Source organism: Pterocles gutturalis, unplaced genomic scaffold (assembly GCF_000699245.1).
Source record: "Pterocles gutturalis isolate BGI_N339 unplaced genomic scaffold, ASM69924v1 scaffold9316, whole genome shotgun sequence".
In the NCBI taxonomy this organism is placed as follows: Eukaryota; Metazoa; Chordata; class Aves; order Pterocliformes; family Pteroclidae; genus Pterocles; species Pterocles gutturalis.
In genome coordinates, this window is record NW_010103183.1 from 6,861 (window position 1) to 110,483 (window position 103,623).

The following is a 103,623-nucleotide window of genomic DNA, read 5'->3' on the forward strand; positions in this document are numbered from 1 at the left end:
GGGGGGGGTTAACCTGAAGTACAGTGGTCTGATTGCCATGTATGTTGAAGGCACTTTATACTGAAAAGAAGCTATAAAGTTTGCTGGGTCCTTAACTCCACAAGGGACAAGCAAAGAAGCACCGGGACAAGTGAAAGTGAGGTTCTCCCATTCAATCTGTGAACGAACAGATTATACACAGATTAAAAAATAAAATAATACCAAGTACAAGTAACATGGCACTGCATAGTTTATGCTTTCAATATATAAATTTCCTCTATATTTCTAAAAAAACTAAAACTCTGCAAGACAAAAGAAAAAGGAAAATGAGGGAGCACGTGGAAAAATACTTTAGAAGCAAATCCCTAAATGAGAACACCCTCCAAATTGCTCAAAAATAAAGATTTTTTTAATCATTACCAATGTGTTGGTGAAAAATGACCGTAAAATGACCCTAAATTTTTATACTCAAAGACTATCAGCTTCAAAAATCAAAAGAAGAAATTGTTTAGTTCAGGAACTTTGTGAGAAAGCCATCTCTACACCACCTTTCCTCCTTTCCCAGCTGGTAGCAATGACTAGGTAGGACAACAGAGCTGAAGAGGAGACATTGTGGCTACTGCAAGCCACACTGAGGCAATCTGCAAAGGCAGGTGTGGAAGAGAGGAACCCACACACCCTGCAAGGCTGCACAGCTTTGAGGACTATGAAATCCTAGCAAATTTTAAAAACTTTGTTTCCCTTCTGCTATTAAAGCAAGCATACCTCTTTGGAGAATTTTTCCTCAGAAATTAAGAAATATGGGAAAAAACATTGAGCAATAATGGAAAAGAATTTACTGTCTTAAGGCTTGACTCACAAAAATTCAGATGCTATGAAGCAAAAGTAGTCATGAGGTCTTTGGCAGCAAACCAGCAAGGCACAGAATTTCTCGTTCTCTCCCTAACCTTTCATAAAACATTTTAGAAACAATGTACACAGGGAAAACTGGAACCACTCAGACTTTACAATGACAAGTTAATATTTATAGTTTTATTCTCCCATTAGTGCACAAAGTAAACCAGCCACTACAAAAAACACAAAAGCAAAAGAAAACTACCTTTTTTTGCCTAGTTGGTTTTGTTACTCAAATCACAATTATTTTATCATCCTCTTCCATGCATCTCATGGGAGGAGAGGCTGTGATCTTAAAGGATTTTGACACTAGTATTCCCTCCCATCTCACTAGATGCTTTTCCTCTCAAGACTATCTTTCCACACAATTCTGTATTCACTGTCACTGTAAAACTATTGTTTTACTACACTGCTGAGCCTTAACTCTCTTTGCTCAAGTTTGACTGTTCATAGTGAATGAAAGAAAAAAATTAGAAACAAAGAGGAGAGTCTTGTGACTCTGGCAGACAAATATTTCCCTACCTTATATAGCTGCACCTATGTCCTTGTCTGGTGTAAGGGAGTGATACACCTTTAGGGTTTCCGATATGAGATTTGGTGCCTGATTTGCAGAGTATTTGGTATTTCCATGTCATAGTTTTGATCCTGGCTGGCAGCCAAGCCCACAACAACCATTCCCTGCAGTTGGGATGCCAGGGATGAGGGAGAGAATTAAAGGGGTAAAGGGAAAAGAGACTCGTGTATTGAGATAAGAACAATTTAATAACCAGACTACAATAATATTGAAAATAATAATTATAATAAAGATAATAATATATACAAATATACAAATGAGTGATACACAGTGCGACTGCTCGCCATCGACGACCAAGGCTCAGCCTGTTCCCAGCCAATTATCCCAGAGCAGGGAAAGTCCTGAAACCACAATCCCAGAACAGAGGTAAGAGCCCGAGTGACCGAGAGACTAGATGACCCTGAGAGAGGCAACGTGGAGCAAGAGAGAGAACCTCTGGACAGATCCTCATCTATATACTGGGCATAGTATGGAATAGACCATTGGCCAATTTGGGTTTCAATCCTAAACCTGAGGTCAAATCCTGGGCTAGTAACTGGGGCTGTGCTCCCTCCCAGCTTCTCCTGCACCTGCAGACACTCGACTGTCCTAGCACCCACTATAAATATTAGGATGTTATCAGCTGCCTTCTCAGCACAAATCCAAAGCATAGCCTCTCACTAGCTACTATGAACAAAGTTAACTCTGTCCCAGCTGAAACCAGGACATTCCATTATTCATTTGTCTTTTGAAGGCTTTTGGTGTCATCAAGGCTGCCAGGTAAAGTCCAGGCAAAATATTTGGCTGCAATTTTAACATGGATGTTTTCTATGCTGGGAAATCAAAACTGTCCTAGACTAGAGCTATAATAATGCCAAAGTTTGACTCCTAAAAGAACTGATGGAAAGGGAAAATTTATCCACTGTCTCTTTGTCAGGGAGGAAGTATGACCTGGGTCTTCCTCCTGAAGCAAAATGTTGGATGTATTATTAGCATATTACCAAGAGACTGTGGGTTATGAGTCTCAGAGGATGATGATATTGTGAAGTGCTGATCTTATAAAGGACTGCTTGTGGTTCCTTAAATAGCTCTTCTGCAGTAATCAGTTGCAGAAAGGCAGGCAGAGGACTTTTACCTCTTGACAATGTGAGCTGGCTCTTCATCTTTGGCTCTGACATGCACATCACAGCAGTGGTATCTCCTAATGCTCAAATGGGGAAGGAGAAAAAAAGTCCAGCATACACTCTCTGCTGACAATGAATTCAAGGGGAACATAATCTCCGAATCGCGAGATTGCCAGGTGAGCTCCTCAACCAAATACAAAGGAAGACATAATTGCATCTAGATCTCTCATTAAAACTCTTTACATCTTATGCCAACAACACGATATCTGCAACTGAATCTACTGGACAGTATACACAAGGCTACAAATAAAAGAAGTTATTCAAGAGTGCTACTATGTATCAGACTAGAAACTGTAAATTATCTAACATGGGCATGCAGCAAGTGTCTCCTGCTTCAGAAACACCATTTTTCCATAACCTCAAAAGACTGGAGGAGCTCTTAGTCTTTAATACATTTCAATATGTCCTCATAACTCTAAGGATGCAGTGAAACCTACAGATAAAGCAAGGAAAATCAATAATGATCATTCTCTTGAATAGTTTCCAATTTTAAGATGTTTGTGGTAAAATGAGATAAATCAACTCTCATTATTTTTCTCATAAAATTTCTACAAGAAAAATTAGGGAGAAAATCAAGGTGGGACTTGTCCAATATTTGATGGCTTAATTTCTGACTTTCCAAGACATATCTGGTAACTGTTTATCCAACTTCACAGTAGCATAAACCACCACCTATTTCTGATTAACACTATTCTTTCAGAACCCACTTCATGTAGATCTAGGATAAGCATTTAGAAAAGCAGAGTGAAAGTGGGAAGAAGTGCCAGGGAAAAAAATACCAAATTTCTCTCACCAATGACACAAGCTCTTTCTTACCTTATATTTTTCCAGAGTAGTTTTCCAGTTCTTCAATTGTAGAATGCACAGGCATTCTTCACCACTTTCACCACCACCTCCTCAAACTTCCTCTATCATATGACCATGATTCCAATGATCAATCTCTCTCTCTCAAGACTTCAGACAAAATATTTCATACCTTTCAGTTAAAGACTCATTTCTTTTTAGACTGAATCTTTCATTTTTCTCCAAGAATCTAAAATTTGACAATAACAGATCCTCACTCTTCTTTTCTTGCTCAGCCTAGCACCTTCCCCTAGTACTTTTGACTTCTGCTTTGGTTCTGCATCTTCAGTATTGAGCCTGTTCTAAACCAAATTACAGTTGCACTGTAGTATGAAGCAGGTCATAAATCATACAGTTCCCAAAAAAATCAGAGAAGTACCACAGAGCTGATAAGCTACAACTAAGAATGAAAAGTATTATTTAGAGACGAAGTCAACGACCAGACCAGAAATGTGAAAGGAGAGGGCTCTAACTATGTATGTACGGTTTATATAAATGCAAAAACTAGAGTGATGTTACTGGCTCTGTCCTTAATTTTAAGTCAGATTGTCAAAGTTAGTTAGATAGACTGGAAGAGGTGCATATAACAAAAGTAGACAGAAATACAAAAGAAATTAACTGTTTTCTGGTTATCTGGCACCAGGTCTCCATAAGTACTAGTCTAGTCCATTAGATAAGTAACATAAAATAAACAAAAATATAGTTGATCTTTCTGCTAGACTAGATAGCCTCTTGGGATCTCTTCCAGCGCCAGCATCACGTGACTGTACTAGCTGTGGAAAACATCCAGCTTTCAACCTATGATGAACTGCATGAGAGCAAAGCATCTGAGAATTAGAAAGAAAAAAAAAGTCTATCACACTTTTTTTCCATTCTGAAAAAACAGGTCGGCCATTTTCAGACCTGCTGGTCCATCACACATCCCACTGAAGACACTGAATTGGAGCATATTTTATATACAAGACAAACTTTGACTTAGAAGCTCAAATGTGACAACCTCCTGTAAGTCTGTTGCCAGTTTTCCATGCACTGAAACCTTTGACAATACAAACCTTCTAAGGCAACTCTGAGCAGAAAGCAGCTTGCTTCCATTTCTGCAAAAGGCTGCAAGGGGCAAAATTCAGATCAGAACACATGTTTATGTCCGAACATAACTGAGTTAGGTTTGGCATATACATCTAAACATTTATTCAACACTGACCCTGTGATTTGTGACGCACAAGAGTCATTTCTACAATGGATCAGCAGGGCTGGGAAGTCAGCAGATTCTTTCCCAGACGAACCTCACTGTGTATATTATTTCTTCATGCTTAATCCAGGAACTTGCAGTTTGGTTATAATAGTTCAAGGGGCTGAAAGCACAAGATTAACTGCACAGACCAGACCCTCAGCTGGTATGAATTAGTATTGCAGCACTTAAACTCAGAAGACTTGTACTTGCTAGGATCTGGCCCACAGCAGGTACACGTTCCTTGAGCCTAAAAGATTAACGTTTCAAACATGAACAGAAAGAAACTTAGGCTTAACCTGCACTGAAGAACTCAGCTGCTGACTTCCCTCTTGTCTTTAATACAACTTCTTTGGAGTCTTATGTCAAAAAAAAACCCATAATTATGCAGTGGTGAAAAATTTTCATGGGTTCATATGCAGTGGGGAAGAATATGAAAAGGCTTTTTAAAGTGTATTACATTTCTTATGAGTTGGAAATCCAGGGTCACTAAATGTAGTCTCAAAATGGAATCGTGGACTGATTGTATATTTTCATAGTTAACTATGATGAACAAGCCATTCTTTTTTACTTTCAGATCACAATAAATATCAGTTCAAATAATCATCATGAAGAATTAAGCTCATACTGAAATTCAGAGTCTATCAATGAAGCAGCTTCCTGACCTGATCCTGCAAGAAGCTGACTTCTTAATTCCATCAAGAGGAGAGCTGAGGTCATATCCTGGGCAAGCTTAGACAACAGAAGTAGTATAGATTATATACACTTAATGATTAAAGCTTATAGAGTAATGCATCATACAGCTGGCAAAAAAAAAATGCAAAGTGTATTTTTGTAAAACACTGAACAGATAAAAAGGGAGAAGAGGCAGGACAAAGTCAAGTGGGGCAAGAGAAACTAACAAAAGCCCTAAATGTCTGCTGCTGCCATGGCCGTGAAAGGGTGCGTGCTATCATTCATTCATTCTGGTCCTTACCAAGATATCAGCAGCAAATATCTGCACACCTAAGAAGGTAAGACGAATGGCTCAGGAGAACTCACAGCCAGATTAGTCCATATGAGGCTCCTCTAGCATAGGAAAAATATGGCTAAAACCAGCTTGAAACGGTAAGATTATCCAAATCTAGTCTAGGGCATCAGGCAAATCATCCAAATCAGGCAGTCTAGGGGGAAGGGAGTCAGTACCCATGTTGATAAATCCCCACCACCACCCCAAACTAAATAAAATAAAATAAAAAAAAAAAAAAGGAGGTGAATAAAAGGAACATAATAATTGAAAAGAAAGGCTTCTCCAGAGGAGTCTGTTCACCCTGCCAGTTAGCTGACTTGGCACCCTTCTCCACAGGGTGCCATGGGAAACCCATCATGTGGAATGTCTTCAGTCTTACTGGAAAAACCATAGCGCTGCAGACACACAGCACCAAGGGGAAGCACTGACTGAAGTGCAACCACAGCAAAGGAAAGAGAGTATTGCTCTGTTTTAGTAAATTCACTTGGCCACATACAGCACCACATACACACACATGCTTTCATCCAGATACAGCACAGCTGTGTTTATGTGGCACTATTCAAGTTGCTAAGCCTGGTTGAGAAGACCTGTAAACAAGGCCATGCTACTTCTGGACCGGACTTAGGATGCCCACATGGCGTTAAATCTATTTTTCTCAGAATAACCCATGGGAAACCAGCTCGTATTGCTTAGTAAGACCAGCCAGCCCATGCCATCTGTTGATACTTTAGTCAGCAAGAAATCATAATTTATTCTGTCGTAAAACACATTCCAGTTCTTTGATTCTTCAAATAAGGGTTTTTCCCCCCTCCAATTGTTTTTCTAGATCTTTTACATACCGTTTGTCTCAATTTCTTACACACCTTTCTCATTGCTTTGCCTCCCTTCTACATCTCTTCCTATTTGGTTAGCTCTTTTTTCTTCCTTTTTTTTTTTCTTCTTTCTTCACAAATTACACTCTCTCCAAATTACCACTTGTCCCATTCTAACTGTGATAAGTTTGCTTTATAAAAATATGCAATTAGATCCAAGAGATGTTCTCCCCTTACCAGAAGGCCTTTTATTTTACTTTCCTTTGAAGATTTCTTTACAGTTCTTACTTTAATTGGGAATAGTGCCTGGAGAAGAGAAGGCTCCGAGGAGATTATTAGCAGCTTTCCAGTACCTGAAGGGGGCTACAGGAGAGATGGGGAGGCACTCTTGATCAGGGAGTGTAGTGAGAGGACAAGGGGTAACGGGTATAAGCTGAAAGAAGGTAGATTTAGACTAGACATTGGGAAGAAATTTTTCACTGTGAGGGTGGTGAGGCAGTGGCCCAGGTTGCCCAGAGAAGCTGTGGATGCCCCATCCCTGGAGGGGTTCAAGGCCAGGCTGGATGAGGCTTTGAGCAACCTGGGCTAGTGGGAGGTGTCCCTGCCCATGGCAGGGGGGTTGGAACTCAATGGTCTTTAAGGTCCCTTCCAACACAAACCATTCCGTGATTCTATGATTTTTCTCCTTTACCTCAAATCACTATTTCCATTCTTCGCACTCCTTTTCCCCTCCTGTCAATGTCCATCAGTTCAGAAATATAAACGATGAATTCCTGTCACAAAGCAGGGCTTTTGCTCAGACACAATTCACTATTTTTGAAAGTTTACCTTGTTTAACTGCTCACTTGAATCTTCCATTCCCTAAAAGAGTTGTTCCTCGACTCTAAGCTATTCCTCTCCCTCTGTTCGTGTCCGGATGGGACACCCGTGCCCAGGCGCTGGCAGCGGGGCTGTGGGGCTCTGTGAGGAGGGGCGGGGGGCGCGCCGGCGGAAAAAAAAACCAGCCGCTTCTGGCTGGTTCCAGCCGCCTCAGGGCAGGGCGCAGCCGGGACAATCAGAGGAGTCGGTGGCACCCCTGGGGGGACAGAGGAGCGGGGACTGAGGCAGGGAAGATGGCCCAGGGCAGGAAGGTGGGAGGGCTTCAGTTTTTGTCAGTTTTTCACCATCCAACTCTCTTTTGATTGGCAATTGCTTAGTTTTCCCCAATTTGAGTCAGTTTTGCCCATGACAGTAATTGACACCGGATCTCCCTGTTTATCCCGACCCATGAGCTTTTCCACCTGCTTTTCTCCCCCGTCGCGTTGAGGAGGGGATGGAGCGCGCCTCGGTGGGCAGCGGGCCCCGTTCAGCCCACCACAAACATCCTTCTCTGTTCTGCTTCACTGTCACTTGTTTGGAAATATTTTTTCTCTCTTTCTGCTGTTAGCAAATGAGTTCCAACTTTTGCTATAGAAAAATGAGAAAAGAAAAATCCATCAGGCTCTTCAAGTTCCTGGTCTAGTGCCACATAGAAGCGTGACAGCGAGGGTTCATACAGGAGTCCAAAAGGTTATTTCCTTTTGCCTCCACAGACAGCAGCAGTGTCACTTTTGCTTACTAGAAAAAAGGAAAAAGACATGTAATTCAAGTGATACAGCAAGCATACTTAGAATAAAGTGAGCACCAAGGGTAAACTCCAAATATTCAAGTAACAGCGGTAATTCAAAACAAACCATCTTAAGTTTTGAACTAAATCAGAAAGGAAACCAAGGACAGAAAGCACTGATGTCTCCCTAAAATTGCCAATGGACCTTCCAAATAAATACGCGCACATCTTTGAATACTTCTGCTATGGCATCATGTCAGCAAACAAGTATCCTTCAGTAAGGGCACAAGGATGGACAGAAATACCCCAATCTCCTCTTCACTTTCCAGAAAGCCTTCTGCTCCTCAAATCACCTTCCTGTACATCATATTTCCCTGTTGCCTCCTGCCAGTCCAAGAGAAAAGGGTCCTGTGCTCATCTTTCAAATTGCAGTCCTGACGCCACTCTGAGTATACAGAACAAAGCAGAGACTTGAATACTTGATAAATACCTTTTAAGAATTATTATTATATTTTCTTCTCTTTCCCCTATCCTCCACTGAGTATTAGCATTTCCAGTAGTAAATGCCCTCCAAGGAACTCAGCAGCAGCTAGGCCCACCTCTGCGAAAATGAGGTTTCACATGCAGTGATGGCTCACAGGTACATAAGCTGTAAGTCTGCAATAAAAGCAACAGAAAATTTGATTGGAGAGGATTAAAACTGTTTGATCTCCCAGAAAATGACTGCAGGGAATGGAGTAGAACTGAGCAGGTTTGCAAAGAAACAGATTAGCGCCACCACTATACGCTTCAGCTACAGAGAACAGAGGCTCTTACCATTGTGAAAAATAAGCTTTGGAAGTTGTCCCAGTGACTGCTAGTGGCTCAGATGAAACACACAACTGTCAGAATGCTCAGGCCCCATCCCTACTTTAAAAATCAGCTATTTTATGGTATCACCAGCCAACACTTGAGGTAGCTAAGCCATTGCTTGAAGTCACAGAAAATAAAATTTGTGCATCTTTCTTTCCATGCAAATGCCAAGTTTTCCTCTGAGCAGGGTCCCCTGAAGAGGAAAGAGATTACTCAGAGGAAGATGTGTACTTGCTCTGCTTGGTCCTATGGCTGCAGGAAGCATTTGGCTGCTGCATATGAGGGGTGCAGCCTTATAAAGCCACATCTTTTCTCCCTAGGACTGAAGTATCTAAATGAAAAGGCAGATCTTCTCTAAATGCAGGTACAACAAGATCAATAACTAGCATTTATCATTCCATTTCTCCTTACACGGGCTATGTTGTCTGGTTCATAACGACATAGGAAGACTAGAGAAAAAGTTTGTGAAGTAAAGTTTGTGTAGCTAGACTAGAAGAATCAAAAAATAAGCAAAGCTTCATTCCAATTAACAAAGGTCTAGAGAACCACAACAAAATCACCAGGGACTTTCACCTCCTCTACTATAGAAGAAGGGAACATGTACCATGAGTCACCAGGATCCCGTTTCCAAGCTGTGCCCTAGGTTTCTTCACACAAGCTGGCTATTTTTGCCCTATTCAAGTCCAGCTCCATGTGCTGATGCTGTTGGCTGCCTGATGCCTTCCCAGCACAGCTGGCATTTTTACTCTAAGACCAAATGCTGGTAATCCCAATTATACCAGTTAATGTTAACCTAACTAAATAAATCTTTGGAAAAAGATGCAAATGGGAGAGGAAAGGAAAAGTTTGTACTCAGTGGGATGAAATAAGTAATTTTTCCCAGTGTACAAGACAGTTCTTCACAAGAAGCAGCCTCTTTTGTGGCAGAAAGAATTCTCCATCTCCCTCATTCTCCATCTTCCCCTTGTACTCCGAAAGACAGAATTTTTCAGGGTTCCTCCAAAGCCACTGCCAGTGTGCCTTCCAGACTATTTAAACACTTTGGGTTAATGGCTTTTTCTTAATGACAGAACTATGGCACATTATGAGGCAACCAGCTCTTACATTATGAAATACCTGATAGGTGAGGACACATTTTTATGTTCTTTCACACACTGAATATACAGTCTAAGCTATTAAGGAGGAAAAAAAACCAAACCTCAAAGTAAGAAAAGATGGAAGAATTAACACACATCTTTAGCTGGAGATCAAGACGACAAGTCCTCAAGGTGCTTGTAAAATAACTCTGCAGCACTAAGCTTGTGTGGCATTTCAACAGCCAAAAGATGAGCACGGACATGAAGCAAAATACCAACAAGTTAATAGACTAGCACCCAAATGCCTTGCTGATAAAAATAGGATTAGAAGTTATTATTTATAAAAAAATCACTTTTCAAAAACCAATACTGTAAGTTTCTTTATAGTTCAGTTTTTATATTCAGAGAAAGGTACCATTGTTAAATATACACTTTGGGTGGGATTTTTTTTCCTTAAAATCTAAACCATGCTAAATGCAAAATCAGTGAAAAGCTTTTGTAACTAATCTTAAAAAAATAAAACCAATCTGGGAACATTTACTGTTTGAATTTGCAAATCCTCTACTGGCAACCAAACAGTTAAAGAAGAAAAAGAAGAAAAAAGCCTTAAAAGACTGAAGAGAATTAGCTGTTGCTAAAACAATTTTATGGTCCTTTCCACTTCACTGGAGGTAGTTTGTATGGCTGACTGGAATCTATTCAATGCTGTCAAACATCTAACACTCCCATAGCTAGACGCCTTACAATGAATAACAAGCAGTCTAGCTGCCAATATGCTAGAGCTGCATTTTTTACCAGGGACTGGACCCCAACCCAGCAACACTTTAACTTCATTGTTTGATGTCTTGTTAATTTATAAGACCAAAAATTACCCACAACAAACAGAAGTGCCAAAATTCCAAAGCACCACAGCTACAAAATTCATCATATTTAATAAACCACAATACACAAAGTCAGGTTCCTAAGAAAAACTGCACATCTAATTTCTCTTTTGTAGTTTAAATTGATTTTGTAACAGAAAATAACACTCAATTTCACTAGATGACTTACACAATCTAGGGAGGTTTACAATAGGTGCACAGAATAGAATAAAGAAGTAGAAACAATGAATAAAGTTTACACAACTCTTGTTGAAACACTAAGCACATCATCTGTCATCTTGAGTATCATCATTTCCATAAATATTATCCCAGCCATTGATTGTCTTGCTCAGTATTATGCTTCAAGCAAAATCCTGGACTCTTACCATATTTACATCCTTCATCTTTCAACTGTAATAATGGTGAAGCGCTGACACCAGAATCATATTCCAACTAAGACTGTGAAATTACAACCGTGCTATCTTGGTAGGTTTATGATTATGGCTTTGATAGGACTTCTACTCTGCATCTCATATCCTGCCATCAGACCCACATAGGCACACCCTCCTCTTCATATACAGCATCGAGTTAAAGTCAAACAGGACACAGACATTATGACTTAGGGTATACTCTTTAGCAGCTGCAACTTTGGTATGAAAATGAGCATCGTTCTGGCCAGATATTTTAAACAGGTTACGACTTTGGGTTTTGCTTTTTGTTATTATTTTAATAAAATTACTCTTGGCTGTAGAGTTCCCAGGAACTAACTCTCTAGGAACCAAAAGGTGCTGAAAAAAATTCACATCCTCAGTTGGGCAAACAAAACAAAGCAAAGCAGCTGGTTTGAGAAAAAATTGGTATATCACGCAGATACCTAGCCCTCTGAGAAAAACGAAATTCAAATCAATAGCAGAACTAATAACATTATTCTTACTAAATAAAAATAGATGTTACATGAACTAGCCTTTTAGACCTGATATAATCATCCACACCTTAAAAAAGATGCAGCTTCACTTGAAGGAGTGAAGAACAAGAATGGGCTGTGTGTGTTAATGTGTGCACACGTGCTTGCGTACGCTTCTGTTAGTTGTTATAGAACTTAACATCACAGAGGGGGAGGCTTAACGCTCCTGCAGTGGCCAAGAACACTTGCTTCATCAACCATCCACTTTTAAGCACATATTTAGAATTAATATGAAAGGTGTACGATTATTTTTGTCAAACAACAATGAAGTAATGTTCTTTTCAGAAATCTATCACCTCTTTTTATTATTTTCCCTAAATGAAGATGGCAGCCATAATGCAAAGTGAATAAAAAATAATGGGGTTTTTTACTGCACTGTTTAAGGCCTCTCACTCTGAAAGCAGGTTACTATTCCTTGGTTTAATATTTAACCTGCTATTCTTACTTTCTACAGTTGGATGACTTACTGGCTGTACATCATGCATTTGCATATGCCTTTGCAACTTAGAAGAAACACCAGAATCATGCAGAATTACATCTGTTTTGAACCAACATGCATTCAAAATCTCCTGAAAACGCTCACCTATATACTAGCGTAACAGCATTTCTGGGACCACAAACACACACAAATACCTGAGACATTTTCCAAAACACTTTGCAATAAGACTAGGCCAAACGAGTGTATCCTGATTGTAAACAGAAAAAAAAGAATGGTGCCATGATCCCTCTCAAAGACAGAAGCTTTTGTCAGAAGGCAGCAGCCCCAAATCACTATCATTCCAAAACCTTAACCACAGTAATTAACCACAAATGCTTAATCACAATCAGAGCTGGTCTCAGTTCAAAAGCTGGTGAAGCGCTACATCCATGAATTCTATTGATATGAATGTTTAACACAGAACTTTCAGGTTACATGTTTACTCAAAATGATTTAGGGAATGGAAGGAACTTGAACACTGCCCCACCAGGAAGAAAAGAGCTTTTATCTTACTGCAAATTAATGACTTGTTAATAGCGTGGTTAAGCACTATCAGCAAGTCAGCAGTCAGCTGGGAGGTAAGATGCGACTTGTGAGGGAATGCCTTTGGGTATGGAGAGACACGTACATCCAGATGAATGACTTCTGCAAAAGCAAACGTAAGGCTACACAATTTATGTAAACCAAATTCTTAGCTATGCGTTTAATCAAATAACATGACAGCTGGATAATATCCAGTAAGTATCTCTCAGAAGCAACTCAATTGTAATTATATGGTGTTTTTTATTCCTACTCTGACAGATAATAATTTAGAGTTTTGCAAATATATGTAGTTCATTTTAACCTACTTGATATTGACATAAATACCAAATTTCAAGCGATTCCATCACTACAGATGAGATGATCCTTAACACCAGGAAATTATACTAGTCTCCTGTATCAAACATCTGCATGGATGAGAACTGTCATTAACCAACACAGGCCAGAAAGCTCCTTGCATCCCCTTAAAGGGCTGTTCAAGACAACATGATCTCTGATTCTCCAGAGGACTCAAGTGGGAATGAGGCAAGCACATTAAACAAACTATTATTTCCAGAAATACTTCTACAGTACTTAAGTGTCAAAATGCTTTTAAATCAAGCAAATCACATGTGGCTGACTACAAGAATTAGATGCTTATACTCCATGGACTTCAGTTGATTCCAGATATATAGTTCCACTGCTCATTTTGAAAAATTCATTCATGACCGCCCATAAGATGAGAGAAGTATCTTAATAAGTATAAAGTCCAAGAGAAATAAAACAAAATTTTAATGTAGATGCATTTTTATGTCTTATACCACTGTAAAACACATTTTTTTCCTTTTCGCACAGAAATGGGTCATTACATTACAAGGTGTGCCTTCAGCAGAAGTCACTGGTTTTCTAAAGGTCTCCTCCTGTCCCTGATTCGAAAGGATTTGAACCTGATGTACATTCATGTAACTTTGGTTCACGAGAATAAAATACACAAGGTCAGGCCTTCAGTATAAATTATTGTGTCATTCAAGATCACTGCTACTAAATCAAACAGCAACCGTTCTGGCTCCTTCCAGATCATTTACACATACCTCATCATAGTCAGGCATTTCCTCCATGTTCTGTTTTCAGCGGAGGTTTCCTGCTAAGTGCTTAGAACAAGCAAAATGTCATTTTAAGTAACATTTTTAGTGCAAATATTGCACAAATATAGATTTCCCTGTACGTTTTTACAGTTATTTTCAGCAATCTAACCACAAGGAATTGAATATACTGCTTTAGCCTCTGCTAAGTATGGTTCTTGTGTTTATTGACAGCTGGTGTTGATCATTTGAACTGGAAAACTTGCAGGAAGGAAGCACCTGAGTTCAGCTCCAAGTGTTCTCCAAAGTCTCCAGGAGTGTTTTATGATACTGTTCAAAGTCGTTAATCAAGTAGTTCATTACTGGCTGGCAGAAACTCTTTGTTGCTGTGAACTCAGTGCAAAGTTATTTTGTTCATAGTACTGCTGTTTCCTTTTCAAATTTGTAAGGTTACCACACATCAATCTCCTGCTGCTGTAAGTTTGGCAGTCTTTTCTCTAAGTTTTTATTTTCCTACAGGTGACCATTTTAATGGGTCTCAAGTCCCATTTTTTTTCTTCTCCACTCCTAATAATTTCAGACCATCTAAATTATTTTCTGTAAGCCTTCCATACACTAGTGAATTTTTACCATAGAATTTACAGTGAAATTTTAATTTTTTCCAAAGGCCTCTCCCCGATAAGTTCTGGCTCAAGCCCACCACTGTAATGCAGGCATTTCAGGATACACAAAGTATGTTCTTTCCCAGGCAGATACCGCCTTCCATCCTTAAATTGAACCTAGCAAATATCTACATAGTTTGCTTGTTCAGCACCACAGGCATTATAGGCTGCTTCTTAGCAGGGATTATTTGTTTCAGTTAAATGCAATCTTAAACAAATCTTTGCAACTTCCAGTTGGTTAAGGATAGGTGCAGAGGTGCATCATACGTGCCTATAAAGGACACTAAAAGTCTACCCTCAGATATCTCTAAAAATGAGGTGCTGTTGGAGTACTGTTCTAAGAACTGCAAAAAAAAAAAAAAAAGGAAAAAAAAGAGTCCTAATTTCTTGTGCTACCTCTATCACTACTTTTTGTTGAATATTACTGAACAAATCACACGAGCTCCCTCCATTTGTTTTTCAGGATACAACACCAGAATATAGCTATATCATAAGAATATTGCAAGAATCAAATACTAGACATTATTTCTGTGCTTCTGTCTTCTTCTTAGACTCCTTGTTACCTCCCAGCTCTCTCCAACTCTACCAGCATTCCCCATCTCACCCACCCACAGATTAAATACTTCAGGTAACTATATGCCTGTAGACCCTCCCTGAATTCACCTGCAAAACAGCCACTTGCTTTAGTGCTAGGTACCATGTAGTGGTCAGCAAGAGCAACTTCAGAATAAAAACATTAATGATGTTGTAGTATAAACAATGAGAGAAATGCATTTAAAAATGGCTTCAGGGAAGCAAGTTTAGAAGACAGTGGAGAGTGATGAGCCTGCATTTTATGACTACCTGCTACCTGTTTTGCAACAGGAAGAAAATTTTTCAGACCACTGATAGGAGGAGACTGATGGACCAGCCACCAAGAACAACCATCTACCCGTAAGGATTTTCTGTTGATTTTTTTAAATGGCTTTAAATTCTAATTTGCTGATAATTCTACATAATTTGCCTCCCCAACTCCCAATGACATCCCTAATTGCAAATGACCACATCAGAAGTGGTTGGACAGGCATGGAAACCCTAACTCCTTTGTCTCTTTTCTTCATCATCAAGGACACCAGTCCCTGCTACAAGTTTTCCCCTTCTCATGCCTTCCTTGCATTTCTTCTGAGCAACGCGAACATTTTTAAGAACCAGGACTCAAATGATCTGTCAAAAATAGGCATCAGATAGTTTATTTCATTCCAACCTTAAACCAATACCCTTTAAAACACAACTGGTATTTAGTTACCCCTCTTTCTCCTTGATGTCTTCACAACTTGTGGAAAGACTGTCATTGATTTCTCTGGGATTTTGATCAGATTTTTTTCTCTCACAATCACTAATTCTGTTCTTCCTCACACTCCTGAAATTACTAGCATCGTGCAGCTTAAACATCCCTCCCTTCCTGCATTTCTCCTGCCTCTATCTGCTACTCTACCCCAAGTTTATACTTCTATCATCTTTTTATATCACTTTCATCACATTAATTGGCAAGCTTGTCTCCAAGAAGTTAATGGACTCAAGGAACAAGTCTCTGCTTTCTCCTAATGCTTGATCTTCGATCATATCTAAGTTTTATAAACCCCTTCTATCAAGCCTTTTGCTTTTGTTATATAATAATTAAGAAACACAATATGTTGGAATTTTGTCTTGTATAACAGTTGGCCATTCTAAAAATATTAGGTCAGCAACTTTTTATATTCTCTTCATTTAATACTTTTTCAGTGACTATAACATTAGTAACAGGGTAAGTACTTTATGCTTATGAACTTCATGCAGCAAGAACACAGAGGAATACATGCCTTTCCACATCCCAAATATTTCTGCTAACACCCATCACTTTGCATTTTCCACCACGTGGGTGGGCAGGTAGGTTTCACAAGAAGCCACACGCAGAGTAGAAGTTGCAGCAATAGCTGGGAAAAGTGCTTAAAAGAATGATGAGTAATTATGTGTTCAAAGTCTATTAAGCTGAAGTGGAATACAGACCATAAAATATTTCTTCTTTGAGTATCTTGTCTCTCCCTGGCCCTTGACAAATGGAGCCCTAACACACAGCTATGTAAGCAGTACAGAATTTTTCTATTCTAAAGAGACATTTCCCTGTGGCCTCACTGCCCTTTGAATTAAGGCACAGAGAAAAGCACCACCTATGAGGGCTGGCAGTCTCGCATAGCTTGCAGCTGAAGCGTGACCCAACGGCTGCCACTGACACACACAACCCCTGACAGCCACCCATACAGCAGCACGCATGTTTGCGTGAATACATCGCCATTTCCAGAAGCCCAGAAGGGACCCAGGATCACCAAGCTTAGCAATGTGGGCAAATGCATCTTATATGCTTAGATAATGCAGTAAAAGAAAGAATCATCCTTCTGCTACTAGATCTCAAAACACTCCTCAGACACAGGGCAGCGGCACATTCTATCCCACAGACAGAGGAAAGCTGAATCTCCATGTAACCATGAATTGCCAAAGCCAACAGGACATCTGTACCTGAGCAGGGCAGTGGCTCTTGAGCTCCCACCTGTTCTGCAGGGAACTCATCCCAGAGATCATCCATGTCTTTCAGATCCAGACCAGGAAAAAGCAGTGCTATGCTGCAAGAAGGTGACGAAGCTCCAATGAAGGGCAAAACTGCAGCACCGGGATGTGCTCCCTACCCGTGGAGGCGCAGATTTGCAGTTACTCAGACCACACAGCCCTTAACCACCTCTGATCCAACACAAATCTTCCTTACCTCCTGTTATTCTGTTTCCAGTACCTGTCCCCATTCATGACCCTTAGTCTGCTGGAGGCAGGCTGCAAGCAAGCCCTCCTGATCCCACACAGGCAACTAGAACAGCAACTCAGAGGGACTTGACTCCAGGGAGTACAGGCAGCTGAACGCATTTGTTACACTACTTGGTGAGATGCTTTCCCGAAGAGCCAGCGGCCAGCCTGCATTTCAAAACTCTCTCTCCCCCTCCCTGCATCTTAGTTGAGGGTATTTTTTTTTTACTTTCACAGATATGGAGTCTGGAATACGGTAAACTGAATACATGAAAAATTAGATCAGCTTTAAAGCACAAAGACACAAAAAGAAAAAAAAGGTTTCAAAAATTATACGGCAAAGTAAATAAACTTGGTCTCTGTGGCTGGCACAAAGCAGCAGTCAGGGCTCCTACCAATACGAAAGACAATTAGATTCCAGTTGACAAACCAGAAAGTAATGATTATGATTGCTGATGCTGCAGACCACGGCTGGCTCGCATTAGGTTAAGTAAGCTGGAGGCAATCAGTATTATTGAACAGATGGCACGGCACATTGTGGAGGAATCTGAGAGATTACCAGTATCTTAAATGTGACCTTTCACACATGCTATCCCAGCAAATCAGGCAATTCTCTTGGCTATAATGGACGAGATCAGCAGAGGCCAGTCTCCTGAAGTGATACACTTGCCATACAAATGGGATTTTTTTTTTTATTTATAATAATTGACTGCACCTCATTTGAGCAAGGCACCCTAAGTGCTTTATTGGTTTATTTCACCCCTTCACCCTGTTTTAAATAAAACATAATCTCAACTTTCCATTATTCATTATCATCCAGGCAGGCAGCACACAAAAAAAGAACTCTAATTTTTAGCCATATTGTCCATTAAAAAATGTACAACATTTCCTAAAAGGTACATTAAATAAGGCTGCCTAAGGATAAATGAAAATTACTAGGAGTGCTCTGCTTTCCTGAATCAGTTTTCCATAGATTATTTATAATTGAATGAAGCCAATTACAGCATTTGTAATGGAAACTGTACACAAGTTAAACATCTCCACTTTTGCAGAAGCTGAAGAGCATACTGCATGAACAGAAAAAGGTCTCTGCATTTTTATGAAGGGAAAAGAGAAGGTATCTTCTTTCCTGAAAAAAGTTTCCCCTAAGTAAATCAAACAGTAAATGCACTGGCTACAAACCCCATCAGCATGGCCCAAAAGGCCCCCATGTAATTGAGAATCAGGCCCTGGATTCTGAGAAGCCATCTCACAGCTGGAAATCCTGAAGCTGTAGATTGAACTCCTTTCTGTTTCTTTAGGGAACAAAATACAGCTTAATTAGGCTCAATTTTCTAAATAACGGTTAGCCTCTGTAACCAATCAGTAAAGTTTTAAATCAGTATCAGACTAAATAAATGCTTACTCAAATAGTGCAACATGCTCCATCTTCAAAATCTAATCTTACTCTGTTGACAACTGACAAAGCTAGAAGATTGAGGATAACACACACTGGCATAGAGTTTTTATTTTCAAACAGAAAACATCTTTTGCTATCCTACAGAGCAGTCCCTAAAACAACACACAATCTTATTCTGTGCACAGATATTTTGTGAGTGAGAGAAAACAATGATAACTTTGGAGGAAAAAATAAAATAATGTACTTTCACACAGAACAGCACTTTCAGAATTCATTCAGAATGGAAGAAGGAAAATGTTTAACATTTCTGCTAGGGAATTGAGAAACACCTGAACAAAATCATTTGAATAACCATTGAAGAAAATCCTCAGCCTGAAAGACACCTGAGAGAATTCTACTTCCACATCAGGTAAAAGCAATACCCTCACTGACTTCACCTGTCCAATATTCACCTGGATTACGAATTTTACCCTGTCAGTAGGCTAAGCAAGTGCACATTAATTACAAGGCTGACAAATGTTTTAGCATTTTGTAACATGCTGCATATATTGCAGGGAATACATGTCAGACAATTGTTGCTGCTAGTAGTGAGAAAGCTTAACTTTGTTCCTAATTACTTTGGTGTAATCAGTAATGAAGCCAAGCGATGATTTAAGAGGTATCTATCTATAGTGAGATAAAACTAATATATGTAATAGTGTACTTGGATTTTAATTACCCTTTTAGACTCACATAATAATAATATCCAAGTTAAAATTAGAGCAGATCCAAGAAGACTGTTCTAGGTGTAATAGAACTTTAAGGGACACATTACGATGCTAACAACTAGACATTAGCACGATGAAGACCTGCTGTTCTGCAATGCACAGAGGCTCCAATGCCTGCTGTGCATTATCCAAGAACCTGGACAAATCTTTTCCTGATTTTTCACGTTTATCCTTGGATGTCAGACAAGCTCGCAGACACAAGTGTCACTGATGAAAAATAAAGGAGAACCTGAGGCAATGTGAACTAAGATAACTACAGATATCAAGTGAAAATTGTACCAAATTACTAGAGGGGTTTGGGTTTTTTGTTTTGTTTTGTTTTTTAAATAATCTACATATTATACTGACTGCAAGTCTCTGGCTCTGTCAGATGTTCTAAATTGAAGAGAGCTGTGGTATCAGCTATCTGGAAAGGTTACAAAGTTACAGGCATTTTTCTCCTAGTAAAATAGTTCCTTAGTTTAGAACACCCTCTGCTATAGCTTCTTTCTCTAGAGTCTTTAAAGTGGTTTTTTCCCTCTTACATAATACGGTGACCAGCGTTCAGCACAGGAATTACATATTTAGATTGGTGCACTTCCTTCTCATTTGTTCTCTGCAAGAATTCCTTTACTTTCAAGACAAGCAGATGTATATGCATTTTTTAAGTTAGTCTTTACCCTGCTTAAGGCCACACTGATACATTTTTTTCCATTTACAGTCATGTTGAACTTCATACAGATGTAGTCAGCTGCATCATAAGTCATTTCAATAATTTCTGGTCTAATCTTCAATGCCTTGAGAGAACACCTGCCAGGCATATGCTGCTACTATTTATAAGGGAGTTCTACCATCCTCTTTCCTCCTTAACCTACCACTTACAAAAACGGATCCACTTGAAGTGTATTTTTATCCTTTGCTTATATAAAAACTGTCAAATAAGTTTACTTTTTTCATGTTCTTTTTCCAACTTTTGTATGACAGATGTACTCGTTACAGACCCATACTACCTTCCTGATGTCTTAGTCAACACAAAGGGGACTGTTATGAAACAGTTAATGTCTTTGCCTTTATTTAGAAACCCACTCTTCTAAACCCTTATACCAGTTCCTGTGGAATGACCCCACACACTACAAATACTCACATGTCAGGGGAACACTGCTCCTAGAGTGACAGAATCAGATGGTTTAGAGTATGAAAACACCTTGTTGACATCAACTATAATGTACCCCCATTTTTTGTGTAGAATATTCTGCAGACAAGCTAGAGCTACTCACTTTACAGGGCTGCTTCTCAAGGAGGAAACTTCTACACCCACCCCTCCCTTTCATTTCAAAGCAGACTCTACTGAACCCCATCATAATTATCTGTAATGCTTTCACAGACTATTAAACAAAGATCTAGCTGAAGACTAAAAACTGATGTAAAGACAACACCAACTTGTTTAAATGTTTATTCATCACATAATGAAAGTGATAAATGGGAGCAAAGAATAATTAGAGAGCACTTACTGTAGCGGAGAGCTGTGGTCCATTCAGCTGTGCGTGCAGGATGGCTTCATTGATGGAGTTCCGGATTCCCGTCAGTGCGATTTCCAGATCGTGTGAGGCGGCCATTTCATTAGTCAGATATTCCAGCGTGGAGATGTACTCCCTCCATTGTGCATCCAGTTCTGACACACTGGCCAGGCAGCCCCTCATTACATTTAGACAATATCCGACACAGGGTCTGATCAGCGTCAGGCCCTGGCAGTGGGGGCAGTACTGCATCTTCACCAGAGCTCTGCTACATTCCTTCGTCAGAGCCGCGTGTTCAGTAGTATTTATCACTTCGATGCCCAGACTGAGGGCCTGGCTGAGCATCCTACTTGCCCAAAGAGATTTTGACAGCTCTGTAACCATATTTTTAGAATAGCGTCCAAAAGGATTTATGTCTTGCCTTGTAAGCCGTAGACACTCCATATAGTCCTCTGATAAATCTGTAATTCCTGGGTTTATTAGCCGACTATACACCAGAGGAAAGAGACTGTCAAAGAACCGTAATACTGCACTTTCTACTGTAGTCTCTGCACCCAGAATGTAGAGAGAGATGTCTGTAAAAAGTTCTTTAACAGGCTCTGCAGCTTCTTTTGCCATAGGTCTGTAAGCTGTCTCAAACAGGGAACTTGTGCGGTTTTCAGCAAAGCGAAGCAAAGACTCAAAGGCCTCTAAAAAAGGGGCGGGAGAGAGAAAGAACTAGAGGTTAATAGCAAGCACCTGACATCCTAGTCACAGGACTGATATTGTCCTGAACAGGAACATCAATAGTTACATGAAATCTACTATATGAATACACAAACAGTTAATACAGCCTTCATCAGTAACATTATTAAAAAGACACCTAAATATTACATGTGCCTAATAAAGGCAACACATAATACACAAATATTTTCTTAAAAAAAAGGTGACCCAGACTCTCGAGGTCAATGAAGGACTCCACAGACTCCAGTGAGCACAGGCAGGGTCTGTCTGAGATGGCTTTTGTCACTGGCACTGCCTTTGGGTGGTTCAACTACATACATTTCCAAAACACCCTTCTACATACAAGTGACATCAGGTTTCAGTACACAGGGAGACTATTACAGCTTCAATGTTTGTATAGCACTCCAGAGAAGAATACCTGAATAGGCAAAATTATTTGCGTGGTGCAAGTCTGGAACTTTGAGACAGAGGAGTAGCTGGTAACAGGAGGGGTCTGTAACACACCAATGACACTATCACTGCCGCACTGGACTGAATAAATAATGACAAAATACCCACATTTAATAAAAAGGTGAAAATTCATATTCAAATTTCTTGTAAAGCTATAATATCAAGATGCAGTGAAGTCTTAAAATCAGAGATAACATCTCATAAGCACTCAAATGCTGACCACTAGCTGTACTTTTCAACAAAAGTTTAAAATGTTTTAATAATCTAATGGTTCATGAAGGCAGTATCTCGATAACACGACAACAGCTTGAAGTTGTATTAGCTTTTCATCCCAGGTGATCTATTGCTATGAAATCCTTCATCAAGAATGGGAAAAAGCACAAGGCATTTGTGTCCTCCTGTGATCAGTCTAGGTTTCTCAAACACACACTTGTACAGGTTTGGAGAGCTGACATGCAGAGCAAACACACACCAGAAGGAAGGACTAGACAAAGCTGACACACAAATAGTAACTTCAGGCAAGCTGCTGGACAGCAGCTCACCGAAAGCTTGCGAGATAACTGAATGCAAAAGCTTCTGCTTTACAGTGCTGTGAGTGGGTCGCTGAGAGGCACTTCTTGCAAAGTCAAGGATGAAGGAAAGTTTCTGTGTGAATAAATTCTCTCCCTGTTAACACTGGCTAGGTCTGGCCACCAGCCAGTGGAAGGGCAGTATCCCCTTTAACTACACCATTTCTGAGTGTCTTAAAAAGATATTTAAGGAGTGTCACGGTTAACACATTTCGAATTGCAGAAGGAAATTATACACCCAAAACACCGACTGGGGTGCTAGAATTCATAGACAGTGGCAAGGAAGGGATCAGTTCCCAAGATTATCTTTAATGATACAGAAGACAGAAATCCACACCGCTCCCACTGCTTTCTTTGGAAGCTCTACAAAAAAAAAAAAGCCTCGGACATAAACTGTTCTCGCACTCCTCTGGATGGCAACTAGTTCCAGTCAAGGCAGGAGACCTATCACTTTGTACCTCCTGAGGACTGGGCAGATAATGGGTTTTCAGTCTAATCCTACTCCACATTCATTGGAACATCACTGTGCAATTCACTGCCATGTAACACAAACCAAAGTCGCTCAAAGATCCACTCAGCAAAGGAGCAGATACAATACTGTAAGGCAAGATTAGCATACACTGGTGAAGTTTTGTAGAAAAGCCTGCTCGGTGCCTTCCTCTATTACATCTCCCTGGGCAACTAACTCACTTGTTATGATAAGCATTACAATCCCTTTCCCACAAAGGGTGATTTAACCAGACAGATAATACAACATATCTCATTGTACATTAAATCATCAGTATTTTACACACATGCACACACTGTATGCTCCTGACAGAGAATCACTTCAGCATTCCCACTAGTATTACAGCAACTAAAACTCTGGAAATGCTTATAAAATCCTAGAAATTAAGACTTAAGATACATTTCAGCTGGAAAAGAAGAAGGTTCATTCTCGGGCAGAGAAACACCTTGCAAGTTTCAGACTGAAGCAGAATTTTACAGCTGAAAATCTGAAAATTGGATTTGCGATGGACATACTGACACAATCTAAACTGCAGTGCAGTCAGCTCTGTGCTACTGCACTATTAAGTTTTTTTGTTTGCCAAATCACCCCCATGCTTATTTTTATTTCTAGAGGAAACCTAAACACCATTCTTGTTTATCATACTAAAAAGGCAATGGAAATATTCAAAATATGAAAACAGTGTTTTAAGCTTCCTCCTTCAACTACACATGCTCTCTTGTGGATATTCAGCGTGTCACTAGATTACAGGAGCAGGGACTGTCTCCAATGCCAAAGAGTCTTACGCTCTTGCTCTACCTTCGACACTCGTAAAGGCAGAACGGCAATCACCATCCTCCTCATCCGAAAACTAAATGAAATGCATTTATGAATGTGCAAGCATCCTTATTGTCCTGAGATATAACAGCCCCAGTGAAAAGACAAGACCAAAACAGTCAATGACAACTTACATCCCAAGAAAACACATCTCAGCAGCTTGCTGGGGTACTAGATTGTAGACTAGAAACCACGTAGCATTTCTTTCTCAAGCCTCTTTATCGTGAAAATTCTGCATTAAATTAAATAGAATTCTGCATTATTCTGAGACAAGTATGAAATAAAAATATTTAACAGCATCTTTTATTTTCATTGTATAAGAGAAAAAAAATATGTGGTGGCATATAGCTTCATTCCTCCTACAGAAAGAGCCAGAACATCAAGAATATGATACAAAAAACTATTTCTGCTGATTATAGATGTGCTGCAAACACCTGCAAGGTATCATTTGCTTCCTTGTCACCACTGGTCAGACGAAAAAATGACTCATGCTTACAGGCACTCTAGCAATGATGTCTGAGAAGGAAATATGTAGGTCTTTTTTCATTGTTATAAGGCATTAAGAGATCTTTGAGACAATCAAATTACTGGATCAGCTGGATGTTCTTAGACCTTTAACTAGAAATAACAGGGCTTCATGCACTCGAACGACTTAGTAACAATGGACAGCTTGCATTCTGGTTGTACAGAGCAGGGAACTTCAGCATCTTGTTTGAAAAGTAATTATATGATTTTAATATACCTTGTATGGTGCTTTGTACCAAGTTTCTAAATCCCAAGGAATCCACCGAAACACTGGGTGCTCATCTGTGCAGCCAAATACAGCAAACTTTAGACATCTACAAACTCACAAGAAGCTGAATTCTAAGCCTAGACACACACCAGAAGAAAGACTTTATCTTTCACAGCCTTTGGCTTCCACCCCGCACCAGCAGCATACAATGTACTATAAATTACAAATACACTGATTCTGAACAGAAATAAGACATAACCAAAATCATCCAGAATTTGATGGAAACATTACGTATTTTCTGTCTTCCTTTAATACTGAAATAAATAGGAAGGTGGAGAACAAGGTTTGTTCTCATGATCCTCAAAAGCCCATTTTTGATTTAAGACTCCAAGTGAAGTGAAACAGCAGCCAACTGTGGATTTTGAACTAATATATCAGTAACTACATAATGTAAGTCAGGCAACACCACCTTCCATGGGGAGAATTTTGTTCAAACTGTTTATCACGCACTCACAAAACACTTGGCACCACCACTGATGTGTCTGTGACAGTCAAACCCGGCTGATCAAATACAGCTCACCTCTGGAAACTTCACATCTGAACTGCTGCTGGTTGAAAATTACCTTCTGGAGACAAACCCAGTTATGAGAAGATGCCATGCTGGTTTTGCTGCTCCACCAGCAGCACAGCGCCTGCCAGGCCAAGCAGCTCCCAGTCTGCAGGCACTTCTATAGCCTGGCTCCTAGCATTCACACACACTGAGAATTACATTATGCTCAGTCTAACACATACAGATGGAAAAACATCACTTTGCTCATATAGCACCCATGTTTATTCATTATGAGCATCGCACAGCTTGGTTTTGAGTGACAGCTTCCTTCTGACAGAAACACATCCATCCTGACACAGAGCATGTTTTACTTCTCTTCAGCCAGCCAGCGACGACATTTCAAATACCTAATGAAATAAAAATCACAAAGGATTCCTGATTTATCTCACACCAGCTTTTGCACCAGTGCAACACTGCTGACTTCCTTAGTGGGATTTAATCACGATTTAAGCCCATTGTACACCAAAGAAGATGCAGAATTGAAGTATTTCTGCTAAAGAAATCTGCTGAAGGATAGCGCTACAGGGAGAAGAAGGTTTAGGAGGCATGTATCAGCCTGCCCAACATTGATGTGCCAGCATTTTCCAAAGATTTCCTCTAGTTTTCCACCACCTGGAGGTCTATTTGGGGAAAGAACAAGCAGATTTTAAACAATAGTACAGGCAAAGGAAAAGTATCTAATATTGTAATTACAGCTTTGACTTGTTCCTCATGTCACGTAAACACTGCATTCACTTCATCAGGAATAGGTTCTTGTGTTTTTAAATTGCTGCCACCTCTAGTTTAGCACAGTCAGGTGGAACAGCTCTACAAGTCTGGGTCGAGGCCACCACTCCCTCTCCTGCAGCCCTACCCTTAGGACAAGAAGCAAAGATGCCACACTGCCACACATCAATTTGCCACTCTCTCTGCCACAAAAATCTTTCAGGCTGTGTTCTGAGGAATTGTTTATTTTTTCAGATTCCCAGACACTTGAGGCCAGCATGGCCTTAAGGAAAGGCCTCAACAGAACGATTCACGGAAGTGTACAGTGAGTCTGCGCACATGGGAGTACGAGAGCTTGCATTCGGGATTGCCTTCATCTCATAAACCCTGGATTCCTTACAGTGCATGATGGTCAGCAGATGTGGTCTCGGGGAACACAGAGAGATGGGAGTTTTACAATAAAATCTGGATTGACATATGATAGCCATACAAAGAGAAAGTTCATTTGCTTCCCCCTCTCTTATACCAGACCTTCACCAGCTACACGGATCCTTATTCCATAAGCAGCTGTAGGGTTCAGATGGGGAGCACTAGGAGAGGCTGAGCAACTTCCAGCTTGCTGGACTATGAATCAATGCAAATCCCCATTCTTTTCTTTCCACAGGTCCAACACAGGAATGTTAGAATGGGAGCTGTTTTCCCAAAATGAAGGGAATCTAAGCAGCAGACACCTCTGTGCAGAGTACCATTTCTGTCATGCAGCAGCCGAGGCAGAGATAGTATGTGCCTACTGTTTGAACCCCCATGTCTCCAAAAACCAAAGTCAGAAAGCTGAGCGCAAACCATGACATGCATATGTGAAAGGAAAGCCACTGTCATTGCCATTATGCCTGTAACTCAAAGCTGGCACCTTGCCCACAGAACTGACAAGGTGAGACCACCCTGCTAACGCAACAGCTCTCCCCTACTTCTCTCTGCTCCACAAGAATCGAACGCATGCTGAACTTAAATTTAAAATTCACAAACTTCTAAAAAAAGAAAAAAGGAAACCATGATATTACAAACATTACTGAAAAGATTTAACAATGCTTAATAAACCAAAAGTACAAGCAAACACTGAAAGTATCTATACAGAAATAACGTGTACATTTTAGATTTGAGTGCAATCATGAAAGAAGAATGACAAATTTAAGTAGCTCCATTATTTGTTTGGTCTCTTAGGACCACACTAATATTTGGCTCCTTTCCCTTCAACATCTTGCATTTATTACAGTTACAGGATGAATGAAAGCTACAGTTTGTTGAAGAATAGCTTCCTTTTAATGCTTTCAAGTCCATTAAATCTTTAGCATCTTTATGGTTTGCCAAAATAAAGGACAACATATTAATATTTTGCAGCAGTAGAATTTAAGTACACATTATTTGCAATTTGATGCACAGAGAACAATGTACACAGCAGAAAATCACAGCCAGATACACATCCACATGAGACGAGAATGGCAAAATTCAGAGTTCTACTTTTTTGGATATGCGATGATCTCTAAACATATTTAAAAGAATAAGAACAAAGTGAGCTCAAAAAGCATTATTAAGCAAGATGAACAGGTGGGGTGTTTTCTTACATCTTAAGATTACTTTTAAAAAGGGTGTAAGTGCAAACCAAATTGTGTCACGTTTATGTTTGCAAAGACAGAACTTGAACTCCATTCACTCATTAAGGTGCTTTTGAAGACAACTTCTCACCACTTTCAGCTTCATTTCTATTTTGTGACATCTTGCTAGTAGCAAAGAATGTCAAGCGCTAGAAGTTCCCTTCTGATTTATCCTGAACATTCTGCTCAATGTAGTGCCAAAGCTCTTAATTCATACCCTACTTTCCATGTGTTTTCCTGTTTTTAGAATGGCAGCCTTCCTATACATAAACACTGTCACTCTTGAAGCTGACCAGAAATAACTTGTTAATAAACATACCAGCAGTCTCATGGAGCTATGATGTCCACCACACTGTAGTTGACACTACAGCAGCACTTGCAGGAAACATTGCAAGCTTTCTCCAAAACATTTTGTGTCAGAGAAAAAACTGAAAGCACTCAGAACCTGGGTCAAGTGGAAGCATCTCTTGCTTTCTACTCACCTCCTCTAACCGCTTTTAACAAGGCAGAGTGCAAAACAGGTCCAAAAGCAACAAAGCAAAGTCCATTTTGGAAAGAGGGGAAAGGAAAGTTTGAGTTTGCTCACCTTGACAGCAAGGAGAGTGTATGATATCTTTACAGCTAAAGAGTCCTTCAGAATACGGATCAGACAGAAAAATCCCAGCTTTCCCTTACTGTGTGTAAGGGTAAGGTCTTTACTTAACAGTTTCTCCGTGGGTTTGTCTACATTGAGAACATCAGATAAATATATTGTCATGGACCTGTTGATAGAAACTTCTGCCCAAGGTGAAAAGTAACAGCTATGGACAACCCCAATTAACCAGAAATCAACAGGTAAGATTATTCATAACCTACTACTATCATCCTTTAACCCTCTGTTCCGTTCCAAGTGTAATTTAAGACTGTTCTTAACTTAAGGAAACTTATGAAAGTTGCAAGGGCTTTAAAAATTTCTAGCAGTGAGACTTCCAGAGCATAAGAATACCTGGTAAGATCTTCTGTTCTGGAAGCTGGGACAGTGGTTTGCCACATGTAAGGTGACAAGAGAAAGCCTGGTGCAATTTGAGTTTCAGAGCAGCGGACCCACGATGGTGGTTTGGTGCTGTGGGCAAATCTAAAGCACTCAGGTAAACCAATTTCCAAATGGTCCGTTGGCAGTCTGACTTCCAATAACAGCATCAGGAACCAACACCATTAAATACCACCTAAACATGTCTGTCTTGGCATGAAAACTGTCTTGTTTGTTGTTTTCATATGCACAAACCTGCTCTTTCAGCCTTGGCACTGCTGTGCAATCATATAGGAAGCAACCACCCCTCCGACTGCTGCCCCAGCCAGCAAACCCACTGAATCACCCCCTCCCACAGTACACTTTCTTCTTCTTTCTCTTCTACTTTTTTTTTTTTTTTTGTAAACTTACACAGCTTCTTTACTATACTGTCTTTTACAGGCAGAAGGGGAGGAAATAAGCAGCTCATTTTTGTGAGATTGACAAACACTGAAACCATTAACTTTGAGTTATTTTGGTAATTTTTTGGTCCTGGAAGCACCAGCAATAGAAGTAACATCAGCAAGTTTAAAATAGGCTCACCACTTCATAGGCTGGGGATGCAAAGGGGAAAAAGGCAGTAGAGACATGAGCCCAGGAGATACCCTAAAAACAACAGACTGGTCTGGTGATAAATAGCCATCTTTTGCTCTGCTCTGGTCATTTTGCCATTATTTTTGTAGACTGTGTGCTGGGGAATGTATCCAAATTGCCACAAGTAGTAACCACAGTGCACCCATTTTACACACTTAGTAGCCTTAGCTTTTAACAAAACAACAACCTATAACAAAGTTGCAACTAGTTGCAAAAGTATTTCTCAAGCACAGACTAGAGAAAGCCCCACAGTCTGCAGTACCAATAAGTACCTGCCCTTCTAAAGAAAACACTACATGGCAGAGTTTATAGAAAATATCCAAGTTGTTATGCTTCAACAAAATCAGTTACAGTTCGCTAACTTGATTTTGAGCAGCTCACTATTTCACCTTCAAACTTTTTGTGAATACAGTCAATGAGCAAGTAATTAAATTTAGCTGTTTATTATTTCTGCACACTCCATTTCAGTATGGTTGTACATTAGTTTATACACTGTAATTATAGGGTGCAATTACTTACTCCTTTTTAAAGTGAGCAATCTCAAGTGGAACTAGATCAGTTGACCAGGAGAAAGCTGGAGACCAGATGTGGTATTAACCTTTTATGACACCACTGGGCTTCCACTGACAGATAAATAAAGCAAGTAGTTCTTTGGGAATATTTGTGCAGTAGAAGGGTGATGGACATCTAACTTCACCATGGTAAAATGATCTAGAAGCGCAGTAAAAGCCCTGAGGACTCTGGCTGGACTTTTTATAAAGCCACGGCTATCAGTATTATTCTCCTTCTGTCAAAACTGAATTCCAAAAGATGATTCATATAATTCATATCTGCCAAGTACAAACCTGTCAGCTATTACTTAATAATATCAATTCACAGTTTTAACAGGAGCTGGGCCAAAATAACTGAAGAACGGACTACGGCTGTGCTTCAACAACATTAGTTATGCCTTTAATTTGCTTTCCAAGAACAATTAATTTACGAAAACAGTACTCACAGTTTAGAAGCGAAAAAACCACAGGGAGTTACATATCTGTTGGTAGCTACGTTCTTCACATCACTATAACTATCTTTAAAGTTCTTAGGAGGTCTAGCAGCCATCAGACTGAGAGCAGAAATGATGTTATCCAATTTATTTGATCAATCACTAACACAGTGATGACTGGAAGATACAGCAAGCAGCACTCAACTCCCACGATGGATTACAGCACAAAGCACTTGCAAAATACCTTTGAATGACAACTCTGTAACCACCAACATTTATTTGAAGATAGATCCACAGAAACAGTCTACATTGCTTAAATTAGTTCTGAGGCACTCTGGATGCTCTGTGTCTATATGGAGTAAAAAAAAAAAAAAAAAAAAAAAAAAAAAAAAAAAAAAAACCACACAAAACAAAAACAAAACAAAACACCAAAAAAACCCCTGGAATCTGTGCCCAGGTTAGGGGGAGGACAACACTTAAATGACATATGTAGGACACATACATACAAATATTCAGGAGCAAGCAAGTCATAGTAACCATGGACTACTGCCATATGAAAACCAGAAAGTCCAAAATGCAATTAGGTGGGGACACAGCTCACGTACAAGTAAAATGGGGTTATGTAGAGATATTGCTATTTTATATTGCTTGAGGAGAGGGACTTTTCAAAAAATACTAGGGAAAAAATGGCCAAAAAAATGTTTCTGCAGCCTTCCTGCAAATGAAAACCATAGAGAAAGTAAAAGCTGTGCCAAATATGCACCGTGCCAGGTACTAACACTGGAGAGGAACAAATGCCATCGCTAGAGAAAGAGAGGGCATTTATGTTGGTGGTCTGTTGGAGCCCAAATGCAGTGCACATTTAACACAATTGGACTTGGAGAGCAAGCAAGTGGGGCTTGCCAAAAACAATACAGACTTCTCTCTGTTGCTTGACTTACATAGTGGCACTGATGATGATCCACGAGGCACTGAGCACTGGGATGTTACCTACGGAGAAGTATAAAATATAAAACACATCTTTAGAATCCAGATGTGTCCAGAGTAACAATACTGCACTGCAGGTTCATGCTTCCTGGCAGGGACACGCTTCAAAGTTGCCAGTAACTTTGGGACATAGAAGAAATTGAGGTATTTTATTTGTGTATCTCTGGTGTATTAAGTACTATTGAGAAAGCAAAGTACAAAATAGTTTTAAAGACTTGCATTAGTTAAGAACCACCAAAAATCTTTCTTCTGAGTCAATCGAGAGAAAGCAGGAAAACGTCAAAGTCTTTTCACTCTTCTGAGAAACTTTTCATTAACATAAAATTAACCAGACAGGAGTCTCTAGAGATAATTTTCTTGACCCTCTGATTAAGAAGTTCAACTGGCAGTAGGAAAACCAATACATTTGTTTCAGAAGGTCATGAACTGTTCCATGATTTCCAGCTGAATTAGTTAGGTGGCCCATTATGACCTGCTTCTAAAAATCTAAGAGAAAAATAGCTACAAGAGATAGGATTATCTTAACAATGATGAAATTGGAGGGGCTGGAGGTGTTAGTTTTCCATGGGTTTTTTCTTCTTGTTTAGGTACTAATGTAGAAATACAACAAATTATATCCAAGTTTCATTAAAGAGCTAAAGTCACAAATAAGACTTAAAAAATCCTCCTTTTTAAAAATCTAGATTAAATCTGTATTCCTCAGTGATTTTAAAACAAAGAAAACAGTCTTTATGTAGAAAGAGCAATAACGCAACCCTGTAAGTGCAACAATGAAGACTCTCTAACCCAGAACTGCCAGCTGGCTCGAGAGCTGCGCTCCGTGTGCCCACACACTGAGCCTCCAGCCCTCAGCTGCAGGAGGGAAAAGGAACATCACTCACAAGGGCAGTCGGAGACTGAATGGAGTCTTCATGATCACTCTGTACTTCTAATTTGTTCAAAAGCATGGGCCACAAAAACTTCCAGCTGTTTCATCTGATTCTGGATTAGGTAACATCAACTCCATTTCCCAGTATTGTGAACCTACTAACTTGACCCACCCTTCTTTCTCATCTAGTCTACACAGGGAAGACTTTGCAAAATAAACTAAGGAAAATGTCAGAGTCCAATAGCTAATTCTTGGTGCAGAGAGTGTCTTTCATACAACCAATCTTCTGCAGTTTAATTCAGTGGCTTTTGTGTTTTCTCAGATCCTTGGACAACTCCTAGCCACCAAAACTAGTGACATACAAGCATGCAGTATCCTCACACAAACTTCAGCTGAAAACACTCTTTGATATTTGCAGAGCAGCTGCAGGCCACTAAATGGTTCATGTGCAGTCCACAGGGCAAGAGCCATTGGGCTCTTCCACAGCACAGCGAAATGCACATACTCATCTAGATTAAAGGCCATGGTATTGGCCTTGGATAAAAGATATCTTTGAAGGCAAGTAATGCTTAAAAACCAAAAACCTTTCCTGCAACATCTATTTTTGGCTGTCTCCTCCTGTAGATTACTTTGCAAACATATTTGATATCATAAAACCATAAGGTAATTGAAAGAATATGTTTGCCTGAAGAAACTGACCTTGTTCATGGACTTTTTTTACAGTCAGAACACAGAAGTTCACTACACTACTTCAGAAAAATCATAGAAAATACTTCCATGACGGATTTCAACAGACACTGAATCCACATCACTATAAATTTAGGAAAATATTCTGGGTGTTGCTTTTTAAAATTTCACATGTTTACAAAGCCTCTCTCAATAGGAAAATTAAAGGTGGATTAAGTCTTAAAATAATCGTATAAAAACAGAACAGATTTTTCTTTATGGTGAAGAGCTTCTCCTTGTTTTATCCTCCAAATTCCTTCAAGCAAAGTGACTGGCATGTGTTCAACATATGGGTCAGCATCGGCAGAAGTACAGATGTTGGTGATTTGAGAGTTAACCAGATGTTTGTGGTGAACTAGTTCCACTTATTCCTAAGGGAAATCATGTAAAGTCCGTTAGCACTAATAAATCAACACACCTATTTTTCTCCTGAAATTTCTTTCTCAAAAAAGAGAATACACGAAGGTTAAGTTTTCCCAATCACATTGACTACAGAGATTTTACAGGACAAGTCCCAGCCACACCAACGAAGACCAAAGGCCAAAGCAATGAGACTTCTTATGTGCAGAAAATTATGCAGTCCTTGATCAAAATAAAGTCATCACAACACCATACTTCAATGTTGCCACACATACGAGCAGGGGTTTCACAAGATCACAGAATTTGTTTAAATTCAAGAAGTCGCATAGTTGCAGCCCTGTGCTTGCTTGTTCATCCCCTAAGTCAGATCACCAGTCAGTACATCATTTTTCACACACGAGTAGCAACAGCAGAGGAATTTTGTAACAGAGAACAAGGATACAAAAAGTCTATTTGTGATTTTGATTGGTGGGTTATCTTAAAAGAGTTAATGTTCATTCTGTTAACAGGGGCTTCTTGAGATAGTTCACCAAAAAGAACAAGATGTCGCATTAACTCCTCACTTCAGTAAGTTGCTCACGTGCCTTCACCTAAAAAACGTGACCAACATGCATGTCAGAACTCCTGGAAAATGCTTTGTAAAACCCTTGCTGATCTTTTTTGCTTCCTTTCAGTGTCTTCCCACAAGAAGGAGCAGTCCTCTCAATTTTTGTGCCTGAAACTCACATTTTCAACTTGGGCCCTGATTCACAAAGGTTATTTAAGCATAAGCGTTACCTGCTGAGGACCACTGATGTTCTCAATTATCTCACTGAGTGCAGGCCCAGAGATAAAGGGCAGATTTTTGTGGGAAGGCATTACAGTTTTCTTCTCCTACTTTCTCATCTTGAATTACTGAAGTCATAGCTATTGCCTCCTCTATTGCTTACAGGTGTTTGGTATATTACAATGCATACTTAGTTTTCTTTGGTTAAACATGGGTTACTAGTGATGGAAACTCTACCATAAAAATGTTATCTTTCGAATTGAGAGTCAAAGTATCTATTACATACATCTGTCATACTGAAGTTTTAATACACAATTGTTAAAACCCCTCATATATACACAGCTTTTATAGTTCTGTTTAAAGTTTTGTGATCTTTTACTCAACAACAATGAAAAATAAGAGTTGCAGATAAATTAATCTGATAATGAAAGCAAATAAGCCATTATGCTACAGCAGACTTCCAACAAGAATTAGTGAACTGAGATCGACTGTAGCAATATGACGCTGTCTTTAATTACAATTCAGAGCTTCCCTTTCCAGGTAGCTTTAGAGGGAGTTCAGCAAACAAGAATGCAGAACTAAAGCACCAAACCTCTGATCTATGTAAATGGTATCCTAGGCCTTAACAAGCCCCGATAAAGCTGGTAGCGTCTTCTAGGAAAGAGGGAGTCTCATGGAGGCCAGCTGCATTGCAGAACAATGGTACAATGAATCAGAAAATGGAAAATATTCATAAACGAAGAGGCTGACAGGTTAAAAGAGGTTGATACGTAAAGCGCAATATACACTATAGGAGACAGTGGACACATCTAAGAAAAATATTTGCTTTCTATCACATGCCCCTCAAGAACAACCTATCCAATATTACTGAGTTCTCTGACTTGCAAAGAAGTTTGGGGACCTCTCTAAATGGGAAATTAACTGGAACGCATTTGAGACACAAGCATCCCTGCTGCAGAAGGACCAGTCCATGACAGATGACTTCAGCATCTGAAAGCTGCAGCTATAAATTACATTTTACATTACCATCTAGAACCCCCATGCAACTGTCCCCATACTTCCAAATACAATCACAGAGTATATCTTATTGCCAACTTCCTTTCTTCAGTCAGAAAATTACTCACACATGAAGTCCGAAATTTCGCTTCAAAGCTCAGACAGGGACCCTAACTCATACACATCTTAGATATAAAAAAAGAGCATAGTGAAACTATTTCAAACATGCAGCACAGACCTGGATTTTCAACAGTGCATTGTTTTAACACTCTGAAGTCCATCAGTTACTCTTATTCTCTCATAAGACAAAAAAGATCAATTCTCAACAGTAAGTACAGAGAGCTCCACAGCATGGTCATATTCTCGTCTGTCCTACAAACTCAGACAACTTTAATCACTTAGTTCTGTCCTAACTTTGTGCAATTCATATTATATTAAAAAAATACAATGTACAGGAAGCAAGCAGATACTTAACTAAAGACAAAGTCTATGAAGAATTTGTCGTCTTAAAATTCTTATCTTTATTTCAAGGTCATATGGAATCAATAAAAATGTATCAGATTTTATGCCCTACTCATTTAGGTATCACATTTTTAGCCGAGTCAAATCCAAAAAAGTAAACATGAAATTTTTAAAAAGGGGGGGGAATATTACTGCAGAATATTCTGACAGCAATTCTGTTGGTTTTGTTTCAGGTGAAATTACAAGATTCAACCATTTTCATGGTCAAGTAAATTCTCCACTTCTTTTTCTGGATCCTTAAATTAATTTTAATAGACACTTCCCACTGTTTCAGTTCTACTCTCTGAAGTCCCAGAACTGATTGCTTATTTTAAAAAAGACCCTTTGGCATGAAACTTTATCTGCATAACCCTGTAATGGGATCAATCCTTTCAGAAGCACTGGAAAAAAAAACAAGAAATGAACAACCACCCAACTAAATAAGGAAATTACTGGTTGACTGAAAGTGAGAGGGTAGCAGATAAAGCATAAAAAATTCTAAGCCTTGAGGAAAAGCACACTCGCTGCATTTTAGACTCTGTTCAATAAAGCATTTTGGCATACACAAAGTTTATCTTCTTTCTGCAATACACTTCTTAATCCACAAAATCCCCACAGAACTTCAGTGCACACTTAAGTTTTCTGCCAAGAAAGTGAATTTGTAAAACAGGGCCTTAAACTTTGTTAAATCATTTGAATTCTATGAAGTCATTTCAGTTCCTCTGACAAGTCTCTTACCTTCTTGTTCCACGAATGACAAATTGTTGGAAGAGTCTTCTGTCTTTTAGGACAATCTTGTACAACGACAGTCTTCATAAGATCATGGAAAAACAATGTTGACTTGATTAATCTATTCTAGGAAAGGTTACAAGCCAGCTCCCTGCACATAGGATAATGTCAGTTGGAAGGGACCTACAATGATCAACTAGTCCAACTGCCTGACCACTTCATGGCTGACCAAAAGTTAAAGCATGTTATTAAGGGCATTGTCCAAACGCCTCAAACACTGACAGGCTTGGGGCACTGACCACCTCTCTAGGAAGTCTGTTCCAGTGTCTGATGACCCTCTCAGCAAAGAAACACTTCCTAATGTCCAGTCTGAACCTTCCCCGGCACAGCTTTGAACCAATATTCTGCCTTGACCAAAAATTTTCCAATCTTGTGAAAATATCATGCCCTATTTTTTTTGTTTGTTTGTTTTTTTGCTTACTCACTGCATTTCATCATCTGCAACAGCATTCCCTGGTCTGCACGTGCCACTTCACTCAATGCTTGAATGTCATCGAAGTTTCAGGACATCATGATCACTGCATTCACATTTGCCACATTTCACCACTTAGTGCAAAGACATTTGCAACTACTTGCAAATTCCCTTATAAATTTCTGTTCAGTAGCATTTTACTGGAAGACCTACTACACATGTCGCCTAACACCACCACCTGTTGCTGGTTCTGGGCAGTGTTGTGGTTGGAAGCAGGGTCCATAGTCCAATCCTGCCAACCAACTAAAAGAGATGTTACAGCTTGGATGTCTCTGGGATAGCACCATTCCTACAGGCACGCCTCACCGGGAACTAAGATTAAAAGAGGGTAGATGTTACTGAAGCAAGTAAGGAATAGGAAGAACTCTAAAGAAATTTATTCAAGCCAGAAAAGTTAATTACTTTAAAAACCCTACTCAGGCTCCATTCCTACCCTTCCTTTCTGTAATGCTGCCCTGGCCACACGACTGCTGCGGGAGGCCAGAGAAGGAAGCTGTGCCCTGAGCAGGAGGCATCCGTCTTCAGCACCTTCCTTTGTGATTTCTTAACCCTCACACAACAGAAACACAGGTTTCATTACCAGACAGGTTAAGAGCAGATCTCCCGCTACACAGCTTTTAAACGCAAGTATTTAGAGAGGCAGGTATGCAACACTTGGAAAAACTTGCCCATCCTAATGGAGGGAAGCTCTGTAAGAAGAACAAAGAGCATCCCAGCTCATGAGACTGTCAAAGCACCACCGAAATGGAAACGCAGTGATGCTGAAAAGCCTGCACTGTAATTTAGGGAGGTACAGCTAGAGAGAACACACCAAAGAGTCATTTAGCAAAGACTAACAGAGCAAGAGACACAAGCCATTAAAATTAAAGTGTCATCAGGTAAAGGGGTTTCCAAATTTATAGAGGATACAACCTTGAGGACTGGTTTTCAATCTTCTCTTCAGAGATGACCTGTAGGAGATTTGCTACTTGGGGAATTTTGACATAATGGAAGCAGAGAGCTCAGCATGGCAAAGGAGAACTTCATAGGAGCCCTTAATCTGATTCTGAGCAGAACAGAATAAATCAATATTTCCAAGCCTTATGAAATTTAGAATTGTTTAATACACTTTAGGTAACGCTGGTTCTTATAGCAGGTTCAGGAACATTATAAATTTCTCTACAGTACCTGGGCATTAATTTGCCAATCCTGATTACACTACCCAGATACAGTACAATAGTCAGGCAGTCTGTCACCCGGGCCAAGACAAACATCCATCTGTATCCTCCTAGAGACAAAAGGCCTGACATTACAATGGGACCTTGAGGTATGCAAAAGTATACACCCATTGGTCCTCAAAATCTGATATTTGATTTAGATTTAGCTGAAAGCTGCTAAAACATCACAGAAACATCCAGAACATTCTGAATTTATTTTTGGATCTCGTGGTTAACTAGGACAGGATGGCACAGATTTTGGGACAGAAAGCAGTCATCGTGAAGGAACTGCCATACAGGGCAAACTAGAGATTGATCCAGTCCCAGGTCTGATAGGACAAAACAGTCAGGATCAGATGCTTCACACAAAGCTATATGAAGTCCTGCAGTTGACAGCTCCAGGGTATAGAATAACGTGCCCAGGGGACCCGCCCAATCTCTCACAGTCTTTCCGGTCTTTGATATACCACAAGAATTTCTTGTTGTTTGTTTTTATGTCTTTGACTCTTTGCTGTTCAAATTCCATTTCAGGCTCTTCAGTTTCCTTCTCACACTGCCCACTCTGGACTGTGCCTCTGACTCTAGGATTCCCTAGTGTTGGATTTCCAGTTTCTGACAGCTATTTCTTTTGCTCAAATAACCTCCTGAACTTTGTGTTTAAGCATATGGATTCACTTCCCTTGCTGCTCCTTTTCTCGCACGGTGCTATCCCGATTTGCAGTGACAGACTGTGGCGTGCTTAAGTAGCTACTATGCCTACACTAAGATTTTAATTTCTATACTTAATCACAGCCATATATTTAAACAGTGTTTGCGTTGTTCTAGCAATCAAGAGGGGACCCCAGTCTCCCAGGCTGAACTTCAACTGTAAAACTCTACGGGGAGCATGAGACAACTTGCACATTTAAATTCAAGTCTACATAAACCAGACCCAGACTTCAGCTAACTCAAGCAATTAAGGTAGACAAGTAATATTAGGATCTCTGAATCAAACAGAGCAGCGGCATCTAAAAGTCTGTCTCTACCACATGGATAAGCAGTGGGTTGCTTTAGCGACATGTATTTGTGCAAGAGTGTAATAGCAAAACTTTCAAAGAGCCCTTGGGCTCAAAAAACTGTTACATCTTTGCAAATACTGCTTATTACATTTTTAGGCAAGATTTGCCATTGAGATGCTAGAAGTTTGCATATAAGTGACAAGTACAACTTTTAAAAACCTTCTACTTCCTGAAATGCTGGCATATATCTCAGCCCAAAGTACTTAAGCATCTGGGACTTGTTTCCCATTTCAACTAACCTGACAAAACAAAAATTAATTACAACCTGATTCCCTTGCTACAAAAATCATCCTATCCTTTTCAGTGAGGCAGCTGAGAGTAAAGTCCCACTCCAACTAAGACTATCAAATTTCATCCCCCAGTGAGATGCTCCTCTGCCTGGTTTCAGGGGTCTCCCTCAATCAATAAACACCTTATCCACAGATTAATGACAGAAGTAAATTGCCATATATCATCCCCCTCACATCTTCAGTATCCTCCAGGGATTTGCCTCCTTCAGCCTCTATGAATTAATCTCCTCCATTCTTCTGGACCATTCATCATGCTCTTTCCCGCTCTAACTCCCTATCTCCTCATACCACAGAATGTCTTTCATCTCCATTGCAGCCACATTTTGGAACAGTTTTCTTAACTCTATTAATCCCTATCTCAAGACCATTCTACTTTCAACCATATGACCTCCTCAAGTCTTTTCCTAGGAGAACAAAAACATCTTACAGCCACTCCCTTCTCACATTTTCTTTAACCATCCATCCCTATTTTGTCATTTCACACTCATTTGTGTTTAGCTACTGAATAATGCAGAAATTACAAATATAAAAAAATAGTTAAATGCTAAATTCGTACTGCTTACCCAGCTGAACCACACAGCTTCAAATAGACTGAAATCCACTAAATGGGGATTAAACATTTTGTATGAAACTTGCAAGTATGAAGTTAATGCTATCTTTTAGATACCATGCTATCTTTTAAATGTACATTTGCTTTGGAAAGGATTTGGGAATACGTTAATCAGCACGTAAAATAAATCATGCAAAAAGTTTGAAATAAAGGTCTTCAAGATGCAAGGAAACAGTAAAATCCCATTTTAGATCAACTTTTCTTTATAATTTTTTTTACCATTAATGAACAATATTTGATAGGTCCTCTGTAATCTATTGAACAAAGGCAAAAATACTAGTTCTTGCCAAAAATATTAAGCAAAGCGGTACTACTTGTTTCAGTCTCACATATACATTATAACATAGGAGGGAAGGGCAGCACAGTTATATCAAAGATGCAAACTTGCAAAACCCTGTCCATTTTCCTACTCTCCATTTATAGCTACCTATGAGAAAAAAAAATTCTACACGTTAGTGTTATTTACAGAAGAAACCAATACAGTTTCCTGCTAAACAGAAGCATAATGAAGTTCTACAGTGATTTACGAATTCTTCCCAAAAAAAAAAGCAAGGATCTTCTCTTGAAAGACTATCACACCTACCAACAAACACAAAATGTCCTGGCTGAAACGGAACAGAGACATATACGAAGCATAACGAAGTTCTACAGTGATTTACAAATTCTTCCCACATTGTACAGTAAAAAGCAAGGATCTTCTCTTGAAAGACTATCACACCTACCAACAAACACAAAATGTCCTGGCTGAAACGGAACAGAGACATATACAAGCCCTTGGTACGCCAGAAGGGGAAAGAGCTGAGGCAGAGGTTTCCCAGTTAACAGTTAAAACAGCTACTGGTCAGGAACGCTTCAAAAGTTTAGAGCAACACCAGCATTTTGTACAGCCACAACACATGAACGCCTTCAGCCATATTGTCTGTAAGATGTGTCTTGAACACCTAGGATAAATTTCTCAAGAATACATCAGAAATTTTGGAATGGACAGAACTAAACTCATCTTCTCCCACAAGACCATAAAAATAAAGCAGCAGAACTGGGATTAATATGGCTTTCTATCATGTGAGCTCCTAAATAGCACCAGGACACCACAGAACAGTGTGAAGGGAGTTTGCCAAAATGAGCTTTATTAACACGAGCTTGAAACTTTTGACCTTTCAGAAATATCAGGGACAGTTAACAATAATTAAAAAAAAAACAAAAACTGGTAACACAAATCACTTCTGCTGATGAAGACAAGAGCTTTTTTCAAGAATAAGGAAGCAGCATCAACATATGAGCTACTATATAGAAGACACTTAAAGACAAGCAAACATCATCATGGAAAAAGCTATCATCTGTAATCAACTAATCATAATCCATTTGCCTCTACAAAGAGTATAGTCTTCTACAGGAACAAGGTCACAGATCCTTTCATGTAATCCGGAGTCAAGCAAACATCCCAAAAGCAGCAGACACAATTAGTGGGGCATTTCATGGCCACATCTTGTACTTGATCGACTTGAAATACGATGCCAATACCACGTAAGGAAAGATGGTTTTTGAGGACAAGTATCAAATTCTTATCTGGCCACACTGAACATTAGTTAGTGTTTTCTGAGGTCTTTGTTTATCTATGTTGGCAGAATACAAAACCTTTTGCACACAGAAGTGTTTCCACATCACGTAGTCACACACAATTCTATTACTGATTTACCTACAAATTTCCATCATCTTCCTCTATTTCCTTTGATGCATAGTTACACCTTGAGGTCAGAGTTTCCATTTCTTTAAAACCTGGGTAAAACACATCTTTTTCATCTCCTAGCTCAGGTCTCCCTGAGTACGTAGCAAAATCCCGTATACTCTCTGTTGACTGTTGGTCTCATGCACAAAGTTATGAACAACTGATGAGTTAACAATGTTTACTTACTGTAAAAAAATACCTATATTATACAGTCCCAAACTATAACATAAAAAGAAAACTTAACTAAGCACTTAAGAAATTAAGCCATTAAGAATTACCTAAGAAATTAAGCAATTTATTTATAGTTAGCCTTACTGAATCCAAAGGAACTACCCATGTGCACATATGAATATGTGTGAACGATTCCATAATTTGGATTCCTATAGCATATACTTAAGATACAAAGCTTGAGGTCAACGTCTCCTTAAAAGCTTGCACAGCTGGTGTAATTTCACTGGAATCAGCTACCATACAGATATGGAACAGCACTCTGAGCTTTCCTTTACTTTTTCTGCATCCTTATTTCCCCTACCGCCAGCTGCTTGACAGGCGAGATATTTTTCTACTGACAGGGCAGCAATTAACCTGCTGCCACAAAAGAATAACAGAGGAAAACAAAATGTGAAAACGAAAGATTCATCATAGGTATCATAAGAAAATTTGGAAACAGCATCATTTCAATTGCATTCTTTTCCCTATGGTCATATAGTCTCTCCTGTACAAATGCAGTGTTGTTCAGTTATTACTTCAACTTCAGGATTTAATTTCCTCCTCAGCACTCGAGATGCAAGTGGCAAGGAAAGCAAAGAATGAAAAACTGAAATAAAAGAAAAAGTCACTACACAAATCTTGTACTTTGCCCTTAGCTGATGAACCAGGAGCTGTAAAAGCTTCAGCTACTTTCCCCCTGCCCCCGAAGTGATACTGAGCCAGTTTTAAAATACAGGTTAATTTTTTTTTCTTCTCAGAAAAACTGAGGGGTCGGTGTTGGCTTTTGTTGTTTTATTTTAATTTCTCACTAGCACAGCGTGCCTCTTCAGTGAAAATTAAAGCTCAAAACATTTCATAAGCTTTCAACAGAAATTATTTTGGCTTTGCAAACACTCATGTTTACTAACATCTTAAGCAGAAAACAACACTTTCACATTTTGATTCAAATGCCACTGTTCATTGAAAAAATATTTTGACAAAAAAAACCTTAATGCAATTTATCTCTCCTCCTACACTTTCCTATTTCTAGAAATGACTCTTTCTTCTACATGAAGCCTGCCACCCAAATACCACAAATGCTTTCCAAATACGATGGTGGTATTTGCCTGCTGTGCTGCGTTACCGGTGATGGACCGCTGCCTGCAGTCAGTAAACCCTGTGCAGCTGGACTGACGGTGCTGAGGAACTTTCACATCGCCTGTTTGAAGCTCCAAGCCTCTCTCAGCATTTCTCACGATGACCACAAAGCCACAGGCAGCATGGTGCACACTGATTATGTGAGGTTTGCTTTTTCTCCACCTAGCTCTAACCAAGCTTCTCAAATTTTATCCTCAAATAAGAATAATTTTTAAAATTCTCAGTAGGCATCTCTGTACAAATTAAGACACAGCTAAATGATAGGCTGAAAGCCACCAAGCCAGTCTGACAGATTACAAAAAAAAAAAAAAAATTATATGTGCAAGTTGAAATTCCTTGGTGAAAACAGCTGGCTTCCTTTGTGCCATCTGTGAGGTTTAAAGCACTGACCCTTCAAACCACTAACTAGGGAATCTTAAATGTTCTAATTGCACACTAGCTCTCCTTAAGCTAAGAAATATATACTTGCTTGAGTGAAATCAGCCTGGTGTATATCAGCCTGAACACAGCAGGCTCCCTTCAGACAGAACAGGTACCAACACAGGGACTGCATCAATGGGAAAGTTCACCTGGAGAAAGCGTAAGGCACGTGCAAACTCTGCACAGCGCTGGAGGTCCAGCAGGCAACCAGCAAAGCCTCCATGCTAACAGGTGTTGGCCAGAAACTGGTCAAAAACTCTGGATCACCAGCAGCAAGTGGTTTCATACAGTGTGCTGTCCCCATCCTGTCCACCACCCTCCTGCAGAAAACCTGAGACACAGGAGGCAGGTGAATCTCTCCCACACAGAAACCATGCTCCAAGAATGCAACATGATTTCTACCTCTTGCAACAGCCCAAATAAAAACTCCCCAGACACATCTGTCCACAGCAATAGTTAGTATAGATCCACAGAAAACTGGAAGGAAGGGAAGAGAGGAGAATTGTTGAAACTGTTTCAGGAGTCCAAAAGCTTAAGCAAGAAAAAGTCTATTATCAGAAGTATTCAATTCACTTCTCAAAAACCTACCCCTGCACTAGAGAATTGTCAGAAGTGAGAGAAGCTTTAAAATTACCAAGTTAATGAGACACAACTGCCATTTACAAGTCTCTACTAATCCCAGTGGTTTAATCCCAGTGGTGCTCAGACAGTTTTTACTTAATGCACAGCTAGTCATTCATTCCCAAATGAAATTAGTCAAGCTTTTGTAAATAAAGATTAAGTGAAAACAAAGTTATGACTTCAGGAATCGGCTCTTGGATATCAATTCACCATCATAAAAACTAAAATTTGGCCCTGCATGCACACAATGCTTATTGGTACTACTAGTAGTTTCTTGCTGTAGAATAGGCATATAAACCCAGATTTATATACTTTTTTTTTTTGGACTTGGTTTTAGGCTGCTATGATGAATACCCCACTAGAGAAATTACCTTTGCAAAAATACACGCAGATAATACATCAAAGCAAGCTAGAAACCTTTACACATTTAGAGTCCTTATAATTTGCAAAGAAACAAGCACATTTTTTTAAAAAATGGCCAGTTAACTTTCTCAGCTTCTGACATAACACGAAGGACCTCTCCAGGAATTTCAGTCACTATGTGAGTCTGTGACCTGGAATGCCATGCTCAAAGTCTTGAGCAACGACGAAATTGGGAACAAAGACAAGGGCGAGCACATCACACACAGGGCAAGAGAGTGATAAGTCAGAGAAACTCACGGCTGGACCAAGCCAAGAATCTGGTGAAGGAAGCCCACACAGAAACCAAGCGATCCAGGGAAGGGAAGAACGGGTACCAAACCACAGCCCCTAAGAAAAGCAGAGGCCAGACTGCTACAAGGACTTGCCTGCTCAAGCACAGCCTGACAACGAATAACATTTGCCATGAAACCACTAACCAGTGAGTGAGAATCATAACTAAAGTAAACCTATAACTTTGAGTCTATTGGTATTCTCATGGGCATGTGCTCATCCCCATGCCCCCCACACTGGTTTGTGACAGAGACAAAACATTCTTCTTAATTTGCTTGATTTGTTTTAATCATATAGAAATATATTTTGAAGAAGTACTTTGGGTTTGAGAGAAACCAAATATTTTGATTGGTTAACAAATAACTCTTACTACTCAAAAGACTACAGAAAATTAAAAAAGAAACCTAAAAACTTTACTAACACATAAAAATTGCACACCTTCTATAATTTCCGTTGTTCTCTGTTAAAAAGCAAGCTCATCTGCCATACTTTAAAATGGTAAATAAAAGGCTATACTCTAATTAAGGTGAATATTGGCCATCTGTTACGTAACTAAAGGACCAATTAGAGAACAATGTCTAATTTGATCAACCTCAACTGGCCAGGTTAATCCATGAAAGGTTCCAAACAAACGTATAATCTTTTCTAATCACTATTGGATTAACTGGCCTAATCCAATTGGATGTATATCATGTTCTTACACCACTACATTTATTTTGAGTATTCCACCTTTTCTGTTTTTCCTTTACAATGTGCATTAAATTACTTCAAGAAAAGGCTTTCCAAAGCTTTGGAATTTTATTTTGAAGCCAGAAAACTCACCCAGTGAGTAAATGAAGTGTTTCATGGAAGATAATTCTTTGGCACAGAACACTCATTTCCACTTTGATTCTCCACTGAAAAGTGGTACAATTTCACTATGGAACACAAAAATTATTCTGGTGTTACAGAGACCTAGAAATGTGTGCTTGTTTTCATTTTGCATCAGAGCATATCTAAGAAAGGTGGATCAACTACAATTAGTCATGCTTCCCAGCTACAGATTTTTAGAACTGTACAGTAGGCATCCTCACGTTACCTACTGGTATTTGTTGGGCAACTCTTCAGACCATATGGCTTCTCCAGTTCGAGGAGGTCTTTAACCCCAAAAACCCCATGAGGTAGAAGAACAGGACCTTCCTCCTGTCTGTAGCTGGCCTGATTATTAGAACAGAGAGAAAGAACCCAACCTAAAACCAGCCACATACACCACAGGTGACTCCACAGCAACATTCCTTTAACCAGGTCCACATCGTATTTTCTCTCTTTCATAACATCATGAAGCTGTGTGACAAATTCACAAAAGGTATACGTGACAAGTCTAGTGAGAAGAAAATTAATTTATCTTCTTAGAAAATTAAGCAGGAGATGGAAATGGCAATAGTTTACAAAGCTGAAGCTGCCTGAACTTGAAAGCAGAATGCCACACTACCTGCACTGACTTGTCTACCCCTTTGGTGTCCACTATGGTATGATAACCAGTTTAAAGAACACAGAGAGCACTGGTGAGTGAAATTCACTAATTTGACATAAATTATATAGTAACTGAAATGACTTCTGCCAGCAGAAGTTAGCTGGCAACACCGGATGGTGGGATGCAGAAACTTTTTAATGCATTTGATAAATTTTAATTTTAATTACTGTACTTAAACTTGCATCTTGCTTGCTTTCTCTCATTAATGAAGCACATCAAATCCAACCCTTCTCTAACTGTAATGAATTTACTCTAGGAATTGGATTTTTTTTTTTTTTTATCTTGCACTGTCAGTGTGGCAATGAGAGTCATTGAACACTTCATCCTGACCTTATTCCATTCTCCCTGTTTGGAGGAGGCTCGTCAGCATTTTTTCATCCACTAGTGCACTTTTCTCTTGCTTTCAGTTGCACAAATGCATGCAATGGTAAAGGGCTTTTTTTTACTGCTGTCAAACTGGTTGCATTGATTAGAACAAACTCTAAGAGTGTTGTGTATAAGGCAAGTGCCCAGCAGAAGGAGACTGCAAACCCTTAGAAGGCATGCTATTTTGCAATTGAATTAAAAGTCTTAAGAAAATTTAAGAAAAGAGAATTGTCTAGGCTTTTCAGTTGGGATTAAAGTTGACTAATAGAACTAGGCACTTAATTCCCTTAGGCCCTTTTAAAAAAACTTCACATTTAATAATTAATCCTATATAGACTTTACCTTCTGCAGAATCTTGTGCTGAATCTTGTGCTCAATAAATTAACATGGGAGCCAGACTCAGAAAAACTGCTTGGCTGTCTGTGTCTTTTCTGGTAGCACCACTAAAGTAGGGTCAGCTACCCTAAACTCCTGAGTCTGTAATCCAGAAATACAACTGCAGTTGTATACCTAAACTCAAGGACTACCCAGCATATGGTTCAATGCCAAATTGCCCAGCACCAGGTGCTGCAGCCGTTCAGCCAGCCCATAGCAAGTCTCTTCATGCAGCAACTGCTGCCTTCCAGTTCTCCGAGCCAGCGGGAACGCCCACCACTCCTTTGGATGGGACTCTCCGCAGACATGATTTAGGAGGGCTGTCTTTATAAGGCCAGTTACATTTTAAGAAATAGCTTCTGCTATAGAGGAGAGTTCACTTGTTTTGCAAGTGTATTCAGCAGACTTCTCCAAACTAAGCCCTGCAGGATCAGTCCCACACCAGCATGAAAGTACCTAAGCAGTTTGATTAGGTCAGAGAAGCATATTCAATAGCACTGAGATGAGGGCTATGTAGATCCATCTAGCTCCAGGTAAGCAAAGGAACATAAAGATCTGAGGTAGAACATGATATATTCCTGTTCAGGTTGTACAGCTGATACCACACCGCACAGATGCGTGAAGTGCTGCCAAATTAATGTTCTTCTGGGAACCCATTTCTCTTTGTATTTCTGAAGTTTAACAGATTGTATTCATGCAATCTTAGTATCGTGTTAATATAGTTTATCTGCCTCTACTACAGATAATGAACTTCTTAATGGGGAGAAAAACTGAAAGAAGCACTCCTTATGTAAAAAAAAATCACCATGGTATGAGTGCTTCACAAAGTCCTTTCTAATACATCTTAGACCTCAGCATGACCCACTCCAGCAGATCCACAAAAACCAATAAACTTTTAATTTCCTCCTCCAACATTTCTCAGCATTGTATCATTCTTTCCCATCAGCAACATAAGTACAGCAAATCTTTAACAAATGACCTAGAGGGTTCTACAACATTTGTTACAAGTTACTTAATAAAAATGTTTCATTTACAAGTGTCTAGAGAACAGTATGTTGATGGCCTTGAAAAAGGGTTAAAAATGCAACTTGGATTTCCTATGGGTTTACATTGAAAGATCAACATAAATAGTAATAAAGACCCCAATTTAACACACACTTAACACAGGTTGTAAATAAAAGTTTTAAAGACAGAAAAATAGCAGTTCTTAAATTGAAAAGGGGGGGATTTTGAAAGATGAGACAGTTAAATAAAACATATTGGAAGCATGCCCAGTTTAAAAATATTTTTCATTTGTACTGGTACTAAAGTGTAATATAAACAAACCCACTCTCCTAATTAAACTGATTACATCAGAAATGCACAATTAATTCAGCTGCATCTTGGGAAAAGATTACACCTTTCTATGAATCAATCTTGTCTCTTCTCTCTATAATTAAATAAGACAAAATCTGAATGTACCTTTAGAGCTTGGGTGCAGATTGGCAGTGGGAGCAAATCTGCATGGCAGCATTCATTCCATGGTGCAAGGCTGATGTGCACCAACTGAGGGTCTGGCTTTTGGCCAGAAGCTCCATTAGGCTGGTATAAAACAGCCAGATGTTTTGTGGGGACATCCATTCCGCTATATATTCAGACCAAACCGAAAACCAGGGTGACAAAATGCTGTCCGTTTTTTATCCAGGAAAGTTACTATATGACATGAAGCTCTGCTGACAGGTGTCTGAAAGGAGGCTCACAGGATGCACCAAGTTCACAGGATATGGCAGGTAGGTTGAGGGCATCGAGGACTTCACACCAAATAATATCTTTAACAGAAATAATAGGATATGCAGTGATTAAAGACAATAATTCAACAATTATCTCAGCTGTGTGATCTTTGACAACTCATCAAAATCCATCTGCTCAACTCTAACTTTCAGGTGAATATGCTGCCTCTGAATACGGCTTGTGCACCATAATCCTAATTTTCCAGTATCTAACCATTTCTACATCATTTCCAGCCTTCATGGCAATAAAGGATGATCTTGCAAGTGCTGTGAAGAGCACACATCTACACACAGCCCGACACAAAGGCTTGAAGACATGAATTCTGTGCCCCTTTCCATGGCCTGCAGCAGCAGTGCAGAAGCCTGTGACAGTGTTTGAGTCATAACCACTTACATAACCACTGTTACACATAGCCACTTAGCTTTTTAACACACAGGACTGTGGATCAACACTGCATAGGCTGAGAGCTGGAGTTGTCACAAGGACAGAAGTAACAGGGAAAACAACAAAGGAGATGTGCACAGCCATGGAAGCAGAAAGGGAGAGAAGAGGACAGAAACACGGGGCAGGAGTAACAATTGCCAAAACCAAAGCATGTTTTCTTACTAAGGGGTAATAAGGAAAACAGCACTAAATTTAATCCATGCATGCACAACACATCCTTGGCAGGCACTGCAAAAACGAACTAAACTCAACTCTTGTAAGCAAGGCCATAAAGTTGGAAGAATTCAGGTATTTGTCCCAGATAAAAGGTATTTAAAAGTCATGACTTAAAAATCTTTTCGATGAAAGAAACAATGATGGTTCTGCATAACAGCATGTACTGATGACTACAACTGATACTACATTCTAGAAGCTACAGCCGGTTTCCGCAGGTTTCCACCCCCCACTGCCTGGGTGTGTGCACGCCCAGCTTTGCAGACTGGCTGTAAAGGAGAACGCCATGAGCTCTACGTGAATCAACACTCACAAACCGAATGCTGCAGTTCAAGTGACTGCATGCCCTGGTCTGAACGGAATACTTGATATCACGTGACTTAAAATGCTTAATTCAACCAACTGATACTTATATAATTCTAAATTATTGCTTTAAATTATTTGGAAGTTTTACAAAAACTAATTAGAAAAACTGATGGTCTAGCAAATCAAGACTAACTGTTACAAAGAACTAACTATCATCCTGCTGCTGTTGATAAGGTACTTCCATAAAGCTTTTTTGCTTCTACAGAGGAAAAAAACTGGCCTTCAATCATCCTTTGGTGGCTTTTCAAGGTTGCAGCTTCATCATGCCAGGAGTACAATGCCACCCAAGTTAGCTCTGCAAGAGACAGCCCATGTCTGGAAGCAATACAGCGGCATTTATTTTGTCGCCGTGCTGCCAGACTTACTCTATCAGGCCAGTACAAGCTCAGAGACCTCTGAATCGCAGGCAACAGTGTCACTGACCTTTCTTCTCACCACTACATCCTCAGCGGACATTCTCACAACCTGAACTACATGTGTTTTGGATAATCTGTTCTATCTGGGTTATAACCTTACCCTTTTACCACCTGGCATAACCAAAGCTGACAATGTTCAGAACTGAGGTCCTGATCCTAAAAGCATTAAAAAGCAGGTATTTTGTTCACCTCCATACACAGATGTCTGTATGTTTCATAAGAATATGCAGTAACTGGGATAAAATTATAGGCATTGAAGTGGCAGAAAATCTTGTGCCTTTAAAAATAATTACTTCACCATTGCCCGGAAACAAACAAAAAAAAAAAAAAAAAAAAAAAAAAAAAAATTTTCTAAAAGACTGAGGAAAAACATTTACATTAGACTGTCATGACTGAAATGAAAATGCATATATAGGATTACCTTTGACATCTAAGATAAATTTTCCAAACCATTGTATGGATTTAGGAAATTCCTAAGGACTGCAGACTGCAAATCCTACCAGCCTTGGTGTATCCTGCCTTTCTTGATCACGTTGAGTACTTCAGGAAAGAATGCTGGCACCAAACTACGCATGGGCTGTTGGATGTCAGCTTTACATGAGAGTCTGCCTTCTGATGATGGCAATAATGTTAATGAACCTCCTGGCTTGTCTTTTATTAGAGACATGAAGATTTTATTCATGCAAACCTTCTTAGAAAAACTCAAATCTGAAACTCAACTAAATGTTAGAAAACTAATTAGGGAACTAAGTTTAAGCTATTTTACCTCAGCAGCCTTTGTACACAAAAGCTAACCCACAGCATGCTATAGTGCGAATTCAAGACACACGAGGCATTGTACCTCAGTCTTCTGAGGGGACACGCGGTGCATTGATGATGCCTACGTGCTCGGAGCTGAGTAAGCTCCTGGCAATGGCCTCGCAGCGCACTGCACATCTGCACCAGGGCTTCGTGATACTGCTTTGTTTCCCTGCGAGGAGTTCAAGGACACAGCTGCTGCAAAACTGCAAACCCTATCTACATCCTGATGTGGTTTCAAAACAACCATTTGTTTTTCCAGTTTAGTAACAGGGTCACAATACATGTTCACACACGCTTGTGTGCAAGCGCAACGGAGGAGGCAACGTGGTGACAAGAACCAGCAGTGGGGGTATACGGAGCAAAGAACCACTCCCTCCGCGGGCACTACTGGCTTAACGTGAAAAAGAAAGTCAGAAATCAAACGTACGCTGTTTCAGGACTCTTCTTATCTGAAATTCTCTTACATACTATTAAAAACACGTAATATCTGTACAGAAGTCTTTCTGAAAGGCTGAATTTTAATCAAGAAGCTTGGATACTAAAAACATTTTCTTGTTTGTTGACTTGTACTCGATTAAATGGTTTAAGACAACATCTGTTAATGGACCTTGTTGTTTGTAAAGTATCACTAGTGAAGAACAACACTTTAGGTCATCTTGTTAAACAAGGGCTGTGTTGGAAACCAACACTGTGACGAAAAGATTTGGAAGAGGAAGTAATGTTTGTTTTTCTGGGAATCCCTTGAACGTTTGAACTGAAGTCATATTATGGTCTGAACCTCACCAAAAAATATTATGCAGAACAGATACTTTGGAATGAATGCTTGTTTATTCATGTCATTTATCAAACCCATATGTACACAAGCATCCTCTATTCAGCTACTGGAAGTACTACAGTCTCACACATAAGCTACATGCCCAACTCACAATGCATCATTTAAAGGAAAAAGAGACCAAGTTTGCAGAGTAAGGAACTGTATCAGGACAGGCTGGTTTCTCTGAATTTTAGCTTTAACTCGAGTCAAATTCTTTCAGCTTGTACTTAATTTTAAGAATGCAAATGATCTCTTGGAAACCAACGGAAATACTCACACATTTTAAATTAAACACATGCTGGATTACGTTGGTGTTTCAGGACCCTGGAATATTCTGTTACTGCTTTTAGCCCATGCTGTTTCTACACGACAGACACTTGTGAAATACAATTTTTACACAGAATTGCTGCAGCCAGTGCAATTGAAGTAAAAAGTTATGCCACATTGGATTGTTTAGATATTTTGCCTGAGTACATTACTACATGAAACACGATTCTTCTAAGGATTGCTAGAGCTTATATTCAAGGCTATTACATATGCTTCCTCTAAAGCTACCTTTGTATTACAGAAGTTGGAATTAATTTCAATAAACCACAGTTATGATTCCTGAGCTGTGGACATTTTCCTAAAGGGAAGTGTACCCAATCAGCACCATTTCACAAAGCATTTCACCAAGTCATCCTAACATGGTACCACACATACAATGCTGTTTATCTGGTCTGTATTTGAACATGGAAAACAAAGATCTCAGCCTAATGTTTCAAAAGGTACCAGTGACAGTGAATGCCTCATATTGTTAAGCACACTGAATTACTGGTTTCTCCAGCTGACATACACATTCTTCTTCTAAACAGCCAGAAACAGAAATATGCAAAATAATTTCAAAAAACCATAAATATAAATATCTTACTACTAATAAACCAAGCACTGTATCATCTCTGCAAGGATATAGAATGAATTTTTCTGTGGTTTAGGTCCGAACTTGTAACTCCTCAACAATATTAAACACAGGTATGCCTTTATTTAAAATGCATTTCAGACTCATTTTTAATAAATAGTGACTCCAAATTACTCACCCTCAACCTTATCTAAAGCTGATCTAGCCCAGGTTTTTGCAGCCTGTTCTGCTAAACAAAATAGATCCATGGCTCTTAAATTTACAAGAGTATTTATATCACAAAGTTGGAATACATAAGAATACATACCATGAAGTATGGTGCTGTATTAATGTTTCCTCTATTAACTAAAGAGTAGCAAGAGACAACAACATTTCCTAGAAAAAAGTAATTTATCTTACAAAAGAAGTGGGTTTTAGCCATGAGCCAACTGCCAATTATTTCAAAGAACTCACTCAGTGTTACTCCAATTATAAGACTGGCTGCTGGCCATTGTACCCATATTTCACTGTAATTTCTTTAACCCTGATGCTATTTCATTCTTTGCACTACCTTTGCAAGTACAGCCCTGATTCTGGAAAGATTTGTTCCTTTTCTTTATACGGAGCTCAGCAGAGGTCAACAAATCTACATTCAGCACATGCATAATCACACAGCAAGAGTGAGCAACGTCAGGATGTAAGTTACTGTAACAGGAGAAAATTCAACATTTTGAAATCTCTACTTTCTGCACATCAAAGATTAAATAAACCCTGTAAAAAGTTCTTCATTAATTACAGATATTCAGCAATCACAGAATCACCCCTGGGATTATTTAATGAAAGCATACAGAGTAACTTAATATACTTCCTCCATGCTATTGCTTCCTACTCCAGGGCAGTTGCTAGCACATTTCCTAAAATTACAATGATAGGTATCCACCTCTTGCTCTCTTTTAAACCACTATATCAATGTTAATACCACTGCAAATTTTCAGAGACCTGCATTCTATGCAATAAATTAAAGCTGATTTAGCAAAACTGGAAAGATTTTATAATAAACGAAACATTTAAGAGATGGCTTTACATATTTGTTTCCAGTCACATCTGAGATGAAAGAAACTAGATTGCTTTGACAAATTTATCAAAAAACATGCATATTTCATATATCACTCAGCAGTAGAACAGACTCCAGCTCATTAAGATAACACAAAAACTAGCTTTCTCCCAAACAGATTATATTCAGGCAAAGTTGTTTGCTCTTTGGTTATGGGTATCAACAATGTCAAAGAATCTTCTTAATAATAAATGTTAATTATGGGAACATACTATATCATATATTCCAATTTAAAACTTTATGATGAGACATGACAAGGTCAGGCTTCCCTAGTGATGTTAAAGCTTCTGTTGGCTATCAAAAGGTCCAAATGCCCCAAATACACTTAAATATTAAGCACATGCTAAGTTTGTTTGCATCACTAGGGCATGGTTAATATCACACTTATTTCAGAGCACCATGTTGATGAAATAAATAAAATTTAATTACCTGCCCTCTGATCTCTTAATGACTAGAAAACTCATTCCTTCATGTTTCTAGGTCTAGTGATTTGTTCTTTTTGGGGATGAAAGAGATTATCTGTTTGTACTTCACTTTTGGGGTCTTCAGAGAGCACTGTTATGTATCCTCCTACACCTGGATTATAGCTGATGTCAGAAAAAGATCAAATTAAGAACCAAGAACGCTCTCTACTTACAATTGCACAAAAAGCTGAGGTTGGGCAGTGTGGAAAGCCTACCACCGGGGACAAATAACTAATAAAGCCTACGATACTACAGGAAAAAGCCCTTCTCTTTCCAGGACTTAGAGCAATTTATGAAGGTTTGCTTTTAATACAACTATAGGAGTATTACTACAACTTCTGTAGAAAGAACTCCAGGTTATAGCCGTATAGGATAGAATACACCACAGGAACAGACTTTTGCTTACTAAGACATATTACTAGCATTTGAAGCAGTCAAATAGTATCTTCCATAAATGAAAATAAGATTTACATTTGTTACCCATTGGAATATGGTTTTGGAATAAATGGACACATAAAACATTACGTATTAAAAAAGTCGATCTACCTTGTGCAAAAAACTTAAAACACTATATTTACTTATAATTCCCTCATACTACTATGAAAAAAAAAGCAGGACTCAACATATGGCAATATACTCAGAATTGCTCTCATACCAATACACACTTGCTTGTCTGAAGTTGTAGAGCGCTGTCAGTTCTTTCGACAAGTGCATGTCTTGTGTTGGGCATATTACTTGAAACTCAGCCCTATGGACAAGTGAAAATGCAAACTTTCATTTTTTTTCAGCTTAGCTGCAAGCCCTGATGCCTGCAGTGCAACATGAACGCTCTCTCAAATTCCAGCTCTGTGGAGAAATAACGTGTTCCAACTCCATAATTACTAAGCCAATCTCCTGTCTTGCGTTTTATCCCTTGGGTTTGAAATTTCTGATTAATGGGAAAGCACACCTTCAAAGGCAAGAAGAGCAGACTCTGTACGAGTGAACTAGCCAGAAAACAGAGTTCATTTTTCAATATAAGGCTGCTAAGGAAGTTCTCTCCTTGTTCTCTCCTTGTCCTAAAGCATGTCTCCCACATTTTCCTAAGTGTGAAGAAGGGCAATACACTGCTTTAGCATCTGCTTGCACACCTGAAGTTTTTTTAAGGTTTTCTATTAATGCTCTGTTGTTAAGATTATTGTTCTGATCAGAAAGCATTCAACCTGCTATCACAAGAAACCAAGCAGCACAGTGTCAAAGGCTTAATTTTAGTAAAAATCACCTGAATGGCTCATTACTTTTCAGTTTCGTTGCTTTATCACAATCCACTGCATAAAGTAAATGACATGTGAAGTGAAGAACAGTTCCGTTTCTATAGGCTATTAATACAGAAGTATGAGAGGGTGGGAGCAGGGAAAATAGTCACCCTGCGGCGGAGCGCTGGCCCATTTAGAACCATTGCACATGTCTGAGTTTCTTTACTCAAACTTCTTAAAAAATAAAAATTATATTGAACAATGAACCCTCTTTAAAAAAATACTGTCCATGATAAATCATGCTCTGCAAGATATAGAGAATACACGTAATCCTTGTCGGAATCATAACAACCATTTGGCCTGAGAGCTTGCGGCATTTATTGCTGCAAGATAACCATGTTTTATAAAGAAAAAAAAAAATTCAAAAATCCCTGCTCTCTGCTACAAATTGCTCCTTGTTTTAGAGTCATGAGATCAGATCAATAAAAGCACTTGATTTCTTTTTTCTGTGTAGCAAGCACTGAGCCCTCTTAAAAGGAAAGCTAAAAAGCAAGATCCAGAACGTCTGTCAATGCGGTTCCTAAGAGGCGGGTGACAGCCAACATGCTATGGCAGCACAGGGAAAGAATGGTCTGTCACTGCAGGCTCAAAACGCGGGCAAGGAGCAGGAAAGATGAAAAGACTGGTGTCATCTTCTCCAGAGGATATGGCCAAATCATCACTATTAAATGGCAACTTTATCCTCTCAAGGAAAGTTGTCCCAGAAATGCTGCTCCTTATCACTCGCTGTTTTAACCCTTTGAATATTCACATAGGAAGACACTCAAACAAAGAAGTTGACTTATCCTTACTTCTCAAGTACAGTCACTGAAAAAAAATCTGTTGATTTTTGGAATAAAGCATTTATAAATAACAAAAAGGTTGGGAGATGGAGAATATCAGATTCAAAAGAGAAAGAGAAATGTATAAGCAAAATTACCAAAGACTTTGACTACATCACTTCTTCTTCTATAACATCAAAGGACCATTACAACAAGCTGCTTTTTCTACTCTCAGAAAGTATCTGAAGATTCTCTACCAAACCCACAGATTATCAAGTGAGGAAAAAAAGATTATTTATTCCATTTTAGGAACATTTTGCTAAAAAGGCAGTTGTTCTAGTCTAGCAGTCATTCAGTTTGAGAAGATAAATTCAGACACATATTGCAAACCTCATACAAATCTCAAACACCTTGTGCTCTCTAAACATTTGCTGCAGTAAGAAAAACCTTACACAAGCACCAACTATTCAGTCTCCCTGGACTGTAAAAATGTTTGGATTGTGACTACAAAAAACACAGTACTACAGTCAAGACTAAGATATTATCAGCAGGCAAATCAAAGTCAAGCAGAAAATTTTCCAGTGACAACGATTAATTAGAAAACTCTGGTTCAGGGAATTAGGGTTGATTGTTCAGAACACCTTGGGCTTGACAGATGAGCAATATCCTCTCCTCCATACACACAGACCTGATCTTTTAAGGATTAACTCTAATTATCTCACTTGAAATCAAGGTGGAGTATTCATCAGGCCATGAGAGTACTACTTAAGCTTCTCCTATCAAAAGAGAAGAGATTAAATCCTCTAAACTCCTATCAAAACCCCATGCTTCAGAAGTCAGTACCATCCTTCCAGCATCTCAGCCTCCTTGCCAGGAAGCTCTGACTCTTAAATAAGAAGTTTCTGAATGAGGAGAATGGGATTACTGCTGACTTCCTCTTCAGGGACATCATTAACACGCATATTTAATCTTTCCAGCTTTTTTTTTTTTGTCTCCTCAATCCTCTACATCTGCAATAGAAAACTTCCCATCTTCCACATTCTATAACGCCCTCAATGCTCACGGAGTCCAACCCCCTCTTTCACCTATTTTATCCCAGGCTTCACTAGGGAGATTTTGGATTTCCTTCTTTTTTCCTGCAGGCTCAGGGTGCCAGGCAATCCTTCCTCTGGCCCAGAGGCCACTAGTGCACTGTAGTGCTGTGAATGGCCACTTGCAAATGCAATAAATCTGGGCTCCTCGACACGATTCTACTGCACTCCTGGCAGTCTCTCGCCTTCACACACACAATTGAAAACAGACAGCCCAGAACTTCTCTGCTGCTGTAAAGCTGGATTTTTCACTATCAAGGAATTTGACCTGAAAGACCTAAACCAAAGAGGCACCCTATTGACATGGCACATGGAAAAGGTAAAGCTCTAAAAAAATTATTCCACCGAGTACTTGTGAGTAGATGTCTTTCTGAGCATTCCTTAGGTGACCTTAAATCACCTTTACTTCAAGATGTTCTACAGAAAAGAGGTGTGAAATCTGACACTCTTTGCTGCCAACCAGTAACTTCATCCCGTTCAGAGAGTAACATGTTTTAACTGAAAACTGGGAAATGAACAGACAACAGGAACAGACATGTTGCCAAAATCCTGTTCCTGAGGTCTTACCTGCGTGTTCTCAACTGTGCCCTGAACAGCACTGTGTGTTTGCAGAACCAGAGCCCACAGGTCCAGCACAAGGCCTCCGCTGACAGATTTAAATCAAGGCCTTAACACACACTGTTCATATCTGTATTTAAAGCTCTAACTTAATAATACTGCAATAATTATCTTATTGCTTGACACACATTCTCTGTCTCACTAGGCCCTAAAAAGTTAACATTGTTTTATGTAAAAAAACACTTTACTATTTCCGAAAACAAAAGGGACATTACTTTCTCGTATTAGAAGCTATACTGAATGAGCAGAATTTGTCAGAATACACTAAAAAACACAAAGAAATCATCAATAGGCAACATGAGTTACCCTACTGCCAAAAACACTAAAACCAACCTCATGCAGGAGCCTCACAGAGATTTATTGACCTGGAAAGAGTAAAGAGCCTCTTGAGCCAAAAGATGTTACTACATTAAGAATTGCATTGGATCAAAACACTAGATACAATTTCACTAAAGGGACTCAATGAAAAGCATTGAGTTTACATGGGTTTTCTTTGCCCAGAATATATGAAGTCAGCATCTGGCTTTTTTTATTAAAAGTAACTTTTCTATTCTTTTTTTGCCCCCTTTTTTTTAGAATAGCTCATTGTTGTGCTGTATAGCTTAACTCAATTCACTCTGTAGGAAGACACATTCAATATGGATTTAATAAATAATACGTCTGGGAAAGTATTTAACAAATATTATTTTTCACCAGGAAATTCTGCTGCCTAAAATGAGAAACTATCCAAATTTACTTTGAGATGTTTGGCATGTGCATGTAGACTCCCACGTGTGGACGTATGGAGATGTTTGGGATGGGCTCGGGTCTGGTTTATTTCAGTCACAAGCCACTGAGCACTTTTCTTTTGATACCCTAGTACGATAGCAGCATTTTGATTTCAAAGTGCAAGGAACCACAAGTGCTGAGCTATCTGGGATTTTTAGCTGTACCAATCTGGAATCCCAACATTACCAATAGGAATCTTTCAACTAGAGACAACTGCAAAGCACGCTGTTGCGGTGCTGGGGTAAAACAGGTTCAGTTATTCAGAGATGTTCAAGAACACTGAATTAAGATTCAGTCTAGCTCTGATTTGAATCAAGTCCATGAATTGCAAGTAGAAACACTCTAATACCACCAAGGGACAGCAGAGAACTCCCAGGGTCCCTGCGATATGCTGAAGGGGCTCTTTTGGAAAGGACTGCCACACTTCCAGAATGCTCATTGAAAAAGATTTCATTTTCCATAAGAAATGGGAGAAAGGCTTTTTATTTTCCTTTTTTTTCCTAATTTTTCCTTTCACCAAAGATGTATACATTCACTTTGATGAATTCTGTTCCTCAACTTCAAGCAATAGTGTCCATACTGCCTTATCACAATGTGTTTTTCCAGCTATACAAATCATACAAGGTCATTACTCAGACCTTAGGGTAAAGATGTCGCATACAGAAATGTCCTTGCGTAAATGAGATCAAATCACAATCCACACTTTTCAGCCTACAGGTTGTATGGGTTCAGATCTGCTGGTGGATATCATAATTAGATTTTTAAAACAGATCTGAGGCAGAACATGAGTGATTCTCCCACTTTTTGGTTTTTTTTTTTCTCGAAGAATAAAAAAAAAAACTGTCACCATCTCTGCCAGTAATCACATTCCTAGATTATTGCCTCTCAATAGTTTTGCTTTGTTACAAGGTTTTTCACACATGGTTTGGTGATGACCCTCCCATCCATTTCCATTTGATCTGTACTTTTGGTGTTGACTGCACACTACCCTAACTCAGGATATTTTTGAAATAAATTCTGGGATTTGTTCTGTGTTATGAGGTTAAAAAACTCAAACATTAAGGCAGGTGAACCTGATTTAAGTCTGGTTAAAAAGCTTACAGTTGAAGCTACCACATGGTTTTCCCCTTTAAAGGGTATTCATGCTACTTCTCTTAAATTGCCACGTCTAAACATCACATACAGATCTACACTTTAATTAATATGGTTTAACCAAACAACATCAAGTGGTTGTCAATATCACTGGTGACAGACATGATATAAGTACAACAAAGGACTACATTTCAAGTAGCAGAGTTAGTTTTACTCTGAAAAAACTAAGTGGAATGAAAAACATTCAGGACTTCTTGTTTCACATATAATATGCATCTATCATTAATTATTTAAATAATTAAAGAGTAAACCTCCTTAATACCTAAAATCTCAAGATTCTCCCCTCCCTTGGACAGAGCACAGCCAGGGATACATCCAAAAAATGGAATCTAAATAGGGTCCAAAATTGAAAATAAAAGAATGAACACATTCACATCTCTTTATGCTTATAAGTCACGCTGAAAACAAAACAGAAATAGCATCCAAATACTAACAAGAAAAGAGCCTCTTCACACTTACAGCTCAACACAAACATTAAAACAGTTTCAGATAAAATTTTATTACCCATATCATGGATCAGTAACTGCATAGGTTTCAAATAGCAAGCCAAGATGAGAACACATCCGAATTACTCTAAAGGTCATCATAAAGGTTTAATTCCATTTTTATATCCAAATCTCTATTCAAACAAATTATTACGCATGTGAATCTGAGAAATTCAAAGGTCAGCATGTAAATAGACTTGAGTTACTTTGCTCAAAAAGCCCTCAGGCTGTTGAAAGTCATTTCCCGGCAGATCACTAAAACTCATACAAAATCAAAATGGTCGATCTGCAGAATAGTGAGTTCTCTGGTCCCAAACCAACAAAGAACCTAAGCACGTGTCTGTCTTTAAAGAACATGAATCTAGGGGCAAACCTGACCTGTGGAGTCAGTGAGTCACCATGAATGGCTGTGGGAGGAAGATGAGAATGAGTTGTTGTCTTTAAGCATCAAGAAATCTAGGTGGCAGAACAAGAATACATTCAGTGTTTAGAGTATTCCTTACACATGCCATATGGTACAGCATGGCCATCTTAATAAGTTGGAAGACCCCAAGCATCTCCAGCTGATCTGGCTGCTGCAGACACTTAGCGGAGCATCACACTGCACCCATGCAGAGGCTCAGCCGAGCCCAGCAAGCTTAGATCTGCGATTACAGCTGTGAACGGTTACACAGAAAACCGGACAACTAACTGGAAACGCTCTCAGGAGACTGAAAGCAAAATGTGGCTGCGAGTCCACAGCATGTTGTGACGATGAGAGACACAATACTCCACAGAGGGGATGGTCAACCAAGCCCTCATTCCACTCATCATATTAGCATGTGACTGGACAGCACCAGTTTACTGTTAGGATCAATGCCGGGTTTAAGATAGCTGTTCTGCTGCATAAAATATAAACACTGGGATATTCACTGAAGAAGAAAAGGAGGCTTTACAATTAGGAGTCAGCAAACATTAGTCACCACTGTGCAGCTGCCTCCTAGGAAGGAATGTTGGTTTTGTGCTCTGGAAAAGCTTTAAGTCTTCTGAGACACTATCCAGGTAGTGTCAGTACAGACAGCAGCTCCACCAAGAGAAGGAGAATCGTCTTGAGGAAGGCATCTTGTTTTGATATTAGGTAAAAGTCTTTGGTCTAGGCAAGAAGGAAACTGCTCAGTCATGTTGGTGATGCTGTGTGCAGAATTTCAAAAAACAACTTGATTCTTCTATCCAGGTAAAAGTTGCAAGTAAGCCAACGGGTCTGAAAGCAGCAGAAAGCCAGAGTGCCCTCCAGTCTTTTCATAAGGTGGGTTTCTGCACGGTATCTTGCACTCTACCAATGTCAGAGTAAAGCCACAGGACAGTCATCGGGCAGGCACAACAGGGTGGCAGGCAGAAATTGATAGGCAGCTACGTTCCTTCAGAGTCAGGCAGTGGCTTCTAAACTTTTCCACCTGTAAGCCCCATTTTTGTTGGGTTTGAAATAAACACAGCCGTACAACTAAATTTTTGTCTCAAGTTCCCTAGCCTATTAACTAGGAACAATACAGCAACATCACATCCATTCCTTTCTTTGGAGAAAGGACATTAAAAGACAATTTTTCTGCTTGCAATCTCTTGCCGGCCTGAATGCAGAGATGTGGTGGCTCCCCAACATTTCACACAGAGTGACTGACTCCTTCACCCTCTGCTTATCTAGCAGCCTTATCCACTGCAACCGTATCCCAGGTCTTCAGAATTTTGAGTTACTGGATGACATCCTTTTTTTTTTTTTTTAAGCAATGCAGATGGGTATATTTGTGTTTGACTGTGTTTCCCATCTGTCAGGCCTGTAATCTCACTACACAGATTTTCATCAACATGCAAAGGCCAGAACAGCTCCCTTTTGACCCCTGCTTAAATAGGACCTCGCACTGCACCACCAAATTCAGCACGTGTTCTGGTGGCACTTGCTACAACAGCAGTCCCAAGAGGCATGTTGCTGAGTGTGGGGTGGTAAGAGTGGGTGGGCTGGAAGTAAGACAGGTTGTTAAGCCTGCTTTTTGCTTTTAGTATTTCAGTTTTGTTGATCTTGAAATAAAAAGTCACTAAAAATTGCTACAAAGCCAATCAGCCATAAAACAAGATCAAAAGCAGGCGTATAGAAAAGATGCCTGCTAGAGGAAAAAACTTCGATGAGGTCTTCAGAAATACAAGAAAGCACATCCTTAAATAATGTTTATAGCTTCAAACTGCTCTGTTTAGACAGATTATAAAATTAGATAAAACTATCTGTTGCCTTGAGCGATGACAGGAAAATGAACGTTTCACCCTCTACAGAACCAGGAATCTTCAGATAAGATTTGTCTCTGCCATCACAAGATAAATCACTGTGGGTCTCATGCTGCTGTAATTTACACCAGCTACACCTAGTGTAACTCGAAAGCTTTCACTCAAGTGACTCCATCTTCAAGCAGCTATGAGGAAAATCAGTTTTCAAATAGAGATAACTAAAAAGTTTCAGAAATCTTCATTAGTTCTTTGCATTTTCCTTGAAGCTGTGCCATCCCTGGGCTTATTTTATCTTTGCTATTAATCAGACCATTATTTCTAAGCATACAGTGGGTAGAGGTGTAGGTATTTCTTCTCATGCAGTTTTTTCTACGTCTTATTTGTCCTTGAATTCTTAGGTACACCTTTTTGCAATAGCAAAATCATTGCTGAGACTAACATTCTCTCAAACCTACTGAATATACTTAGAAAAAAAGGGGGGAGGGAAGACTTGTGAATACTAAAAAAAAAAAAAGACAATGACGAACTTCATATCCCATTAGAAAGCGTCTAGATTACAGACAAAAAAACCCAAACAAATCCTGATTTAAACCACTGCATTACATTTCCTATTCTCCAACTGAGAGTGCACCTGACTCATTAAAAACCCTCCACTCTGAAGTTAATAGTACACTCAGAGAAACGGTAGCTTTGTGCTATCAAATGCCACCTGCACGTGGCATCAGTCAAGGTCTGCGAGAAAGAGGATGACGGAACCTCAACATCCACACACACACAGAGCTCCCTATCGGCAGGCCAGATGGCAAACAGGCTGATTCTGCTTCCATCTTAAACTGATGCCCACAGCTCTCAGACGTACTTGTGTGAAGTATCTGAACTCAGAGAAGAGCATGCCTGAGCTTGTGTGCTCTGCTGGATTAGTTTGATGTCAGGTGTGTTACTGTACAGCAGCCATAAATGTCTCAAAATAAATTAGGTATTGAACAGTAATAGCTTTGCTGTAGGGGTGGGAATGTGAGGATACTGGAAAATGAAAGGTTAATAAGGAAGGATGGCATCTGCTACTAGATGAATACAGCTGGATTGGAAAAAAAAAATCTTTTGGACACCAAAGTCCTTCCAACATAGAGCTCTGAAGGACTGACCAAGAAATTGTCTATCTTCCTTCCCAACTATATTGTCGAATCTAGTGAAACAAAGTATCTCACCTCCTCTCATACTGTTTGCAGAATTTACTCTGTGTATTTGAATATAAAAGTATTGCCCCTCTTCCTCCAGCTTTTCCACATTTTGCTACCAAATGCAGAAGTAAGAGTAAATCAGGTGTGTGTCTCCTCACCACAGTTTTAGAACTGAGAGGGGGTTGGTGAAAACATATTTTAGCTGCCATACTAGCATACAAGTTAAAACATTAAAAAGTCAAAAGAATATCTTGTTTTCAACAAAAATTGACTACAGTGGATTTTGGTTCTTTATACATTTAGTTCCTCTGCTGGACTCAGTCTCCATAAAATCTATTATTAAATCCAAATGAAAAAAGAGCAAGTGCCTGCCTCCCTTTCTATAGGTATATATAAAAAATTTAAGTACTGATATCTCCTATGTTCTTTTGGCATTTTCTGACTTCCTACCGGCTCCCAGCAGGAGCAGATGAATGTTGTTCTTCCAGGAATCCATTTTTGTGAGCTGCACTACAGGTCGCTAGGAGAAGGTTTTTTCAGTAACAAGTTCAAGCTGACTCATACCAATTGTGGTTCACTCATTTGCCACTTAGCAATATATTCCATGGCACATCCCAGTAAAGTAATCTTCACTTGGGAAACAGAGGCCTCCCCTTTTCTTTGGCATTGGAATTTAAAAACTTGAGTTTCATTCTATCCTTGGAGCCAGGGTCCAAGCTCAATTAAATCAGTGGAAAGATTACCAAGGATTTTAACTGCTTTTGGGCCAAAGCCAAGGCGAATGCTTTATTCAGTTTTGTAAAGACTATATAAATAAATTTAAATCAGAGAAGACCATTTCTCATTCCTACAATTTCAGGTGAAGAAAAATATTCATCCTGGCAAGAGCTACTTTGTCCTGCTCTGGTAGTATATCCACCTACTAACCTTTGCCATCGCTCTTCAGTAGCTTGATAGAGACAGAGCCCACTTGGGTGAAAACTATCATCTTAAACGTACCTAAATCCTTCCAGTAACTCCAGGATGGCAATGGCTTCAGTAGGAACTTCTCAAGCAAGCACTTCTGCATCACTAAAATTTATTTCACTTCCAGTGCACAGATCACCTCTCATTATTCCAAAGAGGAGTGACATGAGTCACATACACAAAGACTGAGCTATCACTTTCTGCTGTTTTCTCCGCGGGTGGCTTTCTGCCTTGGGTCTGCCCCTTTGCTCCAGGAAGTATGACCAAGACTTCACAGCAATAGAAAAAGCAGGACCAAATGAAGGACATGACTGCCAGGTTGCCCATGATGGGTCAACTGTAAGAATTACTTCACTAACAGGAAGCACATGCACATATTTGAAGCCTTTGACCAGCTTTCGTACCTTGGCAGAATCCGGCAACAAACCAAAGCTCTGAACTTCAACTTCTTGCAGTCAAGCACCTTGGCAGTTCACATAATTACCATTTTTAGGAAGCAGTTGACAATTGACAACGTCACCCCTTCAGAAAGAGCAGAAACCACCTAGTGGTAGTAAAGTCAGAGGCATCTCTGTAGGAGTCCTAGATGCATTTTGGGGCAGGGAATACAAGTAAAGAGTACTCTGTACACAAAGGTACACTTCAGTGATTCTGCACCCACACAGAGTCATTGCAACAACAGCAAGATTGAGCATCCTGCACATCCCCAGCACCATCCAAACCACTCACTTGCAAGCAATGCCTTCTTTACAGGGCCAGAAACACATAGGATGTTATTTTGTTCTTACATATACCCCAAGTACATTGGGCCACCCACGCAACAACATTACATCAGTTTAACTTAAACCACTTTAGGAAGTTATTTTCCAATTTTCTGAATTGCACTGATGTTTACTAAAGGAGGTCTTTTGCCTTCATTTACAAAGAAGCAAGAGACCTATACCTTTCTTTTCTTTTAAAACAAAACAAAATCTCACATTTAATGTTAGGTGCATACCTACATGATCAGGTGAATCAAAATCATACCGTTTGAACAGCTTAGATCCTTCAATGGACATGGCAGCCCTGAAACCACTGAGACTCCCTCTGATGCCAGCCCCAGCTGACCGCGACACAAATACGGTCCTCTTGGTATTAGGAAATAACCTGCATTTCCTAATGGCAAAAAGGTGTAAATTTCCCTCCTAGTTAACAGACATAAGATCTTAATTTGTCTTGTTATACAAAGTAAAGACTCAATTGTTTAGAAGCATCTGGATCATCCCCTGTTGAGTCAGGCACAGGAGCAGCCCTGATTTGTAACTTTTCATTTAGTCCACAGAGAAGAAGCAGCAGCTCTTTGTCACATACCAAAACATGTCCTTAGAGGATTCTGCCTTGGTGGAAATAGAAAGAAGGTTTTGCAGAGATGTTAGACCATATCTTGTGTTACGACTTCCACACAACAACCTGGGCCAAAACTACTAAGAGAAAAAAGCAGGATATAATACGTGAGGAACTCATTAAATGCATGTAGAAAGGAAGTTCTAGCTTAGATAACTGGTTTTGGTCTGCTGGTCAGCTGTGTTTCTCAGAGTGCTATTTATCCACCCACAAATTACTGCCTATCCAGCTGTACGAAAGCTGTTTGATGGATCCACAGTGAAACAGAACTCTGCAGCTGGGCTGAGACAAGCTAAGCCTGGTCACAGAGAGAAGGAACAAGAAGTGGTTTCTGGAGCAGTGACTTCTACACGAGATGCCCGTGGGGCACAGGACCTCCAGCGTTCCAGAATCACTGGTCAAGTATGGAAAATGCAGATACTAGAAAGAAGCCAAGGAAAAGCCTTCTCAGAACACCACTAAAAGGGGAAAAAAGTGAGATCTAAAAGCTCCATGTTTCTACATGTGCACTTCTAAAATCCTGACAGCAGACACATACTATTTATTTTTATGGGAAGCCACTATCCTCTGTTCATAGCCTTCTGTTCACAGTGAACATTATGAAACCTAACAAACGCAATAATAGAAAGAGTAAAGAAATTACTACATGTCCAACAAACGTAACTCTTTAAAAAAGCAATCTAAAAGAACTTAAAGGAAGCTCTCCTAAGAAATTGACAGCACAAATCAGAAAAAGTTACACAACTGCAAAATAGTCACAGCAAAAGGTGCAAGAACTACCAGTTAAAGCTCTTCTTTCTAATAAGAATCCATTAAGATTTGCACCAATACTTCCATTGAAAATGTAAACATCTGCAGGGATCCTAATTTTAGCATGGTACTTCAAAGACAAAAACCTTAATAAAGGAAAAAGAAGGGAGCCAATCTCTCAAATCTTTCCCTTTCCGATTAAAGATTCAGAGCAGATGTAGTTATCCTCAGGAGGACAAGGCTGTTGGATCTTCTAAAATCTGACAAAAAACCACACTCTTTAGTAGCTGCAAATAGGCCTACAAGACTGAGGGAAAGATTTGGGGGGATGTGGGGAAGACATAATCCATAAATTTTTTACTTCTAAGTCCTGCTCTCACATTGTTGCTTAAGTCTGTGGAAATCCCAAATTTTTGGTGACTGCCAAGGCAACCATTAATTCATTTCTGTCAAAAAAAAAAGGTTCGAAAGCCTCCTGGATCAACAGTTTTGGGAAACAATGTAAAAGGTGTGACACAGTGGTGTAACACACAGGTGACTGGAATAGTATCTCATTCAAAACTACTACTTGCCAGCAATTCAAAATCACACATTCTCATCCAAGAACACAAGCACACACATAAGCAGTTAAGTGGTATGAGTACACACCCTACTCTAACCACAAACCGCAGGTCAATCTTACTCAGACAAGCTCCAATTCCCCTTAAACCCCAATCTTCCACGATACAACTATACAACTTCATTCAGCACAATCTGGCAGAGCATTGCTAAATACAGAAGGAGGAATAACAAACAAATGTTAAAGAGGTCACGGGCTTACATGCATGTTTTCAATGTGTCTACTGAAACACCTACATCTGGTTTTAAGATGACCATGAAATGCTAACAAGCAGCTAACATGTCTACAGTAGCAACTCAGTCTTCCATTTAGACAGTAAAGTTGACTGGAAAAGCAGGCAGAAAAATTCCTCCTTTCAACAGAAACTGCACTGGTGGGATAGAGGCTATCTTACAGAAAGTCAGTATGGTCTTATAGATCATCAATAGCATTCTGATTCACACCAAAAGCAAGAACTCCATGCAACATTTGAAGAACAGTTAAAGAGTCAATGGGAAGCTGCCAGGTAGCAGCAGTAGCTAATCATTTCCTCAGTGAAACGTATAGGAAGGATGCAGCACAAGTGTTCCTAATTCCTAAATCTAAAACATCTGAGCTTAGAGAAACTGTCTTAAGCTTTCTCCAAGGACAGTGATAATTACGGATCCAGTACTCCATTAAGTAACCCCCAACTTCCAACAAAATAGCAAACAAAAGGCATAATCCAGTAGTCACAATTCCAAAATTTTTACACTCCAGCTGCATGGCCAGAAATGCAGAAATACAATCCAAGCAGATGTCCACAAAGAAGGCACAGGACACGGAATCGACGCTAACATTGCACATATCACTTCAGACATTTTTGTAGGTAGACAATGAACAGCCATTTCAACTTAAGGTCAGATGGAAGAGCAAGCGTGAGTGAGAATCACGTTCACACACCATGGATGTGACCAGATATCTCTACACAGTTATAGTACAGCAGTCTACTTCATGTTATTATCTCTGCATCCCTATAAATTTCAGTCTCTCTCACCACACTGGCATACACGTCTGGTCCAAGCACAGTTTCAAAGTAGGTTTGATTGCCACGCCGCGGGGAGGAGGGGAGAAGGCAGAAGGAGGTGGCTCAGCTGTTCTGACGTACAATCATTCAATTGCAAACCAGTGACTCTAAGCTAGTGGTAGAGCAATAGGTAAGTTCAAGACCAACATTCAACAAGGCATTCCCTGCTCTGCACATCCATTCTTCCTCCTCTCCTCCTCAAGACAGACACGTAAGGGAAACACATAAAGGACCAAAGGGGGAAAACTGAAGTAACAGAGGTGAAACACCAGTGCTCTGTGTATTTGTCCATTCATGCTGTGAGTGGCTGAAATATGCAAGCATACAATTACAAACCAAGCATATGAGCTGTCTTCCTTTCCTTACTTCCAAAGCTTTCTGCAATTCTAAAAAGTTCTGAAAATATTCTGTCTGAGGGTAAATGTTCACATGAATAAACTCCCTTAAAATCAAGCACGCTGCTTTTTTAAAATCAAGTACCCTCAAAGCCTATCTGCTTCAACCACAATGCCCTCAACTGGTGGGCAACCTGGGAAGCCCGGACGTTCCAGAGTAACAAAATTTTGACAAGTGAATTTTTAACTAAGATGAAGCACAGAAACTCTGAAATCTGATCTAAAAATCCCAACATTACAACTGTGCTTGTAAACACTAAGACTGATATCTCTTACACCAAAAAACATGATCCTCTTGCTTTTACACACCCTCCATCTGTCTATATTCCTGTCTCTCTGTCTCTCCTGTTACAGTAACACTGTAATCTTCCTGGGACTGGCACGGTTTCTCTTCGGTTTTTATATACAGCACAGTGAAGTCCTCGCCCATAAATAAAATACTACACGTGACAGCAACAGCAATAAGTCATTGTCTGTTAATAACTGGAAGAAAAACAAATATCCTCTTTCTACAACTATACACACCTAAGTTGAGATCAATAATGCATTATGTTACACAGCATTACTGAAAGGCATACACACAGACTGCTCTAAAAGTAAAAAATTACACCTGCATAACAGAGATATACATTAGTTTTTCTATTTAAAAAAATCAGAACTTAAAACATTCCACATTTGCTTCCTAAAATAAGGAAGAAAATAATGAAAGTGTATTTCCTAATGCTAGTTAACCTGGAAAAAAAAAACTTTTCTGAGTAAAATTATTTTCCTACATTGAGAGTTTACAGTTGGCAGAAGAGAGCACACTGCAAACTGAAATGCAACACGATTGTTACTGGGGTTTGAATCTATTGCTTTCTCCTCAACATACTTGCTTTGAGAATACCTGCTCTCTTAACCTTGTCAGTCTCACTCAATCATTTGCTTTTTGAAGCGTCAAAACGCACTTTGGGTGAGAATGAAGTAAAGATTTCCTGTAAATCAGTGTTTTTACATTTATGTTGTTATCTCCAATGTTTTTTCTCCTGTTTTTGTTGAATTGCCCAACAGTTTCAACCTTACAGTACCTATACCCTTGCTCACAGAACATCTAAAAATTTGCATCTAAAAATGGCTTAAAAGAATGCCTTTGCTGTTTTCAATCTCAGAATAAAAGGACTAATAAAACAACAACAGGAAGTTTAAACAATCATCTTTAGTAGAAAAGGATGTTTAATTAAAAGCTGAATTATCATTGGAATGAAACTTCCCATAAACTAAAGGACAGTCAATGGTCCTCTTTTTTTTTTTTTATTCCAAGTAAGTTTTGGGCAGGAACTATCTTCAGACACTCTTATTCAAAAAATCTTTGTCAGAACACATCGCTTCTCAGGTCTTCACCCATTTTTTTCACAAAATGTCAGACTAACTTAGGCAAAGGGGAACTTGGACTCGACCACAGTAAGAACTTAATTTCACAAGATTTACTGAAGTACTCACACAGCCAGCTGTGGAGTCACTGGGATGGAGGAATTCATGTCATTAGAGACTGAGCAGTAATGCTACCGGTATGGAAATGCCATATCAGAACAAAAGTGAAGTATAGGGAGAAAACCACCCACCTTCTAGTCCACGGTAAGGAGGCCACTAAAACTTCACAATAGTGAAATAGTGAATAGTGTGTAACTCCAGAAGAAAGAGGACACTACATGAGATTCCAAAAACGCTGTCACAAAAACGTTGCCCTCACAACAACTGTGTTAAAGCCCCCCAAGGCACTGAAGCCCTCAGGTTCACAGGCTTACTCTGCTTTTGCAGGTTTTTCTTAATTTTCTTTTTTTTTTTTTTTTTTTTTTTTAGGAATGAATACTATCTCTCCACCAATCTTTGTGTTTTCTTTTTCTTTCTACCTGAACTGATTTATTGGGCTACACTTCCACCATGCTTTTACACTCTGGAGATACAGTCAACAGCCTGACAAGGTACTGGAAAGAACAAAGAGGAAGCAAAAGATAATTACAACAGGTGAAATATGGATACAGAGAGATAAGATGACCAAGCACATGATGTGTGTTCATTAGACTTCTTGTTCTAGCACCAATATACCCTACCCGCATTGCATGAACAACAGTTATAAATAGGTAATGAAGAGACTGTCCCTGCCCCGAATTGCTCACATTCTAGGTATCAAATGACAGCCACAGCCAGACAGGCTCTGGAAGCAAGTTTACATTATGATTACAAAGGCTAAATGGATGGTATCTTACCTAGATGAGTTGCTGTTTCCTTTTCAATGTATTTAATGTATATTTCTCTCGCCACTTCATATGGAATTATACCATCCTTTCAGAGCCTTCAGCCAAACAATTCTGTAAAATCTGTATTTAATCACTTTTAAAAGATGTCTAAACAATATAACACTTTTACTTAACATTCAAAGCACCGTAATTCTAGTAACCCAAAAACTTTGATACTCATAAGTGTATAATGATTACCAATATAAGCTTCTGGCAAGGCTAATATTATGCAGTTATCCACAAGCACAGTTCTGCATATAGCATTCTTGAAAAACAACTGCACACTATTTCATAAATCAAACCTGCATACAACACACAGGAACTCTTATAGCAGTGAACTCCTCACAATGCTAGTGACTCCACAGTATCACTGTCGATTGATATAAGGTCATTTCAGTGTAATAAATAAGACCTCTTATAAGGTTTTCTCATGTTTAAGGAGAAATCCACTATTAACAACATAGTCTCTAGCTTTAGTTATGCTATAAAGACTTCTGTGGACATGACCTTCGTTACTAGATATGGTTTGCAAGATAGTGATTAACATACATCACTAGAATTAAGTGTTCTTCCTAAGATTTCAGTAAATTTTCCACTTCAATTTGCTATTTTGAAAACATAAAGCCATCCGAATTTTCTGACAAAAGAGTGTGATTTCCTCCCCTGGATTTTTCCTGTGTTCTTTTAAAGACTAACAATTTCCTCTTCCTAACAAGCTGCCCAAATGAAAAGGTACCAGCGGGGGGTACATTAATTCAACCAGAAACGCACAAAAATGACCAAGGTCAACAGTTATTTACACAACTACAGCAGTTAGGGATGCTAATGAAACCCCAGGCTCCCAGGTACTGTAGAGATCCAGGATAAAGCGTGGTGCCTGGCTCAGAGCTGCCAATAATCAGGAAAGATGACAGCCGATAGGTACACATACACGGGGGGGAAGGACAACGAGGGGCAAGAGCACGACAAACCTGTCAACAAAACAGGCAGTGGATTCAGCATATTTTGGGTTGGCCTTTCACAAGTATTTTGGTTATCATGACCTTAAGTAGAGTTTTAATGGCATTTAAAGGAAGACAATGAAGGCACAGAGGATCTTACAGCGCACACTTCCTAACCTGAAAGGAAAAAACCAAAGAGGTACCCATCTGACTTTGTATATTAAGTGAACAAAAAGGCTGGCATTACTGGTCTGTGACAGTAACAGACAGATCCTAATCGCAGGTGACCAGCAGGATGGGCTACACTGGAAACTACAAGACAAAAGGCATATTTTAGATGCAGGAGGGTAGCACTATCAAGGAGAGAATGTGACTGGGAGTTTGACTAAGGAAATTGTCTCTTCAGCAAAAAAAATGAAAAAAACAGTGAAAACAGTAAAAAAACATTGGATACCTGATTTTTATAATATATACTGTGGAGACGAAACAGTATGGGAAAAAAATCAAGAGGCACTGAGAGCCTCAGAGGAGGCGACAGGCTGGGATGAACTTCTGCACACACTCATTTTACGTTTAGTATGCACTATAGAAAAATTGTAGAGGTGAAGGTTTATTTGTGTTTTTTTCCACATTTAACTTTCAGCTTGTATGTAGAAACAAAGCACATTGCTTAAATTATTTACAGATAGCAGATCATCACACTGATTCCAATTTCTATGAAAAAATGGAACACCACAAGATACCAGGTAAAAAAAAGACTTTCATTCTCTTGTCATCTACAGCATGAAAATCTCAACCTGAATCTAGAATCTTGACAAAAGTGTGCACACAGCTTCTGAAAATGTATTGTTCCAAAGGATCACAGGTAGTCTTTCAGACAAAAAAAGAATACTTCACACCATTCAAAATGTTTAGAGATTGAATGCACACAAGCCACACAGTGAGCTCAATAATCAGCATTTACAATGCAATGTTAATATTTACTCACAGTCCCTGGCACAGCTCCAAGATTTTCTTTTAATTTCGCACATTCAGAAGATAAAAGGTGAGAGCATTAGGGAATATCACACTGCAAACTATTAATTTCATATTTCGCTGAGAAAAGGACAATTACAGGAAAAAATTTAACACCCCTTCCCTCATCCCATTCAGACAAAGAGTGATGCCTTAGCAAAGCCCTGGGCTCTAAAACCATAAATGGCAAATAGGAGATGAATAATTACACTGGCAATAGCTATAGTTTTAAACAATAAAACTTAAGAATCAAGTGACACAATGGAAGTAGTAGGCAGCACGTTTAAAGCAAGCAACCTGATGCATAATTAAATTGTGGTCAACGTGTGGTCAACATTGCCAATTTTTTTGTGGTAGCTAAAAGATACCTGGTGAAAGAGGAATGAATGGACAGTGGGCCCATCAGCAGACGATTACACCAATGGATAACGGGTGCATCTCAGCCTAGACTTGGGAACACTTTGAATTATCATTCTCCAACAAACAGTAGGGTAAAAAAAAGGGAAGTATGCTTGTATTTCTGATATATTTCCCTGTTCATTTACTGGCCACTAGACAAGACTGTGTCAGGCAGCCCTGCTGCCTCACCCAGTGTGACAGTACCTCTGTGCAGCATGGGGAAATACATGGCAGTTGTTGACATTTCATCAATCAAGACGGCACCAATAAAGAGGATAAAAATAGGATGGCAGAATCAGAAGACCATCTCCCACAAGGGTAATGCTTCCCCACTATTGCACAGAAGTTTCTTGGTTACACAGGCTACTTATTTCCTATGGACTCTGGCTCTCCTGCCCTACAGTTCATCATCTTTGGTTGCCTCCACCCACCATGAACTGTTTTAGAGCAGATTGCAGACCAGAGAAATTCCTTCCTCCAAACTGATGGCATGGTAAGCACACCAGATTTACGAACTTTCAGATAATACCAAAATACAAAGGAGGAACCTTATCACCAAAGAGTTGATGCAGAATACCCCTTCCTCATACTGCACTGCTCTGCCACACTGGCCTGGTCCATAGTTAGGGCAAAGTAGCCCAACCATGCCGAGAACAAGGACAAAATGAGCTTCTCTCAGTCTTCCAGCAGACACTTCAGGAAACTACAATCAGGCAAAGTTCCCTTCCCCTCCAAGGTTTCTAGAAATCACAAATACTTTATTAGAGGGATCAGAAGATGTCACAAAGATAAACTAAGTTGCATTCTTGGCTCTTCCGGTGGTATGATGCGCCACTTCAGGAAAGACATCTCCCTCCTCTGTGCCTCACTTTACCCATCTCTAGCACCAATAACACGCACACTAAAGTCCTTTCCAGAAGTGCTTAAGAGCTACAGACAGAGCTACGTTTACATTTCAACAGAGAACAGTAGCAGCCAAAAACAAGGCTGGTTTTGTCATGTGGATGAAGACAGTCTTTTCCCACCTAGAGCCACACACAAGACAGACAGCACTAGTCCACGTGCACACAGTGCAAACATGAGAGGCTACTGCTAAAAAGGTTTCCAGATTGTTTAGTGCACTGGAACAGGAATGAACAGTGTATGGTAGGTGGACAGAAATACTCTAATGGAGCTTCTCTCCACCCGTCCCTCTGTAGGGAGTCATTTCTACATTGAGCCAAAACCAAGTTATACATGTTGGCCAGCTTTCAGCTCAAAGGTCAGCAGAGGACAGTACTCTTCTTAGCAAGATTGCACAAGTGGAAAGGGGAGGGTAACAATTTGTCTGAATAAAAGACCAAGTGCTACAGGATTACAAAAAAAAGCCCATTTAAAAAACAACACTTCTGCGTTTCTATAATCCAGCAGTAAATAAGGGAAATCAGAGGCACTGTCGGTGATGGCTGGCTTTTTTTTAAATAGCTCATTGATTTTAGACTGCAATCTCCAGCATTGTGACTACACTTCATATAGGAATTAACTACAAACCAGAGTGCACTTCTCCAGCCAAGTCCTTTTTGTTTTGTAAATTTCATTGCACTTCAACACCATTAACCAGCCAGCCCTATTTCAAGCTGATATTCCTAAATCCAGTAAAAGAAAGCATCAGCAACACTGCAACTCAGCCAAATTAAAAGTGGAGAATGTTTGTGACTCCATATGGCTCTGAATGCCAGTTTACTACATTACTAATTTCTGGGAACATTCAGGTCAGATGATTACTGGACCCACTAATGGTGTCCCTTCCAAGACCCACAGAAATCAGACAACTCCTCCCATTCACCAGGGAGGATGCCAGGTCGAAAACTTTGTGCTTAAGGTCTTTCTGGATTAACTGGGCATTAACTTCCAGGCATTTTACCAACAACCAGGAGTCCTGGGCTCCATCCTTGCTACAACTAGGTCCCCCCACCCAGCCCTGTAGCATTCACCTCCTTCCCAGTTGCCTGCTTGGATCAGACGATAACAGAGCAAAACAATGCGTGTGCACAACCATGGCACTGCAGCTCCTGCTATTAGAAATAAGAGCAAGCTGTCCCATCTAGCATCTCCCCATTCCGTATAAAGCAGAACATAAGCACAGCTTTGACAAACCCCTTCAGTTCGGGGTGAGAGGAAAAGAGTGCTACAAAACTAATAACCTCCCCTCCTATAGCTGGGGGAATAGGGGAACACCCGCCCCTGCCATTTGACCCTCCAAGGACAAACGAATGCTGTTTCAGAGAAACAACACCAAGTTACTGCTTTATGACCAACATGCTTTCATTTATGAAAAAGCTTTCTCTTCAGAAGCTGTGAGTGTACAATTCCTATTGCCTGCTGAAAAACAAGAAGTGCAGGAAAAAATAGTGGTTTTTTTTTAAAAACTGAGAGCTCAAACAAAGCTTTCCACTGTCTCTCTGATACCTGCTAATTTGGTGAATGAAACGTGATGTAGGTTTCAAAGTATCTTGCTCTGCATCTCTGCAGAGACCATTAGTAGAACAAATAAATTACCACTGTTTGGATTCTCATTACCTCAAATTAGCCTCAGCATAAGATGACAGGAGCAGAGCCAAGCTTTCTGTGGGCCCTTGCATGGCACCTCTGAGCACTCCACAAAGGTCACTCAAGAGGGAAGACAGGTTTCTCTCTGCTGTCTGCCCACAACAAAGCTTTCCCGTTGGACTATTGATACCTCTTCTGACAGCAACTTTCAGCCTGCACACCCACGCCACTTTTAATCCCCTAACAATGAATCAGTTGCCTTGCTTAGAAGTGTCCCCGAGGAGTGCAGGGAGTGCATGAGGGAACTGGGGGGGAACAGAAGGATGACTGTGCCAAGTAACGTGGTATCAGCACAACAACATGAATCTAAGATAAAACAACACATTGCTTATGCCCAAGTCTAAAAAAGGTTGGGACAATGAAAACAATAAGTTCAAGGGAGAATCTTCTGGTTACGAAAGGAGAAAGTGAGCTACAAAATGAAAGCATCTTGTCTGATCATTCTAAATAGTTCTGCTGGACACTTCAGGCTGCAGCCACAGGAGCAAAGTCAGAAAGACAGGTACCTCTTTGGATGGGACAAACCAACCCACTCCAAAACGCATCCAAAAGAAAGCCACCAGTGAAGAGCCAGAGGGTGACATTCTAGGATCATTACAACAGACACATTCTCCTCTGTTATGCTGCTCTTATTACACTTTGGCACACTCACACATCTCATCCACTTACTCCACCTTGACTCTCTGCTCCAAATAGAGTCAAAGGCATTAATAACACATCTGTAGAGTGACTAATAGCACAGTTATGGCTTTTAGGCTACACCATAGACCAAAACATTAAGAGAAAGTGAATTCAGCAGCTTTCCATGAACCACCCCCCCTCCAGGGACCTGGTTACATCCAACAGGCCAAACACCCAAAAGATTTTGTGACAATGTATGATTTTCCAGGAGCTGATTCTGATGATAGGCTTCCCACCTGGCCCTTTCATTCCTGCCTCTCTCCCTTCCTCCCGTCCTGTTACTAATGGGGAGGGCATTTTACAGCCTGCAGCTGGCACCCATGTGCCTCTTCCTAATCAAATCAGGTGTAACAGCAACAGCATTAGAGACAGGAGTTCAAGCAAAAAAACCACAAAAAATCCACACAGAAGCTTGATTTACTGTTTGAGCAATGACTGGGTTGCTAATATTGAAAACCTTGAAGGGCGAAAAATAGCATGATCGAACCACAGTGCTAGGGCTGTCCACACATACGGACTGGGCATTAGCCCAAGTATAACAAGCCTGCCCACAGCTGTGGTATATTTCATCAAGAGCTACAGACTAATTATTTTGCACAGCTAAATACAGCACCTGTGAAAACTGTCTTATTTCAGCTGTGGGCAAAGCTACTTGAATACCATTTTCAACTTCAAAAAGAAAAACCAGAACAAAATTTCTTCTAGTCCAAAATGTCCAGTCAACTACAGTACCCAGGCAACGCAGAGGGAATATTTAACTGAACTCATATCAAAACTCCTACTCACATGAGAAAGCTCTTTCCTATTGATACTTGCGGTATTTAATTGCAGGTCCTCAGAACTAAGTGTCTTTTGACTTCCACAAAAGAAAAAAGATTAAAACTTTACAAAGTGTCCCTTGCCCTCCAAAAAAGTTGCTCTTTTCCCACTGAAATTTAATTCCCACCACTATGTCCTCAAAGCTGGACTCCTGGAAATCCATTTCTTATACTGTATTAGCCCTGAAAATTACTTCACCAGTATGGGTATATTAACAGCATTGTCAGCTAAAAGTGCATAGAAAGCAGTTAAGATTTATTTTCTTTAGTAGTAGACAGCAAGGCTAACTACTGCTTTGCTTTGACAACACTAACAGTACTAGAAATGTGTACATATAAGAGAAAGTAAATTGTGCAGGAAAATTGAAGGGGTAAACACCATCACATACAAATGAATAAATTGCTATTTTTTAGCATGTCTGAGACAGTTCTCCCTGCCACAAGGAAAAAGAAATCTTAAAGGCACCTGAAAGCTTCTAAAATAAGGATATTTCTTTTCTCAGACTCTACAGGTGCTTTCAGCACATTCACCATGTATTATTCAAAATAGCAACAAACCAAAACAGACCAAAAGGACAGAGTTAATTCAATGCAAAGATCTTCCCTCTCAGTAAATGTCTCACACAGTATTAGTCTTAGCAATGGAATGTTTATAAAGCACAAGATAAAGAGAGGCCTTTCACTGACACCTGGGACAAAACCAAAGAACAAAAGCAGCTCCCAATGCAAGAGTGAAAAGTTAAATTTTTCAAGTGTTCCCATCTAATGTAGACAGAAGGCCAGCCATAACAAGTTACAACAAACAACCTATTTACCCACTTCCAGAAAATGCTTGTAAATTTAAAGTGTGTGAAATCTCTAGCTACTTCTTTCATTCCATCAAAAGGCTTCATCAGCAATGGAAAACAAAGCCCCTGGCTTGACCTAAAGGGGCTGGTAGGTTAATCTATTCTGACCTTATCTTTATTCAATCATGATATTGAAAGATTGCTTGAATAACTTACCAGCATTTAACAATGCCAACAGCCACCCTTTTACTACAGTGCTCCTCCAAAGTGCCCTCCAACCAAATTTTTAAATCATGATGGATATTAAAAATTTTTCAATAATTAATTTTAAAATAACTCAAAATGCCATTTCTCATGCATTGGTACAGAACAGAAGAAAGAGTGGTAAACTACCAAAAGCATGTCTCTTTCAGACTTCCATCATCGCTTATTGTCAATTTTAGATAAAGTCCTATCTCTTATTAACTGTCAATCACACCCTTTATTTATAGTATTTTCACTCAAATGGAAGAAACGAGATGAGATGCTACTATTGATAAAAACTGCCTTGTAACAATAGGCTTAATCATACAGACCTCAACACTTTGTACTTTAATAACCACTGGATTCCTTTCAAAACCCGTTCCATGAGAGTGCTCAGCACTAAACACAGCAAAGCAGTGAGTTAAAATTAAGCACATATTAGGCCCACAGAAGTCAGTAAGCTGGATTCATCACTCAGTGATTGATTTAATCACTCAGCTCTCATATATTTAAAGTTCACAGCCTATGCTTAAGTGCCCTTCTTGAGAAAAGTCCCCAGTACTCAACACTGTACAATTGCACAATCCTACACAAGAATTTCCCTCCCTTTAATAGGACAATAACCATCTGTATGAAGAAACTCCATAGACTTACATCAACCTGTTAGAGCAAAGCAGCTTTGAGAACAGCAAAGGTTATGAAAACGGACTTTCAGGGCAGGTTCCTTCATGTATTCGTATTTAACTACAAGGCTGTAATTCTTGAAAACAGATCACTGTTCACATGACCTGCCAGGTAGTGAAACATTTTAACACAAAGAATGAGCTGTGTTCTCATTTGACATAACAGTTAGAGCACTTACTGTATAGCATCAAGGAACACATGCATTTTCATTTAACTTTCTACACCTGTAAGTGGTTTGGCAACACAAGAGAATATCAAAAAGCACAACCAACCATGAGGCACCTAAATGACATTTGAAAATGCCTCAAAAAAATCCATGCCAATCTTTTTCAAAATTATCTGAGGAATAAGGTCGAAGCCTAAATGTATTCCTAATTAGATTTATGCAGATGACTAAAATACCAGTCAAGATTAAGTGCCATAATTTTTTTCCAAAAGCACAATCATCACAGAACAGGGAAGTAAACCATAAGCCAGTGACTATAGCATGCAATGCGAGAGAAATGAAACACAAAGGAAGGAGCTTTTCGCTTTGATTGCAAAGAACACTTCTATAAACTACTCAGGACTGCAATACCTCAAAAGTTCCTACCTTGAAAAGCTGTGATATGACCAACAATCATGTACTTCAGTTCAAAGTTCAGCGCCTGGATACTTTGAGTCCTCTCCCTTCGAACAGCCGCCTGGTAGCTTTCTTCCATTTTTTTGGTACAACACGTTGGTGCTCTCTGTTGACAGATCTGTAAATCTGACTCTTAAAGCAAACAAGACAGACAAAATAATTAGAAAAACTTCCAACTTACACCTTAAAAATAAATAATGCCTCTTAATTTCAAAACAACCATGTTTAAAATTCTGAAACAAAACACAACCCATAAGGAATGACATTGTGAAACTTGGTTGTTGTCTCAAGGACGCTAATTTATGACTTTCACATACATTTGGATAACATCACATTACAAGCCACAAACTTACTTTACACTGTAAAAAGCATTGGGCACAAAATCATCTAAACAGTCAAGGGCACAGCAGAATCACTGAAGATACACATTTTAAGGGGCAACATTTCAACTGTACTCCTTGTGCTAAGGGCATCATAACTTGAATATCTGAGTGTAAACCGTGCCTCAAACTAGGGTCCAATATTCACTTGTGTATTGCCTCGGGGAACCACCTATATGCACCTCTTATACTTGAGGAAGCCTCTCAAGAATGTTTAAACTCATAAGCAGCTCAACAGAAAAGAAAAAAAAAAAAAAAAAAAAAAAGGCATTTCAGTTTTCTGAAAGTTGTGGTAGCTGGAGTGTTTTTTTTCCTTTTCTCTCTAGTTTTAACATGTGTAGTTACTTTCTGAATTGGATATCAAAACTAACCAAGCAGCAATAGTTGCCACAACAGAATTGATTCATGCAACAGCCCGAGTTTAGCTGTCTAGGGCCAGAGATAAAAAACTGACTCCACATTGAGACCCAAAGCTACAACCACTGGGAAGTTAGAGACTTCTATTTCAATTCCCAGGCTTAACTTCTAGTGAAAGACAACAAATATTCACCTGGACCAGAAAGAACTGGCTTTAAACCTAGCAGACCTTCATCTACTTAACAATAACCTTGAAATTTTTGAAACCAAATTCTAGCCTGCCGATATGTAACAAAGGCACTGCAATCACTCTTACCTCACATGTACAAAGTTGAAAGTTGATTAAAAACTTAATTTTTGTGGATTTTTTTTTTATCATTTCAGCTTTGCATGTACTTCAGGAAGTTTAGTGTCCTTGATTAGGAAACCTATGTCACACAGAGGCATAAGGGGCACTCAGGGAATATTTGCTCTACGCCACAGGATTTGCCGGTTCCAGAAAGGGCCTTTTACAGACTACAGACAAATATGTTCTGGTGCTTCACAAATATATGTTTTAAGAAGGGGACAAAAAAGCACAAAGATCTATTAAGTAAAGCAAGTCCAAAACCAGAGTCATGCATCAAGAAATACCAGAGCCCAAAAAGTCACAGGATATTAAAAAGCAGCTATTTCCAATGAAATTTCTCATTAAAACAAGAGTACCCCAGCAGGAAGCCTCACGCCGGTGTTTCAGGCATTTCCTTCCCTCCACCTCGAGGTGGAAATGGCAGCGCTGAGGGAAAGGGGCCACAGCTGCCAGCCTCCATCCCCAGCCCTCCGGCCTCGCACGGCTCTGAGGAAGCAGACACCCTTTCCAACGAAGGCCAGAGCTGGAGGCCGAGCTCCCTGCTCTTGCCCTGCCACGTTTCCACACCTGACAGCACGTGGTGGCATCCCGGCAGGAGGTCAGGCCGAGGCAGCAGTGAGGCACTGGCACCCTCCGTGTCCCCAGCCCCAGAGCTGGCCTGTCCCCACCCCTCTGGGCCCACGGGGATCTCTGGTGTAAATCCCTGTGAGCGCTGCTGGCAAGCCCTCCCCACACAGCACCAATGGGACCAGAGGGTATGAATGGATGGAAACAGCCCCCATTCTCCAAAAGGCCAGATTCCTCCAGAGGATTTCACCAGGTCACCACAGAGTGCCTGGAACAGGTCTTGGGACAGAAATATTAATGAGCAATTACAGTGGATTAATCGTCGCCATCCAGCCTCACAGCTTCACACATTGCAAGACTCCATATGTAGTTGAGGATGATTAAAAACAAGAGCTTACAAGGATGCACACTAAAAAAGCAGTAGAAAAACATCCAAACAACCAGGCTCTGCTCAGGGCCAGCTCCACGTCAACAGCTCATTGGGATCAAAACTGCAGAAAGGAGCTTCAGCAAACCTCCCTTGCCAGGAAAAAAATAAAAACAGCAAGCTGGTTGAAATGTCTTATTTGACTTGAAAATATTGCTTCCAGTTTACAATAACTCTCATCTCAAAGTACAGCTAATTTACATCAAAAAGGTCAAAACCAAAGTGAAATATTTCAATTACCTACATTTTTATATCAGTTCACAACCATCGAAGTTGTCAGAGACTGGGCTGACTCAGCATACCGTTTGGGAGGCAGATTTGTTTCATGCTTCTATATAATCTCAAAAATAGGAAAAAACAACTCTGCCCACTCAAATCTGAAGTCCTGAACCCCGCTGAAAGCTCCTAAGACAAGACCACCACACACTGGCACAAGCCAGCAGGCTGCTAAAAGCAGCAGCAGGAGGGCTGCACACTCATCACCGGCTGGGCACGCTCGCCTGCCCTCCTCTGCCAGACACTGTCCCAGGTTGAAATTAGCTTCTTGGCCAGGCTTATTTTAACTTGGATTGGTTCCCTGATCCAGTTCAGCCCAGGAACATATGTTTATTCTGTCACAAGAAACCGGGGGTCAGGGAAGGACCACTTCCCTGAGTTGCCACCACAAAGCGTATGTGAAATTATAGTAAAGACTCCTGAGCAACTACGTCAGTTTTGCAAATAGGTGTCTGAGCAGAGGGGTTGTAAATGTTCCTTGGCACCTGCAACGCCGGGCTGCTGTTACTCAGAGAATTTCTCTTTACAGCAGCCCTCTGAATTTCTGTTTGAAAGGCTTTTGCAAACTGAGACCTGCATCAAAAGGGTTTGAAATACAGAGTGCTCCATGCTGACTACGTGCCAGTCCTGGCAAGGAAGCAACGCACAGCAATCGGTGCTGTGCCTAGCATTCCCCTCTGAACCCCAGCACCACAGGAACCTGCATCTCCTCCAGAAACCTCTAAGAAGAATACAGCACTATCAGCTGGAACTGCACCACTGGGATTCCCCACCCAGCTATCTCCTCCAATGAATACTCCAAGAGCCTGAAGATTACTTTTTGTTGGTCCACAGCCAGAATGATGCAGAGGGCACTCTTAAATAGAAACAGCACTAAGCCCCTGACAGTTAAGGAGCCAGATATAAAACACAGACCATTAAAAGACCAGCAAAGAACAAACCCCGCACCCCTCGCAGTACTATCAGGTCAGTACTGACATGCACACAGCTTGGCAATTCCACTTGCTTCAATACTAGCCTGGGGGTATCATTCTTAACACAATTATAGAAACCTAATAAAAGTTTCCACTACTATACACGCCTGGGTGCTGAGATTAAATTAAAACTGAGTAGTAATATCTTGAAGTCTTTCATAACTCTGATACTAAAATTAGTTTATCTCATCTCTTTCATCTTAATGCAAAATGCCCTCTCCAACAGAAAAAGAAGGGAGGAACACAGTGACCCCGTGGTGCCCAAGGGGCACACTGCACGAACACTGCCGTGACGCAGGCTGAGCACCACAGCTCTCACCCCAGAGACAGGCAGCACCCTACTGCGCCCCAGCAGTCACCTCGGCTTAGCGTGGGCACTGTCGATGAGCAGCAGAGAGACAACCTTATGAGCAAACTCCTCCTTGAAGTTTGGGAACAAAGCCATTCTATACAGCAGAGAAAAAGCATCATTTGTGAACAAGGGAAAAAAACTTACCAACAGTATTATTTCAGCAACTGATCCTACTACTTTCTCTCTAGGACTTTCTTACCTGCTTTCCCCAAGCTGCCCCTTATTTCCCTAAATAATAATTTAGTTTGTCAGGAACCTCTATCTAGTTCAACCTTCCCCTTAAAGCAGGTCAAATTACATAGAACAGCTTAATTCAGCCAAGTTTCAGGCATCTCCAAGGACGGATGATCCCACAACTTCTTAGGGCTCATGTTCTAATATTTGACCACCCCTGTTGTTAAAAAAGGTAAAAAAATGTACCTAATGAGTATTTCCCATGTTCCAACTTGTGTCCACTGTTTTTCAGCATAACACCACATGTCTGCAAGAATCTGGCTCCACTTTTCTCTATTTCCTCCCAATAGATAGAAGACAGCAGCACGAGCTCCCTTCATCTTCTCTCCCTACAACTGAAGAAACCTAACTCTCTGTTCCCACATGTGCTCCAGCCTCCTGACCACGATGGGAGCCCTCTGCTAGACTCTAACTCTGCCACAGATGAGAAGCACCTGCATCCCAAGACACCTCTCTTTTTGTTTAATTTTCTTACGCACGAACTTAGTGACAGAGCAGAACACCTTCCACTGTACATGCCTGGGCTTCAATTTTAAAAAGTTTATAGCTTTCCTAAAACAAATCAATCTTCTGCTTCAGATCAGATGTAAGGGTTACTCTATTAATAATGTACACTATTTTTCTGTTCAAGTCAGGTTTTCCCTTGAGTACTGGTTAAAACTGTGGCTAGGGTTTTTGGTTTTTAAAGTGGGAAAACCATAAGATTTTACAATTTTACTGTTATTATTAAAAACAATATAAAGTACTTGCTCCACTTTGAAAAACAAAGTCACGTTCAGAAGAGCAAGAAAAATTACACTATGCTGGAGTCTAAAGTATGCGTATTTTGGAAAGCAACAATGACTCCTACTCCAAACTCCTCTGCAACCCTAAAACACTTGATACATGCCAATGGTATCACCTTCAAACACTTCCCTGTCACAATTATAAATTACTTAAGGTGCCAAATACACAGAAAACTACACAACCATGCCTGATGTCCATCTGGCCAGCTCTACTGAAATCAGCTGTGGACTAATTTGTTGTATGTTGCTTGGGGATTGTTCTGTTTGTTTTAGACCAGCAGAGGGTTTGGGCTCCATTCTGAACCTTGGTACAAATAAAGTGATTTGGCCATTAAAGCTAGCTGAATTACTATATGTTCCTAAAAGCAAAGAGAGGCCTGTTTAGCAAATGAAATTAACTTCTTCCAAAAGCTAAATATAAATTCATTTTGTTAGCTGCCATGTGTAATTTAACAGTTCTTCTAACACATGGTGGAGATGTCAACTGCCTTGCACTGTATTTAAAATGCTGTATACACTGTAAAAGCTATACTCTGAAACCAGAAAGGCAGACTTTTAACACATGCTAATTGATCTACCTTTCAAAGACAGGCTGATTTTTTTTCAACAAGCTGAGCCTGTAGCTTCCACTTCACAGAATACTCCTAAGCAAGCATGATCAGAGGGCGAGCTCAGTGCAATCTGTCTTCTGATAGATTTTATTCCTTTGTATTTTGACGAACTTTTCAACAGTATTTCTAAACAAAGCTTTAGTCCAAAGCCTAAGATTTTAATGTTGTACAAATGTCTTCAAAGTCTCTAAGATTGATTACGCCCCAGTAACACAGAGGAAGGTGCCAAAAGTACCTTGCATTACGTCTGGCCCAGCTGAACAGGAGCCAACACTTCATCCTTCTTGAAACTCATCTGTCTGGTGCAGCTGCTGCCTCAGCCAGAGGAAAATTCAGCAATTAAAACCCAACTAATTTAGGGGAGCAAGCCAAATCAAATGAAAAAGGAAGCAATTTCCAGCCAGGGCTCCCCCTGCATCTACTTGGTGCATAAGGAAAGCCCACACTAGCACAGCCACACCAGGGAAAGGGAATCCAGCCACTGTAGGCTGCCAGAAGTTTGCGAGGTCCTTTCTTTATGTGGCTCTTATGTCCCAGAAGTGCTAAAGCCATCACTACCTTCAGCTGCAAGGCTGCTGTCCAGAAACACAAGCCATCCTCACCTAGCAGGGAGCACAGCTTGCTGCACACAACCTCACAGCACAGCTCAGTCCCATTGCAACTAATGAAATGTTTTCAACTAGAAAGACACACAAAGTACATTAAAGTCATCAAGCACAATGCAGGCATAGTCAAACAGCTACTATGTGATTTGCCAATGTTTAAAATATGGTACTTACTAGGCTTGAAGTAGTGCGTGCCAGAAATTACCAGAAAAATCAGCAAGTGCAACAGACTGACTGGGGCACCGCATTATGCACTAGTGCAAACTACTGTGGTATGTTAAATAGCAACTAACCCTATAAACCTTCTGCTCCCCTGAGCAAGGGTAACATCCAGGTAGGCTCTAAGGAGCAGAGGCTGTTTCCCTAAGTCAAAGGGAGATGTCTGCTCTTCCCACCGCAGATAAACTGTGGACAGGTCCTCCCCACATTCATTTTCTGACTAATCAGAAAGAACTTTCCAATCTTGCTTCTAACTCTTCCCTCTATTTTGTCAAAATAATCCCACTATTAGCTTTAATATAAAGATTACATAGACAAACAGTATGTTAAAGCTCCCTTTTAGGCCAAAAAGCTCAAGAAATACCAAAATAGAGTCTGAATTTGTCCCTTCTGTCTATATGCAGCTTGACAAGGTGCATACAACCAGCACAACAACTTACAAGTACAGATCAGAAAATAAAAGCCATGAAAATGTCCTTTCCCCCCAGTCCCTTGTCTCATATTGTACATTAACAGAGGTATTGTTTAACTTGATCAGTAGACTTTACATTCTCACAGTTATTCTAAAGCACACTGAAGCATCACTAAGGCCATCACCAGATGTGCTATTCCATTTGAAATAATCAAGGCTAAAAGATAAACACCTCCAGTTTTATCAAGCACCACTTAGATGACCTACTAATTTAACTACTAGCATGCGTAGCTACTTCCAACTCTAGTCAAGTCAAACAGCTTGCATTAACTCAAAAGTTCTTGAGTAGACCTAAAAAAATAAAAATAAAAACCCACAAAATGGAAGGACCATTTTGACTGCACTGGAATTTTTCCAGCAAATTCAAGGGGGGTTGAAACCTTGAATAGGAAAGGAAGGGGAACAGCAAGAAGCACTAGATGTCATGACTCCAGAGAGTTGGCAGCATCAGCAAGTGCCACAGCTTGCAGGACAGCTGGAGACCATCAGACACCAGCCCTGATCAGCTTCCAGAGCAGGAACTCTCCCAAATACACAGGTCTTAAGGGCAGCATCTGCACAATGCAGTGTTGTTAGGCTTGTTGCTAAATACTTTTTGCCTGAGTTTTTCCCGTTTCCCTCTGTTGCTTGCCTGGTTCTCACTGCTCTTGTATTCTGATTTTTGGCCTAGTTTCCAAACCACCTCCTGCCCTAAACCATAGGTTACTTCATGCCTTTACGCCCCTCCACTCACCAAAACCGACACAAACATTAACTAGCCACTTCCTCCCTTTACTCCCAGACTTCATCTTCTGACCACTTCTCACCCTCCTCAACCAAGGTCCTCTTCTACCATTCTTCCCCATGGCCACTCAAGTTCTCTTCTGCCGGCCTTCCTCCAACCCCTTGCATACCTGTGGGATGTCCTGGAGAAGTAGAGCAGCTGTAGACATTTCCAGCTCATGGGCCTGAGCTTCCCTGCAGGGAGGAGCAGCTGGTGCAGGGAGAGACCTACTCATGCCACTCAACCCCAGTTCTCTCAGTTGCTGTTCCTTGGAAACTCTGCCTTTACCTGAGGTTGAAGGAAAACAGCCAAGAAGGCACTTGCAACCACTACTGCCTGTCTCATGCCTGTTACCAGACTTCTGACATGGTTCCCAGGAGCACTCCCGTAATCTGCCCCACACACCTTCAAGGAGGTTGTTTTTAGCAGATGATTTGCCTTAACTGGCCTATGTGTGGAGCAAGGCAGGGAGCTCCTACAATATACTGTCACAGCAGTGTGTGATGCTGAGCAGCTGGAGGCTACAAAATCCTCCCTTACTGATGCAGTTGGCTCACAGGTGAGGACTTGGTCTCCAGTTTGGTACACTGGAGTAATAAGAGGGGATGGAACATGTACACAGGAATAGAAAATCCTGTAACATGCCTACAAAGTACCTACAATTAGAGACTTTTCACTGGTTTCCAAAACAGCCTGGTTTTCAAGTAGGATGTTGGAAGATGCGCCTTTGGTGTCAAAGCCAAATGGCCATAGAACTACTGCTCTTAAATACTCTCCTGTCCTGATTTCAGCTGGGACGGAGTTTACTTTTTTCACAGTAGCTATTGTGAAGCTGTGTTTTGGATTTGGGCTCAGAAGAAGGGTGATAATGTACAGATGCTTATAGTTGCTGCCAAGACAGTCAAGGACTTCTCAGTTTCATGCTGTGCCAGTGTCTGCAGGTGCAGGAGAAGCTGTGAGGGAGCACAGCCCCAATTACTAGCATAGAATTCGACCTTAGGTTTAGGATTGAGACCCAAATTGGCCAGTGCTCTATTCCATATCATGCACATCATGCCCAGTATATAGATGAGGAAGCTGTCTGGAAGTTCACCCTCTTGGGGTTGTCTCCTGTTCTCTCAGACACTCAGACTTTTATCTCTTTCCCAGGACTGTGGTTTTGGGACTTTATCTGCTCTGGAATCATTAGCCAGGAACAGGCTGGGCCTTGGTCATCAGCTGGTGAGTAGCTGCACTATGCATGATTAATTTGTATATTTGTATATATTACTGCTCTTATTATTATAAATGTTATTGTAGTTCCATTATTAAATTGTTCTTATCTCAGTCCACGAGTCTCTTTTCCCTTTGTGCCTTTAATTCTCCCCCCCATCCCCAGGAGATGGGAGGGTGAGTGCCTGCCTGATATTTGGCTGCCAGCCAGGTCAAACCGCAACATTCCGCTAAGGAACAAAGAAAGGGTGATTAACCTCCCACAGTTCACTATTCCCTCCTCCAGTCTTTCCCCACTCCCCCAGAAACAGCATAATTTCGGTAGGAGAGGGCATGAAATCCACCTTACAGAATATCTCAGTGCAAACTGTTAGTGCTTAAAACTGAGCAGCTGAGAAGAGACTCAGGCTGGGAAATGCCAAGTGTTGAGCAAGGCAAGCACTAGGTGCCATGCCCAAGGGACAGCACAATGGTCACTACCTCCAGATCTTTCAGTCATATAGACAGCTGACAAATTGTTTAATGCCGATTACATGAAATACGTTCACATCAGCCAAGTGCTAAGTGAGATAAATTCTTTGAATGTGGGCCTATCTGGGAGACTTGCTGACAGTAAGATTGTGAATGCTAAAGGGCTTGCTAACTCCACAGTACATGCAAATTCAAACGATTTACACTCTTGAGGATCCGTCCTTCTCTTTCCTCCTACAGTTGATATAAAAGTATGAAAACTAGACTGATGCACTCAGAGTACATTTTAAAACTATCTAGGCTGATAGAGGTCAGTGGGGCTACATCAAGGTGGTTCCTATATTATTTACTGTGATGCCAACTCCTTCCTCAGCTTTCCTGAGACAACACATATAATTGCAATACAGAAGTGAGAAAAAATTTACAAGACCTTCCATTAACTTATTTAGAGTCTACTATGATTCATCTTTCATTATGTCTCACCACATTCACAGCAGAAAATCCAATACACTGTTTCCAAAGTCTTAAATACATTAAAAAATATTTTCTAGAGGACTCTAGTAAATATTCCTGCTCCATATCATCCAAGGACAACAATAAACTAACAACTACATTTCTGCTCTCCAGTGGGGAAAGCATTTCTCTGCCACAGCAGTCTGCATTACAGTACCTGAAGAAAGTGCCACACATGGTGGAAAGCCTAAACCGAAACACAGCTATGTAGCACTCTGTGGATTATAGTGTTTACAGCAAAACTGAAGTTTTTAATTGAGATGTAGGTTTCTAGCCCTGTACAGTTATAAAGAAAACTTCTGAATTAAAATCAATACAAGGCTGCCTATCCAGTTCTACAAGGAGATGAAATAAAATAGCTTTGAGAGGTGTGAATTGCCTCATTCATCTCAACTTTGAAGCCTAACAATAATTCAGTTGTTAACAAAAACTGTTTTACCAATGACAGATGACTTTTTTTTTTTTTTAATAGGAACTGCTTTCAAATATACTTTACCTGCTGTATCCATATAAGGTGGCATAGCACAGAAAATTTCAAAGATATTGATACGTTCATGTTCAATTGTGGTTCCTATTCTTTTTCATTTTGTCTGTCAACATAAAAATCTGTAAGAAGGTTAGACTGGAAGAAGAAACAAAAGTAAAGAAAAATCTAAAGGAACCAAGGGAATATTAGATATTTCAGCCATAGCCTCAGAAAGGAAAATTGCAAGAACAGCATTGGAGAAGTGAAGAATAAAAATTCCCCAATACACCCTTCCCCACCCCAAGATTTGAATACTTCCATTTTTGCCACCTCACTTGAAAGCCACACATGAAGCCACGTACTCAGACAACATTCTCTTTCCTTTAAAAATATGTATCTGTTTTCCTTGAAGAGTTAATTTTACAGCCCAAATCCCAAATGCTTTTGACCAGTTTGGCCACTTCTCATTTTCAAGTCATGCACCAAGCTAACAGTTATACACAGGCTTACTGGACAGTGTCTATCAGAGTTTTCACCATTTGAACTAAATTTCTCTAGGATTCCACTCCCCCTTTTATTTTATTTCTTTATTTTTAGGGACAGGAAAGGGGAAAACTCTAAAAACCTGGATGAAATACCCAAAATTTTGAAGAAAAGCACAATGAGCTCTTGATCTGATTTACACACAAAAGGAACAGCAATCAGTTACAGAGCTGAACCAAAACTAAGCAACTGATTACTAGGCAAGACACTCCTCACTAGGGCCAATTCTTCAACTTCATCACTCGTGACACAGTAATTAATTAAAACAGGCAACAGCAAGACTACAGCATCACAAGGTCTCTGCATCTTGTCCCCTTTCTTTGGTTTCTTACGCAGATAATTCCACTGCTGTCAGGGGCAGTGACACTGATGTAAAAGTAGAGTTGTTTGTTACCACGAATTGGACCCACAGGCACTGGAAGGCAACCCATAGCAGGCAAAAGAGGAAAGAGAAAAAAAACACACATGACAGTCTATCTAGAGATGAACACTCATTCAGCATGGGCATGCAGAAGAAATAAAATTTGCAAGTGCTGTCTCAGCATTCACAGAAACATTCACAGAATGTTAGAGATTGGAAGGGACCTCGAAAGATCATCTAGTCCAATCCCCCTGCCGGAGCAGGACACCTAGATCAGATCACACAGGAACACATCCAGGTGGGCTTGGAATGTCTCCAGAGAAGGAGAGTCCTGGCCCCACACCTCTGTGCCAGTCTGTTCCTCGGCACACCCCTGAGGGCAAGGCTGGCAGAGCTGAATGCTTGTTCCAAGTTATGCCACACTGAAAAGTGCAGGTCAACTGCACAGTACTTAAGGGTAATGAAAACAACAGCCAGCAACAACTACCCAAAAGCACCAGCTGACAGCCCCACAGGTCACACACAAGAGACCAGCAGTCTGTTTCTGATGATTTAGGCTGAACCTAGACTTACAGTCAGATCACTTGTTCCATGCTAGACCACATGAGCTATATTTCGCACAAAGGGCAGGGAAGAGGACAGGTAAGTAATACCAAAGGGTTTGGTTCAGCACCCCCTGATGTCAATAGAGACACCCAGTGGCAACAGTCATATAAAAAAAGAATTAATATAGTCAAAGACAGAACATTGTGCTTTATGCTTCTGAGGCGATTTAGTAGTTTGAGATTAACACAGCTCTGAACTCAGTGAGTTTTGGGTCAAACCCTTAAGTCAATTCTGTTTTGAGAGCACAGCCAGGAAAGCCCAGACAATTTCCCATTATTGAAAAAAAAAAAGTCAAAAATAACAGAAAAATGAACCTACAATGCATTACAATTTAGAAACACTTAGCAACCTTAGTGTGACATGCACTTGATTTCAGAGTTGTACTTGACATTTTTAGCTGCACACATTGAATTAAAAATCAATGGAAGTTCAAACACTTAGAACCTCAAACACATCAAGGAGTTGGTGACAATATCAACTGGTCCAAAATGCAGCAAGGGCCCATTAGCAAGCTCATCTAGCCCCCACGAAACTAAGGGCCATGGCAGTATTTCCACTTATGCACAGGGTTGTCTGAAGTCAGGAGTGGGAATGGCCTTCTGCCCTTCCTCATTTGGTTTCACTTTGCTTTGTTCTGTCCACCTAGATCATGGAAAACGTTCTGGTTGTACCAGGAGCAGATTTCACCTGGTGCTTCAACCAGGGCAGCAGCAATGAGAAAAGAAGAATTGCGTTATAGAAGGTCCACAGTGAAATCCCACCTGAAGGGGCCATTTCCCTATTTCTCAGTGCCAGCCATACCCCCAAGCTGCAGAGCAGGAGAGCTCGCTGCACATGACACACCCCACCACCCCCTCCTGGACCCCAGAGTATGTTTAGCAGGAAGGCCTGTATCTTGCAGGGACATCTTGAGCCAAGATAATGGATTCTGAAACAGATGTAGCTTCCTAAACACTGAGGGGAAGCAGGATCCTTTGGAAGATGCTCCAAAAGCCTTTAAGCTAGGACAACAGACCAACAACTTTTGAAAAATCAGTACGGAAACCTTTGATGGGCTCCTAGGTTTGCCAATACTAAAGCATATGTTTGGCCTTAGGCAAGTCCTTTAGTCTCCATGCTTTGTTTCCCACATGTAAAAGAGGAGGATACTTACCTTTCGTTTCCATGCTTAGATTGTAAGCAACTCCTAGTGGAGACACCTATTGCTACGTGCACACTCAGTGTTCTCTGAGAGTGCATTTTTGATTTTGATCCTATGCACCTGTCATATAAATTAAGAAATCACGTTTCTTCCTTTACATCACTAAAACAAGGCACCATCCACAGCACATTGAACTGATTATGTTTCCTTTCTTGCTTGTGTGCTTCACTTCAAAACTAACAGCATTGGTGATGCTTCAGAGCTAATCACTCAAGATGGACAGAGCAGTCTGCTGTGTTGCAGGGCTGTTTGAAGCCAGCTATACACCCTGGCAGGCAGCGCTGGCTCCACTCAGTCCCCATTTGGAAAGGCCAGCGGCAGGCAGCGAGAAAAGAAGCTGGGCTGAGGATGGCAGGCATCAGAGAGACACAGCGGCAGCCAAGCTGCCACGAGCTGGCCCTATTCAGTCCTTGCTACTCAGCTAATGTTTTGGCACCTGTGATAGTGACTCCAGAATAAACTTTCCAAATGTAAGCCAACAACCCTGCCAACAAACGAGATCGACACTCTTCATCACAGTCGGGGTTTATTTCTATCAGAAGGCCACAGAGTACGGCAGGTCCATGACAAGCAAAAGGGGGAGCTCCCAGTGAGCTTTAGATTACAGCCAGGTACAGCCAAACCACAGCTGCTTTCTGGGGAAGGCAAATGTTTGTATTTCCTGACATATTTAGGGCAAACAAGGTTAGGAAGAGTAAATTAAATTACTGCAGCTTGAAACTGAAAATGCAATAGTTTATCCAAACACAACTTTGGGCTGTTCTGAATGGTAACAGATATATTTTTTCCCAGACTTCAAAACTAAGATTAGGACACTAAAGTCAAGTCTTCTCTGAGCAGAAGTTTGAAAGCCTTTCTCTGAGAGCAATGTTTCAAATATCTTTTTTTTTTTTAAAGCCCTACTCTTTTCTTTGGGAAGTGAGTTTTTTTCTACATATGCTTTGTTCTTTTGCCTTCAGACTCATTACAGAAGACAACTAAAAAGCACATGCTATTCTGCACTTCTGAAAAACAGATTCATCTCGTGTGTTGCAAGAAGAGAATATTTCAACTGCCAACACAGGGCAGCCATACAAGATCCTGGGTGCTGTTCCTCAAATATTACTTAGCCAGTCCCTACGCCTTCTGAAAACATGACTCCAGCCTTCCAGTTCCCACCTTTTGCATTTCGTTATGAAAGGACAGTGGGGCAGGAACACGGGACCGAAGGGTTTGAGATTCCATCCTCTGACAGATTGCCAGGACAAGCCACGTGGAGTACAGCCATACAGTATTTTGCAGACAGACAGCCATGCTTGGGAGTGACAAGACACAAACTCCAGTCTGGAAGCAGAAGAGGATGATCTGAATTCAGGCACAGCATTGTGCCAGGCACGGCTACGCTGCATGCAGCACAGCACTGGATGGCAGCTATTTGGAGCACGCTGGAGCAAGGCCAAATCCACCTGGAGACATACACATAAACAACCCTGATCTCTTTGTTTTTCAGCCACAAAGCAAAATAATTTTTCTACATCAGTAAAAATAAAACACGGCTCAAGAATGAACACCTCAAAACAGTGAAACATCGAAGAACAGAGGGTTAAGGGTGAGAGCTACTCTTTACCTGGAAAACTGGAGATCCTCAGAGTTGCTGTGGAAATCCTGTTTCTATTTGCCAGAGACCTAACACTTCAGCCGCCTTCCTCTGTTCTCAGTCTGACTTCCATCTTCTGGCCTACTCACCTGCAATATAGTTAACTACTGCCAGCAAAGTCCAGGGTGAACACATATTTTTAAGTTAGGAGCAAACACCACACCGCAGCCCTGAGACGTCCTACTTCATGTAAGCCTCCCATCTCCAGGTATCTCCACGCTGCTGTGCTACAACACTGCTCTTTTTCACTGGCAGCCTTACAACTCAACTCCTGTTGAAAGTCTGATCACTTGAAAACTGCTTTTTTTCTCCATGCTCCCCTCTACCATCACATAGCAAATACGTGAATTAGTTATTTTGCTTTAATGAGCATGGAAATTGATATCTCCCCATGATTGCATCTGCTACACACTTCCTTCTTCACTATACTCTAAAATTTACAAAGGAGGTAGAAATATATTCTTTGGGCTCAAACATCAAATCAAGTAACAATGCTTCATGAGTTACCACATCTCTAATTAACTTCATTCGTTCCAGGTTAAACTAGTGTACTTTATGTCAAATTTATTTCAGACTCGGAGCACATGTGGTTAGTTACAAAGGTCATTGGACTGCATATGTCCCAAACTTCAGCTGGATTGAGTTACACAAAAAAAAGCTTAATGTGGTACCTGTCACTACTGCAAATGCATAGAGCAGTTCTCACATACGTGAATGCTACTGCAAAGAAGAAGCAAAAGGCCTGTATTTTCACAAGGGAGAGTTAGATTTTGCATTCATAAAAAAACTAAAGCAGCAAGGTAATTAAGCACTGGAATAAACAGCCTAAGGTTGTGATCTTCTATCACTGATTTAAACACAGCTTATCTTGGCCACAAGAAGCAGGAACGGCCAGATGATCACTTCAGGTCCATCTCAGCACTATTTTCTATTATTCTACTCTTTCAGCAGCTCTCAGCAGTGTATTTTTCTAATTACACCCAGTTTTCAGCAGATTACTCTCCTTTTATTCACATTTCCTTGCTCAAACACCCAGGGCAAGCTGCTCTGGACACCAGCTCCTTTGGCACTATGTTGCTGTACCTTTTGTGAGGATTTGGCCCTTAAGATCTCTCAAGAGTAGAGCTTTAATTTCACAGCACGGATCTTGCTCATTTTACTCCATATTTACTGAGAACAAAAGGGAAGACTATGCAAATGCCCTGCTACTTAGACCTGAACAAAGTGGAAGCAAACATGTAGATCTGAATGAGAGACATAATGGTATGAAAAAAGCAGCCCTTTTCAAAAGTAAAATGACTTTGTCAGGGTCCCTTTGCACTACGTGCATGGATGATTTGTGACAAAACAAAAAAGTGCTAGCCTAGCACGTCACCCATGTCAGAGATTAGAGCACTTCAAAACCCTCAGTAGTTCAAGCACTTTCTGGAACTTGAAAGGCTTTCTTAGGCGATGCTTAGCTTCTTTATGGCTTTTACACAACTTTGATGTGCACCTAAGAGTGAGGAATCTTAATCTGAAGGTTTTCTATGGAAAATACCCACATTGTATATAGATCACAAAATCTTGTCACCCTGATTAACATGAGTCAAAAGTTTGCAAAACTTTATGCCTAAACTTAAAGATTCTGAGCCATTATTTTGATACCCAAATAAGAACCTTGAATTTCCAAGCAGTTAGTTTCTTTCAAAAGGCTTCTTTAATAATAGCACTGGAGTAATATTTCTAATCATTGATTAAGTACGGTGTGCGAGGCAATAGTCAGTTATACAAGTGTCACTTTTTCCCCCATTCTCCTTCCCTCTTTAAAGCAGAGATTTAAAGTTCCTTAAAGTTAAAGGATCTGTCAAAACACAATCCATTTCTCATGTGTTACAAAACCTCTTCTCTGAGTGCAAACATGGATGTGTAAACATAAGCTTCATTCTCCCCCCTCGCTATACACACTTAACCCCCAGTAGCATTAATGGAAATTATGCATGCATAACGAGCAGAGAATGAATAGGGCCCTTGTTGGAACAATGAATACATTTAACCATTAACATCTAGGGATGTGCCGAACTATCCAATTTAACTAGCTGCCAAACAAAGCTACCATGACCTATCTGATATTGTCAGGTTCGGAATGCGGCTCTCTGAAACTTGTCTCTCATTTGTCTCTAAAGGACTCGACCACGGTCTGCACAGCAGAGCAGGGGCTCTTTGTCAGAACGAGCTCCTCGGAGAAGGATGGCCCTCCAGAACAGTCCCATCCATCGTGTGATAGAAGAACTCTGGAGGCAGAAAGACCATGACACCAGGAAGCAAGGAGAGTCATTAGAAGACCAAAAATCCATATATACATACTTAAAATGCATATATACATTTACCATCAGTATTAATGGAAACCCAGTAAGAACACAGAAAGGCAGAATATGTCACAGAATCATATAAAGCAGGCTAAAAACTACATATCAAAAGGAAAGAGGGGAAAGGTTGATTAAAGACAACTTCTAGGGGAATAATTTTCTTTCTTCTACAGCTGTGAAGTTCCTATGCAATTGTCTGGCTACCCTTGCTCTTTATTCTTATGTTTTAGTTATCAAAACACAAGACAGAACCTGAGGATATTATATGTATTAATGATACTTCCTGAGACTTTTGAGTCCACAAAGTAGCAAATAAATGTAACAGTATCATCAGTGATATTTAAAATTCTTCCATTGTCTTAAGTTCCTTCTGTATTCTTTGAAATAGTGCTTTGAAATTTCACAAGCAAAAACTTTACACATTAATCATGCATGTATGAATACACTAAGAAGGTAATTAATAACCATCCTTTAAAACTGATGTACTGAAAAGAGTAAATAGATGGATTTATTCACATGAGAGTATATGCGTAGTGTTTATCCATAATAAGAGGCAAGGTTGTGGTTATCCCACCATGAATCATTTGCTAAATACTGCTAAGGCGCTTGGTGCTGTACAACAGCACTTTAGAGCCCCAAGGAGGTCCAAGACAGTCATGCGCTCTATAAAATTTGTCTGTAGGACTGCTAGGGCAAGCCCTTGGCATGCCTGTGCGGCACCTTGTGCAGAAGAGAGCACCTTCAATCCAGAGGTAGCCTTTGGGTGCTCCAATGCTGTAGAAGCGCAGAAACCTCTCACCGCAAGAGTAAACCCACCAGAGGCAGTCAAAGGGGCTGCTGAAGAAAACCACAGAGCAATGGAATTGGTTATAGTGCATTTCTAAGCTATGTACGTTTACCTGCCATCAGATGCCACTAGACTACAGGACTCAACATGGAACTGGCAGAGTCTTCTCAGCCACTTGAGTTTCATTTGACACCCTAAAGTGGGGACACAAATATTGTCCTTACATTCTTCTACGGGGAGGTCATAAGGACCAGTGTTGCTAAAGCAGCTGAGACGCAAAGGGGTAATTCTCAAGTATCAGCATTGTCACAGAAAATATTTAGCTCTTGAAACAGACAAAATGCAGCTATAAAAAAAAAAAAGTGTTCTGGACACCTGTTATATTTCTAAAAAAGACAGCAATTTGGTACACAGTCCTACTACCCTGACTCCACACACAACACCAGTGAGTTCGTTGTCCAGCATCTATTCCAGATCATACACTGCCTCCTAGCACATCTGGACCTACAGAAGAACATGCTGGGTCATGAAGGACACAAAAGGAGATAAAATCCTTGTCCTCCTAAATCCGTACTATGTACTCTGTGGATCAAGCTCTTAGCATCGGCTACTTTTGTAGATCCAAGCAGAACAAGATATTGTGCAGAAATATTTTGCATATTTCCACCAAATAATATATTGCCTTAAAAAAAATAAATCTTAAGTTCTTGGTAGAAGGTGGAAACAGACTGTCTTCCCTATCTTTTTTTATCCTTAAGAAGATAAATTATTAAATGTTATGTAGGTATGTCATTTCATCTACTGATGTTACTCAGAAGTTACCCTAATGTGAATGAAACAAATATCTGCAAATATCTCTTTACAGATACCAAGATGATTCTATCATATCAAATACCGATACCTAGTTGACAGAGATTGAGAGACTAAGTATAAATTCTGTGTCATGGGCTCGGCTGCTGTTTGAAAATTGATTATGATCTATCAAAATTCATATCTTCCCCTAGAAGCAGATGCTGTGCTCTAAACTTGTAAGTCATGAGCATGTATTTGAAATATTATTAAACATATGCCTCTTTATCATGTCATTTTATGCTTTCATGGGAGAAAGATCCAATTACAAAGACTTTGCAATACTTGGAACGATAGCTCTATAGTTTTATACCATCTAAAAGCAAAACCATTTTTAAAAAGAAATCCATTTTACTGCCCAGGGTGCATTTTACACATGTCCTTGCTTTTTACAGAGACTCAGGCTCATGCCAATTTTCATTATTAATCGTTATAAAAGCTTTTACTCATTTTGATGTATTTATTTTATTGATTTATATAGCGGTTATTATCATTGCAACTTTGTTTCCACTTACCACATGAATGCCTTTTCATTAGTACTGCCCTTTGGTTAAGAACTGACCACTCAGCCCTGCAGTCCTGGGGTGGGGGTGTGGGAAGGATATTTTTCTATTCCTTTCCAATTACAATCTGATGGCAAAACCTCAGTGGCACATAAGGTGCTACAGAGGCAGCTCTTGGGACCCACCAGTATTCTAAGCATGGGTAATTTCTTACTACGCTTGTTCTCCATACTGAATACAGTTCAACACCAGAATCCCCAGATCTTGAGCTGACCATTAAAAAATAAATCACTACACAGTCTTTTCAGCAGAGATTTTTGTGAGAATGAATAGACCATATGAATTATAGGAATACTTGGCTCTTACTCTGATAACAAGATTGTGTGTTGGGGAAGAGTAGGTTCTCTGCCGACTCTTGGATTCCTTCCCAAGACATTTACAGGAGAGGTTGATCTGAATAACTAAGCCAGTCTTTTGCTCACCTGGACTAAATGCTCATGCTAGTCACTGAGGACGCTGCTTTTTCTGAGGCTCACGGATATGAGAAGTATAGATTTCCATCTGGCAGCAGAACAGCAATTCCATCTTTATGAGGCACTAAGTAAGTTTAAACAGATTTTTTGGGTATAGATTACTCCCAGGAGGGCATTACAGAGTGGGCAGCTGGTCCCACGTCAAACAGAAATTTAAGGCATGGGAAAAGAAAAGGAGAAAAAAAGATATTACCACTGGCACAAGTCTTGCCTGCATCCAGTCATCACCAGCTTCAGGTTAACACTTCTGGTGACAGTCTGAGCCCGAAGAGTGCTATAAAATCCTGAGATTAATGAAGGAAGCAATCCTTACTCCAGAGGAGCTGCAGGCTGCAAAAAATATAGCTTTTTTTCTGCTCAGAACAGCTATCACAGCAAGTGTGGACTATAGCCTGTGATTACTCAGAGACTCTGGAAACCCTGCTTCCTCCTTGGGACTGCCTCTGGATGAGAGGAGTGAAGGAAGGACAGCTTTCAGGTTCAGCTTCCAATTCATGAGAAACCAAGGTAACTTCTAGATTTTTTTCCTGACCTAAAGAAAGAATTAAGTCTAAATCAGCCTGAAGAAATTAAGGTATAACTCACTGATAACTTTGGCTGTGATCTGCCTCCCTTTCACAGCAGCTTTTCAGCAATACTCTTCAAAATAACACACCACGATACAGCCCGCAGAAGGGGAAACCAAGGCACAATCGGCCTTGTTTTAGGCTATTCAGAGAGTGACAAAAATGGGAACAGAATCCATCTCACGTTGGACCAGTCCATTCCCTCCAACAGGTCAACAGTCTGTGTTTTAAACCACCAAGAAGTCTATGTGTCCATAAATAAGGCAATACAAAGTGTAACAGAAGAAAAACTTCCATTATAAGAAGCCGCAAGTAATGCCACAGAGATTTCACAAACTATCAAGATTTTCTAAAAGAAAAAGAAACCTCATAGAAATAAGATTAATTTTTGTGCCTTTTCTTAAAATCTTAACCATCCTACACTGTTTTCTAAGCATTAACCCAACTGCGCTCGGCAGCAACCCTTTCTGCTCACTGTACCCTTTATCCACACTACTGAAGGCAACCCCACACAACCACATACGCAGGTGAACAGTAAACCCAAGTATAAATTCCAGTTCACACAAGAGGATTTTAGTCGCTCATTCTGATGGCGCAAAGACTTTCCAGAGCCAATAAAGTAAGTACAGTTCACATCTGGTATACACCAGACTTATGAGTGACTTTGACAAAATGCTGCTGTGAGAAAAATGTGTTTCAGCACCGCACCTTTACCGAGGGAATTAGAGTGTTCTCATTAAGATGATAGAAATACAGAGCTGAGTGGTAATAAAAGAGAAAAACAGGAAAATAAAGTGCAGCATGACCCACTTCATAATAAAATAGCTGGTTTAATAGATATGCTTGGATAAATTCAAAAGGGATCTAGCCCATGCTCCTTTCTCAACACAACGGGAGCTTTGCCACAGGCTGAGATGGGATGAGATTAGTCTAATTCATGCACCACATGCAGCAAGGACCTTCTGGTAGGACACTAGGACCTTCCTGTCACTATTCAGAAAGCAAAATAGTTTTAATAGTTTCAGAGCCACAAAGATGATGAAGGGAATGGAGCATCTCCCTTATGAGGAAAGGCTGAGGGAGCTGGGTCTCTTTAGCCTGGAAAAGAGGAGACTGAGGGGTGACCTAATTAATGTTTATAAATACGTGAAGGGTGAGTGTCAGGAGGATGGAGCCAGGCTCTTCTCTGTGACATCTAGTGATAGGACAAGGGGCAATGGGTTCAAGCTGGAACATAGGAGGTTCCGCTTGAGTATGAGGAAAAACTTCTTTACAGTGAGGGTGACAGAGCACTGCAACAGGCTGCCCAGAGAGGTTGTGGAGTCTCCTTCTCTGGAGACATTCAAAGCCCGCCTGGATGCGTTCTTGTGTGATCTGATCTAGGTGTCCTGCTCCGGCAGGGGGATTGGACTAGATGATCTTTCGAGGTCCCTTCCAATCTCTAACATTCTGTGATTCTGTGATGTAAAAATTATTAATGCATGTCCAGCTCTGCTATGGGATATTCAGTACATACACATGGTAATGAATGCTTCTGCTGATTTAAGGTGCAGGATGACAGTAGAGAATAAAGCAGCTTTTAACAGGACAAAACCTGCCCTTCAGAAGTGAGTCCCTGAGCACAATCTGGGCAGCTTCTGTGCTCTTTGTAAGGTATAGAGCAGCAAGATAAGCAAGTTGTCCTTTTGGTAGCCCTCAACAAGATGATTATTTAGAAGGTGAAGGGTTCCTAGAACTCTTTCATGAATGACAAATATTTTCCCTGCTCACCAGAAATCAGCCTATCTCTACACTTACCATATGTTTACAGACTTTTTTTTTTTTTTGCATGATCATACACTAGTCAAAAAGCAGAAGAGACTGACCTGAGCCTATATAAACAGAGAGGATGTTCTCATGGTTGCATGATTACCAAAGGAACCAAGAGGGCTACTTTTATTCTGCTTCACAGACTCAAGTTGAATTAACTCAGTTTGCCTACTGTGAATTTGGAAAGCAGTGACTGCCAGCCACCACTGCACTCCATGCCACAGAAAAGCCCGTGAATAAATGGAACATTAAAACACAGTCCATGCCAGTGTGCAGTTACGCTGTAATATAACCCAGGGCTGACAGGGTATCGCTAACGGCAGCCCCATGTCTGGAAGGAATACCATACGTAGCAGTATGCATCAGATTTGAGATACCTAGACTCGCTGGAACCAAAGGCTCAGTCCCCTGGCAGGATTAACGCAGCCCTTCACTCTCAGGGACAGCATTCAATTCTCTCTCAAAGTGTGAACCAAGGAGCTCCTACAAAAACATCCCAGCTCAACCTGTGATAATCAAAGCACAAGATTGGGAACATGCTACCTCATTTTCCAGCCTGGGGGAACACAAAAAACCCTTCCTCTGAATCACAGACAAGGCAGCAGTATCTTTACCTGACCAATCTGTTTGCTACTTGCAGCAAATTACCCTTGAAACATTCAGTTTGTTCCAGAAAAACAGACTATCAAATAGCAGTGTGGACTCCACCAGTGAAGGAGAAAGTCTTGCAGACAGAACAAGGAACTTCACTGACCAAAAATACCTGTTGTTTGGGCCTCTTATCCATCCCATGTCAAAACACTCTTCTTTTAGTTCTGCACTTATTTTTCCAAATCTAGTCCATTAACATCTGATAACTTTTGGGGAAGCTACGGAAGAGTTTAAGAGAAGGCTCCTAGGCATCTCCAAGAGCTCACTTGCAAAGGTGATTTTTCAGAAAGGTTGCTGCCAGATTCATGTCACACCCTAAACACAAAAGCATATTTTCCCCAGGAGTCTTCCTCCTTCCCTTGCCAATTCATTTTATACAAGATGCTGGCAGGTTCTGCCCAAAGCCGCTCTCCATCTCACTGTAGGTCACACCGACACTCCTCTCTAAACTCATCGACCCACTTCAGGATCCCAGTGACCTGTCTGTAGACCAGTGTAACACAAGGAAGCAGCCACCAGTCCCCATGAAACTTGTATCTGGGATCCATCAGTATGCAACTTCAACACCACAGCCACAGCTAATACTGGAGCAGGGTGTAGGCTACAAACTCTCCCAAGTATTTAATTTCATTACTGGTGAAATGGGCACCACCTGTAAGAGCAGATAGAAGATACACACCTGAGCCCACCTGCTGTCCCTCACCTGGCACTGGGTTGGGGCTGGGGCTCTCTCCTGAACCAAGCTGCTGATTTTCCTGAAAGCTGTAAGAATTTAATAATCCTAAAGAGTTGAACCTCTCTCAGATTTGTTGTATTTGACTATAAATAGTGGCTTGAGATTAGGCAAGGGCTTTCAACACTTTTGTGATTGAAAATATCTAGTAAACAGAAAACAGGACCACAAAAGTTCAATTTTCTAGAGAAAAGGAGCCAAAACCAACATGCAGACAGTGCACATGCAGGTCTGGCCCACACAAGCAG

At 40.1% G+C, this 103,623-nt stretch overlaps 1 protein-coding gene across 1 annotated transcript; it reads right to left on the minus strand.

The window, feature by feature from the left end:
• Positions 1-21,044: 21,044 nt before the first annotated feature.
• On the minus strand, positions 21,045-80,340 carry LOC104471314 (glypican-5-like; the record flags this gene model as incomplete). Its single annotated transcript, XM_010086607.1, has 2 exons — positions 80,187-80,340; positions 21,045-21,739 (listed from the first exon to the last, which is right to left on the minus strand). Coding segments are annotated over exons 1-2 (804 nt in total), but the record flags the coding sequence as incomplete, so codon positions are not given.
• Between the last annotated feature and the right edge of the window lie 23,283 nt (positions 80,341-103,623).